The following is a 144,179-nucleotide window of genomic DNA, read 5'->3' as shown; positions in this document are numbered from 1 at the left end:
AAGAGCTAAGATTTACTTTTCTGAGTACTGTTATCACACTTGGCACAATGAAAGCTTTGTAATGAGGTTTTGTTTCTCCCTCATAAAAATTTCATTGAATTTCTACTTAAATAAGCCACAAGGATGAGATTATTAAGATAAAGCATTTTCATTTATTAGTACTCTCAATATAGTAAGAGAAGTAAAGTTTTCAATTAGTTTCTTCCATTACATATTTATTTTACTGATGTGTACTAAACTATACTATATTTTAAGTCAACTTCGAGTGAGACCTTTCCACTTTATCAACAGGATGTTTTATGCAGTGGCATCTTTCAAATGTAGGTTCATGGGAAATGATAACAATTTAAAGTTTGATTTGCATTTTTACGTAGAAATGTAGAAATGTCAATATATAGAATAAAAGAAAATTTTTAGTTTTGACCAGTGTTAAAATAAGTCTAATATACGTTTGCATGAAATTCAATACTTGGGTTAGATGAGAAAATTGTTTCCTGAAAAGTTTGTGAATTAAAGATGAAAAGGGAAGACATTCCCATTCTCTCTGAAGAGCACGTTAGTGAGTATGTTGCAGATAAAGCAGCATAAAACAGTTTATCTAGTTCAATTTCACAGATGCAATATTTAGAAATACATATAAACCTTCCATGTAAACTTAACCTGCAGGATTTATTGTTTCAGGCACAGAGGGAAGAGGGAATTTATTCAAATTGGAAAAGTATTTGAAATCATGTACACTCTATAGAATGCTCAGGAACATAACCACACACAGGATAGCTTGGTAGATGTCTTTGACTTCTGATTACCAAGTTAGGATGAAGACTGGCTCTATTTCCTTGTGGATTTTGGTTTTATGCTAGCCACTAGAACACCTAAAACCCACACATTCTTTTAGTGTGATAAGAAATAGCAGAAACCAAGATGAAATAAAGTCAGTACTGAAAGTCTTTAGGTAGAAACTCAGATAATAATGACCTCTATTGAGTTGATTTTGAAGCACTTGAATTTCAATTATATGCCATTTTGACAGAAAAGTCATGTCTGTCTCAATTAGACTCATCATTCCGAATCTCATTATTGGACAACTGTAACAACTGCATGTGAAAAATATTTATCTGAATCAAATAAAAAACAAATTTATTTCTTTCTTCAAAGATGATTTCTTTGTTTAATTTCCCACGAATTTAACCTGGGAATTTTCCATGAAATAAACCTGAAAATATGTCTTCATTAGCTTTTTGATTAGTTTCTTTTTCTCTTTCTCATTTTTGTATATTTTTTATATTCTTCTGAATATAGAATTAAGAAAATAAGATTAAAATAATTCTCTAAGTCACTTTGAATAAACAATATCTTCTTTTTACTTTATTTCATGTTGACCCTTCCATATACATGGATTAAAAAAAATTAAAAAACATCCCCACCCTGGTGCAGATTTTCCCCTATGTGACCATATCACAGACTGGGAAGCATGTGGCAGTGTTTCTAATATCATAAACAGAACCATAACTGTTTAGTCAGAGACATTTTGAATTACTACATTTCCTCCTTCAGGTCTTTGGATTCAATTCAAAGCTTGCTGGAGTCAATAGATGTTACATCATAAAATCTGTGGCTTTTATTCACCAATTTAATTCAGAATTTTGTTTTTAACCATTCATGGAATAACAATACTTTTTGATAAATGCAATATAAGAGTTGCTTAAGAAAATGGCATTTGATTAAACACTATTTTCTTTGAATAACTTTAATTATCCAATTAATAGGTATTTAAAATCAAAATGAGTTCAATTGAAGAAAATCTCAGAAAATGAATAATACCTTGAATGCATCCTCTAATCACTTTAAAAACAAAAGCTCACAGCATTTTTCTAAGTTTGGTAAGAAAATTACTTGCTTATTGTTCCTACTTAAATTAATAAGATTTTTGCTATTATGTGCATTTTCACATCACTGGGCCATAAATCTTGAAAAATAAATCTTCTGAAGTGGAAATATAAAGTCAATAAAGAAGACAGGGAAGATCTGTGGATGTCCTCTCTCTGGATTTCTGGAAGGCCTTTGACACAGGCTCCCTAAAACATCCTTCTCTGGATGAGAGAGAGATGGATTTGATGGGTGGCCTGTTCAGTGGATAAGGAATTATCTGGATGGCTGCGTCCAGAGAGTGGGGGTCAACAACTCTCCCAGGGGTTGGTATTGGAATGAGCACTATTTAATATCATACAAACACAGACTAGGTGGGGTCAAAAGGGGCCTTAAAGACCATCTTTCAAGTTTCAACACCCCTGTCGTGGGCAGGAGCACTTTCCACTAAATCAGGTTGTTCAAAGCCCCATCCAATCTGGCCTTGAACACTTCCAGGGATGGGATATTCACCACTTCTCTGGGCAACCTCTTCCAGTAAGTCATGACCCTCACAGTAAAGAATTTCTTCCTAATATCTAATCTAAACCTGCCCTCTTTCTGTTTGAAGTCATTTCCCCTTGTCTTATCAATACATGCCCTTGTAAAAAGTCCCTCTACAGCTCTCTTGTGGGACCCCTTTAGGTACTGGAAGGTGCTATAAGGTCTCTGTGGAGCCTTCTCTTCTCCAGGATGAACAATATCTGCATCAATGACATAGACAGAGAAACTGAATGCACCCTCAGCAAGTTTGCAGATGACAGAGCCGAGTGATGCAGTTGATATGCCTGGGAGACAGGATGCCATCCAGAGGGACCAGGACAAGTTCAAGAAGGTGGCCCATGAAAACCTCATGAGATTCAACAGGGCCGAGTGCAAGCTCTTGCATGTGGCTCAGAGCAACTCCTGGTATCAATACAGGCTGGGGGATCAAGGGATGGGAAGCAGCTTTGTTGAGAAGGACTTGGGGGTGCTGGTGTATGAGAAACTGAACATGATCTGGCAATGTGTGCTCACAACTCAGAAAGCCAGTTGTGTCCTGGGCTGCATCACAAGAAACATGGGCATCAGGTCAAGGAAGGTGATTCTGCCCTACTACTCTGCTTCTCAGAGACTCCACCTGGAGTCCTGCATCCAGCTCTAGGGTCCTATGCACAGGAAAGACAGGGGTTTGTTGGACTGAGACCAGAGAAGGGCGATGAAGATGATCATAGGGATGAAGCATGAATCTTCTGAGGAGATTTGAGAGAAATGAGATTGTTAAACATGGAGAAGAGAAGGCTTTGGGGAATTATTATTGCAGCTTTTCAATGCTTAAAGGGAAGATAAAAGAAAGATCATGACAGGACCTGTTGTGATAGGACAAAAGGCAATTATTTTAAACTAAAGGAGGGTAGATTTAGACTAGACATAGGGAAGAAGTTTTTGACTACGAAGGTGGTGAAACACTGGCAGAGGTTGCCCAAAGCGGGGGTGGATGCTCTATACCTGGAAACATTCGGTTGAACAGTGTTCTAAGTGACCTGGTCTAGCTGAAGATAACCCTGCTCATTGCAGGAGGGTGGAGTATATGACCTTTAAAGGTCACTTCCAACCCAAACTATTCTATGATTCCACAATAAAAGAAAAAAAACATAATCAGCTTTAAGGATTCAGCGAAGTGTTCTGCATATCTATAGTATACAGGTCATGAATTTAGACCTGTATATTCAAGATATGCTTTCAGACCTTCAGATACTGATAAACTGTTTTGCTAAAGTGCAGAAATCTCTGCATTCATCTCATATATACCTCTCTTCATCTAATCATCCTGAAATAAGTTTCTACCCATCTCCATGAAGAACAACAACAGCAAGACTTACAACATAGAAACTATTTTTGTGCCTCATTATGTCTTGGACATGGTTTGGTACACCCTTGACTGCCACTGATTTCAGTGGGAGTTGAAATTTCTCAGCACCCTGGAGAGCAGTGCCCCTGCCTTGGAAGGCCAAGCAGAGGAGAAACTGCAATGTTCACAGCATGTGCTCGTCATGGACCACATGCCATCAACTTCAGGATTTTCACAATATTCCTTCCAGCCATTTAGTTTCCACATCACATAGCTGTGCTGAAGGTCAGCACAGGGGATATAGCTTCAATTTACTCTCATTCAGGAGCTTCCAAACCAATGCTTTCTGTGCATTTGTGTTTCTAATCTCCCCAGGCTGAGGATACTTGACCAAATCTTCATCTCTCCAGGAGTTCTCCGTAGGCATTCACTGAATAACCTGCCCCAGGCTGCTTACCTGACTGCATGAGGCAACAGGGGATACCAATCCAGTTGGAGTCAAGGAAGGAAAGAGAACTTGGGCTAGACCATCTTTCCATGGCAATACAAGTCATTTTTGTTACTTCTAGAGTAAAAGCCTACATGGTAATGTATTCAACAAACATGTTTCAACCAGTATACCTAGATGAGATTTATGTACTGAAAATGAAGCTCTCATGAAATTGCTTCCATGTTTCTCTTTTCCTTTTATTTTTCCTTTGTTCTTTTTTTTTTCTTATATCCTGTTACAGCTCTTCCTAAAAACTAATGACTCAGGCACTCTCCTCCTGAGCTACAATAAGTGAATGGGAACAGATAAGAAAATCTCTGCATCTCCCTTAGAGCTGGAGCATCCTGCAGATATCTCCCAAGGTTGTCATTGAAAAAGCAGCTGAGCTCCAGCAGAGCTACACTGGTTTTCACCAAGCAGGTACTTGTGCGTGAAAAAGGATGTATCTGCAAATATTCCTTCTGTGCTACAAGTGTAGGACATTTAACCACATAGCCTAACTTTGGTGCCATAGGGATAAGCTAAGCCCAAACTTCACTCCAGAAGGAAAACTTATCATTGCACACAGAATTTGTTCTTTCCCTTAAAAAACACATGCATAACTTGTGCAACCCTGACAGATGAATTTGTTTGTGTCTGGAGTCTCGTATTAGCTAGTTAGTTATCGGGGAAGTTTTTATACATGAAAAAGATAAAAAGCTCTAGCATAAAGCTTACTCCATCCTTATAAAGGCACTTAGCATGGGTAGGATGACTCATTATCTAAGGTGCCTTCCTCTCTCCACTGATGGTATGAAAACTAAGGGACATGATTCATCTGATCTCAATTAGGTGTCAGATTAGAGGTGAGAGGAACTGTTCCCCTAAAAATACCTGTTTCTCCAGTGATGACTATAAAAGAAAAGAAGAGCAATGTTGTCAGAGACAGATATTCACTTTTAATTAGAAGAATCCCACCATGTTTGTCTAAATATATAATTCTTGGGGTGTCCTGTGCAGGGCCAGGACAGCTCAAGATGATTTGGATGGGTCCCTTCCAACTCAGCTATTCTACGATTCTATAATTTTATGAAATTCTATAAGACTAAAGTTATGTAAAATCAATTCGTTTGAGATCATTGTGCACCATTAAATTCCAGTTTTCACAAGGTTTTTTCAGTTTGTTTCTGGCTTGTTTTTAATCTTTGTATGCACACTGCAGATCACATTGGACCTTTATTCTTTACTTGGTTTTGAGTTACAATCTCTACATAAAATCCCTAAATAAAAGTGTAGACATTAATATGGGGAAATGTGATGGTGCAGCTCTGGAAACTTCTTGCTATTGATACCGTAAGAAGATAAGTATAGTCAAATTGGATGAGACCAATCCTGTCTGAAGCAATGGTCAAGAGAAGATACCTTCTAGAAGAACATAAGAACCTGTAAATGGCTTTGTCATCTGTTAGAATCCCCACAGCCAAATAGCTGTAGCTTAGGCACTTTAGGAGCTGAGGTTTATTTCCACATGAATTTTAGGCCTTGCTGGAGGTCAAGGTTTAACTTTGAGCTGGATCTGGATTAAAAGGCATTTTTCTCTGACTGAGATGTAAATAGATATCTGTTCATTTTCCATGAATGTCAGAAAGTGGCTGGATGCACAGGTTACATTATGGCTCCCTGTGTGCCAGAAAAGAGCTTATGACAGGGGAAACAGCAATACCTCATCTGTGCTAGTCTGATTGGTTGGCTATCTGAATTTCATCAGGTCAGCATGCTGGAGGATCAGACAGACCTAAACTTTGTGCAATATTTTATCTCCAGCACATACTGCTTTAAAGCTCAGAAAATCATTAAACTCCAAGCTGACACAGGGAATGCCTAGTGGGATTAACCTTCAAAAACTAATTACCAAAGAGATCAACGGAAGGCAGTCTGCATCACCACTGTTGTGACAGCATGCCAGAGGAGTGAGTGGTGTTAGAAAATGTTGAGTAAAAAAATCCAATTCAGTGGAGATCCTTTTCCTATGTACATAGAGGTTTCCAAATGATTACCAATGTCAGATCAATGGAAGTCAGGTTTCTAGTTACAGCTAGGGGTCAGGGTACAATTGCTATGATGATCATTTTTGTTTTATCTTTTTTCCAGTAGCTTATAAAAAAAGTTTTGAAGGATCATCTCCTGTATTGTAGAGGAGTGGGCCTATCTCACCTTGCTTAGACATCCACTGAGTAAATCACCCTGAAGTTTCAGTGATGATCAATGAAGAGACAAAGACATTATGAGTATCTGATTTATCCGAATCATCTGAATAAGGCCAATAATACCTTCAAACACCTTTTCTTTCTTTCTTTCTTTCTCTCTCTCTCTCTCTCTCTCATATTAAAGGAGCCTGTGATGGCTACCTCGAATATGCAGTGTGTGTTTTAAATCTAGCAAAATGAGTTTCAGCTGCATACCAAACAGACAACACAAATAAATGCTGAGCTGAAAGGGTCAGTACTCCATCAGCTTCCAACTCCGAAATTATATAGATTAATGTTACCTGGAAATTTGTTAATTGCTCCTCAGATTTCATGTCCTCTGGATGAACCTGATCTTAGGTGATTTTATAAAAAACAGGCAGCAGATTACGTTACACACAGGTATATGGACTTGTAGGTTGTGTGCATGTCTATGTATTATTGTATAATATGACATGTATATAATATGCTAGTATAATAAGTATTTGAAGATATAATTTTACACATTATTTTATAAATAATAATATAATTTTGTATATATTTTGTATATATGCATCTATACATATATATATATATATATGTAGGTGTTATATCACCACTGACTTACTCCAGTTTCTAGACACAAAACTTTAAACTAATAGAAGTTTGACTGGTAAAAAAATCCTAAAGGAACAAAGAAGGCTGGTTTTCCCAGTTTTCTACAAATGCTATTAGGTTAACAGTCCCTCTTGAATACCAAGGATATTAAAGCTTGAATAAAACAGTCTGGAAAGCAGAAATCCCATAGTTCATACCAGCAAAAGTAAAGAATCCCAGTGAGCTTGGAACCCTGCAATCTTACATGCTGGATATGTTTCCCAAAGCTACTGCGTAGTTGATGCTGTGATCAGAATTCTGGGAACATATGCTAGTTATATAAATATTTTTAAATCAATCTGATGATAGCACTAGTACAGACCATGCCCTGACTTTAAGAGATCATTAGGGAGGACTCAAAAGAAATTAGTGCTTTTAATTACCTTTCTGAAGTTCCCAAATAAAATAAATGTCTATTGAATTTCCTCCCCCCCCCAGTTTAAGACTAAAATAAAAATGCTATTACATTTTAATTAAAGTGAACTTGTTTTTCCATTTGATTGTTATTCTATCTTGATTTTTTTTTCATTATTCGTACAATTGAATAAAGATGCTAATTGGAGATTAGTTTGTGATAACAGCTGACAGACCCTGAGGATCCATTCTGCTATCTAATAGTCTGTGGATGCAGAACAATCCAAAAGGCAGCATGGGGGAACTCTTCTGTTACCAGAAGGGATCATCTTCATTCACGACTACAGACTGCACACTACAGTGAGCTTGCCCTGGTGAGATATTCTTCTGACTTAGAACCTGTGCACTATTACTTTCCAGATCTTGTTTGTTTGCTTTGGCCCAGGGAGATTAAGGGGAATTTGTCATTTACATGATATATTTACCTGACAGACAGTGGACAGCTCATGTTCTGAGTTCTCTGGAGATGAATCAGCTTTGGAACAGGAACACAGTAGTTGACTGAACATTGACAGCTTTCAAAATGTTAATAAGGACATTGCATAGTATCTGGGTAAGAGCAGAGGGATTTGTCTCTTTTTGGTTATTCACCTTGACATTTCTAACATTAGAAAGATGATGTTCAGTGGTGTCACTCTATTAATTTGAAAAAAAAACCGAGATAATTAAAAATTTGGTATAGACTGTAAGGGGGAATCTTATATCACGTCACAATGTAAAGTTACCAAAACTTAAACTACCGAAGATCAGGCACGTCAGAATGGAGATGGTCAATTAACTCTTCTGATCTCAAAACAGCAAATACCTTTATGCATTATATTAGTTCATAGATTTGTTTGGTTCTGTACTAAAGGAATACAGTTTAATCTCCAGGTCTGCATAAAAATATGGGTACTATTTTTCAATGTTTACTAACATGGTCCAGCTGGAGGAAAAAGCATAACTTCAGAAAATATTTGACTTAAATTATATGATCTTTATACCAGATCTTTTCCTGAAGAGATCAAGCAGTATTGTATCTCCAGGAAGTCTTAAAAAATATATGAATTTTGGTTAAATTTAGGAAAGAAACTCCCAACTTTAAACATAATTATATTAGACTACTGTATTGTAAGCTTACCTATAAACTTAGAATATAAAACTCTCTACTTGCAGATGCCTGCTTATGGGGGGTTACCTTCACTCTTATGAAAATGTTGTAGCTTTAATGTGACAAAGGTCTTTGAAGTTTAAATGAGCATAGAAGTTTTCCTTAAACTGTAATTGAAAGCAGCAACAACGAAATTCTCTCTGCAGTGTGACCTATGTTTTAAAAGAGGGTAGGATTGAACCCTAAACCTATTCTCTCTTCCAAACTCTTTCCCTAAAAGGTTTGAAAATTTTGCAAGTTACAAGGAACCACCAGGATGAGACATAAACATCTTCTCTCTATATCAGATAATATATCAAGAGGAATAAAGCAAGAAATACAGAATAAATCTTTCGTTCTTTAATCTTTTTCTCACTCTGAGCATTTGAACAAGATATCTTTCAGCAACAATGAAACTAAGTTAATTTGGATTTTATTAAGTTTTTGATGTGGAATCTGTTATGTTGAATTTTAAGCACGATTCAGTGCCAGTGGTATTCTTAACTCTGGAAAATTTGAAGACCATATTTGGTAAGATTTTTTTTTAAATTAAAGTGATTTGCCAAAATCTTTGTTGATAATCTAATAAGGGAATACCAAAACAGGATAATGAACTACATTAAAATGCTTCTACATACAAGTCAGACTGACCCTTATCCTTAAATCATTCCATTGTTTTCAGCTTCACTGGGACAACATTTGAAACACAGTGCAGAGACTGTCTGATACAGTTTAAGGAAAGGAAATGTGCTGAGGAAATGTTGAAACTGACTCTGTAAGAAAGGAGTCAATGGTCTAATCTGGGCTTAACTGTGTACTGTAAAAGTGTTTTTTGAAAAAGCCTTAGAAGTACCTTTTCTCTGACTTTGGAGAATGTCATTGCAGTAAAAAATAACTATGTGACACAAAAAGAGGACATGTATTTTCATGTGGACTAAGTAAGCTCTTCTCATGGTCTGGGAACTCATGAATAGCACTAGAATCAGGTACTGGTAGAAAGTCCTGTTGGAAAGGAGCTTTCAGGTCTCCCAGCACAGCACTTGCCTTCTGGTGGTACCAGCTACACCAACACCGTTGATAACATGCATCTGCCCAATTTGGGTTTACAGGTCTCTAAAGATGGAGAAAGGTCAACTTCTCAGGCAATCTCTTCTGACATTTAGCTGACTATTCTTATCCCAGCTAAGCAAAGCTTGCTGAGACCAGAAACACGAGACTGTATAACGTAGCAGTGCACGAGTACCCATATGCTTCTGCGATGCTCACAGTTCCACTTGCAGCAGAGAAGATGTTCCCTCTGTCTGTTGGTCCTGATCTGAGCCTCAGTGACTGCTGTGGCACGAGTGGTGGGGAGCCTGGTGAGTCACTCTGGCCGCCCACAATCCAGCGCAGCTGTGAGTCTATTTCTGCAGAGAGTCAACAGATGGGAGAATTCACAAAAGCTAAATTTGGCAGACACTACTGGAAGTCTCAGTACGGCCCTCAGTCAATTAGGTAACCCAGTCTTATGAACAGAAGTGACTAAGGGCCATTAGCTTAAGAGAACCAAAGAAAGGCAGCTTCTTAGCCCCAGAGGCACAACAACTTTATATAGGTTTCAAAATTGGTTTGTGTGAAGTAAGTAATCAAGAAAAGCAAGAAGTGATTTACTGTGGGGTTTTAAATAGAACAGGTTGGCTATCAACAATAGCTTAGCTCTCTAGAGCACCTTGCACCCACATTGTACCTAAACAAGCTTTGCATAATAGAGGAGAGTTCAATTCCACATGATTACAGTTATAGAGTCCCCAGAGGAAAAAGAACAGTAAAGAAAGCAGGCTTTTCATCATCATTTATAGAGACTTTAGAGGTCTGTTTGAAATGGTGGAATGCTACTTACCTCCATTATACAACACTTTGAAGCACAGAGATTTGATGAATACACCATTTAACTGTTTGGGATTATTATTGGTTAGGGTCTTTCCATTTAGTGATTTGCCTCATTTCAAAACCCTTCATATTTTCCCATTACCATACTAACTGCAATATATTTTTTTTAATTTTAACTTCCCCTAATTAAAGTAGCAAAAAGCCATGAATGCAAATTTATTTAATATCAAAAATAATTTTACAAATAAATCTGAAAAGTACAATGCTGGTTCATCTATTTAAATGGCAAATTTAAAATTAATATTTATGCAGACTAAATCAATTCATCGGATCATGGAATAAAATGTAATTAAGTGGACCTGTCAAATAAGAATTAGAGCTAAATACTGCAACCCTTGATCCTGCAGAGTAAATCTTGACTTGTGTGATTAGGTACTCTGCTTTACTTGGGGAAAGGATTGTGGCATCATACCCAAAAATCACTTCTTGATCCTGGAACTTGGACTGCATATGTTCATCTCTGCAGATCTATGATAGATGTAGAAACGCATATATAAGTACCTCTAGAGTCAGGCAGGATCCAAAATTAAAGTAATATATTCTATTCAGTGTCCAAATGAAAATCTCTGGTTATTTGAATATGACATTACTTGCCTCTGGCATGAACAATGACACATTGAATTTCAACATGGAAAGTCTATTCTTTTGCATTTTCCATTATTTTCTCATGCTATTTTTGCTTCAGATATATCAGCTGTACCAAAGAGAGTTGCTGGATGCTGTCTCTGGGTTGGGTGCTGTTCTTTGAGAGACCATTACCTGTTAAAAGGAGTTTGGAAACATGAATTGTATTCCAGTTTGAGTCACTGACCTTATGAAGATCTGTGTGTGTACTGTGTAAATCCACTTGGATTTCACACAGGTAAAGGTAGCTGACCTAGTGTTAAGGAACATGCAAGATTTCAACCTGCTTCTCCTGCTATCTTAAAGAATCCATACTGCACTGTCCAGAGGTGAATGCTGATAAGGTTATAATGGTTCTAGGTATGAACAAAACCCAGTACCCTCACAAAGCTGTAACAAAATATTCAGAGTGTAAAAATTTTTGGATTAATATTTAAAATTACACCTTTTGATCTCTTCCAATGGAGAACAGGAAGTTGGAGAAAACACACTGCAAGTAAGCAACAGGTTGAAGAGATCAATCAACTTCTCTGTGGAAATCATAGAGATTCCACATCCAGTGCATAAATTTTTGCTCCCAGTTTCCTGAAATTCAATAATCTCCTTGTAGGAGAATTATGTACTTAAAAAGAGCCTCCTTTCAAGCAATTTTTTTTCCAGGAAGGGCAATTTTTTTTGAGGTTTATTTACTGATATTCACACGCTTAAATTCAAACATCTGTCTTGATAATAGAAGATAGAATTTTCCTGACACTTTAATTCTCTTCTAGTGCCTCTGTAGACTTTAAGGGGTCTGTGTTCGTAGAAATATATAGAAAATATATAAGAAAATTACCCCCTTTGGTATTTCACTTGAACTGTGATTCTCCATTAGAAAATGTGGCTTATGTATTCACAGATGTGAACATCAGTACAGTTTACTGGCTTCTAAAAGTTAGTGTTAGGCATAAAAAACAGCATTCTCCTCATTTTCTTAAATGTCTCTATAAGTAAAAGGAACATTATACATGGTGTTGTATGTCTCTTTTATAAATTCAATAAATTTTGTGTGCATTCGTAGTATAAATATGAAATAATTTTACACTACTGAGCTTTTTTCAAAACTTTTGCTATTTTCATTTTTCCTATTAAAGGCTTTTTTTTTTCCCCTATTTTGATGAAGAGGATGGGGATAATGGGGCTTCGAAAGGGAGGTATTTTTTCCCACTGATATTTATGAATAAAAATTTTAAGTTTCAGACAGTCAAAAAATATGAATGCAATAAAAAACCCCCATACTGAATAAAGTCATGTTATTCACACTCAGGATGCACAATGTTCTTTGATCACTAAACAATTAAAAAGAAGTGATTCTGTGCTGTCAGTAGTTCTTCAATAGATTCCTCTCCACCTTTTCATTCATCCACCGATTTCTCAACACCCTCCTGTCAATTACTTAATAAATATTATGATATAATTATCCTCTGGGTACCTCTCACCCTGTTTTATGCACTTGCAGCTATCCTTTCTCTCAGATCTTTTCAGTTCTATTTATACATGTTTTAATGTGGACCTTTTGTTGTCACTGTATGTCCCCTCTTTGTGTCTTAGTGTGAACTGATTCCTCTATGGTGGGAAGATCCCACTGCCTCAGAATCTACAACACTGAGATAAATAACATATTATTCTTAGAGGGATTATAGACACTGAAGTTTACAGACCACTGCAGAGCCAAAGTCTTTGCTTACTTATAACAATTTGCAGAGAAGAAGCCCAGGTTGTAATCTATGTACTTGTGCATTACCAGGTCACCCGGCAATATACACTTGATCTGAAATAGGAACAATCACGTGTTTACATTTGTGACAAAAAATTATTAGAGATTATCATATTGTGCCCACATGGTTTTCTAGGACAGCCTTTATACTGATTGCAAAAGCACAGGGTCTTGCTGGGTCTTGCTTAGATTTCATCAGTACACCTGAGAGAGGAAGTATTTTACATTTTGTGTCACGTAGAAGGAACTTTTGAATTTCTTATCAGAAGTTCTAAAACTGAGTGAGTCTTCTCAGGAAACTGCAGGCTTTAGCTTTTCTCAATATATGAGATATAGCCACTTTATTTAAGCTATTTCAACAAACCAGCTTAAAATAACAGAGTTTGTATTGTAACCTATTGCAACTTAGTATGACTTTGAAGTTGGCCCATCTTTGAGCAGAGGTTGGACCAGATGACCTCCAGATGTTCCTTCCATCTTGACTTTTTATGTGATTCCATGATTTAAGATCTTAAAAAAATGAAATACTGATTTTAACCAAATGGATTTGTTTATGCTAGTATGAGAAAGATTTACCTGAACTTGAAGAAAATTAGATCTGCCTCATGTTGGGTTCATATAAGCACCTCTATTTCTGAAGAAGAAAGGGAAGGAGAAAAACAGCGTACAAACCACCAGCTCCAGTTTAATTCCTTGCTTCTCTTTTCACTTCTTTTATGACCTTAAATACCTTTCCCTGTGTTTCAGAGTTCTGTAAATAAAATAGTAAAAATTGTCAGTTTGGCCAGTGTTATGTGAGGGGAAAACCATAAAAGCTTCTTAGATACCGCAGTTGAGGAAACCATGTATTTATGACACAGATAAAAGCCAAGATACGTAGGTATATCTCTCTATATAAACATATACCTTTACTTCCAGTGCTGTAAAATTTTGCCTGTGGTTGAAAGCTGGAAAGGGACTGCTTCCCCACTGGGCAGATAAAGCCAACAACAAACTTTCAAGTAAAATGTTCCATGCTGAAGAATATAACGTTATTTTCTGCAAATTACACAGACCTGTGAAACAACAGGTTTATGGCAGCAGGAAGAGATGCCTCCAACTGACTCCACTTTGTGCCCAAATTGCAATGAGACTCTAACCTGGCATGCTAAAATGAACAGCTCTCAAAGAGTGCAGTATATTTTTGATACTGCTCTGCCTCCCAAAATTTCAAAGGTCAATATGAAAGTCTGAGGCAGAACACATTCTACACACAGAAAAAGACCTGACTCAGACTGGGAAGAAATAACTTTGCTCTAAGAAATCAGATCAGCTAAAAAAATTGCATTTCGATAGTTTCTTAGCACCTCTGATTTGAAGGCACAAGTAACCTTAGAGATTTATTGGTGTGATAAATACAGATCTTTACTAGTCAGCCAATAATTTGAAACTTGCAGACTCAACTGGAAGGCAACATGAAATGCTGTAAAATAGCAAATCAGATAAAGTTCCACATGTATTCTGAGTCACAGAGGCAAAATAGCCTTTAAAAAGCTATATCAGTCTATTTTCACCTAAGATCATGCTACCTACCTCAGGATCTCCCTAGATAGGCATAAAAGTTACTGTTTCAAATTAATTTTTCATTGTATAAAGTGCTGAGACCAAAACTCTCATTTCCACTGGTAGGAGGAGTTGGTGCTATGCATCTCTGAAAATTAGGCCACTTATTTTAGGCCCATAAATATATTGGCCCAGGTTTCCCTGTGTCACTCAGTAGATGCAAAGCAGCCACACACCTGTCTTAGTTGGCCAATTAGCATGAGATACTGGGCTAAAGTAAAAGCAGCACTTGTGAAATTAACCTGCTATAATTTTTTTTTTGAAGTGCTATAAAGTGCTTGCTAGGTGTGCTAGATTTATCATCGAAATGTCTAGAGTTGGGGAAATGATCCAAAAGTCCTAAAGCTTTGGACTAAGATAAGTAGCCTGTCATAACAAATTTAGCAAGTGATCGTGCAAACCATAGGAAAAATATTCACTCTTGTGGCAGAGAAAGAATGTCCTATTTACAGAAATGCTGTGTTACTTGCTTTTGGTGGAAATCAGAAGATTCAGTGCCTTTGGGGTCCATTAAGCAAAGCCTTTAAGTAGAGCTGCATTGCCAGCTCTCACTGCTTTACTAACATTGGAAGGATAATTTTTGCTTTATAGAAGCATCTATGTTAGTTTGAGTACTGGGCAATTTTTCTTTTGTAGGAAAAATGCAAACTTCTTGCCAGCACTGTCACAGAGGGAAACTTTGAACAGTGGCCTCAGTCAAATATAATTGATCCAAAAGATGTGTGCATGTTCATAATTTCTATATGCATGTATATATATATATATATATATGCACATACACATGCATATACTAATGACATCAGGAGCAACATGATTCAGGATGGAAGAATTATTAAGATGTTTGTTTAAACAGGATTGTTTTACTGAATCCAGATTGAAGAACCACAATCAACAGATCCATCTACCACCTTGGACTTGACCTTCCTCTTCACTAGACAGAGAAAACAGGTTGATTTTTTAAAAATTTTCTTTTTTATTTTGTGTGGATAGGAAGGGATCAATGGGGAGAGGCTATGAAATTTCTGCCTTCTAATGAGCACAAAGGGGTTTTAGAGGAGGTAGATGTTGGGGTGTTCTTCTGTAATTTTTTTAAAGTGAGACCATGGCTTAGTAGGAAAGCCTGCCTCTGATTTGGTCACAATATAGATATCCATATTAGGATCTCTGTTTCACTAGAAACAGACAGGAATGAATGAAATAGCACTTTGTGATTTAGAAGATATAAATTTTTTGGCCTGAAATATATTAAATCTGGCTACAGAACCTATAATTACATCTACACATTTATAATTATTGAGAGACTTTGCCATATGTCTTTACTATGTCAGAACTATGAAAACTTTGGCAAAAAAGTATTATATATAAGATAATTTAAAGGATTTTGAGGCTTCTCATCGTAGGTACTTCTGGTATTTTATTGTAGACCAAAAGCACAGTTCAATGCTATTTCAGCTATTAATGTATTCTATATTGTTTCCATGGAAACTTCTCAACACAATTCTCATTGTGGGATCATCAAACACATTGTTTAAATAATGCTTTTATAATTGGAAGCTATCAAGTAATAATGAAGCAACAAAAAGACTTTTGTTATAAGGCAGGCTGTCTAAGGCAAGCAGGAATTAAAAAGCAGGCTGCTACTTGCACCAAAACACTTGAATAATGTGTGGTTTGCAACAAATTATAATGTAAATTTATGAAAATTCAGCTACATCTCTGAGACACTTAACAGACAGGAATTAAAAAAAAGGATCACTTAAAAATACTTTTTTTCTCATTAAGATGTTTTGTTCTTAAGGAAGGTGACAACCATTCCAGTATTCTTATAGATCCCAAACAGCTAGAACAAGGCTGTTCATAAAGATAGTTCCCAAACCAGCACAGAAATCCAGAGGGTTACAAGACGGGCTCTTGCATATCAATGGAATCCCTAAATTTCCTAGATTAAACTGGAGTTGATATCGCAGGGACGAGACACTCGCTGAAGGACACCATTTGAGAATCAGTGTTCTACGAACATTCTTCCATTTTCTGATAGTAACAAATACCTCTGATCCGTCAGGCCAAGGGAGGGCTTCATCAATGACAGCTGAGTTATCTATGGGTTGCAGACTCCTTGCAATGCTTTTTGAATCTCTCCACAAGGTCAATATCAGAGATACTCTGAACTGATGTTTTAGACCCTTGTATGTTCTCCTTTTTGTTGTCAAGAACTTGTTTTGCATGTTCATAGATTTTTTTTCAGGTTTAAAGTAAACAAACTCAAGTGAAGGAAGCAACATGCTTTTAAGAGGAACATTAAAATAAAGTAGTGCTGCAAATCAACAATGGCAGTGAGTGTCATTCAAGACAATGTTGGGAACTTGAGGAAGGAATGAGTTTCCAGCAGTGCTGTAAATATCATCTTAGGTAACTGATATCAACATGTAGAATGTAAAGAGATGGTTTCCCAGAGGACAGTCTTTATTATAACTCTGGAAAAACACAGGCATTGGTCTGTTAACTCATACAAAAAGAAATTAATCTCTTTCATGATACTCATGATAACACCAGCAGGAGCTAAGTATGTCTATACTTAGAAATCTCTTCACTGGGAAGATTCAGTGCAGTTAATTTTTTTTCTGTGATGGCTGGAGTGTCTGCAAAAGCTGAAGTAGCTACAAGATATTTTGTCATTGGTCACTGCATCACCAAAATATCTTCAGATTTGAAGACCAGAAAAAGAAAGAAAACAAAACCAAGTGTCTGAGCTGGTTTGTGTAAGACTGTACCATCAAAATATCAGCAAAAGTACAGTCTCCAGCAAATTAGCAGAAATTCATGGAAAAATTAGCAGGAAAGAATGCAAATACTCCTGTGTCTAGGGCATGTAGAAGTCAGGTGATAGTTTATACTCACAGAGAGAGTCGAGGGGTATTCCAGCTGTTAGGCTATTTTTTCTTAATGAGAAATCAATTCTGCTCTGTCTTCTAATGAAATGTCACTGAATCATTTATATTCGTAAACTGCATGGTCTAGAGTAAATTCTTTTAAAATTGTACTACACCTTACTGAACATAAGTTTCTTAATTTATTTTAAATTTGATTATATTCCACATTCTTACAAAGTGTTGTTCCATTAGTGTGAGATATGGATTTTTTAATTGTGTTATATGTGTGTTTCATTTTATTAAATTTTTAATAGCTTTGCTATCCAAGATTTCGCAGACTAGTTTTAAATTTCTAAATGATGATATTAGAGGGTAATGTAATATTCAAGAGTGTCAAGATAGCCCATAAATTAGTTAAAAATCCAGATGGGCAACTGCAACAAACTCTTAAGGGTTTATCATTAGTATGCAGTTCTGTAAAGTATCTTCTGTCAGTCACTGGAACAGATCAAGCAAGTTTTCACTTGATGGAGACTGTACTTTAATTAATATTAACATGCACTCATTCAATTTTTTGGCCTTTATTTTTAAAACATAATTAGCACGAACAACATCATTACTAGACTGAATTCACTGAGGTCAATGTAGAACTCTCCTAAATTTTTTTTGGTTGGTTTGTTTTTTTGGGGAAGGTTGCTGTTGGTATTGCCTTTGGATGTATTTTCATCATGTTTTTCAGCCATAGCTAGTTGATTTCCTAGGATCACCCATTATGCTTAATTATGAAGGCACAATATGGCCAAATTAGCCAGTTTTGTAGTAGAGTTGGATTTACCCTGTCTTGGTATAATGTGCATTAATAGTTGTAACTGTGTCCGTGCAGTTTCATTCTAAGAATTATCTCTGAAAATTCCCATTCTCACTTCATGTGACCCTGAACACTAATTTGTTTCCTTCTCTTGGACTGAAAGGGTTAAAAAAAAAAAAAGATCCTTTTTCTGCAGATCATTACGATGCTCCTGTGGCCATTCATTCAACTTTCAGTGTTCTTAAACTTGTGTTCATTTAGGATATTGCAAGTTAACAACTGCAAAATTAGTACTGACAATTCACAGGAAGGAAGAAGTTGAGCTGCATTCACTACTTCTGTTTCTGGCCATAACTCAGTGTCAGCTGGAGCTCACAAAACTGGTCAAGGATAGAAAATTGTCCAGCCAGAATCAGATCAGACCCTTCCTCTCTAATGAGTGCATAGAAAGCCATTTTAGTACATATGATTCATACCTCAGTGCTTTCTCATTTTTCAGCCTTATAGGACACTCCTTGCATGCCTCTGTAATGTACTTTTGACATTTACATTGTGATGAGATGATTAATGTCATAGAGATGGCTGATTCTGTATGATAAGCAGTGGCCCTACTAAAAGGCTTTTAAGCAACTACCTTGGATAAATTTTGCAGAAGATAAGAGGCTTCTGTGCCTGCATCAGAGGCTGTGGTTTAACCTCATGAGTTGACTGTCAGAAAACTATTTTCAAAATGAGTGCTGTTCACTGCAACAAGCGATTTCCCCCTAACAAATTGCAGGAAGAATGAAAACACCAAACAGGGCATCCACAGCAATTCGATTAGCTACAAACAATTCCTTTGAGAGCCTTCATTTTTAATTGCTTTTGTGTCCCTCTCCCTTCATTGTCCCCTAGTTAAAGAAATATAAATGAGAGGTTGGACTCTTTCATGCTTCTCTGTTTAAAGACAGTAAATACTATACCCTTCCCCTTCCTCACCAGCTCTTCAATGCAAATTCTTTTTCAGTAAGACTAACTCAGAGTTACCTCTGAGAGATGTGGACTTTGCGATTGCCAGGAGATAGTTACCATGGCAAGTAAAAGGGTTTTTTTATTTGTTTTGATTGTTCTGTTCTGATCAACAGAAAAATAATAATAATAGGGAAAAAAACCCTGCTGATTTGGGGGTTTACTGAATGTTCTTTGAAATAATGTCACAAAACCAAAATCAACAGTCTCGTTTAATTAGCACTCCAGTCCAATAAAATCAAGGATGGGAATTTTTAAACAAGTATCCATTTGCCAAAAATTCTCACAAACCTCTAGAAAAAATGAGGCTTCATGCACGCGTATGACACCCTACTATGATGCTCAGGCAAAAGCTGGGCCTTAAATATTATAGGTATATTTGAAAAGAGCACAAAGTCATTGAATATTAACAGCTCAAACAACTTAAAAGAGGAGAGTTTTATGAAAAAAAACCAAACACAAAAATTCAGTGTGTGAAAGAGAATTTCTGGCTGAGTTCAGGAAGGACCCAATGTCAAAAAATGGGTTAATGGAGAGCTTTGCAAGAAGACAATCCAAGAGCTGTCCTTATAAAACTTCTGAAAGTAGACGTGAAATGGATCCAAACACAGAAAACTCACTGCTGCTTGTGAATAGTCTGCCTGGTTAAGTCTGGCAATATGCTGAGTTTCTGGATGTTAGGTGGGCAGTCCAGAAGATCCCTTATAAGCACAGTTCAGACTGTCATGGTCTCTCTCCCAGGGTACCCAGGAAAGGAAGGACTTGGCAGAGTGAGAAATTCCTCTTTGATGATGTCACCTCATCCACTCTCTCTTCTTGTAACAACTGATGTGGCCAGCAAAACAGCTAGTGAATGGTAACAGAAACAGCATTGCCTTAGGGGTCACCTCAAAATATAAATCTATGTTAATTTTTGTGTCTGTGCTCTAAACTCCCATAGTTTGGCAGAGCAGCTCTCATCCCTCTGTGACGCGCCGTGTTGATACCAACATGGCACACAGGGTCATGTCTTTCAACGTGTTTTGTAGACAAATGAAACCAAGCAGCATTGATTAGGTGATCAGCAGGTCTCAACTGACATACCTCTTGATTCCTGTTGCCAAATAATTCCTTGTTGTCAGTGGTGATTTTTACAGACTAACTCCTCAACTTCAATCTGTACTAAGAAAGGCTGTTTAATCCTTCATAACCTTCCATGGAGTAATGCCTCTTTTACAATAGTAGGCTCTGGACCTGTCGGTCAACTTAGTGCCTGGAATAATAATGCATGATGAAGTATCTTCTCATCTCAAGAGCAGGCACTTACCTGCATAAATCTCTCATGTAGAGATAAGCAGTAGCTATATACCCAAATGAGCTTTCCTTCTGGAAGGTCAGATTTTGAAAGGATTTCCTTAGTCCCCTGGAGCCTCAGCAAAAGATAACATTTCAGAACTTGTCCTCTGCTTTCTACTCTATTTAATTAAAGTGTGCTGTTAATTTTGATGAAAATATGTTTCCCTCATGATTAAAAAGCTCTTTTGATTAAATCATTTTACATAGACAAGTGGTCTGTAATAATAATAAATTAGAATATTTTTGAAACAACTTTCTCATCTGTTAATAAATTGTAATTCAATTCTACATAGTAATTGACTGGTACACTGAATACCTCACCCATCAGTTGAATTTTTTACTGTTATTGGTCACTAGAACTCCTTCTATGTAGACTACAGTCTTGATCTTAAACAATAAAGAAAGAGGAAAATACCAGTCTGAATCAGTGCTAAGAAACCCTTTGTATCTCAGCTAATCTTGTAAATTGAAATGTAAGAAAATGCAATACAAACAGTGCTGAACTAGCTTGATGGAAGTGTTCTCAATTTTAAAAGCTCAATAATAACATAAATAGAACATTAATCCTGAAAGAATAAATCTTTCTGTATGATTTCTAACCATCTCAGGTCCCTGGTGTAATTTTCTTACTTACGTTGATCTGAGATGACAATGAGCAGAACAAGCTTATGTGTTTTCTTATTAATCTCTGGTAGACATGTTCCAAGGTACAAACAGCATATTTGGTCTGCTTAATGATAGATGAGAAGTTTGTAGAAAACCAGGAAATTAAATATGTCTTTCTCTAGTTTGATTAGACTCTTCTTCACTACTTAGGAAGAAAGAAGAATATTTACACAATAAAAATATAAGGATGTTTAATCTGCAGTAAACTAGAGACACTGATGCTCTAGCATCTGGTCTACTTGTATCATGATGGTCCTTGGGGATGGAAATATTTCCTTTCTTATCAAAATTAGGATCAAAAAATCATTTCACAGTAAAGAGAAATTGCACTTTCTTTCTTCTGTTCTATCAGAGAGGAGGCTGTAATACTTGACAGAAAGAACATCACTTGAGTGACTAGGGATTATAATTGTTGGCCTCAAAAATCCATTTTTTGTTATTTGGACTAAATTTTATATTCTAAGCATTTATATAAATGGCCATTGATATTTCTGAAAATAACAAAAAATTAGATTTTTTTTATTTTCTTTTTTGCTGGTCAGTAAAAAGATTGTGGTGAGGAGCTCATTTACTATGTTAAACCCAAACTCTCAGGCTTAGTGACCTCAGCTCATCTGGAAATTAATGCCTTCACTAAGCTTGTTTGATCCTGGTGTTTTCGAAGCAAAGGCCACGATATAAATGAGTGACAGGCTTTTATCACCGTGAGGCTTAGCTGAAGTCACCAATCTGTGACCTGCGCTGGATAAGAGTTAGGTCCTTCAGAGGTAACAGATAATGAAACACTGGGCTGCTGCATCGGCTGACTTTTCTGTTCATCAGCCCCAGCTAAAGGTCAGATGACATATCTCAGGTGACAGAAAAGAAATAAACTCAATCCATCATTTTCCCTGATCACTTCGAATGTGAAAATAAACAAGGTAAATATTTTGGTGCAAGTCATTATCTAACTGCTGTTGACTGTTACAATTTACTTTTTTTTTTATAGTCAGATGTACCAAGTAATTGCAGAATCTGCACTTAACACATATGTATTTTTGGTATCTAATTGCAACAGGATATATCAAAATGCTCCTTGAGCAAGATCGTGTTCATTAAACCTCTTCTAGGACTGATAGAACGGAAAAAGCAGATGGGATTCCAGCAAACTCCTCAGGTCACAAATAAAAGTGACATGAATCAGAAAGACTCTTTTATGGGAGAAAAGTATGCTGAAGGAGTTTTAAATTACAGGCATTTCACAGGAAAAGCATTATTTAGAAATCTCAGTCTCTCTGAATTGGTCCTGAAAACTCAGTCTTAAACATGATACCAAGCTACTTCAGTACATCCCATGCCAAAAGCAGTGAAAGCTGAGAAACCTCAGCACTTTAGCTGCTCTGCTCTGTGTGGAGCAGCAGGGGAGCAGAGATGTCAGAGTAGCTGAGATGCTCTCCTGGGACTGAAGGGAGTCAAGTTTTCATCCTGGATCTGCCACTAATCTACTCTGAGCAACCTACACCCACCTCTTCTGATTATTTAAATGCCAGGTTTTCCAGAGGCTGGCTGAGACTGTCACAGCACAAGGGATCTGCAGGCACTTCCCAGGACACTGAAGCTCCTCAGGGAACCTGACACAATTACCTGCCCTCGACCTGGCAGAGCGGGGCTCTGGACTCTAGGGAGGTTCAGGCTCGGTGTTTGTGCGAGGTCTGTGCACTGCTGCTCACATTTGATCCTCCCTTTACGTGCACAGTATCTTTATGCTACTGGATGATGGCTGCCTGCACACACAGATGACATTTTCCTTCTCTTCACTTATTTCAACACATGTAGGGAGGCATTTTCTTTTTCGCCTAAATTAAGAAAATATGTATCTCTTGCACTGAGAGGAATATGCTGGCTGCTGAATAAAGTGGAACAGATCAGAGATCCTAAAATGGTACATTTAAAAAAATCTAGTTGATTTTGAAAATGTTAAGTAACAAAATACTGGTCTTAGAAGACATTTCTATATACTATTGTATACCATGCAGGTCTAATATCATCTGATATTACCATGGGTTAAAATGTACACTGCCAAAGAGATAGGATTATTCTTTCAAACTCCTCATAAATGTATAGTTTATAAAATTTCCTTGTTTTCTTTCCCTATATAAAAGCACAGTTTGCCTGCTAACTTAAGTAACTACATTTGCATGGAAGTACTCTGACTTCAGTGCATGGACATCTCCTTTATTCCTTTCCTTGTGCCACTTGTCACAGCAGAGAACTAAAATATCATCTCTGCCCATGGGAGCAAAAATAAATGTTGGTTAAAATATTGATTTAAGACCAAGAAAATTCCAAACTTCAATCTAATGTATTAAAATCATGCAGTTTGAAAAAAGGTATTACACCCTGCAGAATGTTCTGATACAGCAATATAAACTATACAAATACTCAAGGTAGAGGAATTTTTTAGATTTCTCTTGGATAATTGGAAAAAGCTAAGACATGCCTAAGACATAGAATAGCCTCCCTTTCAGAAGAGTATGCCATTCCATGAGAATTGCATTGGATTTATTTCTCTTCTTGAAATAAAATGCATTACAGTGACAAAATATATCTTCCTTACTTGTAACAGCAAATAGTATGCTTAAGTGGTAGTAAAAAAAGGTATTTAAAATAACCTATATATTTTTCTTTGTTCTTCTCATTGCTTTCATTAAGGAACTTGTCCACAAGCTTTTTATAATGAAAGCTCTTTTAAAAAATTTCTTAATTCAGTAATATTATGAGATAGGAAATCACTTTTGTTTCAACAGTTTCCTGAGGAAAAAGAAATAGAATATGCATCTAACTATCTTAATAATTAAGAATTTATGGAATTCTATTTCAGGAAATTGCTGTTAAGAGGGGAGTATCAGAGAGAAAGAAATAAGAAATCTAACCAGCAATGTTCCCTTCTTTCTGTCTCTGTCTCCTTGAGCAGTAAGATTCCTCATTTTACTGACACACAAAGAGGTCTGACACCCTGTCTAAAATAAAAGAAAGCATTGACAACAAAAGAAAAATTAGTAATTATCTAGTATGCCTTACTGAAATACAATTCTTCTGAGTACCTAGGAAACCTGTAAATAGCCAAGGATGTAGAAGTGTTGTGACATTAGCCTGTCAAATATTTCAGTATTAAAACTCTTGTTAGAGACTCATCAATAGTGGAGTCCTCCTTCCGTGGAGCTGTTTATAATTTTCTGAATAACTTATTTATCTGTGAAGCATTTGCAGATACTGAACATTTTATCAGCTTGTATCATAAAGAGTTGGAATGCAGAGAAAAAGTAATATTTCTGCAGGGACAACACCCAGGGATTTGGAGAGCAGTGCTGGTGTCGGACAGTTTACAAATAAATCCATGGGGGCCAACTGCAACCTTCGATTTTTTCACTTTCTACAAAACTGCTTTTTGCTGCACAATTTCTGGATGATGATGATGGGTTTAAGCATATAAATACTGAAAAAAGTTATTTTTATAACTGTTTTATTTTATAAAATATCACCATCACCTAATATAGGTGAAGATACAATGGCATATATCTTAACACAACAGACATTTAGTATTTTGTGGGCATCCTGTATACTAAAGCTCATTTGCAAAACATATCTGATTGACATTGATGTATGGAAAACATAATTAAATATCTATAGACCATGAACAGAAGTAAAACCAGGCTAGAAGCAGAATACTTTTCACAGCAAATCAAGAAATTGTTTGAAGATCAATACTCTTTTCCAAAAGTACTTTTTATTCTGTCCTTTAGAGAAAGGATTAAAGCCTATGGAAAGCTATAATCTGTAAAGGAGTCAAAGCCTGTGATTAAGAAACTACCCTACATTCCTTGGACGTTGAAAGGAATCAATATAAGGGCAAGTATACACGAAGAGTATCCAAAAAGCTATATCTTAAGTCCTTTCCCCTTTGCTTTTAGATTCCAGTGGAATTCATTGTTGACTTAAAAAAATCTATAACAATATATGTTACAATATGCACCTTCAATCTGTAGATCAACAGTGACTAATGGGTTTGTGCTAGCCAGGAGTGCTAATAATAATTTTTTAAAAACAGTGAAGACTCCTACCAAGCAAGCTGTTCACCACAGCAGATACTATAGAAATTACAGTGTTCTCAGTTTAGCACCACCTTGAAGAGAAGAGAGATTCCTATAAAGAAGCTGCCCTTGGTATGCTGAGAGGAATGGGAATGGGTAGAATGTATATAAAAGACTGCTAAAAGCTGTAAATATTCATCTGAAGACAGCTTTGGGGGTAGGGATTTTAAACTGATAGTAGATGTGTTATTTTTGTTGGCTTTTGGACTACTGGAGGTGAGAGATCTGAAAGTGCATCTGGCAGATACTGAAAGCAAACTTCTCATTTTAAAGAGATCCAGTCTTTGGAAACAGTCTAACACCTGTATTTCTAGAAGCCTCCATTGTCTCTTTATGTCTATAATTTAGAGCTATTTGACCTAAAAATGCATAGCAGCTGCCTTTATTTCTCCAGTTAATTAGTAGACCAACACTTGCAGAAATGTCATGCACTATCTACCACACCTCATTTGCATTGCTCTTCCTTCTTTACCTCAACACATGCAGGATTCCTTTCATTTAGATTGCTTGTATTTTGTTTTTAACAATAAAATATTTATTTAAGAACAATTCACAGAGGCATGAAATAAAGTTGTTTCTAATGGCACAATTTCTGAGGAACACTGCTCTCTTACAGCTTTGAGGATTACACATGTAAGAGAAGTCCTCTGACCTTCAAAGCTTCTCAGGCAACCAGCAATCATTAACTCCGGTAGGAGATTAAGCCCCGAATATTTTGGAATAGGGGTTTGACAGACTTACCTGAGCTCAAAGTGATGTTCAACAGCAAAGCAAAGATTTGACCACCCATTTTGGAAGGACTGTGGAACAAGGAAATCATCCCTTTCTCTTTAGGTAGATGGATAGAAAAGGATGAGGATAAGTCTGGGTGGTCAGTGTTTGAGTTTATCCACTGTCAAGGACTGTTGTACAGCTGCACTGCTGTGCATAAGCAGTTTTGAGACTGGGCTTTAGACTAAGTGAGACACTGCCCCGAGTCATGTTACTGCAAGGGGAGCCCCAGGGATGGCTGAATGATGGTACTGGCATGCACAGAGCAGTCAGCAAACAAGAAAGACACCAAGGCTCACTTGTCATCTTTGTTCATGAGCCTTGACAATAGCAATAGTCAGTTTATCCAATTTTAGACAACTACATTATAAACATCTATTTTAGAGTTAATTATTCAGAATATTTTTATAGGCAATGGGAGGAAAAAACACTTCTAAAGAATGACACAGCTAATGGTTTTAGACATCTGCCTTGAAGCGAGAGGTAATCTATTTCTCTCCACTAGTGTGAAGAATCTAGACAACTGGCTTATGTTTTGTTCCACTAGATTTTGTCTGGTGAATTTTTGCTAGAAGACTACTTCAAATAGAATGCCCAGCCTTCAGACTGTGAAGTGCCTGAGTTTCACCTCTGTGTACAGTGTGGTAGTTCCTTCCTAGAGTGAGGTTATTTGGTTGCACAGGCTCATCCCAAGAAGGCTGCCATGTTCGGAATAGAGAGGCAGAAACAAGGCACATTGTCTGAAGGTAGTTCTGATGCTGTCCATCTTTTATACTGAAAATAAAGTACCTTAGTATTAGGTATTAGAATGAACCTTGGGACATCATTAGGATGAAATGTGCATATCTGATTTGCACAGAAACCAGACAAAGGTTTTAAAGTTTTAATCTATTTTCACGTTTTCTCGTGCTTTAGGATTACTTATGACCAGAGTCTCTTTTACCAATCACAGTGGGATTGATTGGGAATTGACCTTTCAAGATTATTTAAGCAGCTTCCCCTGTTCAAAGCTGATCAGCTAAAGAAGATAGGCCTGGGCAGTGTCCAGCTGGGTTTTTAATATTTCCAGGCATGGAGACTTGACAACATTTCTGTGGATCTGTTTGGCCACCCTCACAATAAGAAAAGTGGTTTATGTTTAAATGGAATTTTCTGTATTTTAATCCATGTCCATTGTCTCTCATCCTGTCACTGGCATCTCTGAACAGAGTCCGGTTCCACCTTTACTCCCATTCAAATGATATTTCTTTATACAGATGGATAAATTTCCCTCAAGACATCTTCTTTTTTAAACTCAGGTCTCTCAGCTTTCCTCATATGAGAGATGATCCAGTCCCATAATCTCCTCTGTGGTCATTTGCTGCATTTGCTCCAGTATGTCCATGTCTGTTTACTGTGGAGCTCAGCACTGGACCCAAACACCAAATGTGTCTCAAAAGCACTGGGCAAAGGGGAAGGATCACCTACTTTGACCTACTGGCAACATCCCCTCTGCAACCCAGGATGCTGTTGCCCTGCATGAGCACTTGCTGGCTGGTGGACAGAGGTTGTCTACCAGGGCATCATGTACAAGTTCTCACGAGGAGAGGAATGAAGAAACCACCCTATGCAACAGACATTGACTGCATGAATGAATCTCTGGAATTTTAGAATTTGTGATGGGTCTTTTTTGAGACCACAGAGACAACAGGCAGCCTGTAGCCCTGTAACACTGAGATCCAACAAGCACTGAATATTTTTTTACAATTTTAATTACTTCACATCACTGGAGGTCAAGCTTTTTTATTTTTTTTTTATATTTAATTTATAAAAAAACATGCTATTGCTAAGTAAACTTTTGGCTGGAAGATTATTTCTTCTTTACTCAAGCAGGAATGTTTCCATTTACGGACACAAATTACCTGCCCTAGGATTTTGTCCGTGTCAAAAGAGATAATGTGGTTTTTTCATTCATAAAGTTGGTTGGACAGGTGAGACTGTGTCAACAAGTGGGGCAACACAGTTCAAAACCCATCCCAAAGTCAGGAAGATTATAGGGTACTTTTTGCAATACTACGTTTGCAATACTAAGGATTTCTGCTCTGAGAGGACACTCATGTCTTATAATTTTCTCTTCCCAAGAGGTCCTGATGCCCATTAGCCAGCTTTCCACCAGCTAAAATTGAGTGTGTTAGTCCAAGCAATATTATTTTTTTTCAGATAGCTTTGTTAGAGATTTGCTCTACCAAACTCCAGCAGCTGTGCTTGGAGAGAAGTGAGTTGCACAAAAAAATGACAACTGACAGTTCCCTGCGAGCTACCTAACTTATTAGTCTAAAATCAGAAGAAAAATTTTCACCAAAGAGAAAGGATAACCTAAAATACACATCCAAACAATCACGCAATATTCACAGTTCTTGAAAAGGAGGAGAGTGCTGACATCAGTTAAAACTTGAAAAAATTGGATTCCCAGCATCACTTGAATTTTAGCCATTAAAACTTTATCTATAGAACTATATAAGAACAACTAGAGGATGTCAAAAAAATCTATTGATGTGGTTCTGTATGGGATTTTGGGCCAAAGTTTCTACAAAAAAAAAGACAAAAATTGTGCTTGACAGCTATGGCCTGAATAAAGAACAGTGTAATAGTCATACATCGTCCCAGAGCTTGCACAGCCAAGAGATATATAAGAAAAAATGTTAATTGTTTTTGTACCATGCTCAGGTATTCAACCCAGAGTTTGGACAGGGAGGAATTCAGTTTTGCTGAGGGGGATTGAGATGCACATTGTCACAAAAAGTCAGATTTAGGATGAATTTCTGTAACAAGATCTTAGTCTTTCTTCAAGGCTGACATAGGTAAAATGCTAATGAAAGAAATGCACAAACCCTCAACTTCTCTAGACCTGGCCACAAGAAGACAGAGATTTCACAGCGGGAGCTGAGACAAAGACTAACTTTCTAAATATGTGATTTTTTTCCCATGCTGGGATTGACATTTTTCAGTTCTCAGACATTTTCTCTAAATGGAGCAACTTTTCTACCTGTACATTTCGGCGGGTTGTTGTTCCTATTTATGGTACTGAGTGTGATCAGTGAAGCATCAGAAATGTTTTGTGTCCTTGGCTCATGAGCTGAACAAAGCGAGACAGTTTATCACACTTTCTGATTCTGTTTTCTGCTTTTCACACAATAGGTTATTATTTTGGGCATGATAGTGCCAGCAGAAATATGTAAAGAGAAAATACTTGCACTGGAGGTGTATTAATGCTTGGCACAAAGAGGATCCCTCCTCAGAGGGACTGTGTGTGTGTAATATTTTAATTATTTTTTTCTGTAAGCTTCTCTTCTGAAAACTGTGATTAGCTGACAGTTCTGCCTTGCCTAGAGCCAAGGTGAAATGGAACTCTGTGCCAGCTACCTACTACCAAAGCAGATGAGTAACAAGAGAAGGAGCATTTTTCAGGTACCATTTTTCAAGGAATTATTCCCTGCAGAGAGAGACTTGGAATGCCCGTCCATCCTGTGCTTAGTGACCTGTGCCTGAGGACAGTTGCCAGAACTGATTCATCTCTAAAATGGATTAACTTTCACAGCTTCTTCATATCACTAGTGCGGGACGGATTGAATGAGGAACGCTGTGAAAGATCAAACACTTAAAAGAGGCTCCAAAATGAAGCATTTACCCTTCACTTTACCCTGTCCATGAAATGGGACTGAGTAGGCTTTAGGATACTGAGGCCTTTCCAGCTCTCTCCAAGGGCTCTATTTCAAGTGCGCAGGAAGAAAACACAGGTTCAGGTATGCTGTGTGTAAACTTATCAAGGGAATCAAAATACAGACAGTCAGTCAAGTACTGAGTGCTAAAAAGCCCCACTCAAAATAAATAGGCACCCAGAAAAAAAAAATGCTAGTATGCCTCATTCACTCCAGTATGCAAAGGTAAGTTACTTTAAAAAAAAAAAAAATACAGGACCAGATCTTCAGTAAAAATGTTTCAGTATATTTATATTAATGTAGACTCATTTGTACCTGCTTAAGATCTGAATGTGTGTTTTGCTATACCTTGTGTAAACCCACTGCTGTTCTCCATCCAGTCCAAGGACATTAGCTCTTTTTCCAGGTGCATTTCCCTTAGTGCCTCAGTTCAGCTCAGCAGTGAACTCCTTAAGTGTATCTCCTTATCATCACCACACAGCACGCAGATTCAGATTGCAGATGGGGCTCCTCACAAACAAGCTGTAGTCCTTTAGGAAAGCATTACACCAGAATAACATATCAGCATTTAATTTGTGCTAATTGCTACCAGACATCTAACCTGCAGCACCAGAGCTAGCCTGTGGTAGAGTTGCTGGAGGTGTATAGCGTAGATGCCAAGTGCTTAGCACCTCTTTGCCTTCATATTGTGCTCTCAACTTGCTAATGTAGATCCAGTCACTTTTTCTAAAACTAAAACTTCTTCAAAATCTTGTTTCAGCAACTTTGTCCTCTCCTCCATGGTGATATTTTGCACACCTTGCATTGGTGCATTTTGCACTTCTGTAAACACCTGTTACCAAGAGAAGCCAAAAACAAACCAAGATAATAATAATAAAAAAGTACCTCCAAACTACACAATAAAATAAGTAAACAGTAAGTGGGAAAGAGCAGCAGCAAAGCATAAGGGGGTGTGACGAAGCTGAGAGACACAGGGACTGAGCTTCCAGGGACTTGGAAGCTGCTAAGAGAGCAGTTTTACGCTCCAGCCCCAAAGCAAGTACTGTAAAATTCCATTTGAATTTTTTTTTTTTTAGCTGGAAGCTCAAACACTGCCACATGCTGATAGTGATAAATCCAAAGAGACACAACCTTTGCAAAGCAATTTTTATCAACACTAAGAGGATGCTGCCTCAGCAGCCTGAAAATGCAGAAAACGTTGAGTTTCCTCTAACACATATGGTAATTTTTTGCTAAATTTTTGAACGAATAGTGAATTTAGTGCTGTATTGGAGAGTTTTACAGATAGTTGTGTTCACTGCTAATTAATGTGATGTTAAAAAGTCAGAAAAATATTAATAATATTTAGCCCTCAGGCAGGGTGTTATGCTTCTAAAAGGTCTTTCACACCAGTTTTGTGCAATGAGTGTTCTGCCATGCAAAATCACTTTATCAGCTGAGGGAATGATATTGGAAAGGTCAGCTTGCTCTAATGCAATGAAGCCAATAATATTTTAAACTTCGTTGCTGTCCATTAGACACTGAGCTCCATCGTTAGGTGCCTAAGAAGGCGTTTTTTCCCACGTACTGATCAACTCCTAATGAAGTCAATGGAAATTATGACTTCACTGATTTCTCAAAATGAGACTGCTTTATAGCTGCATTTGGTGGTGGATCCGGATTCCAGTCCCAGAGATCTGACCACACAGCTCTGTGAACTGCTGCAGCTATTTACACTTTAAAGAAAAGTATAGAAAAACAAGAAACTATTCATATGATCCAACATACACACAAAAAAAATTTTAGAAAAATCAAACCAGCTGAGATGTTGGGCTACAGTGTGGTTAGATTCAATCTTGGGATTAGCTGGTGCTTTAAAACTACACTTACCTCAACTCAAGAACAACTTAGAGTTCTGCTTCCACGTTTATCTCACAGGATTCAGGCTACATAAGTCTGAACATGGGGGTGAAATTGTGTGTGTGGTTGAAATCCAGAGGTTAGGTTCCTCTGTTCCTTTCACACGAACACACTTGTTTATACCTACAGAGCAGTTCCTACAGAAGATGTGATGCTGCAGATATTGTTGAGATTGACTCTTATTTTACCCACTATCCTTCTCATTGAAACACTTTCCATGTTGTTGAATATTCACACTGAAATTCCCCTATACCAAAAGAACTTACCAATTGCCCTGCATTGTTCACAAGACCCTCTTCCCCACGATAAGGGTATAACTTCCTGGCTTCGTTGCTCAAACATTAAACCTCTCACATGCTTAAGACTCAAGTTTTCTTGCTTTCTGCTCCGCTCCTTGGTGTCCTTTTTACACCTCCCCACACTAGGAAGTGAAATAGATCCTACCTACCTTCAAACTTCTACCGTTTCCCATATCTTTGAATCAGGACATGAACTCATGTCCTGTTTTGTGCTTCTTTCTTATTATCCAATCTCACACATGCAGACTAAGAACTCAGTCCTATAACCCCTGACATCTTCCACAGTCCTGCTGTCCATCCCAGCTTATGAGTTCCCTAACACTGCTGTCTGCAATCCCAGTCACGAACTCAAGTCCCCAGATGGCAAAGCTGCTGCAGAGTGAGCACCAATTAGTCGCAACTTCACTGTTCATTAAATATTATTGCTCTGGGGTTTTTTTGCAGATGGAGGCACTGAGGTCAAGGATAAATCATCTGTTAATTTCTAAAACACTTGGAATCCAGCTCGCAGGTCAAATTCGGTACCTTCGAACAACTAATTGGGTTGCCTGGGTCATGTGAAGGACACTTGAGAAAGAAGGTGACAGAGAATGAGTTGGAAGATGGAAGAATTAGTCCAATAAACCGGTCTCTACCATTTTCTTTCCCAGGACTTTCTGCCCTACCTCCCTTGGTTATCTGACTAGAAATGCACTTGCAACTTGACCAGAACATTGACATCCCTCAGAATAGATTACTTTCCATTTGTTTGTTAGGAGCATTCACTCTGCTTCAGTCCTTATATCAGGTCCCTAACACGTGCTTACACAATTGCTCATACAATGGGTCAGAAAGCCACAGTCCCTGAACACTGAACACAAACATCTTGGTAGTATTGGTGGAATATCTTCAGGAATATCTTGACCCAATATTTATTCCAGAGAGTATGTTTTTTCAGCCTTCTTCTTTAAGGTATTAGAAAGACTGCAATATGAAAGTATTCATAATATTGTTCTTGAGTTAACAAAGAAATGAGGGGAGGGTGATTACTGTTCCTACCTCAAGAAAGAAAATTGGTTTTGGAGGAGAAAACTTACAGGTAAACTTAAGAAATTTTCACTTGAAAGTAATGCTGTTGTTTTATGTTATCACTGCCACAGTGTCAGCATGGACACCCTATCATGCTATGGGAATGCTGGAGATGTAAGCAGCTGACATTCTAGCAGAGTCAGCTCTACATGTCACTGTAGGTCACAGAAACTAACTGCTAGCAGATAAAGTAGAGCTTTAAAAGAAGGAAAAGATTTTTTTTTTTTTTCAAGGATGCTTTAAGAAAGATATAATGCCTGTGAACACAATCAGTCTGGAAATTATCAAAATAGCTACCAGTGAATAAGAGTGATACAAAGATCCTGTTTCCCCAGCTGCAAGCTGGTTTTCCCTTTATGCAGCATGGGTAGTGGTATCTATGTTAGTCTGTTGTGCTCTTGACTCCTAACTAGCACTGTGCTCTACTTTTCATAACATTTAATTCTTGACATGATTTAACATCCTATCTCTGTACTTTGGGATAAAATTGATGAATTTGACACCCCAATTTATTAAATCCTGAAATGCAGGAGATGACCAATGCTGTGAGAGTAGAGCTTGGTGAAAACCACAGAGCAACCACTAAATGCATTGAAAACCACCTTGGAGCTACTGTTTCTAGGTAACACAAGCTGAATCCCAGAAAATGCTCAGGAGGGTGGGGGACCTGAAAAGGGATGGTCTGTTTCTCTAGTGTGGCCTAGAGATTAATGGGTAGTTAAGGTTTCATCAAGTCTAGTCAGCTCAAATCCCTCTACCCTCAATACAGACAGATGTATCGTGTGCACAGAGTGACCCAGGGGTTGTGCTCCCTCTCATAGGAGGAAGACTAATTTGAACACCTTAGGAAAATTCATACAGTTGGATGAAGGGAGCCTGGCTTTTACAAAAACAAAAAAATACAATTAAAAGAGCAAGTGAACAAATAAAAAGACCCAAAAATTTCAGAAAATCTTGTTGACTAGAGTCTTCTATTGAAGAACTGAAAAGTAAACCAGGGCTAAGAATCTGGAGCTCTAACAACAACAACAACAACAAAATAAGCTACTGAAGAAGCTTTAATTATGGACCAATCTCCTGGAAAAAAAAAGCATTAATGTTCAACTCAGGTAGTAGCAAACTAAAGCTCCATCTGCCAGGACTGAGAACTCACCTTTCTCTATATTTAGGGACAGAAACTTAGATGAATGTTTAGTTCTCTCAAAAAGCTTAAAAACAGGGGTACAGCAGGCATGACTTAAATAAAAAATTAGTTCAGAAAGAGGTAGAGAACTTTTAAGCAGTTTTATGTTAACCAAGATAGTTTCTCCCCCATTCCCTCCCTGAACATCATAGTCAACTTTAGATACTTGAAAGTGGTTTCTGTCAAAGCCAGGTGCTTGCACCCTTTTTACAGGCAATGAGTAAGAACTGGTGCTGCCAACATGCTTTTTTTTTTTAATCTTATGCTAAAGCTAGGTTGGAATTAAAGTCCTCTCCAGTCTCAACCATCTTGTGACTGTGGGATATGTTATATGACTATGAAGGCACATGCAAATGACAGGTGAGAGTATAGATATCAAAATTCTAGGTGTCTGAGTTAGGGTAGAGGAATCCTTTGAGAAGCAACATTTCCTTAAGGAATATGTTATGGACTTCCCATTATCAGTACAAATACCTGGTTACTTTAAGTATCAGCAGATCAGTGTATACTTGCATATTCAAATACCACTCAACATTTTTTGCATTGTCTTTTTCAAGCATTCATAGTATTTTGAAAGGTTAAAATACAGGACTGATGGGGCTCTGAGTAATTTCAAGCCATCAAACATCCTTGATGCAATACTTTACTTTTACCCCCTCTGATCCTGGTTGTATTTGATGACCTTTCTGCATAGATGTTTTGTCTCAGCACTATGCAAGAAGAATATTTATGAGGACAGGGAATAAATAGTGTTGCCAGTAAGGTGGTCCACGCCACGACCAGGGAGGAAGGAAACAAAGATCAGGCCATCCAAGGGATGCAGAGGAGAGGGAGGGTCATTCCACCACTGTCAGAAAGCAAGACCAGTGGACTGAGATGGGGAGAGATTGTCAGTCTTAACTTTCCACTGATCCCAGAGGCCCATCTGACAGGGCTGACAGTCCATGATGGCTCACTGATTTCAGCTGAGGCTTGTTTATACTTCAACTCTTGTCCTTGCAATACATTGTCATTCCAGCTGTCCCTGTTTGAATTCATCATCATTTTTCCCCTTTGTCAGAGAGCAAATTAAAGAAAGCAGAAGGATGAACTTAATAAGAAAAAAGTTTTTCCTCTGGCTGGCAGCACATCTGATAGGGCCTTAATATGTTTTTTTAGTATTAAAACACTGCTGTCATCTCCTGCAATTTGTGAGCCCCGCTTGAGCAATGAACAGTTTGGACTTTCCTGAACTTACATTTGTTATTATTAAAAAGATCTTTGTAATGGTTGAGAGTAAATGCTGACACTGAGTTGGGTTTGTGATTTTATTTACTTGCCTGATTCTTATTTATGAAGACTTGGCCAGGTAGTGAAGCTTCTCGGTACTGAAATAAAGCATCATTAGAATCAAGCAAGGAAGTAAAGTGAAATAAAGGTGATGTGAATGCTATTGTCTTGCTTATTCATTTAAATCGATTTTTCTTTACTGGCTAAAAGCATCTATCAAAAGAACAAAGCCAAAAAGAAAAGAGAAAAGTTGACTTTGGAAGCAGATTTCTTTCAAGCCATTAAGAGTTATGTGATCTACAATATCATTGTTTCCATCTATGGTAACGGCAATTTTTTGCTATGGATTTCAGCAGGAGAGAAGAGAATGACAAGTATGAGAAATCAGACCAATAAAACAAATGTCAGCAGTCATAATTAGTGCTTGCCAACTCTCATAATTTCATCAAAGTATAGAAATCACTCATATGCTCAAAGCTCCTGGAATCCCATCATTATGAACAATTTATTTTAAAAAATTGTACTCTGCGTGACTGCAGAAGAAAGCTTGTTTCTTTGAATCCCAACAGGTAAAGGAATAAGGCAAGCAGACAAATCTGTAATGTGTTAATTTTGCACTGATCTCATGAGTCTGCCGTGCATTGTGTGCTGAAATAATTAACAATCTCTTTTTGCACACCAGGGGCCAGATCTTCAGGTGATAGGAATTGATCATATCCCATCGATTGCAGAAAAGCAGCTGAATTCACAGAGCAGCTGAAATTACTAAGTTAATTTACAAAAGTTAAAAATATCCCTTGTCGTTAAGAGCTGTGACATTAATGTATATTTTAACAGGATGGATATTCTTGTGATTCTCATGTGCTTTTCCTCTTCGTCACATCTGTTTGTTTTCCTGGTTTCTACTCTTCTATGATTTAAACAAATATTCTCTTAATATATTTTTTTCTATCTTCATCTTGAACAGACAGGAGATTTGTTTCCTTCATGAAAATAAGTTGGTGCCTTTTTCCCCACTAAGAGATCAGTACTCTTGGTGGGTACCTTCCAACTCAAGATATTCTAGGACATATTATTTGTTCTTGAAAAGTGGTTCAAAAACCTGTAGGCAATGAAGTTATCACCTCTCAGGAACCTGCAGTCTTCAGTTTGAGGAATCTGAGAAGCTTTTCCTGACCTACTCTGGCAGTGCCAGGTCTTTTATGCCTTGCCTGCTTACTCTAATCTGTTCCTGCCACTTGCAAGAGATGCAGGAGGAATCTGTTTCTATGCCTCAAGCAGGCCAGTTTGCTGTCCAGCTTTTCAGATTAAACAATTAATGAAACCAAATTTATTCCTCTGTTCTGGGTTGTAAATGCTGCTGCTTTAGATAGGGGTGTGTACTTGTAGACGTGGTACTGACTTAAGCAAATTAGACTTGATGGAGCCTTTGCTATTTGGCAACAGTGTCCATAGAGGTAGGACCGGACCAGGGAGTACACATGTGTCAGCCTGTGGGACTTAACCTGACTAGTCAAGCAGTTTTGACTAACTAATGAGGATTTGAGGGGGGAGAATGGAATCTCCTTCGTGGTCTTAGCTGGTTCCTAATCCTCCACTTAAACCAAGCATTAAAATGATCTCTATGGGACATGAAGGAATGTTTCAAGTGACAGCTATATCCATGCCTAAGATGATAAGTGTTTTTTAAGTCACAGTAACTTGACATTTTAAAATTCTACAAAGACACTTTTCAGATTGTTTCCTTTCAATTAGGCTTCTTTTTCCCACTTGATTTTGTTTAAAAATTTCGTTTGCTTTTTTTATTTCCGTTTAATTTTCATCTGCTATTTTCTTCCTTCTATTGTGTCATTTTTCTTACTCCAACCTTCTCCCTCACTGTCTGCATTACCCATATTGTATGAATCATGACATTGGAGCAAACTAATGCAATGTGGGTTCACTAGGTATAATTTTCTCCCAAGATTGTGTAGGTAATATGCTTTGTCTTAATTTTGGAAGAGGCTACTTGGATGTTTCCTACCTAATCTGCCATTATTCCTAACAGAGGCAAAGTCTCCTACACAGAAGGAGTAGAAATACTATTACATTAACAGTGAAACACAGATTACATTTGATCTTCCTTTTCCCATTTCATCTACAGTCCTTTCACAAGAAGTATACCTGTTGGGCTGGAATTTAGTGTCTTTACATAAATTAAAGTTACTAAAAGATCCAGTCTCATTTGGTTTCATGTACTTTAGTTCTTGGCTACCCATGGACCCTGACATGGAAAGTGACTGGGTTTTCCTTCTATCAATCCTTAGTGCTAAAATGGGTTTTAGGTTACTGAAGAGCACAACGTGAGCAGTGGCTTTCCCAACGTGGTTTGGAGACCTGTCAGATGCCTTTAGTTGTACTTGTCTCTTGTGTAATGAAGCACAGCTTCTGACACTGTGTTTGGTTTTGTTCCCACTTGAAGGAAACTTTGGATGCAGAAGAAGTGATGGCAGAAGGGATATTTCTTGGCATACAAAGGCTTGCTAAAACTTTTTTATATGCAGATGCAACATATGAAGCTTGAATTTCCAGAATAATGGTGATGATTTTTTCAATAGCTCTGTGTTCTGTCTGGTTTTCAATGAAACACTACAGAAAACATTGTTAAATCTTCATTTATTGTAATAGACTTCTACGTTTAATGGGTTTATACATGTACACACCCATACATGTGTGTGTCAGTCTATTCTCAAGGGTAGCAAGGGACAGGATGAGAGGAAATGGTCTCAGGTTGTGTCGGGGAAGGTTTAGATTGGATATTAGGAAAAAAAATTCACAGAAAATGTTGTAAAGCGTTGGAACAGGTTGTCCAGGGAAATGGTAGAGTTTACCATCTCTGGTAGTATACTCTGAAAGTATTTAAAAAACTCGTGGATATGGCAGTTGAGGACATGGTTTAATAGTGAACATGGTAGTGGCGCTGGGGTGATGGTTGACTTGATAATTTTAAACATCTTTTCCAACCCTAACAGTTTTATGATTCTATGATTTTTAGATTTTAAAAACTTTCTATCTTGTCAGTACAATAAATAGTGCCAAGATACTAGCTAAAGAAAAAATAGTTCAGCTAGAGTAGCACATAAAATTATAGATTTTCTGATTATATAGTGCAACAATAAAGCACAGAAACCATCTTATGATTTTAATATACTTTTCTGGAGTTTTCTTTATGTCCATAGCCCAGGAATTACACCAGATTTCTTTTTTTTCTGCTTCTGCCAGATTATTGTCATTAACTTCACCTAGAAATCTATAACAATGAAAAGACTGCTACTCCATAGACAATCATAGAGCTTGGGGAGTGACAAACAAAGCAGCATTTGCTACAGAGCAGACTGTCAAGCAGAAGTGACAGACAAGGCCAATTACCATATGCAAATGAGCCAGCATTGATTATATAATTTAAAAAAAAAAAAGAAGCTATATTTGTCAAAAGTACTGCTATTCAGAACTGATTCTCTGGCTGGATGAGCCCTGTGGAGGTTCAGGTTTTATAAGTTTCTGCATCACTCTTTTTTTAGAATGGTAAAATGTATTTCTGTTCCATTTTTTCTATGGTTTAACATATTACTTTTCCCTGTTTCTCCACAGGAAAATGTTGAGTGCCTTTAAAAATAGATAGTTTATTGCCATTTTGCATCCAGACTGGTCCATCTACTCCGTTATTCCCTCCCAGAAAACGACAGATACTTCAGGGAAGACACAAGTAACTCTGCAATACAGCAGTTTGTCTCATTTTTGAGGCAATGTCCTAGCTGATTTGCACATGGCCATGGCTTTGTTCCTTACCTTCAAAATACTGACCTAGATGTCATGCGTATTATCATGGCATGTTCTCATCTCTGTGGGGCTGGTGTTATATTCCTACCATCTCCCTTGAGATGGCAAAGCAATAATCCAGACTGGAAAACTACCTTTCAGAAAACTGACCTCTAAACACTCAATGGTTTTCTTTCAGTTAGACCTATTAACTTACTTGAGTGGTTGAGTGAGTGTATGAATATCAGGACTCATTCAAAGAAAAAAAGCAGAAAGGGAAATGGGTGCCCAAAGGTGGTAGTGAGGAGGGACAGCTGAATTTTGTGGCAGTGCCTTCAGCTGAAAAGGGCTGTGGAAGCCCACATGTAATGTACAAGAAGGGCAGTGTTAGGAAGGGCCATGAAGACGTTTTCCACATTATCTCCTCTGTACATACAGACTTAGGGATGCAATCTGAAGGTCCACTGATAGTGGCAGCTCCTTCACAGGAATGTGCAAAGCATTTGCCTTGGGCTTGTTCTCTGAATGGCCTTTCAGAGAAGCTCACTTCTGTACACTGACTGTAAAGAGTCTCAGCAGGTGAGACTAATGTAGATGGCCAGAAAAGCTGGGGGTTTAGTGCTATTTCCTCCAATACGGAGTAATAATAGCTCTTGTATAAAAGTTTCTTTTTCCAGTTTGGCTAACATAATTAGCCAATTATCACAGTAATTACCATTCACCATGGCAGTCAAGAGTAAGTCTCAGTTGCTCTAAACCCTGTGGAGCTTATTACGATGATCACTGACCCAGAGAGTTTATGGACTTAAGAAAGTCAGTGAATGGTTTTCTCAGAGAGAATAAAGGCAGATTTCTGGAAATAAGACCCACTGCTTGGATTCCTGTGGGAAAAGTGTTAACATATTCACCTCTCGCTCACAATCTCCATCATTTCTCCAAGCTTTTAGTCTCCAGAGCAGAATTATGAAAGTTGTACGTTCTTGTTTGCAAAGCTGCTGTCAGTGCTTTACTAGCAGTGCCCCAGTTGAGCATATTTCACTGTGTGTGATGGCTGTATTTAGCAGAAGCAATCATGCTGACAGTCTGCATGATGGAAGCCCTAATCTGTGCAGTGTCATGCACTATGCATCACCATGAGGGAATCTCTAGTGACTCGGTATTAATGAGAGGGAAGCAGTGACACTGTTATTATTATTTATGACTTATCCTGCTCCACAGATGTGTAAGGCACTTTAAAAAACAAATAAAGATGGTATCCCTGCTGATAACCATGCAGAACATAAAAGCACAGTTGGCATCCTCATGATTCCTGCTGCAGAGGGTCTAAAGAAAGAAGACTGGGCAACAGTAGCAAGGACTGCACCATTTTGTAATGCTGTTGAAGAAATCTGGGTAAATGGAGAGTAGTCAGCATTGTACCCCCCTGAATAGACATAAGTGTTAAAAAACCATGCAGATGTGGTTTTGTGGTGAACATGGCAGTTTTGAGTTAACAGTTGGACTCAATGATCTTAGACGTCTTTTCCAACCTTAATTATTCCATGATTCTATGAAAATTCTGCCTATTGTTTCTGTTACATAGTGTTCTAGTGTATCCTTGTCCCATCCCAGATTAGGGCTTCATGAAAAAATGGTATGAAGAATTAACTTTCAGGCTCACTTTTCCCACTGACACAAATGACGAGCAACTGCTTTATTTCCCTAAAACACAGAATATAGGAAAGCAAGAAATGTGTTTACTTTATGTATCTCTCATGCAGTGATTGTTTATATGCAGATACTATTCTAAAATATAAGAGTAAAATAAAAGAAATTATTGCTATTAGTAAATAGTATCACCTCTTGACTTTTGGGTATTGCTGTGTTTTCCTCTTTTGTAACTCTGTAGAGTCTGGAGGCCCTGATCTGAGACAGAAGCAGTGACAGAGTAATATGAAGAATATGCAGGGGATACAAGTCTTTCACTTTCTGCTAAATTTTGCTCAAAAAAAAAAATAAATTAAAAATCCATTCAGCATACCAAAACTGTTGATTTCTCCCATTACAGGTAATTTTTTTCACTTTCTTCTCTGCTTAATCACTTGTTACTAGTGCCAGCTTCTGTGGTTTGCAGCTACCAAAGTGTATTGAGGCTGAACTGGTATGTTCCAGTGTAAAAATGGACTCTTAAACAGCAACTCAGAAGTTGTTTACATCTGCTTCTTTTTTTCACATCCTTCATGACCAAAGCCTGTTCTTTCCACCTGGCTAATATACCAGCCTTGGTCTGAATAAACACGCACCTTCAGACACCATTAGCAGAAAGTGCCCAAAATTATTCAGGGGTATGCACAACGAAAGTGAAAGAAACCTGACAAGAGATCAAACCCACCATTATTAACGCTGATATAACTGGCATATCTCATGTGGGATGCCTGACCATGGATCCATCTGTGGGATCAGTGGTTCCTCCAGGAAGGTCTTTGGATGGGAGAAAGACATAACCTCAAAATGGAATCTTTAGGTCCTAAACTTATTTCCTCATTTGGTTCAACAGGGAGAAAAGTTTGATGGTGTTCATGGTGCGCTGCAAAGTATATACCTTTATTCAATATCTTAACTGAATGTACATCTCAATCTTAAAAACTCACTCAAAATTGGCTTGTCTCCTCTCAGTTTCCAAGAACATCTTGATTTCTTCACATTACTGTAAATTTTACAAAGCTCTCTATCCTGATTTTAGCTTCTTATAGTATATATTGCTATGGCTCTGTTCTTACTTCATTGCTTTTTATGTGACATTACAGAACAGCTTGCAAAACATCTGGCAGTAAATGGCTTATATTTTGAGGCTATCATTTTGCATGAGGAACTTTAGAGACATTAGTAAGTTTTGGATAAAAGTCATTGTCAGAGTATAGTACTTTGCACTCCTATAAGAAGATCAGAGAAATCTCCTCATGAAACTAAAATCTTAAAAATTAGGAATTTTTTTTATACCTTGCCAGCACAAATGATGTTATAACAGAAACTATTGTTTCTAGTTTTGCCATAGCTGTAACTTTGCACAAGTTTGTTCTGGTTTTGAACGAAAGAAGGATGCTATTTTCAACAACACAAACCCACTAAAAGCATCACATCAAATGGTTCAAGGCAGCAAACTTTTATTGAGCTTGGTGAAGCTATGCTGATCTATTGCTATAGCCCAACAACCAGTTCTGAGCAATGTAATAAAACTGAATATAGTTAAATCATACTGTAGTTAGTGAAAACAGTGTCACTGTTTCATAAAACCTATGAAAAAATATGATGGGTAAGTATCCCCTGATGTTACTGCAGAAACATTGGTTTCTGGGGTCAGGAAAAAGCATGGGTATTACTGCTATGACAATATTAAAGAAAAAATTATGGAGAAGCTATTGCAACTAAAATTATGGAATAAAAAAGTTTGCAGTTATACTGTATATTTATTTAACAAGTGAAACATAACTCCTTATATAAATCTCTGAGAACTTATAGACTAGGTTGTGTTAAAAGAAAGATTATTTTGACACAAATAGCTTTTTAGTTTTATTCATACCCAGAAGTGTTCCCTCATCCAGTATATGAGACAAGATAGCTTTTACTTAGTGTATCTCAGCCTCAGTGGTATGAAATGACATTTCAGTTGATCTAGACCTTGTGTCTCAAATATAGGTACTATGGCAAATTATACACTAGATTATTTGCCTTTCCTCACAATTAACATATAACAACACAGATGTAATTAGAACCAAAGTAACCAAACACAGAGGATCAAAGTCACTAGGCTCATGAATTTATGAGGATTCATGTCAGCAACCATAAAAAGGTTAGTGAACAGCACAGATATGGCACATGAAGCACAATATGTCTCCATCTAATCCTAAGTACAAGAAAAAGCTTAAGTTTAAAAATAAGCAAAGTTACAATATAATAAAGGAAAATCATCTTTTAGTTTAGTCTCTCCCTTTTGCTTCTGTTTGAAAATAATTATAGGATATGCTAAATGCAGGGTGAGACAGAAAATCTTTATATAGAAAGAGCAGAAAATAAATAGAGAATCCTTTGAGCTCAATGATATATTTTTAAATTTTTTCTCTTCCTTTTTTTTTTTGACCAGCCTTAGGCTGGTGCTTTGATCTATATTTCAGTCACCAAGGTCCCTTATCAGAGAAAACACAAGAAAAGGATAGTGAAAGATACAGATAGAATGACAAACAGATGCACCCTCAGTCACTACAGAGTGACTTTTCTGCTCTTCAGAATGAATTCTGTTTAGAAACCATATCTGCAATGGGAATGGACCAGAGGGGGAAAGAAAGCTTTGCCCTGAGGGCCTAAACCAACTCCCATTGATTGCAAAAAGCCCTTTTTGATATGTAGGAGACTGATCAGCCTAAAATTCAAGGGGATAAAACAGTAACATGCAACGTCCTGATGTTTCTTGGATGGTCCTTTTTCTGCTCCCCTCCCTTCCCACACTAAGAGTAGCTTCTCTGTTCTTCCATGTGTCTTTTTTTTGTGTGTGCATACACCTCTGCATTCTAGGAATAACTTTTACCTGCACAGTGTAAGGCATATAGATCAAAACTACACCTTGCACAATACTCAGCCTCTAACAGACCAGGGACAGATGCCTGGGGAAACAGACAGACCAGAAAGCAGCGTTTGCCCTCCACTGCTCACGTTACGGGTTCTGTCAGGTATTGGGTCACCCTCAGTGGATTCTTCTTTCAGGCATATGAGGCACCTTTACCACTACAGTAATTTTTTTGCACCAATAACTTTGGCAGCAAAAGGTTTCACATGTATAAGGAATTACTCCAGTTTGCTTGCTTTAGACTGAGTGTGTGGCAGAATTCTTCTCATGACTTTAACCTCATGTATTAGAAGTTGATCCCTCTTTACCTCCTCCTTGTCACCCCTGGTCTGTGCCACCTCTTCCCCAGGCTGAGGAGTCTTGATCCACTTCATTGTTTCTTTCACAGGTATCTTCCACAGCTTCTACTGGCCATCCTACCCTTGCCTTTGCCTTTCTCACTTCTATTCCAGATGAAATAGAAAGACCAGAAATGCACAGAGCATTGAAGATACAAGCATACCACAGATTTATATACTGGCACAATAATATTATCTATTTATTCTCTATTCATTTCCTGATATTTCCTAACATTTGATTTGCTTTTTGACTTCTACTGAATATTGAGTTGATGTTTTTATATAATAATTAACTATGATATCCCCAATCTCTCTTTCTTGAATTATAATAGTCAGCCCAGAGCCCGTCATTTTGTAACTAAAGCTTTATTGCTTTTACCTATATGCATTACTTTACATTTATCCACATTGAATTTCATTTCCCATTTTATCTTTCAGCCACTTAGCCTTGTACAGTCTTTTTTGCAAATCTTTGCCGTCAGCTCTCATTTTTACTAACCCAAGCAAGTTCATATGACCAATAAAGTTTATGTCCTCATTTTTTTCACCTTAGAGACTATTACATTTTCCTGGTGTTTTCAAGCAGTTAATTCAGGGCCATAATACTAAGCAAAGTGAGACGAACTAGTCTACCTCATCCTTCCTACTGAATTACTTGTACTTTATTCTTTCAGAGTTTTGTATAGCTGGCTATGGGCCATCATCTTCCCATCTATTTTTATCTGCTTTTTCACTCCTTTTCTCATATTCATTCTCCTTATAGAGCAACTGAATTATTCATCTCTTTGAACACGCATAGCATTTTGAGATAGAATTTGGAATAGATCTATTTCATAGAGACAACAAAGCTTTCTCCAAAATAATGTTCAGCTTGAGTTGGGAAGCTAGCAAACTTATGTAATGTTGAGTTAAGTAAACAGAAAAATGATATTGTATGCTTAGCTGTCACGTTGGATAAGGGTGGTTAAGGCATATTAGTATTTGTAGCCAGTAATACACACTGGCTTTTATTATCCATAATAAAAATACCTTAACTTCTCCCTCTCACCAGATTTAATTTGGTCACTGTCATTCTCAAACATAATTTGTTTGGAGATTTGATCCTGCTTTGGTTTCCTCTCTCTCTTTTTTCCTCTGCAGATATTCCTCTAACCTAGAGGCTCAAAGAAAGGACATAAAATGCTGTCTATTGAACACACATACCACCCTTCCAAAAGAAATTGGAAGGTAGGGAATCTGGACAAATAGTTCAGCCATACCATTGGTGAGATGAGTTGATGACTTGCACAACATTGCACATACAAGTTCATATGATGATTTTATGGTCCTTCATAGCTGTCTCAGCTCTTAACTAAATCCACTTGACTTGCATGTCCAACTAATATGGTTAATTTGCTGAGCTCTTCCTCTTTCAGACTGTCTACAAATATGCCATCATGTCCTCTAAACCTTATTTAAACTTCCTGAAAAACAGTAAAAACAAACTTCCCACTATGGTCCACAGCAGATTTCAATGGAGCTACTCATGAGTATGGACTCTGTGATCTGGCATAGACAAAAAACACTGGTGTGTAGGCTACAGCACCACTAACTCCTTTTTACAGCAAGAATAAAACATTATTCCTTCTCCTTTTTCCCTATCTCCTAGTGAGGTCTTAATCCATGTGAATTTTACCTCTCACTCCATGGTTACCAAGTTTCCCTAGCAGTTTCTTGTAAGCGTCCTTACCAAAGGCCTTTTGAAAGACTGAATTAATTTTATCCACCATTTCTCCCTTATTCTCTATTTTGCTAATTCTGAATGAGTGCCGGCAGCTTAGAGAGGTATTATTTAGCCTTGAGAAGCCTGAGGGTTTAGTCCTAGAAGTTTGTATACATTAAATTCATATATAACTCTATTTTTCATAATTTTCTTGACGATTTTTCCTGCTGCTGAGATATGTCCTGTGACTCTACAAAAGACAGTTGCCTCTGGCACTTTATGAAAGATTTAGGCAGTCTTGGCTACAACCCAATTGGCCATGGTAGCGGGGTTTTATTTCAGATTTTTAACAATAAACTCTGTATCTTTAAACAGCAATTCAGCTGCTTCATTATTTAGTCCCTTAGAGCTCCTAGGCAGCTAAGACACAGCAGTGATGATTAATTACTATGTAATGTGTTGTGTTATTCCAATACCTTTTCCTCATTTTTATTTTGGGTTCTCAGAGAACATCTCACCCTTGTTTCATGTAGAGAATAACACCTATTTAAACTATTTTTGTAAACAAGAGTTTACTCTCAGTAGCATACATTGGTGTACTTTTTGCTCAGCTGCTTTTCGATGTGGAGAAGAATGTGTGTGACTGGCATCACGTGAGAAGGAGTTGAGTGACCAAGCTAAGATAGCAGGCAAAGCACAGACATAAAATATGATCAGCACTGTGCATGGAGTAGAGAATGGCTGCAAGAAGCTTGAAATATTGAGATTCAATTCAAACTATTCCATTGCCTTGCAGCCCATCCTCAGGCAAATCATTTAACCTCTTCAATGGCATTTCCCCAGCTATAATAAATGGGGGATGGCACTTGCCTGCCTCCTGGGCACGTTGTGAAGAATAATTAGGTAATTTTTTAAAAAATTGTTCTAATTATGTTAATTTCAAAGTATAAAAGCATGTTCTCCCCAAAGGAGAGGTAAGCAGAGGGAAAAAAATAAAGAAATACTTCATACTACTGGTAAGGGCAAATTATTCTCTTTGAGACTGGGCCAAATAGTGCCTTGGTAAGTGGGCATAAATTCGATTTACTTTGAGCCTGCTATACATTTGAAGAAAATTAGTGTAATTTTACTGAAGCAAATGAGAAAGTCGTTTACACCACTTGCAACACTGGCTCATTTATTTCAATGAAGTTATTCTGCATTTATGTGGGTGTAAACCAGAATAGCATTGAGGTAGTAACTTCTCTGCTCCTAATCCTGTGATGATTGGTAGATAAAATAGTCAGTGGGATAATGGCATGAATGAAACAAGAAAAAGAGGTTCAGAGAGGTTCGGAGAGGAGAGGAGAGGTTCAGAGAGGAGAGGTTCAGAGAGGAGAGGAGAGGAAAAGGAAGGGCAAGTGAGGGGAAGGAAATATAAAGCTCTCTACATGCAGAAAAATAGTTTTTGTTGTTTATTTCCCCAGTAGATAGAAACTTACTTGAACCTCTCATTCCCATTATGCCAGGCACCACAACAACTTATCTAGAAGGCTGTTGAAGCAGTAACTTGTTTAACTTTTTTGCAGTCCCCTTCCTCCTGCCCCCCAGCTAAACTGCATACTTAAGGGCTGGGCAGAGAACTGGGGCTCCTGGGCTGGTCTGCCTGGGAAGCAGCATATTCCAGCCCAATTCCTTGTACCTACTTCAGTGTTTCTATCATTTCTTTGTGCCAAACACAGCAGAATGCAGCACAAAGATAAAGAGAGAGACAATACCCAGCTCAAAGAGCTTCCAGCAGAAGCAAACACCTTCCAAGGAGGGAAATGGAGAGGCAGTCTGCCTGAGCTCTCACTAGAATAGAAAACTAGAAATAGAAAGTGAAACAGCAGTTCTTGAGACCCATATGCCTTTACAATGTGGGTTTTTTAGGCAAAACACCTCAGGTAATGATACCTTTCTTTGTTGGGTGCTGGAATTTTTGAGTACTGCTACCCCAGGATTAATTGCAGCCTTTGAAAATGCTTTGTGTTATCTCTCCGTTACAACTGACAATGATTTGTTTCTGCTTTGCAAGTTTGAGTTGGTTTATTGGAAATTTTATGAGGGTAAAAGAGGTTTATGGAGGTAAAGAGGAAGAATTATCACTGTATGTTAAAGAAAGAGTTATTACCACTACTCATAATAGCAAGAGGAAGGATTATCACTTGCAAAAGCTCAGGAGGATTACTTGGGATTCAGCAATGTACAGTAAACAATCTTTATCTCTTGTAGAATGTCAGTGCATATTTTACAATATAGTTGGCTTTAGTGATCCATGAAAAAAAATCTGCTGCAATTTGAGTTTAATCATTCTGAATCGGAATTAAATTAATATTCAGTTGTCAGAAAACCAGTGAAAACAAAAGCTGCTTATGACAGGAACAGGAAAAAACACTGTAATTTCATTTCATTCTAATTCTAATTTAAAATCTTTGTATCAGCATCCTCTTGGCAAGTTATCAGTAGATTCATAAGAGTCAGCAGAGCAGTATGAGGAGGCAGATAACGTACATGAGATCACCTAGTAAAGTAGTTTCAAAAGCTTCTGGTTTATGTTAAACACTTTTTAAAAAGTACACGATATATTCATGACTTCCCTCTGTCGCAGTCATAAATATCAACCGACTAAATATTGTCCTTATCTAACCAAAATACCAGTCCTTCAAACACACTCACAAGTATACACACACAGTTACATCCTATCTAATGAGTTTAAAGTCAACACAGCTAAGACTGAAAAAAAAAAAAGGTAATGAAGACACGAAGACAGTATAAATGAAATCTATGTGAGGATTTCTTCTGGTAAGAAAAAGGAAAGTAACCAGAATAATGTTACAGGGGACAAAAACATTTAATATTCTGCTGGAAATTACTTGGATAACATGAAGATAGGCAGCATATAATGTAGTGAAAAGATGTAAAAGATGTAAAGACAATTAGCCTGCCTAGAATGAGATGGAATTACCTGAACTAATATTAGTTTTGCCCTCAGAAATTTATATTCACATTTACAGTTATAAATACCCCGAGATGAATTCTACAACTATTCTTGTATTTTTATTCACTTATCAATGGTGGGTTACAAATCAGCCTCTACTGGAATGTAGGAATGCTCTGTTTTCTTTTATAACTCTTTCCTAGCTTTGAACAGTAACCGTATGGAGTCATAACATAGGTATATATAGTAAGACATATATATATATATTTATATATAAAAGTATTCATAAACGATATACAAGAATCTCAAATCTCTGATCATGGTGTTTCTTATTGGAAAGAATTCTTCATTATTAAAGAAAAAAAGACCCCCCAAGACAAATTTATATGCTAGTTATTAATTTCTTCTGGTCTTCAAGTTAAGAAAACACTTCTACTGTGAGTTTGTTTTGAAGTCACTCTTTTGCAACATAGTTATAGTAATGGAAATTAGGACTGGAATTACAAAGATGAAAAACTGTGAAAAATAAAAATTGGGGATGCTCTGGATCATTGAAAAGGGTAATTAAGATTATTTTGCACAAATTATGGAAAGTTCATGCAAATTACAGCTTATTTTAAATAAACTTGTTATGCATATATGTATACTAATTTTGAAAGACAAGTTTCTAATTTTTAGGAAATAAACTAAGTTGGGAAATTCATTTTCTCATATTCATGTATTTATTATGTTTAGGAAAATTAGATTCTCCTGTTCAAGGCAAAGATCAGCCATGGATAAAGCCACCTTTCCAAAATGCATCCCGCAACGTATCTCAGATTTCACGTGGAGGATCATCTCAAGGATATAGCTGTGCAGGTGAGTTAATCACAGTGCTCGTTCAACCTTCAAGGTCATCCGAGTTAACAAAACAAGTCAATAGTGATTGTGAAAAAATTTTTGTATGAGAGCAATACTAGTAAACAGGATGAGTTTCTGACATACTCTTGGAAGTAGAAAGATCTAAATTTCCCCTCACACATTGTCTCTACAGCAAAAAAATCTAGGTATTTAAGATGAGAAGGGAGTGTGCCATACCAATGGAAGGTAGCTTACACTACCTGTATTTAATCCACATAGATGTTCCAGTGGATCCATACGGAAATGTTTTTCCTGAAAGATGGCAATGTCAGTGTGTATTGTCAGTCCTGTGCATATTTTCCCTTGGCTATACACTGGCACATCCTGCTTTCATTTACAGGTGGTGCAGCGTTACCTTCTTGAACTGAAGAAAACTTGCTTTGCATAGAACACTTTAGGTGACAAATCAGCTCTTTATTTTCTCCTCTTGGTAGGTGATTCAGGATGATCAAAGCTCTTCCATCTTTCACATCTTATATGTCCAGCTTTCAAAGTAACTATTTGGAAAAAGTCCATTTTCTGATGGGAGCTTGGCGTGTGGTTTCAGCAGGCAGAGGTGGAAGGCAAACCCTGAGCGAGGCACAGCAGAAAGCACAAAGGCAACGAGATCACTCAGACCCTAAGGCAGTGCCTGACACAGACGCAAGCATATCTCTCCTTTCTAATGGGAACTTTATTGAAACATTTTGGCTTTAACAGTACATAATTTCCTATTGCAGTTCCATGCCTTTGAAATTGCAGCAGTGGTTCTCCAGTGGCGGTTTGACTGCAAGGAGTCTATCCTCCAACAATTCCCAAACTTCCACTCAGGTGACAGCTGCAATCTGTTTCCATCATATTACCCTTTAAACCTTGTCTTACCATGTAACCTCTTTTCTTTGACCTTCAAGTCAACCAGGATCATGTGTCATGACCGAACCATGTGACAAACTTGCATTTACTTAGTCTGGGATTTTCAAGGTAATGGGATCAACTCTGGTGTCAAGCAGGGTCTCTGATAGTCCCAGCCTGCGAGGTAATGCTAAGTCTGCTAAGTAGTGTGAAGATATAATTGTGATAATAATAGCACTGCTTAATCTCTCTTGAACTAAGGTATTTTGCTACACTTTTGACCCCCACACGTTTATCTACCTTGTCCTGGCTCCTGACATGTTTTCAAAAGGGTTGTTTATTGCTGCAGTGTCCTTGATGTGCACTTCTGGAGGCTGAGCCAGCAGGTGCTGCAGTGCTTGACAATCTTAAAATGCTTCAATGCTCTTGAATACCTCATATATTTTGTAGCCTTCCTCTTTTTTGAAGCAGCTTTGAAATAGGAATACATACCCAACAGAAGTTCTCAGGCACCTACTGTCCACTGCTTCACATCCTGTTGGCAGCATCTGTTTGCCAAATGACAAACACAGCCTGGGTCAGATAAGCTCCAGCTCTCTGCATAACAAATCTGGAGATGAGCAGAGTTGTGTTTTCCCTGTCTCATAAAGCTGCTGTTGTCATTGCTATGGAAAGCAACTATGTTGTTCCAGGGTAGAGTTTTGTCTTATCAAGAATGGCAAAGGTGTTTTCACCTACTACATGTCAAGATGTCTGAGATCCTCTTACTGCTTGGCCTACATCTTTTCAAAGAGTCTTCCTAGAATCAGAAATTCTCTCTAATCTTTTTGATCGCTGTTTGATCACTGCTTTCATCTCTTAAAGAAAGTGACCCATGATTACTGATACTCGGATGGACTAATGAAGCATTTTTAATGACTGCCATTGTCTTTACACACCTCAGGATCTTTAACTGCAGTGTCACAGAATATTTCTTCATCACCTTGGATTTTATAGATGTCTATGTTCTTTATAGATGCCTTTATCTTTTGCTGCAACATCTAAGATTAGGAGGTTCATGTTCATGGTGTGGGGATGATCAGTAGGTATAGATGAAATGCTATTTTGGAGCACTTTAAGGTGTTTTTATTTCATTCACAACATATTTTTTGACCATAAATTCTGTATTATATCTTTACCAAAAATATATACCTCATTGATTGGTCAGGGCAAAGAGGGAATTATGGGCAATATGAATAACAGACAAATGTAAACTAGACTGTGGTTTACACTGTATACCAAGTAATCATTACTATTTTCTTCTCCTTTTTATTGTTTTTAAAGTCACAAACTGTGACTTTGTACTAATATGTAGGATGTTCTTGCCTGTAAAGGCACTGGAACCAAAGGTTCATTCTGCTAGATTCTGTGTGCACATGGAGTTTGGTTTCCAGTGTAAGAGTTTATGTAATCTTTGGTGATGGAAAGTGATACACCAGTGTGAGCTACAATATACGATACAAATACAGGCAAAAATACCAAAGCTATGTTATGTATATCATGTAGAATCAAACCACATCACATGAAATGCAGTCTATTTCATGTCTGTGTTGGTGATTCATAAGTACTGCCATGATGAATCTAAGCTGATGCATAAAGGGTAAGCAATTATCTGTTGCCAGTGACAATATATAGAAGCATTAGAAAAATCACATTGTCAGCTGTCTTTGACACATTAAATTTAACGATCATCACTGCTAACCTCATTTATTCCAATAGATGACTTAAAGCATCCGTGTTAAACAAATTCAGTTAACTTTGTTGGAATAGTCTAAAAATATAGACATGGTCAATTATTTCAGCTCAGTTAATCAGAAACAGCTTTTTTAAGTCAGTAGGTTATGTTTTATAGAAATTTCCTTCCTATATATATATTTTCATTCATTCAGTTTCTGTACTTGTACTTTTATTTTTTAACAGAACCATTCAATATATCTTCTGCTTAAATACAAATTCTGTTTTTACTAAGTATTTTGATATAATCAAAATTAATTAATGAACCTGTTCAAAGGATAGTGCTATAAAGGGAAAATGAGTAGAATTTGCAGGAAGAAATATTTGCCATTTGAAAATATTATGTCATTGAAACCAAGGAATTATCATTGAAGTTATTTTAACTATGAAATGACCATTCTGAAATTGTAAAATTAGAACAAAATTACTCTTTTGTAATGACACTTTGAAATTACAGTTTTCCTTTTTTTTTTTTTAAGTTGTATGACGTCTGATGTAGAGCTTTTGGGATTTTTTTTTCATTATAGACTCGAACTAAAAAAGAATTTCAAAATTTTATCATGCCCCACATGATAAAACAGCAATGTTACTGACTAATCATGTACAAAATTTCTCCATGAAGAAGTTGTGTAATTATATAGTAAAGAGGTCCCTCTTTAATGATCTATGCTCACATTAAAAGGAAGGCACAGCCTGCAGTGGAAGTCAATAAATCTTGCTGCAACCAAAGGCCACTTTATGGATTTGAGTGTGTCCCAGAGAGGTTATGAAGGTGCAGCTCTACCAGTCTGTGATGGTTTATTGGAAAACAGGGAATGAAATCCTAAGGGATCAGGAGGAATGTGGTGCAGGAATAGGTATCTTGGGGGCAGAGTGAAGTGGGTAGAAAAAAACAACAAACTGCAGCACCCAAATCTGTTTTAGTGAAGACTGAGGGTCATTGCTCACTGAAGAGTAAACCAATTTACAGTAAAGGTCATATTTGGTGCATTGGGACATACATTTTTAATGAAAATAGTAGGGATTGTGGATGCTTATGAATGAATAACTGTGCAGGAAGACCTTCAGTTCTGCTGTAACAAACATAATGTTCATATTTCACCTTTCAAAGCTATTAATCTTCTAATGATGTTGTCTGATATCAATATGTTATACTGTTCCTAACCATACAATCAACCACATATTGTCTCAAAAACCACATGGTCAAATAGAGATTTTCATGCTAGTGTACCTTTAATTTAGGGAGAATGTTTTTCTCTGTCAGTAATCCTTTTAGTCACAGCTGTTTAGCCTGGTGAAATGAAATAGTTCCCAGTATGCTGAAAGTCTGTCTACAATTAAATGTAATCAGTTTTTAATTAACTGGAATTTTCAATATCTTGCAAGTGCTCTTTATGAAATTTTATTCAAATGAGGACATGGTTTACTTTAGTTTTTAAAGTTTGGAGCTCAGAGAAAAGGCAACAGAAGAGACAGTACAGATAAAATGAAGCTTAGCACAAAAAGGACAATACAAGCACAAAATCTGCTTAAAGGCTTTGCGGGGTGTGTGCCCAGAAATGGACCTTGAGCAAGACCTTAACTGTGTATTAATCTGAGATAAACAGCTGTACAGCTGTTCATAGGTACCATTACCTAAACTGTTATGCTATTATTAACTCTTATGCTATTATTAACTATTATGGCTGAAACTGTAATTGAGCTAATGTGTATGGCAGTTTCAGCCTGCTTAAGCAATGGCACAGAGAGCTCCAGGTGTGACATCTACCCAGAGTGTCCTCTCCCGGAAAGTACGACAGGTGCTGTGCTTCAGCACTGCACTAAGGAAGTCTTCAGGGCGTCATAAGCCAGATAAAAACTTTCAAAGCCCCGTGAAGCACAGAACTGCATTATTACAAATTTACCTTCCTGGATCAATGGACAGACAAATAGAAGGCCGTTAAAAAACAGAGCAGAAAACCTACTATTATTTCTTCTGAAAAGAGCAAATCTGAATGTTTTCCATGCAAAAATATATAAAAATTTCTTTGTAAAAATAACCAAGGATTTTGTTCTGCCAAACTGAAAAAATCTCAATTATATAAAGAACCAACCTTTAATTTCAATAAATATATACTATAACATCATATATTTAAATACTATGTAAAATAGCAATAGTATAAACCCATACTGAATATAATATTAGCTGAAAAATAAAATTAAAAGTACATTTTATCTCATAAAAAGATATTTAAGACATATTTTAGAAAATTATTGAGTTTTTAACACCTTGTTTTTAAATTTTTGACACAAAACAATTAAAATCAACAGTGATCTATTAAATAGTTTGCTTTCAGTCAAATTTATCTTCTGAATTATCATCTGTATGTAGCTATTCTCTTTCAAGCACATATTGTGTTGAACAGGCATGAAATTAATTTAAATATATTCCTCTATTTTTTGCTCTAGTGGTTATTAATGCTATTCTGCCAGTGTCTGGGCATCCATTTAAAATGCCACCCACCCACCATTCCCTCTGACGTGAATTCTCAATCTATTGTACAATCAAACGGAACAGGAAAGTCTCAGTCTAATTCTTGATGCAGATTAGACGAGACAGATGTATTTCAAGGGTTGGAAGTGTATCTGAGAGAGGCATCTAAACAATAAAAGCCAATTTACTTGATTCAGGCTCAGGCCAAGCTTCCCTGATTGCACAGGTCCAGAAGGAAGAGGCAATCTCTGCAGTCAGATTTTTCACTTAGACCAAAAGAAAACCACAGTTTGGGAAGTCAGGATTACAGGATCTTTTCAACACTCTGCCCCTGACTGGTTTGAGCTGGATGTCGGCCCTCTGGTCACATGGGGGATGTTTCGTCCGGCAAGAACAATCCTTCCTGCCCTCAAGAGTAGGGATGGAAGGAGGGATATTGTCCATTTTGCTGCTTTTCTTGAGATTTGTGAGGTGCTTCTGCAAAACAGCAGTGGCACTGCCTGCACCTATGCTGGGGTGGCACAGAGCAGCTCAGGGGAGTTTGGGATAGCAGATGCCTATTTATTAAGTGTGCAAATACCTCTGTTTCTGAGAATTCATCTTAGCAAAATAAAGGAGTGGTCAAGGATGTCCTGTTTGTCTCTCTGCCCCCATCTACATGGTGATGTTCCCTGAGAGAATGGGTTTCTCTGTATCTAGCAAGGTGAAGGAAGCGACCATAGTGAGGAAGAAGCTCTTTGTGTTCTTCCCACAGACTGGTAGCAACGTGGGTTTTTCTGTTGGCAGTGTGAGACTATGTGATGGGTCACTAAATGGGACTGCAACCAGCAAGCATCCGGTGGTGGGAGCTGGGAAGGGGCGGCATTGGAATAAGTAAAAAGCAAAGGGGTTTCCTTCCTTAGGAAGAGAAGCAAGCAATTGGCTTGATTTAAAAAGGCCCAGCTTCTAAGCTCTAATTAAATCTTCAAATGAAGGGGAAGGGGAGGATGAAGGGAAGGCGATTGTAGCACTTTCTTCTGCAAAAACTGCACAGTCTGGGGGTCCCATTCATCTCCAGGCAGATATTCAGCCCTCACAAAACCAGCCCAGCCTGGCACCAGCCTGCACAGCCCCGGCTGCTCATTAAAGCCAAGCACAGGCGCTGCAAGGACGTGTGAGCCGGATGAAAGGGGCCTTGGCAGGGCTGTGCAGGGAAGTAGCTGTCACTCATGGATGTACCCACACAGGGCTTTCATGAACAGCAAAGCTGCTTCTCATCCCTTGGATGGTCTCTGCAGCCTCATTCCCAAGATTGCTATTCACACAGTTCACTGAAGTCAAGGAGTGGGTTTCCTTCCAAAGGAGAGTCAAAGTGGGGAAAATGCAAGGCTGAAATCTATTTTCAAAATGTGTCAGAGACTTGCTTCACAGCATAGACATTGTTCACTAAGATCTGGCAGCCTGTAGCTTGGAGTGTGGACCAGATCTGAACGTGCATGTACATAGCCTGGCTGAAGCAAAGATAGTTATTTACTGCTGATGAACATATAAACAAAACAGTGTTCAGAAAGCACTAGGGCCAAGTAAGGCACAGAGTGGGCTGCCAGCCATGCTGTTAGGGAAAGCAGATGGAGAAAATGTGTGGGAAATGACAACCACTGCTGTGGTGTAGGACATTTGACAAAAGAATGTTAAATTTTCCGGGGATATAGGTTAATGCAGAGGAATCCCAAATGCACACTGGAAACACATTTCCATTTTACGCGTAACAACCTTTTCACTTCCCATTTAGGCCTGAAGCCACAATCTGTGGGTCACCTCCAATCAGATTGTATCCAAAACTCATCTCTATATGTAAAGATATTTTCCACCCTGTAACGGCAATCTGACCCATGCTACCTATGCAGAAGGTGTGAACCTGTCTACATTTTGGGCAAAGCTGCTGTTTGCCGGTGATTCAGACAATTAAGGATTTGGATGGGAGTATGAGCTCAAGCCTGCAGGTATCTGGCAGCACAGACATAGTCTGAATTTCCTTTCCTCAGGGAGATTATGTCCTCCCCTGCATAAATATATCACCATCCTTGCTGTGTATATCTCCCCATTGCCACTGAGAGTATCTATACATCAATAGAGTTCTATATTTTTAAATGAATGCATCATTATGTACTGTCACAGCTCTGGTAACACTGACTTTTTTCCATTAACGTATTTTTCAAAAAGTTTTTGTGTCGTTAAAAGAAAAACTACCTTGAAAAATGTTTCTTTCTCCCTCAAAATGTTACAGTTTAAAATATTACCATTAATATAAATAATAATATTCTAAGAAATATTCTTGCTTCTTCTAAAGTGGCAATTGAAAGCAGTCCTGAAAGATTTTTATTTTCTTTCAGTGTTGTCTTTCTCAGATTGCATATCTGGGAGAAGAGAGTGCCTGTGGGGAAAGGAAGAGAGAAAATACCACAGTCACCAGCACAAAGTATTTTAAGACAGAATCCAAAGGAGTGCTGCAGCCTTTGTTTGGGTAATAAAGGAACAACTGATGCAGGGATAATATACTTTAAAAAATAGCCAATGTTCTGATACAATAATGCTCCCATTGCTATAGGGACTTTTCTGCAGTTATTTAGTTGTGTAAATCATGTATATATATATATAAATAAAATCAAGCTTCATGCCAAATCTTCAGGCTATTTTTACAACCATTAGCAAGGCAAACATCAAGTACAGGAAGTTTCTCAACACAGAAATAAAAGAAAATTAGGAAAAAAAGTCCTTTTACAAGCTTAAACCATCCAAACAGTGCATCTTCTATCGGCAGGCACACAAACATACTGGAGGACGCAGCCTGTCCTGACTAGCTCACAGTAAATCTAAAATAATAGGAACTCTGGGCTTGAAGGGATCCTGTTGTTCGACAACCTTCACTGAAGCAGCACCAAAATGTACATAGCACCCTGTATATTAGCTGTCCTTAAGAACCTCCAGTTAAGCAGCTCCTCAAGCCTGTTGCAGTATTTCATGCATATTGGGAGGGTCATTGTTAAACATTCAACTTAAATTGTCACATATTTAAAAAAACTTTTTAAATCCCAAGGGCAATGTAAAATAATGAATCACTGAGTTTTTAATACAAATTGTGTGCACTGGAAAACTGATAACAGCGTTTCTCGGTCTTGTCTTTTCCAGATTGAGCCCAGCTCATTCAGCTTAATCATGCTACACTTGTAGGGTTCCCTGTTTGTCTTAAACTAACACTAAAGCTGAGATGCAGGCTAGATACAGCCTAATGATGGACAAACAACATTGAACAATGAAAGAAAAAAAAATAAAAGACTTGCTCTGGCAAGCTCATCATACATAGCACTGACTAATAGCTGGTTTGTCTTTCTATTGATCAAAGACTTTTACACAGATCAGGCCAGTTCCTCCCCTCCACAATGCTTTAGCATCACTGAGTGCACAGACTCTGCTGCCCTCATTTGCACAATGTGAGAACCTGCCCCAAAAATATCTCTTAGTTGTTTTAGATTTCTATTTTGCAGAAGAAGGAGTATTAGAGATCTAGCAGTAATTAAGCTCTGCATAGTGCATTTGTAGCTAAATGCTTTCATTTTTAATAACCCTTTATTTTCTTCTTTTTTTTTTTTGCTTCCACAGAGTACAGCAGCTCAAGATTCAATGGTGCTAGAAGTGGATAGGCTGTGTAAACTGAATCAATAATGCTTAAAATTTAATTAAGCAGTTGCATCTGAAGAACGGGCTCCAAAAGAGTATATGTGATCCATCATGATACAGACAGTGCTGCTTCAACTACAGCAATATAAAAGTGTGCATCTTTTCAATGCAAGCCTTTGGCAATATAATATTTTTCTGCAGAGAGACAGAAGAAAAGAAGAAAATCTAGCCAGGAATTCCCTGCAGTTTACTTTGAAGTGTTCACCATACGTTGACCTTCATAGCTAAGCATCCCTTCAAGCCCTACAAAACATGCATGGATTTCTGATCCTTGAATGTTTGATTTTCCCAAGGTGTTTGGCTGTCTTTGCAGGGAATTATCATTGAAAAGGTGAGCAGGAAGAACACGGGCAATCACAGGGTAAATCCCAAGCATAAATACAGGCTGGGAGAACGGACTGAGAGCGAGATCGGGGGGTATTGGTTGACAAGAGTTCAACACGGCCCGGCAACGTGTGTTTGTGAGCCAGAAAGCCAAACATATCCTGGGCTGCATCACAAGAAGTGTGGCCAGCAGGTTGAGGGAGGTGGTTCTCCCCCTGTACTCTGTGCCTGTGAGACCCCACCTGGGGTGCTGCATCCAGGTCTGGGGCTTTCAACATAAGAAGGACATGGAAATGTTGGAGTGAGTCCAGAGGAGGGAAATGAAGATGCTCAGAGGGCTGGAGCACCTCTCTTATGGAGACAGACTGAGAGAATTGGGATTGTTCAGCCTGGAGAAGAGAAGGCTACGGGGAGACCTTACAGCCCCTTCAGTTATCTAAAGGGGCTACAAAAGAGCTGAAGAGAGACTTTTACCAAGGGCATGGATTTATAGGACAAGGGAGAATGCTTTTAAATTGAAAGAGGGTAGATTTAGACTGCATATTTGGAAGAAATTTTTTCCTATGAGAGTGTTCAGACGCTGGCACGGGTTGCCCAGAGAAGCTGTGGATGCCCCATCCCTGCAAGTGTTCAAGACTGGGTTGGATGGGATTTTGAGCAAGTTGCGTGGCAACCCCACCCATGGTGGGGGGTTTGAACTAAATGATCTTAAAGGTCCCTTCCAACCCAAAGTATTCTATGATTCTATGAGTTGTTTTGGTTATAATTGTTGTACCTCACTTGTAAATGGAAAAGAAATGCTCCACCTCATAAACCCTGAGCAGAGGTGGGTTCTTGAGAAGTTACAAATGCGTCTATCACCTTGGGAGTGTGCTCAGAGCTAGGAGGACACCAGGACTCCCCTGACACCTCACATAACACTCAGACTAACTCATTTGGCTTTGCAAGCAGATGTCTCAGAGCCTCACAGAACCACTAAGCTAAAAACTGTAAGGTGGCAGCCTGAGCTTTCAATAAATTCAATTATTTTATTTTAAAAAGTATGTTCTCAATCAACCCACAAATGAAAATTTTACCTTTCTGGCTTTTCATTCTGAGCTTCTTCCATGGGTCTTATTGCAATTAATAATAAAGAAGAAGAAGAAAGAAAAAAAATTAAAAGGAAAAAAGTAATATTAAACCTTTTTACAGAATGCAAGAACAGAACTTTTATACAAATTTGAAATATTAAAATTGAAGTTTATTATCTTGTATAATAATTATAATAATATTATATGAATGTATGGAAAATTTCCTAGAGAAATATTTAAAAAGAACTCAGAACATGGCTTTGTCACAGCTCCTTCAATGCTCTATTTTTACGTGTTCCAAAATTATTCTTTTTTAACAAGCTTTGCATTTCTCCACATTGTGCTTACTCTGTCTCACCTTGTGTTAACACTACAGCATTGTATAATGCTCTAGAAGAAGAGGCAGAAGCTGGTTATGGTATAGTCAGGTGGTGATGTTAACAAGCTCCTTGATACACTGAAAAGCCAGGGAGAAACAGGTCATGTCACAAACATGAATGTTAATTCTCACCAGAGGCTGTGGGAATATGCAGGTCACATCACAAGGTGTTTATACAGAATATCCTACAGCAGTAATATCACCTCCACTTGGCCATGGTGCCTGCTTCTTATAGGGAACAATGATGACAACAGATTCCTCCTACCACCTCCCAGGTACTCACTAATGCAGGAATGCCACCCTGAGATGTTTACAAAAAGACTATAACATACACTCTTCAGTTTCTACAAAAATAAATAAAATATCAGAAGTTTTTTTACTGAAGTTCACAGAGATATAGCCACAGTTGCAGAAGTTGCCATGGCACCTCAAAACCGGATAGGAGCCTCACCAAGATGCATTACTAAGCAATTACTGATTAATTTCAAGTAAAGTCAGTACTTTTCAGTATATAGATGCATAAATTTCATAAAACAGAACTGTGCTCCAAAAACATTTCTACTTTGGGTCTGTTTTTCCAGTATTATTCAGTTTCAGAGGAGTTATTCAAGATTTCTTTTTTCATATTTTCAATGTTTAAACATTTTTTCAATCCATAGAGCATAAAAATACAACTGCTTCAAAAATTGCTCATAAATTCATATTTTCTAAAAAAAATATGGGCTATAATGCTGCCATAAAAGGTACTTTTTGTTATATTTTTGAAGTGTTTTTCCATGGACTTTTAACAAGACAAAATTTCTACATAAGAAATTTGAAATGAAAAGCAGATATCTTGACAGTTTTCGTAAGGTGCTTTGTGAAAGGCTGTTTTTTTGGAGGATTCAGAATTTTTAGTGCAGAGGGAAAAATCCTGGAAAATTCCCCTACTAACACTTCTGAGATAATTTCTTTTCTAGAGCATATTAGTAAAAGATGCTGCAGAATTGGTTGGAACAGGGGGCTAATTGGACTGGGGTTTTGGTCTATGCCTTATCTGTTTCACTTTCCAGCAATTTCTCTGCATAAAAGACCCTAATTAGATACTGCCCGCATGTCAATCTTTTGGAGTAAAGGAATTTCCAGTGAAAAGTACTGTATGCTTTCTGTACAAAGACTTAACAGTCTGTCCTGACTGTGGGCAGAGAACTTCAGCTCATTTTCTAATGCCAACAAAACCAGATTCCTGCCAGCAATTATTTAGTCGAAAAACCCTGTAGACTTATTCCATAAAATACTGATTCATTCTCATTGCATTGCTTCAAATTTCTTTAAAAATGTTGTCAGGTTAACTTTTTTTCTGTCAGGTATCACAGAAGACTAGTCATTGACTATTTGTACCATGCAGCAGAGTCTGGATTGGCTGTCATCTGTCTTCACACTTCTACCATAATGATGAAATAAAAGCTTGAAACTAGAATAAGTGTCTGATCATAATGTCAGAAAATGGATATAAATGACCACGCTTTTTGAGAACCTAACCAGTCCTTATTGGCAAACAAATGTATTGCTGTAGAACTGCTTGTAGAAGCCTTCTACCATTTGGTCCGATCCAAGATTTCTCATCAAGTGCTGTTCAAGGGGGTTGTTTGTTCAAGCCAACACCTTGGCATTTCTGACTTCAGATGTATCATAAGATTACACTGAGGAATGATCCAACCTCCAAACCACCCTCCAGGACTGTCTCCTGAACATTGCTCTCATACCATCTGACAGGACCAACTGGGCATCTTCTACTCCCAGTGCCCTGTAAAAATAAAATAAAAAGGGAATGTGCTTACCTAGCAGTAAAACTTCTGGATTATAGCGATAAGAAGAAATGGGGTCATAACTTTGGCTCTTCACACCTGTTGGGCCCCTGGCAGACATCGATATACTGATGGTACATGCGTTTCTTTTGTGAAAGCAACAATATGAGAAAGTTAGTGCTTGTTTGGGGCATAAAGTGGACTACTGTTTCTAAATTTTATAGCTTTTGGAATATCTAATTCAGAGCCTAAATTTTCTGTGCTTTTTCCTACTTTAGCTCTACACATTTGAAAAATTGCCAGTGTTTTCTATTTGGCTTTTACAGGCTAGTTCACAGATCTGCATACTCAGCTCAAGTTATTTAGCTGTATGTACAAACAATTTGAGCCTGCATTTTGTTTCTTCATAAAATATCCATCAAGCTTAGACATGCACTCCTGATCATTTTTCCCCCTCGAGGTTTTTTCAGACTTATTCCATGCTCTCTTTCCTGTCCCCAGTCACATATTTCCACTCCTCCTGCTGTTTCCAGCTGACATATTCTCTATTTCATAAACTGTGAGCTGTAGGTTATTCCCACAGAGCAAAGTAAGTTAGCCCTGGGTTTCCCTAGCTGTCACAGCCAGTGACTCCACCACATTGCTTTGGCGCTTTTCCACTTGCTTTTCCCACTACCCTTTCCAAAAACTCTCCCTCTAGCATCTGCCTTATTAGGCTGAGGGATAAAACCCGCATTAATGGACTCTTTACAAAGGACAATACATACTGCCTCCAAGGAATACAACATGCCCACTAGAGTAAAAGGCAAGTGAAGACTGCTGGATACCAATTCCGTATTTTCTTTGTCCTAACTCTTACAGAGCAATCCCAGTTCTAAAGCTCTCAAGTTTCCAGTGTGCATTCCCTATACATAAAGCCTAGGCTAAATGTTTGAGTCATATGCCAAGGATAGCTTAAATCATGGAGAAGTGCCATGAAGCTACATAGGAAGATTGTCCTCTCCTACAGGTCTTGTATTTGAAGCTGGGCACACACCAAATGCAGATTTGGCTCCTGTGAAGAGACGTGGCCTTGTTCCTGTGAGTGGTGAGTTTAGAAGGAAGATCTCACAGCAGAGAGATGATGATACTGTCATCAAAGAGGGAGCTGCGATCATTGAAGTAGACATCTCGAAACAGTGGATCATTGTATATTGTATGAACATGGGAAATGGAGGAAAATGTGGAAATATGAAATGACATAATCACAGAATAATATATTTGGAAAGCATATAAGGAGGACATCTGTTCCAAAACCCTGCTCAGTTTTGTGATAGGTTCAAAGTCCGACCAGATTCCTCAGCAGAGTCCAGAGCATCTCCAAGGTCAGAGGCTCTTCTCTTGGTGAAAACCTTTCCCTAAATCTAAAAGGGATTTCATTTGTGATAATAAAGTTCCTCCTGCCCTTTTACTGTCCACCACCAAAAAATGGCTGGCTTTGTCTTCTCTACATCTTCCCATTAGCCAGCTGAAGAACATAGTACCTCTCACCTTAGCATTGAATGTTATGTGCTGCATGTCATAGCTTGCTTATCTGTATGACCTGCTCATCTGTCAGCTATCATGCCACAGACCCTTCACTATTTGCAGTTACAACATTTTAGATCACAGAAGCATAGACAGTAAAGACTATAAAGAGGCTTGGACACGGTAAAAGACACTCTCTTAGTGTCCACACGGATAACCAATACACCAGGCAGCTAGAATTACAGTCTAAGAGCTCAGATAAGTTTACTTATCTTAAAATACTAAGCTTAAAGCATTTCAATTATTAAGACTGATATTTCTTGCAGAGCGCCTTGCCACTTGTATGCAGAGTTTTGCACCCATAGCCACCTATGCTTGTGCATAACTGAAACTTCGGATCAAATTTGCTGCCAGTATAAGCAGATGGAGGCCATTACTGTAGCTGGAAATGTGCTTACTGTTGGTGACTGAATGCATTCAGTGAGATGGTGCTGTCTGCCTTCTGCACCCACAGAAAAAAATGCATAAGTTGAACTACTCACTTATCCACTTTGTTCACTTTTGTATTAACCATAGCTGCTAAAGAAAAGTATCATAGGGAGTAAGTGCTTGCTGAACCTATAAATTTGGAAAGGAGTTATACAGTTATACAAAGTAGGTTGGTTGTAAGATGCTTTTGCAGACCACTGACCCTTGGGTCACTGCAGTACTGTGCAGCAGAACAGAGCCTCGAAGTAAGATGAGCTGCACTTCCAAACATATCACTCTGAGTTTATAGTTCTGCTCAGTTGATAATCTTTGTTCTGGCTAATCTTGAAATTATTAAATCAGTGATAAAATTGTAATAGACGTAACCTGATGTAGAATTTTGCCCACCATGTTTGAAGACTGTAGGATTGAGCCTGAGTAAGTTTTCCTTCCTTAAAAGAAATAAAATAGTAGCAGGAACAGACAAAACCCTCAAAAATGTTCTGAGTTCTTTGGAAGACTTTATATGGTAGATAACAATTCAAAACAGACCTATTCTGGCATGTTAGTAGGGTATAGACAAGGGGCACTTGCTCTGGAAAGAAAAAAGAGCCATGTAACCTTGCACTTCTAGTGTCATCTACTTTCAAACCTCATTATGTTAAATAAATTCAATAAGAATTCATAAGAAATTTGAATCCAGATCATCTGGATAAAAAAAAAAACAAAAACAGAAACAATCACACAAAAATTAGAACTGAGTACTTTTTGTTTTTCTAAACCAAAAATTTACCTGATGCTAGACTTGTTATTAAAAATGGCCTTGAGAAACAGATCAGAATCCTCCTTCAGGTAAAGAACAGTGTAAGATTTCAAAATCACAAGACAGCCATTTTAGGGACATGTCTTGAATAGAAGAATATATGAGGAACAAAATAATTAGATATAAATTTAATCTGTGGTGGTTTATGTTCATGACACAACAGATGAGGCAGTATGAAACTATATTGGTGGGGTAGAAAGCTCATTTAAATACATTTGAATAACTTATTTCCTGGAGTCTGGATAAAAATAGGACAGAGTGTGTGTGGGCTGTATTACTGAGAGACGTTCCCATTCAAAACAGACATATTTCATCAGTTTTTTCTTTCAATAATCCAATTGTCAGTTTTATAGTCCACAAAAAAAATGTGCAGAAGTGATAGGAAATGACTTTCATACATACCCTGACTGCTGAGTTGTTCTGTTTCATTACATTGCCCTGCAGATGACTGACAGCTCTGTAATCAACTTCAGACTGGATTTAGTGGTTCCACGTCCCATTCTCTCATTAATTATTGAAGGCATTTTTCTCTGTTGCACACCGGGTCTCTGTATCCACTGTGCTCATATTTGTGTCTCCTGAGCAGCAGAGGAGCTGTTGTTGAACTGGGAGTCAGGCATCACAAGCACAGGCACAAGAAAAGATGAAGAGCGAGAAAAGTAACAGAACCGTGAGCTGCTTGCAAGAGGCCTGCTGCAGCTCCACAGCTACCTGTGAGGTCTCAGCACACAATGTTGCGAAGCCAACTGGTTGTTTACAAGAGAGGTTCTTGTTTTGCAAATGCTTTTGGATTCATTCTAAAAAGAGAATAGTTTTTCTTTTTTACTGTTAATGGTGCTATTTGCCCATTTCGTGCTGTCTGCTTAATTGGAGAATGCAGAAGAAATGGAAATATTCCTGAGCACCCTGGGTGTACAAATAGCATAAGAGTAAAAGTAATGCCCTCTAAATGCCATATATACTTAAGATTATATTTTTCTTGAAATATTCAATGAATGCTGAACAATGTCGAGGTCAGAGTTCCTTCTTGGAAAAGCTTGTGATTGAATAAAATCAATTAAATATGCCTATAGAAATAGGTCAGGTACAAGTCATCTCTTCCACTCCTCTGAGTCAGCTCTGGTTTGGTGCTAAGTAAAACCTGGTGCCTAGGGAGTATACAGCCTTCCTTGCTAGGCTAGAGGTGCCTACTTAATACATAACTAATAGAAAAGAACCATAGAGTCACAGAATGGTTTGTGTGGCAAGGGACCTTGAAGATCATCTAGTTCAAACCCCCCTGACACAAGCAGGGACACCTTCCACTAAAACAGGTTGCTCAAATCCCCATTCACTCTGATATTGAACACTTCCAGGAATAGAACATCCACAAATTTTTTGGGCAACGTCTTTCAATGTCTGATCACCCTCGTGGGAAAGAATTTCTTCCTTATATCAAAAATAAACCTGCCCTCTTTCAGTTTAAAGTCATTCTCCCTTTTCCTATCACTACATGCCCTCATAAAAAGTCCCTCTCCAGCTCTCTTGTTGCCCCTTTAGGTACTGAAAAGTGCTCTAAGGTGTCCCCAGAGCCTTCTCTGCTCCAGGTTGAACAACCCCAGCCTCTCTCAGCCTGTATTCACAGGAGAGGTGCTCCAGCCCCCTGAGCATCTTCATGTCCCTCCTCTGGACTCACTCCAGCAGGTCCCTCTTTTGCTAAAGGCCTCAGAGTTGGCTGCAGTAGCTGCCTTTGTCTAGTTTACGGTGTTATAGCATTGCATGCATACAGCTGTTTGGATTGGATGACACATGGAAGCTAAAACATAAACTGAAAATCTCATATCTACCTACAATTAGTTTTATAAATGTAGGCTAAGTGATCTACTCACCAGCCTCCCAATTCCTAATTCTAAGAACTCCAACTGTGTCTTTCACAAGTATCCACCTGCCTTCACTGATAGGTACATTATCACTGCACAGTGATAATTTCACTGTGCACCAATATCTTGCCTATGAAATAGAAAAAACACCAATTCCTGACCTTATTAGTATGTTTCATGAGCAACCATCCATGCTTGGGAGAGAAAAGAAATTTCATTTTAAAGACAATTCTGAGGTTTCAAAATTGATCTCTTTCTAAAAGAGAATAAAGTTTAAAAAGTATTGATGAATCAAAGTCAGGGAGAAATATATGTTTAAAGAATTTGAATTTAATAAACACTGAAAAGTTTGATTTTTTCCAAAATAAAACAGTTCAGAAAATTAAGTGGAAGAAAAAATTAGATATGTGCATTTCACATTAAAATATTGATACTACCAGACACTTCAATTTGAGCGAAAACCAAAAAAGGCAACAATATTGACAGAACCCTGTAAAATAAACTATTTTTATAAGTTTTTTTCTAATTAGTTTTTTTTACAACATTAATGAATGAGTAGGGACATAGTCCATATTTTATAAGACCTTAATTCCACCTTTTTGCATATTGCCAAGGGAACATAAGTGTGGGAGGGACCTCTGATGTTACTGAAGCCAGTTCCTTCACATATTAGACAAAGCACTGTATATCTCAATAATGGGTAACACAAGTTACCAACCTGGACATTTATGTCTCAACTATTAAGAGTGCATGTGAAAAATTAATATTGTTAGTGCATACCTTCAGGGGCAGGAAAGATGTCTAAAAAACTGAACTGAACAATACTGTACAACTGTAATGAACAATACTTGATAATACTTGGAAAGATAAATTATCTATCTGTAGGAGATGAACAAAATGAACATTTTAAAACATTGAATTTTTTTATTCATGAAGTATGTGAATGGCTGAATTTGTGTACAAGCAAACACTAAAGTGTTTTGAAGAAACTGCAGATTTTGACCTATGATTAATAAGTTAAATCAGATGAAAACCACTTTCAGCATCTTTTTGGACATGTGTTATTAGAAAGGTACTATGTTAGTGAGACTGAATGTGTGAACATGAAATTAATTCATGAGCTTAGTCAAAGTAAGTAATAATGCAATTTCTCTAGCACTGGAAAGAAGAACAGGTTTTCTTAATGTATATTAACTGTGGAAAAACAGCTATCATATGTGAAATTATTTCAATGCATCTTGTGGCACAGTGCCAATATTGTTGCTAAAAGAAGAGATTATTTTACACGTAAATATGTTTAAGCACTTCAGGTTGCAGACTGACAAACACAGATCTATAAAATTCTTATTCAAGGTGACACCTTTAGCCATTAAATTTTTTTCTCTTGCAGTATGCATGAAATATTTTCTCATTCTAGAAGCGCAACTATTGAAGTTAATATCAAGAACAAATCTTTTAACTTTCTTCCTATTCAGTAAGATGTCAGTGACTGCTCAAAAATGAGTTTAAGAGGGAATAAAAAATCCATTTTCTTTCCCTCTCAAAAAGAAACATTCTTACTAGGATGATATGCTAGTGCTTTTGAGTTTCTTCGTCACTTGACTTATAATTAACTAAAAGATTAACTCAGATATAATTACATGACAGCAGAGAATGAACATAATAAATGAGAAAGCTTTGCTAATCTTACTTTCTCTTCCTGCTTCTCCAATGATCACATTAAAGAGAAAAGCACCTAAAAAGTTCTCAGTTATATTTGCTGGAACCTTAACTAATTAGCACATGGGATATCTTCATGTCAAAATCATATTCCCTTCTTGAAAATCTTTACTAATTACTTTCTTAATGGGTTTCATATGCATTAAAAAAATTAGCCTGTAGACAAAGGAATGAGGATTCTAATTCAACAGCTCCAGGAGAAGAATCATGAGGACAGGGCTGATAAGGTTTGGTGATAAGGTTGTAAGATTTAGCTTTTAAAATGAGAGGAAAGAGAAAGAATTGCAGAAGAATGTCTAGTAGAAGCCATTACTTTATGTAGATTCTCTGGTCACTAATAGTCAGAAATTTTCATTGCAGATTTCTGTGACAGCGCAGGGAATCCAGAAATTCACTCTGGCATCACCTATACTATGTTGCTTCCAGTATGAAAAAATCTTTTAACATGAAAGAAAAAAAATTATCATCATATCCACTTTCCTCACATCACTGACAGGCCATAATCTTCCCAGCTTAGAGTTAATGACTCTGCCAGCCCTTTTACTAATATTGAGAAACTCATAAAAAATAGTAATAATATTTCTCCCAATTTCCTATTTAAATGTAATTAGCTTCAGATTATACCTAACAGCTCCTGTGCTAATATAATATTTTTAGTTTAAATAATCCTTTTTTTTTTTCCTCCAGAAGTGCGCAGTACATTCTCATTGAATGCTCTCTAGGAAGGCTGGAATTATCTCATCTGAGTTGTCTCAGTATCTCATCTGTCATATTTAAGGATGCACCATGCTGGTGGCCCATAGTCAACCTGTTTCCAGCTGATCCACTGATTACTTTCACCGTCACTGTTTTTTCCATCTTATAAACACATAGCTTTTTCTCTAAGCCTAAATGCATAACCTTGCATTTCGCCTTGTTACTGCTCATCCCATCCCTGCTGTTCAGCTTTCAATGTCATTGCAGTCTCCCTATACAACATTCTAACAGCTGAGTGGTGCCAAGACTGAGTATCAAAATGTCACTAATAATTTTTTTATAAAGATTATTTTTTATGGACAAGTGTTGAAAATTTCATAATCAAACCTTAAAGACTGATTTTCACCTCTTTGAATTTGCAGAACAGTAGAGGGTCTGTAAGCAGGAGCTTCACACAATTCTTGGTAGAAAACCAGCATTCACGTCTCTTTTTCTCTTTGAAATGGGATATTTATGGAGAAGAGACTGAACTTTTGAGAATGCCATTTTCCATACAGATTTCCAAAATACAGTTATGTATGAAGCATACATGCAGGACCTTTGTCCTGTTTTTTCTGGCAAGCTCACTCCAGCCTGCATGTGCATATTTCAGGATGCCAGGGATTTTGAGACCCTGGGTCTTTTGGTCCCATGTCTTATTTGTTATTTCTAAATATAAACCAGAGAAAATTGTAAGTGACTGAATGTCATTCAATATTTCTGCACTGGAAATAAAAGCTTGTTTTGTCTCTCTTCTAATTCAAACCTCTTTTCCACAAAGCTGGTACTGCTACAGTTGTAGTTAGAGAAAGAGGGAGAAGCATCATCCCTTTTTCAATGGATGTGAATCAGTAGAGGCTAATTCCTACATACTGACATAGGTAGAAGAATTAGACTCAACAATGTTCTACCTTTCTATCTGTATGTACAGATAATTTAAGAAAGTTGCCTATAGAAAGAGATTGTCAATCTGCTTCATGAGCTGGTAATGGCAATTTTTAAGGTTTAGACTGACGTAAATTCTGCATCTTCTTCAGGTAATATTAAGAATGCACAAAAGAAGAGCAGTGTTGTCTTCCTGTAACAACATAGAGTTGAATAATCTGGTTCTCCAGATCAATAGGATATGAGACTGGGAATTTATCAGCAGTAATACTTAGAAAATGGCACCTTTTATTGAAGGCAATTTTCTAGTTATAAGGATGAACTGGGAAAGGAAATGGCAATGAAACAGTTGCTGTCTGGAAGCTGAAATGTGTGCAAGATAATTACACAGATGAAACAAGTGAAACAGAACAAGTTTACATGATAGACACAAATATCAATTCATCTTCCTATGTAAGAAGCAGCATTTTCTTGATTCCTAGTGTGCAGAGTGATTTTTATCAGAAAAAAAAAATCAAACTTTTACCCAAATAATAATCAGTTAAACTATTTGACACACCTGGGAAGTATCATTATTGATATTTTCTGTATATGGCATCTAGGGTAAGAGGCCTGTAATGAACGAGGAAGTCACGGGTTCTTTAAATTATGAACATTAGTCTGATATTTGGGTTACCTTTTCTCATATTGAAAGCAAAAATAAAGGATGGAGAATCTTCTCATTCAGAATAAATCTAGAATTGCGACAAATCAGTGTTAAAATCCGTTCTACAGTCAGCTTTCTGTTGGTTTCTGAAGGAGGATGGTAGTTGAGATGCTGAGTAGTGAGTAGAATGAAGCCTAGACTTCACAGCCTCTGGAGGAAACCAGATATTTACACAGCACACCTAATCTCGTCCTAAAGCAGGTTTCTAAACTGATCAGATGAATCATGCATTATTTTGTGTATTTCCTTTTATGGACTACAAAAGATATCTGGGGTGATAAACTCAGGCATAGATATTGAAGTTGCTGCAGGCTAAAATTAGTGAACTGACACACACCCAAGAAGATAAATGTGCTCTCAAAGTCCTAGAGATGTCCTATTTAAAACAAAACCAAAACAAATTCAGTGTTTCATTTCTACTTAGAATATGTAGTTGTGGTATAAAACAAGGGTATCCACATCCTTTCAATATCCTTGAAGCATTTTAAAAATACATGCTGTGGATCTAATTTAATATACTCATCTTCAATGGACTAGTGAGTTCAGATTTCTTTTTCAAGTTTCAATGCTTTTCTCACCCTTACCACCCCTACAACTTTTCTAGCTATTTTCAAATACCATTACTTCTATCTCCAAATATCTAAAAACCATGGAAACATAAATCTTGACAGGATCTCAAGAGAATGTGTTTTAATCTGTCCCCTAGATATGAGACAAGATGGGTATATCTTAACCATTTCTGTCAGATGCTTTTCTGAAAACATTTTCTTAAAAATATCCAGTGGGGTGGATTTTACAGCTTCCTTCAATACTCTATTCCAGTGCTTTACTCCCTTGTAGTCTGAATGTGATTCTTATTACACTTTTGCAAGTTAAACTAATCTGTTTTTCCCTTATCCCCTGTGGATGTAGAAAGCAATTAATCATCGCCTTTTTTTATAATACCATTTTACATATTGAAGATAGCCAACCTGTCTCAGTATCTGTCTTCCCTTCTGTAGACAAAAGGAATCAATCTTTTTCAACCTTTTCTATAATTCATGTAGTATAATTTTTTTTTCTCTTATTGTTTCTCCTTCAAACTTTCAGGGTTCTGTCTGTCTTCCACCACAGTGCTTACAATTTTCAAATGGAACAGTGGTAGGTGAACTTTAATCATTATTTCCCATATCTTACCTCTGACATGGTCTTAAAGAACCACAGAACAAGACTCACCAGTTTTGAATTATCCTCTCTCTGTTGACTTTCATTCTCCTCAGAATTTACTATCATTTCCAGGTCTCACTTGGTACATTTCTGCCTTGTGAACTATTCCTCATTTTGTAGTTACACATATGATTTCTTCTGGGTTGCAGTGCCTTTTACTTCTCATTATTGAATTTCATCTTGTTAGATTTCATCTAATTTCCTTAGTTTCTCAAGATCATTTTGAATTTTAATGCTGCCTTGTAGGTTGTCTGTGACCTCCCTCCTGGCCCTGCTTGAATTCATCAGTGCTTCACAGATTAGAAAGAAAACTGATAATATTACTGAGCTAATCAGTGTGTGAAATGGAAAGTTTAAAGCAATGGCAGAGAGTGAATAACATTGCTGGAATCAGTTGGGAATAAATACCTTGTGGGTAGGTGTCAGCTAGGAGATCAACACGAACATGATGCTTCTCCTGATACTGCATATTTTGAGAATATGCACTAGCTATTTAAGAAAATGGTGAGGTTGCAAGCAAAACATAACTTTAAACAGTCTCTATCTCCTTAATGTGTCAAGAATCTGTGTCAGCCATCTACGTGCCACTGTGATGGGTCTGTCTCAGCTGGTGATTATTGTGGGATGGGAGCCACTTGAGATGTCAAATGAAGTGACTGATGTGTGTTGGTCCTCACACCAAAGGAAAAAAAACCAGTAACACACTGTCTAAGGCAAAGCTGTGCGGGCCAGAAAGAGATGGAGGTTGACTATTTCAGCAGGGATATTGATAACACTGGTAGCAAGCACATAGACAACGTACCAGTGTCTGCAGCTCATCAGAGAATTAGAGAAGCACAAGACAGCTCCTATATTTTATCAAGGGTTAAACATAGACTGCAAATTTTCCCAGCCACAGTACTTTAAGATGTGGAACTTGAACTGCAGTGCAGCTAGGAACAAATATTCCATATAAGTTTAAGTAGTCAACTAAAAAGTGCATGTTGCCTGACTGAAGGAGATAGCCAAAAAGAAAAATGATGTTAAAAGGGATAAAAAATATACTAAATATATGTAAATTTGTAGATTACATCTTTGCATTTGGAAATTGTCTTCTGCATTTGGAACAGTGGGTCAGGGATTCTGGAACTCCTGCGAGCCACTCGTTAGAAGACTGGTATGAGATAACAATCCTCAACAGATAGGAGATGCAGACTCTGGAGGGTACATCCAAAAACTATTAAAATAATTTAAAAATCAATAAGTCTATTTCCTATTTCTTTACCTCAGTTATTACAGGAAATACTGAACTGATCAGGAACCACTTTAGAGGTATACAGGTATAGAGGTATACCTGAAATATCTTCATAGCCTAGCAATGAATCATTAACTGTGGTGGGAGAATATTTTTTATTCAGCTCATAGTGGTTTTATGTCATCCTTTCATACCAAATACTTATGCAGCTCTTCTCTATCTGTCAGAATTAAATCAAGAATGGCTCTTCGATAACTTCTTTCATCTTCTAAAGAAAAAGTTGGTCTTAATAAATGTTTAATGACATTTTTCTGAGTTCTAACATATTATTTTCAAAAAATGTGTGTCTAATTCAGGTTCTTCATTGCCATTGTTCATTGTAATTGTTCAAAACTCTTCAATATTTCCCTCTTACTAGGCAGTCTGCAGCACACCTCATACATCCGTTTTTCTCCTTTTACATTTATTCTGAAGTACTCTGTGTCTTTTACCTTTTACTATCACTTTTTCAGAAACGAGAGCAAATAAAACATATAGACAAATTTTACATATAGAAAAATTAATATATAGAAAAAATACATCTTAAATTACTCTCAGATATTAGTTGCTTTTGTGTAAACATTCCATTTCTATGACTTACTCTAATGTGTCTCTTAAATGGTAATACATAATTTTGATGGTTTTTCAAGATTTTGAATTTTGCCCATTTAGTCCTGTTATCTGGTGATGCCTAAAAGAAAACTTAGGGAGAAAAAACTCTGAGGCAACTTAATTTTGAAGGTGAGATAAGGAAAGGATTTAATTCCTAAGGCATAGGGTTACAAGACATGCCCACTGCTTCTGTTACAGATGTTATAATTTATGATATTCTCTGTCCAATCCCAGATTTTTCCACCCCCTGGCTTTTTCCCTGGTCCACCCCCAGTCCTGCCCCTGGGTAATTGGGGCTGGGGTCTTCAAGACCCTTTTCTTCATCATTTTCATCTCCTTCAGGGTACAGGGGCCACATGGTTACCTAGTTCTTGACTGTACTCTTGTGATTCAGGCCAGGATTAGATGTCCTCAAACAAAAGAGGCCTATCTTAAAGAGAGACTAAACATTTCTAATGGAATTCAGGGGATATTGATATGGGGAATTGGGGTAAAAGGATTGTAGTTACTATGCTAAGGGTAAGGGAATGAATGCTGTTGCTTCTAAAATCTACTTCTGCTATATAACTACTTATAAAACTTATAAAAATTGGAAAAATCAAAAAAACTAAAAGGACCTTAAGGCATCGCTGGACATTCCTATATAGATACCATAAGTGCTCATTGGGTGATTCTCATTTTCCTGCAGCAGTTTTCAGCTGGCTTCCATGTTTTTAGCATCCTTGTCAAATATTTTGTAACAATCTTCACCAGGCTGCTTAGTGGTGATGTTCTAAGGTACTCTTCTCTTACTTTGTCAGCTGTTCCTCATTGACCTTCCTCAACAAGCACTGTCAAGGAAGCTCAGTGCCAGAAACTTTCTGCCATGCAATTAACTCCACAAGAAAATCTTCCATAAGTAACTCTAAAAGGTTATTATCTACCTGTCTATGTCTATACCATTATATTAAATTGGGAGAACAGACAGAAGCACCTCTTGTCATTCTGATGTCTTCACCTTTGTTCTTAGAATTTTGTAGTTATTTCTAATTGGCTTAGGGTCACTGATACCAGTATGGATAAGCAGCTTAGAGTAACACTGATGTTTTCAAGGTCTTTGCAAGACCTTGAAGGTCATCACATTCAGATGCCTGGGCATGTCACAGCAGATTCTATTTGCAATTAAAATGGTGAGAATAACAAGAAGATTAATTGCTTTCTGTGGAGGTATTACAGATTCATATCAATATAATTGAGCTCATAATCTGGCTCATTGACAGGTGAGTTCATTTATATGAAATGATTTCATTGTTATTGTTCTTGCCACAGTACTTTAAAAAAAAATTGTAGTCCTCAATTTATTCTCTCATTTGAAATTAATCAAAACTATGCATAAAATAATATAATCTCTCTTAAAATATATGCTTAAGTAATTTCCTTTCATCTCAAATAAAAACACTGCTTATCTCCCCTGCATCTTTGGGTCAATATGGAACTAACAGATGGAAATAAGTGTTGGCATAGATGTTAGCACTGATATTGGTGGTAAGTATGGATGAGTGTCTGCTACCACAGTAGTGAACTTGATTTCTGCAGCCAGACTGCTGCTGGTACCGGATGCAGTTCAGCTGTCAATAACTTGTACCACAAAGCCATGCTGTGGAGGAAAAACAGGTTACACAGTGCAAGGATTTTCAGCTTCTGTGACCTTTCTGCCTGTGCTGTTCAATGTCACTGAGCAGCGGGCATCATGAGCACTCGTTGGAATCCCAGTGTGAACCACCTCAGTCACATATTAACTTAATGTTAGATTGGAAAATCCCTTCACTTCACAGTTATTGGTTCATCTCTGGCAGCAGGAGAGGCAAACAAAATAGCTTAAAGCCTGTGTTAAATTTAACATGTATCAGCAATATCATAACTTCAGAGAAAACTGTAATCTTACAAAATGAGAGCACTTAAAATCAAAATTGCTGTCCCACAGTTAAGTCTTCTTGTATGAGGGGTTCTTACCTGTGCCCATTCCTGGTCATTAGGGTCTTCACTGCTGTGAACTCTGCATGGACTATGTGCAAGAGTCCTGGTATGAATTTAGTCGGTAAAGTTATATCAACTTGAATTGAGCCATCACCGGAGAAATTATCTCCCTTTCTCACCTAGGCTGCAGCAAAACACGTGTGTGTTACTGTTGTCACAGGACAATAACACTTTATATCAAACACAAAAGAAGGTTATTCCCAGGTGTTGGAGAAACATTTAGCTTAATTACCATCTTTGACTGAAATCCCTTAAAAACACTTCTGATTGCTTTAATTTAAATTTGTGGAAATAGCATACATTTGGCAGGGAAAAAAAAGATTTTTTTTTGTTTGTTTTATACCCCTATTGTGCCTAGAATAAGCACAATGGCACAATCTATTGGTAAATGAATGCTTCTTTTGGAGAGTACTAGGAAACAGAGGGTATGCTGCTAAAACAAAACCAAATGTAAAAACACTCATTATTACAGTTATAGATTTTTAAAAACTCAAACATATTCCTCCATCCTCCCCACAAAAGCACATTGCCAGCAATTTCACTTTATAAGCAAAGTACATCAGAGATAAGTTATTACATAGAGAAGCAAATCTCCAACAAACTACGAAGACTTTAGATGATAGTGATATCAAGACTAAACTATTTGCATAACCTTGAATGTTGGCCAGCAGATGACAAAATCTAACTCCAAGGTCACAAACCTTTCCAAGGGGAAATACGTAGCTTTAAGTCTTTCATTAATGAAATGGTAAATCTCTTTATATCAGTGATTCTGAGAAGGAGTTACATTCTTCTTCTTTTGTGCTTGGAAAGTTCATCCTCTGATTTCCTGTTATCCCAATTTAGCAAAACATTCTTCTATTGACTGTATTGGGTAACTTTCCAAATAAGGCTAAATAAATATTACACCTTTTATTTTAGCTCTGTAACAAAATGACTTTACCATACACGTTCCAATTTTCAGTTTAAGTCTTTTAAAAACATCCAAGTTAGAATAATTTTGTCAAGATGCAGATTTTAAGACAAGGTGTGAGAAGATGGAACCTTAGTCCTATAAATGACTGCAGGAAACTGTAGATACGTGCAACCAATTGCATTGATACAATGTACAATGGTAAACTCCACAAGACAAAACTTCTCGCTTATGTTTGTCATTGCTCTATATGACCTTCATGCTATTTGAGGGCTACTAGGCTTTACTGCAATTACAATATTTATACCATATTTTTTGAAAATATTTGAAGAATATATTTTCTTCTTTCAAAAATCCTGTTTTGTACTTCTGCATATTCTCTCACTCCCAGATTCTTAAAATCCTAACTCCTAACTGAATGCTTCCCTAACAATTTAGGAGTCCAGAAAAAGATTAAAAGCACAGATATTAATTGCATTAGATCTTTTATGATATTGATATGCTGTCTCAAATGGCAAACATAGAAATTTTGTGACATCTGAAGTGTCCTAGGATATTTCCTACAGCTGCTGCTCCAAAAGCTCTGGTCCATTGTCCCCTATAACATTTTCAAAGCCTGTGAAAATACTTCAGATACCATGAGGAGTCTCAGTTTGCAGAGGACACCTTGGGTAGGTGGCTGATTTCAAAGTCTTACTTTAAAAAGCCAAGAAGGTTAAGAGAATGACTCAATTTTCTCTAAACTAGATATATTTTTCCAGTAACATTTCTTTACAGGCTCTACTCGTCATACTAAGAGATATTCTTTATCTATAACAAGATCCTAAGCGTTTAAATCACACTTGGAGAACTACAGAGAGACACTTAAATGTGTGTAACTTAGTCTCACTCTAAATGTCAAATGCTGAGTTCAGTAAGGTTTTTGATACTTTTTCCCACTAGTCTTAAAAGCCAGCTATATAAATTTGGTCCGCTTAAAGACACTATATTTCAGTTTGGGACCAAAACAAATTACATGGCTCAGTTTTAATTGTGATGATCCCCTACGATTAAATGTGGGGTTTACAATATTTAGGAACAGAATTGTTGGAAATGTAATAAAAGTAGTGGCATTGTAGCTGTGACAGCCTTACAACTTTACAGAAAAAGGTTTTCTAGGGACAGGTCTAGATCTTCTTTAGATCTAAATGTCTTTCATGATTAGAAAGATGGAAGCCATGGGAAGACTTGTTTTAATGTGTTTCTAGATGAAAAACATTGTGACAATAATGTGTAGGATGATGTGGTTTGGGTTTTTTTGTTCGTTTTGGTTTTTGTAACAAACTTGTGACTAGACAGCTACTTGTGGTGCCTCCAAGGATCATATTTTTCAAGATTTGCAGCATAAATCTAGAGACTTTGGTGGCTAAGAAAAATGTTTTGTTTGTTTTACCATCAAACTGTGGTTTTATAGATTGCTTGAGGTAATTTAACAACACTTATTTTAGGAACATAATTTCTGCTTAGGCTTCACTGAAAGCATGTAAATACTGATTTTGAACTTGCCTATAGCTCATTATACATTTTAATGCAAATTTGCAGTAGAGAAGGTTTTGTTTTTTTCTTAATTAGATTTATGCAACTTCAGTCTGATTTAAACCTTTCCTAAAATAAATGACATTGCACTCAAGTGATTTAAACCAATGGTTTAGTTCACTGTATAAACACTGAACTACTCACAGGAATTCCTCTATAAGGAGAAGCTGCTCACGGAGTTGAAGAAATGGAAAGGCTGAGCTAGAGAGGCTTTAGTGCATTCCTATTTATAAGTGATATCTACATTATTATGGAGTCAGCTTTTGCACAGTTTGCACAGTGTGATCCACTGCAGTCTGAGAAACTGCAAGGGCAGGATCTGACTTTAAGCCAGTATGCCCAGAGCCTTATCCCCTCTCTGCAGCATGGCTAAAGAAACTTCAGCCCTCTCACCCTCTACCTCATCCCTCTCAGCAGATTTTCACTTCGTGTCCTTCTCTCTTTAGACAGAACTGCTCTTGTCCTCACCTACAGCCATCCACACAGCTGTTAAATGAGGTGGCAGATATTGATATGTCCCAGCATCCCTTCACTCCCCGACAGCAGCAGGCTCTCTTTCTTTTCTGCCCTTCCTCCAACCATCTTGCTCATAAATCTTCCTATTATTCTCTTGTATCAAGAGCAATACTTCTCTTCCTGCCCTTGGATGCAAGAAAGGACATACAACCACGTCAGTCCAATATGGTTCTGCAAAGGGAAGCCAAGTTTCTACCAGGGGGAAGGTGAGGAGGAAGGGAACAGAGAATATGACAGATGACAGCCAGGTAGGAGTGACCGCAGCAGTTACAAATGCTAACATGGGTCACTGCTCACCAGCAGAAGTTATCATGCCCCATTCTCACACCAGCAGCAGCAGTAGGCTGGCTGCTTCTGAATAGATGGAAAAGACAACAGGAGACAGAAATCCTCTGTTTGGGCAGAAATTGTTGCTGCAATAGTCAATATCCTATGCCTATGAAGGAAAAAGCATTGGGCTCTACAGAAACATTTTGTAGGCCAAGTCAACCTGTAGAGTGCTATCTGGACTGCACTTGTTCTGTATTACTTGATCTAAAGAGCTGTATGGGTTATTTGTCTTCATATTCTGTCTTGGTTAATATCAAAAGAAAAAAATATCCGTATAGACAGAGATGGCTGTGTTAGTGACAACCACTCCCCAGCTCCATGGTAAGGTACTTCAGAAGGGATGGCATTGCAGGAAGAAGAGCACAAGAATGAACTGGGGCTTGGTAAAGAAGCAGTCAGTTAGTGAATACCTCAGGGAAAGAATACCTTTTTTTTTTTCCCTCTTAAGGCACGTTTTGTTAGCAGAGATCCCAAACGCTCTTGTCACACTTGCACAGGTGTACATTAAGTCTTAGGGTGTCAAAGAATGGGACACATTCATAGAAGGAGCATGTGATGCTCTTTGTCCTGCATTTTACCTAATTTCCACTGAAGTCATTCTGCCTCCATAGTTATTTGTGTTTTACTGACTTTTTACTGATTGGAAATATTGTGTTGCTGGCAGAACTGGTGATGAGATGTGTGTGTCCTGACTCTCAGCTGAAGCTGCAAGTCTCTTCCTTTTGTTAAGTGTTGAAGTGATCAGGATTGTTTGCTCGGATGCACACTGTCCACTTGAGACCATGAATTATCATTCTCCATAGAAGTAAGAGATTGATATTGATTAAACATGGCTTCTGTGGCTTACGTTGTAAAATCTGACTTATCACCTCAGCCTTGACAATATCTCACTTAAAATCCTTTACAAGTTTGACATTTAATATCCTTTAAATGAAAGAGGATTTAACCTAAAGAAGATGCATTGAACCATGAATCTACAAAAGAGCTCAAACTAGAAGTTGCACGATGTGGGCTTGCTGACTAATTTCTTACCAGTGCCTGGAGAAATTAGTCATAAATGGTCAGCACAGGTAAATATTTCTACCTCATTTTTTCTGTTTGGGAAGACAGCTCACAGGGGATTGAGTAGCTTCCCATCCCTGTTACTTTTTGAAGGATTGATTTTGGGGCATCCCAGCTTCTGGGTACGTGTTTTCTTACTTCAATATTGTGTTCTCTCAACTTGCTATTACTCCGATTATCCCATCAGTTCTGTGACCGCAGGAAGAAAAGACCTTCCCAAGAGGGTTTGATTCAACTCGTAAGTGTTCGTGCCAAGACTGTCTAGGATTTTGCAATAACATTTATTTTAGTGTCTTATCTGGGCTACTATATCTGTGAGGCCTTTCAAAAGTGCTGTCCTGTCTCCACACGGAACTCTTCTCCAGCCACATCTTGTGCTTTCCCATAGTGTGTTATTACCAACAATCATCGGTTATCACCAACCTCCTCCTCTGTTACTGATATCAACCCTTGGTCAGCTCCAGAGCCATCTGGACATCGGTGTTTGAGACGTACACATTAGCCCCCTGTCTTCGGGGATTCTACATTCCTACAACTGAAACTCCTGAAAGAGTTCTGCTGGAAGGAAATAGAGTCCATGACAACCATCACTCCAAGGCAGGGCTTCCCTGAAGAGGAGAGAGCTTCTGAGTTGGATCTGGTCTGCTCTGGTCTGCTCCCACAGATATGCCGGACAGCCTGCAGAGAAGAGCCTGACTTGGGAAGAGTAGAGCAGATTTTTAGCTTTTGAAGGCTACGTTTAAAACAATGAACTCCTCAAAGTGAAATGATTCAGTTATTCAGGTACAACGTTGTCCCGGGTAACTGGACACACCGGTGTGCAGTGCCAATTCTGCATGTGTATCACAGACACAGATGCAGACAGCACAGGCCACTTGACATCCTTTACAGTCATGTAAATTGTCTCTTTTCCTCAAAGGTAGATCAAGACTATAAAAAGCTTAAGTAGCTTTTTCACCAGCTTAAGTTATGTGTTTTAATTAAGTACAAATGAGTCCTGATTTCTAAACAGTTTCATTTTTAAAGCATCCAAAGTAGTACCTATAAACCCTTGACTGTGGAGTATTTCGCAGGTACTTCAGTCCTGCTATAATGCACTTATACATTACATATATTTTGTGTTGAGTGCTGTTTTGGGTACATTTTTGTCATCAAAACAACGAGCACTCTCTCTGTGACCATTGTTGCAACTAAAGTAAAGTGGTCTCTAAGTTAATCTGTAAGATAACTTTTCAGGTAAGAAACTGAATCAAAATAAGCAGGGAAGGGGAAGAACAAATAACACATCAAACCACGAGGCAGTGCAAAACGTTTATATTGCCAGGGCTGCAGGCACACCAGGGACAGTCTCTCAGCACAGTGCCATGGCCGCCCAAGACAGGGCTTGTGCTGAGCTCCCCCTTAACTGTGGGGAGGCCAGAAATAGGTGGCAGCACTGAGAGGGGACCCAGCTGGCTCTGCTGCTCAACTATGACTCGGACTGAGGCAACACAACTGACCACAGCTGCAGGGGCTTACCCTAAACACTCATGTCCACCCTTTTTTTCCTCCATGGGACACCATTCTCTGGTGCTTTCCCATGGGGGCACAGCTTCTGCAGCTCCTCCCAACAGCTCTAGAAGTCTCATGGCTGTCACCAGTTCTGCTCCTTTCAGGTGCCTCAAAACTGTGCCCTCTCCATCAGGATGTCTGTGGCTCCTGACTTATCTTCTAAGAGCATCCTTCCTTTTGCTATTCCTGACACCTGACATGATGGTATGTGCCTGCCCTAACAAGACATTTTTAGTGACTGTATTTTTCAGTTAGGGACCCTTTAGTTCCTAGAATAAGATAAATCTTCAGTCAGTATCTGAGTAATTCCACCTCAAATATACTTCACTAGCCTGGCTCTGGCAGACATTTCTTTTGTTCAAACCCTTTCAGTTAGCAAAAAACTCATCAAACAAATAAATGACTTAACCAAAACCCTTTCATGTTATTTAGTACGAATCAAAGCAATATATTATTATTATTAAATATGCATTACTCTGATTCATAAAGAATAAAGCACAAACGAAAAACCATTTATTTAATGAGAGAATGAAAGTAGACAGAGCTCTTTAAGTGCCACAAACATCAACAACCTTAAATTGCTAAACCAAAGGAAAAACACACTTGATGGATGATTCTGGCTAAGAATTTACTTTCCCAGAATTTTGACAGCCCTAGCAAACAAGGCATAGTCCTGTAGGACAGAGATCATCCACGAAACACACACAATACAAGCCACATAACTTCCACTAATGGATACTGTTACAAGCAATTGTTCAGGCTATTCGAGGTGTACCTTCCCAGAATGTCTAGAAAAGAATAGTTACAATGAGAAAAGATGAAAGGTAGCTAAACTATCCTACCATGGAAGGAGGGATGGAATATGAGTGACCTCTGAAACCATGAATGGGACGAGCTGATTCGTAGAGGTGTTTTCTGGTTCTCCATAGCTCATAAAATGGGGACATCCATTGAAAGGACCAACTAGCAGATTTCTAAACCACATTTGCTCCAGAATAGCAGATGTGTCACTTTTAAGTCTTGCAGACTTTACCTGTGGGTTTCACTGAGGCAAGACATCACTACATTTGCACTAATTTTAGAATCATATAATCTGATTTTAGAATCTTGAGTTGGAAGGGGCCCACAAGGATCATCAAGTTCATCTCATGGCCCTGACAGGACAGCCCCAAAACTCATTCCATATGTCTGAGAGCATTGTCAAAATGCTTCCTGAACTCTGTCAGGCTTGGTGCCATGACTACTTCCCTGGGGAGCCTGTTCCAGTGCTCAACCACCCTCTGGGTGAAGAACCTGTTTCTAATATCCAACCTAAACCTCCCCTGACACAACTTCATGTTGTTTCCACAGGTCCTATCACTGCTCACCAGAGAATTCCTTTTTCCTTAAGTTTGTGACATTGTTCACTCCAGAGACAAATGCCACACAAGGGAATCCCTAACTAGGAAAATTTTTCATCTACTCTGCAAAAGGCAGAGCATAACACAAAAATTATGTATGGAAGTTATATGACATGAATGGGGAGAATCCTTGAGTAATTATTGCATCCAAATTAGGCAATTAACATATAGCTAAAGATAACAAAATAAACATGTGGATGTTTAAATATTAAGTCTCAGAGGTATTTCAATACTTAGCAAAGGCCATGAAGAGTATCCTCAGGAGTGCCAGGTGTATAAAATCCTAGTTTGCTACTTTATTTGCAAGTTTGTTCAATCTAGATTTCGGCCCATTATTATTCTCTACCGCCATTCAAGAAGCAGGAGGCTTCCAATAACAAACAGTGGAATCTAAATTTTCAAAGTATGTTTATATTTTTCTCACAAGGAACAACACTCCCATGAAAATCATTGTCAAAAATAGCAGAGTTTAAACAAGAACTGGACAATCATGTGGATAATGAAAATTAAATGCCCTGGGATAGCTATAAGACAACCATTAAAGGAAAATGTTAGCTAGGAATTTTTCTCATGAGCCTTCTTTTAACTCTCTTTGAAACACATGAAACGTGCTACTGGCTGAGAAAAAATATTCACCTGGCCCAGAATGACAATTCCTAAGTTCCTACCAGTCATAAAGATAATGCTTTATGAGAGTTTTATCGACCCAACGAGGGGCTTGTTTTTCAAGCCTTCCCTTGCTTTTATTGTCCCTGACAATGTAGCTTTTTTTTTTAAAAAACCAAGTGAAAGATGAGAAATTCACACACCTGATGTGTTCTTCACACTGTCTCGGCTTGATAACTTTGTCTTTTCTAAACAATGTCAGTATGAGCACCTTTAGGTGGAAGATTTCAATGCATGTTTTGACTTCAATCACTCAGCAGAGGATACAAAAACTTCACATATCTGGAAATGAACATGACTATAATGAATAGAAAGACAACAGGATATTTAAACCTAAGGCTCCCTTCCTCATACATTCTTTCTTTCCTATCAGCTCCAAAATATTATTCTTTTCCTTTTCTTCCCTTATTTTCCTCAGTGTAATATAGATTTATGACCATTTTGAGTGCTTAATCCTTATTCTCAATTTTTTAGGTTTGCCTCTACCTTTTGTAAATTTTGCTTAAATGATAGTAGCAGTGATCAACTACTCATTCTGCACATGGAGCTTGCAGAGCTGTAGTACAACTTCCTCCACTCTATCCTTTCCATGCACTTCTCCTTCTGTACCCTTTTCTAAGAACTGGCTTTACATCAGTCATCTGTTTGGCCACTCAGATTCACTTTCATGAGGTTAAAATGTGTTCTACAGGGAATCATTAATTGTGCGTCGAGGACATGCACAGCTTCTTGCTTCCTTAAACATTTATTCCTTATTGAATGTAATGAAATTCCTTGAAAACTAGCAAAGTCAAAGAGAATTAGAAATAGTTCAAAACTGGCAAGTCTTCTCTGCTTTTACAGGTGCAAACCACCCTGGTGCTTTGCTCAGATAGGAGAATGAAAGGAGGTACTGCAGTTCACACTGAGACAACTGACAAAATAAGCAAGAAATAAGAACATAGTCTGAGAACATCTATTGGTTGGTATATATTTGGCATCTGTTATTTTTTTAACTCAGTAAAGGGTTTTTAATTCTGGAAATGTTTATCATTTATCATTATCATCAAATGTTTTATATCATATATATATTAGAACAGCATATCCTCAGTTTAACTTCTGGTGTATCATTGGCTCCCAGCAGAGAGATAAGCAGGAAATATTTCTGCTCCATGATAAGTAGATTGGGAGTCAACACAAGGTAATGCCAGTATGAACTTAAAAGTCAGACTGAGGGCAGACACTGCCATATGTTATAAACCAGCGTTATGCCTAGATAGCAGAATTGTCAGAAATATAATTGCTAAAAATTAATAATGAGTAACTGCTGAGTTATATTCATTTCTGATGCAGATGCTGTTTGCGGTGGAAAGTAGCCAAGGACTGAAAAACGAAATTCAGAGGGAGTATAAATATATCTTCTTTAATGTGCTGCATCTACCCAGCCCTTATAATGACAAATATTCATTGTAATTTAAAGATTGATTTTTAGGAAAATGTAAATAAGCAGTAAAGGTCTTTAGCTTTACAATCTCAATGATTTATTGCTAAAACCTCTTCCATTTTACAGAGGAATTTAATTGTTTCTTTTTGATATGGACTTAGAAAGGTATCTTTAAAAGAAACTTCAAACTTTCAAGAAACTTCTTTCAATAAAATAAAAAGCAGAAACTACAGCGAGTAAAGAAAAGGAAGGAAATAAATATTTAAAATAGTGTTACTCAACACAAGTGATGACTTTCTGGAGATGAGAAACTAGCATTTCTCTTGCAGGCATGAATTTTGAGTTGTCTTCTGACAGTCAGTATTTCTGTTGTGGGCTGGTTTGTGACTGAAGGAATTAATGTCTACATATGACATAAGGAAAATATAATTGCCTTACATATGCACATATTCAGGTCCTGCAGAAGGTCCTTGAATCATCAGTCTGAAGGGTCAGCATGAAGGATGCATTTTGTGTCTGATGCTTTGTGCTTGTCTTGATCAAACCTGAGATGTCACAGCTAAACTCGTGCATATGCTTGCTGTCAGTTGCTTTTGGTATTGATCAGTAAAGAAAAGGAAACCACACCATGTTCCCAAGAGGGAAAAGGAATGATGAATCAGATTTAAAAATTACATTAGGTTCTGGGCTTTACTTAGCTGGTAGAAACTCCATTTAGCTCTTCACTCATAGACCTCATTTGGCACATATAAGCACAGACATAATCTCTGTAAGGTAAAATAGTGTGGCTAGACATTTTCTGGTTTGGTTTTGGGTTTTTTTTGTTTGGGTTCGGTCTGGGTTTTTTTTGTTTCATTACATTTCATTCTTCTCTTGGTGATCAATTGTTTCCTATTAATTGTGATAATTTTGTTAGCAAGTGCTTCTTCCGTTAATATTCTATATGCAACTCTGTCCTAACTGCCTTTAATTTTATTAATTTCCTTTCTTGTTTTGACAGGCAAGAATTGATCTTATAAACAATCCAAACTCTTTCTAAGAACTCAAAGTAATTACACTGTTGTGTCATTGGATAACAATCACATTTAACAAATACCTGGACTTTGGTTGTTGACAATTGAACAGTGAGCTCCAAGGAGCATAGTACAAGTGGTATTGAAAATTTTGTAAATCATTATTTTAAAATTTTAAAATTTCCTTTAAAAAAAAGGGTCTTTTTGTGGTTATGATTATTACTTTGTATATTAACTCATAAATAATTGAAAAATAAACATATTTAATTAAATTCTATACCCTGATATCTGCTCATGGAAGGCCTGTAAGAGTTGATTTTGTTGAATAAACACATCTGCAAAACTCATATATGCAAATTTCATGCTGCTTACTTCATGTGGGTAGAGCTTTAAAACATAAACACTACACACCACCTGCTTTAGAAACACAGAAACAAAACATAAAAGAAATCCAGCTTTTAGCATCTACAGTGAAGGCAACTACCATTTGACCTGTGCTTTGCAGATGTTCGTGCTTATACCTGACATTTTCTCAAACTACGTAATATTTTATTGGTGGAGGCAGTGGTATTTCAAACACACAGAATCCTAAACTCAGTTGTGGTATAAATAGGTACAATTTAACCACTCAACCGCATAAAGCATGTAAACTACGTCTGGACATAGGATTGACTTCTTTTCCAAACTGAAACACAAAAAGGAAGCATACCAAGGGTGGAAGCAAGGATGAAGTTAGGAAAATTTAAGCCCAAATCAAATTGAATCTGGTCAGGGATATAAAAGACTATAAGAAGGGGTTCTATAAGTGCATGTATAATAAAAAAAAAGCTTATTAAAGGATTAAAACATCTCACACATGAGGAAAGGCTGAGAGAGTTGGACTTTTTAGCTGGGAGAAGAGGACGTTCATGGAGTATCTTATAATGTATATACATAACTAATGGCAGGGAGCAAAGAGGGTGCAGACAGGCTCTTTTGGTAGTGCCCAGTGACAGGACCAGTCAGGGTGAGAGTGACTGAGCACAGGAACAGCCTGCTCATAGAAGCTGTGGAGTTTCCATCTTTAGATGTACAAAAAACCTGTCTGGACACTGTCCTGGGCAATGAGCTCTAAGTGGCCCTGTTTGATCAAGGGACTGGATAAGATGACCTTGAGAGCTGTCTTCCAACCTCAGCCATCCTATGATTCTCTGATTCACTCACCTGGACCAGTGGTGGCACTGGCCTAAGGTAAGCATACTATTTGTTTAGATGTGATACAGACTGTAAAACACCAGTATTTTTGTTTCCTTTCTGGTTGCTCTGAATGGCCATATTTTCATTGTCTGTTTAACACAAAGTTAATTGCCCGAGTCTAAGTTTGGGGTGACAGCAGGGCTCGGGAGCTGAAGCAATGCCCTTCTCTGGTCTAACAGAGTCTGTGCTGCAGCCCCAGCTCTGAGGATCAGACACGTCCCAGTGGGGCTTAAGAGACTCTTGTTTGCACTGAGAAGGACAGGGTAGAAGTGGTGGGGCAGATTTACCACGACAAAAATCAGGCCTCTGCCTTTCCTTCTACTGTTTTAGAACATTCAGGCTCCTTCTCTGAAACACTATTTGAAGATGCTGTGTTGCTTCCTCAGGGGAGCCCTTGGGAGACCAGAGCAAACCAGAGTTAGCCCTAGTGATTCAGCCCTCAAAGTTAGGTGCCCACAGGTGGATGCTGTAAATATTTCCTTGTCTCAGCCCAACCGATCTTTAGGATCGTGTTTGTGACCAACTCTAAAATTGTGACAATTGGTGGACACATCAAAAAGATATTTTGACTTTGTGATGATGAGCACAAAATGTTGTTGAATTTTATTATAGTACTATTTTCACTAACTTCGCTAGGTGACCTGAAAGAAAAAGTCTCCCATAAGTAAAAGAAGTTTTCATACTCTCTTCAACAACTTGTACTTGAGAATTTTATGGGGACAAAAATCTCTGTCCCTGACATACTGCAGATGTGCATAGAGATGTGGATTAGAATAAAGTTACATTTGTGAGTTAAAACTCTACAGTTTTATAAAGAAGGCTCTGCATGAGAAATGGTAACAATATAGTGATTTAAGTGCAATCCCTTTTTAATTATATAACCTTTAATTACATCTGCACTACACCTTGCAAATTGCACTAGGGACTGATAAAGAATCTTGTTTCTAAGGTCAGAGGAGGATAAGCAAAAAAAAAAGTGGTTTGTATCAAGTGAAGAGCTCTGCAGATGCAATTAATTGGTAGATAAGAAACTCATGACTGCTTCCTTCTTAAGTTAAATAGTATCAGGTTTTTAAGGGTTTCTTTTTTCTGTGAATAATCTGTATAATTTATAAATCCCATGACCACCTCAATACCCACAAATATTTATTCTCGTCTTTGATTATTTATGCTTGATGTCAATGATATTGAATTTTTTTTCTCATTATTACATCAATAAAATGTTTCAGAGATGCTGATAAAGGTCATTTTTTGGTGTGTTTGGAGGTCCTTACCTCTGTTTCCAGGTGCAGATTTAGCAGAATCTATTGTTACTTCCCACATTTCAAGTTATCTTGGTTTGTAATGAATGTTTTTTTACAAATTGTATCAGACTCCTAGGTAGAGCTTTTCTCTTCTCTCACTGCATGCTGATCTGTTTACGCCGTGGGTTGGGTTTTTTTCATGGATTGTTTTTTAGTTTCTTTCTCAGGACTTTGTATAGATTAACTTCAAATCATCCTTTCAGACTGATGCCAAGTTTCATCTGTATTCTGTTCCACTGCAAGAGATAAATGGAGGTCTCTGTTCCTGTTTGGTTGCCTCTGATCCATCTCTTCTGTACCTGTGTATGGACACATGTGGTGTTGGCTTTTATCTTTCAGTCAGTTTCTGCTTCTTGTGGACACCTTTCAGAATCATTCCTTTCAAAAATTAATGCTGTGGAGGAAGTGCTTTATTCTGTCTTCATATTTGCTTTTACAACCTGTGAATACTTGGATGAATGGTGTACTTCCAGTTCTCTGTCAGATCAGGAGCAATGGATTGAACTCTAGCTTAGGACAAATGTAAGTGAAAATAGTTGCTTCTCTGAAATATCTGTATTTAATGTTAGATGTTGGAAGAGATATATTATACACTTGGAAAAAAAAAAAAACAAAAACAAAAAGACAACAAACAGGTAAGACTGTGTGAGTAAATTAGCTGATGAAGATTTTGCAATGCCTGTTAGTTGAAGTTCATCTCATAAGCTAAAGCTGTTTCTCCTACTTTTAAACATCTTTGGAAATTGGGAACAACCACAAAAGCCAGAAGCAAGATTTACAGAACATTTACAAAGTCTCCCCAGTACTTGTTTCAATTTTCTTCTCTTTCAGAAGCTTTACTTTTGATAGCATCTTACAAAGTAATTTGGAAACCTGAGGTCAGCCAGGAATCATAGAGCTATTTTCAACAGACCACACTGTGATGTCCCAAGAGCAACACAAAATCTTCCTCTGGCTCTGCCAGTGTTTCAGTAGTTATTACAGTGGTTGGGAAAAGTCAAGTGGCCTTAATTTGTCCCATGAGTTTTCTGGCTTAAGTATTTTGTCACATTCTATTAACATTTCACCAATGACATTTCTGTGGAATAGATGAATGGAAGATCATGTGAATATTTACATACATTCTAAGTGAGCATCAAATGACATTTCAGAGGTTGTTATTAATATTGTCAGGAAATCTGGTTTAGCTCAGAATATCACTCCCAAGGGTCCATGCTTTTGTCCTCAGATCAACAAAAAGAAAGCATCTTTGAAAAGTCAGCCTTGCACATTTGTGCCTGAACACACCAAATTGAAAGAGACTGGGTTTGAAGGAGAATAACTTTGGTTCCTAATAGTTCCTAATTTGTTCTTATTAGTCCCTAATAGTTTCTAATTAGTTCCTAATATGGGAGTGTAATGGCTTACTGGCCCTGTCTGAGCCACCCTGCAGTATCCTTCCCAGCCCTCAGCTATGCTTGAGGTGGGAGGAAGCCTTATGTCCAAGCTGTTTACACTAACAAACTTCCCACTAGGCAAGAATGCAACATGCACATGCCCAAGTCATTCAGCATGTCTAACAGATAATGATTTTCCCTTGTTTGATATTTTGTTTCTTTATCTGCCTTTCTCATTCATTATTGGCACATATGATGACAAATAGCTTCTTCCATGAGGAATATAAATTCTTTTCTTAAACATGTGTTTGAGAATCACAGAATCATAGAATACCCTGAGTTGGAAGGAATCCACAAGGATTATTTAGTCCAGCTCTTGGCCCTGCACAGGATAACCCGAAGAGTCACATCGTGTGTCTAAGAACATTGTCCAAATGCTCCTTGAACTCTGTAAGGCTTGAAGCTGTGACCTCTTCACTGGGGAGCCTGTTCCCTCTGGGTGAAGAACCTTTTCCTAATATCCAGCCTAAACGTCCCCTGACACAGCTTCAGACCATTCCCTCAAGTCCTGTCACTGGTCACCACAGAGATGTCCCACCCCTCCACTTCCCCTCATGAGGAAGCTGCAGACCACCATAAGGTCTCCCCTCAGTCTCTGCTTCTCCAGGATGAACAAGCCAGTGACCTCAGCCGCTCCTCATATGGCTTCCCTTCTAGAACACTCACCATCTTTGTGGCTCTCCTTTGAACGCTTTCTAATGGCTTTATATCCTTCCTATACTGAGGCACCCAAAACTGCACACAGGGCTCGAGGTGAGGCCACACCAGCACACAGCAGAGCAGAACAATTACATCCCTGTGTTGTCTGGGGGTGCTGTGCCTGATACACCCCAGGACGCAGCTGGATTTTAATTTGAAAAACATCCAAATAGAATATTTCCATAGTAGGACTTTCTGGTTTTGTTTTTAATGATTTTATTTATTTAGTTTAATTCCCTTAGAAGCTTTGCAAGGAAGTTTTCAACAACCTGTCCCAGTGTGAAGGCAGAGCAGCCAACACAATCAGTGCAGCTGCTATTAGGCTTGGCCGAAGAGCCCCGACATCAGCAGGGGAGCAGAGGAGGTGTGACAGGGCAGAGGAGACGTTCAGAGTGTCACCAGAGTGGCAGATCCCGTCGGGAGCCCCGTGTGCCCGGAGCTGTGGACAGCTCCGGCCGGGAGCGCCCCGGGATATGGAGAGGCACCAGCGGCACCTGCCGGCGGCGGCTGCGCTGCGGGAGCTGCGGCACACGCAGCGTTGGGAAACACCGAGGGGAAAACGGTGTTTCACGCAGGTGCTGCCATCCTGTCTGTCCATGCGACTTTTCTCCTCCAGCAGCGCCCACTCCTCTCTACGCAGGTAGATGGTGCCCCATCCCTGGAAGGGTTCAAGGCCAGGCTGGATGGGGCTCTGAGAAACCCGGTCTAGTGGAAATTGCCCCTGCCCACGGCAGAGGTGTTGGAATGAGATGATCTTTAAGATCCCTTCCAACCCAAACCATTCTATGATTCCATGATCTGAAGCTCTCAGCTGTATTTTTTTTATTTCCGGGATGCTAACTGCTGCTGTTGGTATTATTAAGGTCTCTGGAGGTAACTGAGCAGTTTTCCACTTCTGGGTGCTGTATATAAGGGCACAAAACCAGCCAGCCTGTGTTTCTCCCTGTATGAAATCACCATCAGCCAGCCAGGCTGAAAATTGCCACAGAAACATAAATGGGGTCATGGCTTTAGGCAAACCAGTTTTAGGATCCTAAGTGCCGTGACACAGTGCTGTAGAACACAGTGTGGGCTGTCCACTCTGCATTTATTCAACATTTTTGACATTGCTAGGATTTTGCTGCTCTGGGATTAAAGAAATAAAGAAAAAAAAAAAGAAAGAGTGAAGAAGCATTATTGTGTAGAGGAGAGGCTGTAGCAAAGACAAATTAAAGAGTTTGCCCAAAATCACAAGAGAGATCTGTGATACACAGCAGGAATGAAACAACTGTGTATCAGTCGAATTTAGTGCAGTAAACACAGCAGTGTTTGTCTTTTACTGACGTAAGCCCTTTGGACTTCAGTCTGCTCTGGGTTTAGAAAAGTGGAGTTAAGAACAGGACTTGCTCAATAGCCACTTATTAGAACCATTCTTCACCTCCCTGAGAATTATCAGCAATCGACCCTTCAGGGGTATTGGCAGAGAGAGGACTGAAGGGCAAACATCATACCTGTGCTGTTGTGTGACTAACCCTGAGCACAACAGAGGTGAACAAGTGTTTGATCTGCCACCCATGATAAAATACATCAGGATCACTGACTGACAGCTTTTCTCTGGGAAGTGAAGAACTGTAGGAATAAATGTCTCAAGAGAGAAATTCTGTTCTTGCTGGATCTGTCTGGAAAGTCTTATGTATGTGATTAACCATTTCCAAATAGTATAATGCGTGGATACCCTTAGTTTGCAACAAGACTCCTGCTTAGCTTTGGTAAAATTAACTTCTGAGTCCTTACTCTTTAAATTTAAACCTGATGTTAACACTGAAGTCATGTCTGGATGGATTCAACTCTTGATACTGCTGAAAATTCAAAGTCAATGAAGAATGTTACTTTTCAGTTAATCAAGAGATCTGCACTCCATACTTTAAATCCAGAATAGGTTTGGGATTTTTTTAGAATAACAAAGCAAAAGAAAATGAATTACTGTGTGGACCGTTTTACTAAAGAGCATGTGGGAAGTAATCTATTAATGTCAAGACAAAATTAGACAGGATTTTTTAAACTGAGTAAATTGGGATATATTAAGTACCTTGAATAAAGTTGACAGCAAAAGCCATAATAATTTCACTGTCAGTTAAAAGTGCAATTGCCAGAAAATTGAAAAATATAGGGAAATTCTCTGCAGTGCTTGAAGAATCAATGTTGGCCATCTGTGGCAGTACACAGCTTCTGTGGAGAAGATAGAACTGACTGATCTTTTCAGTGCAGGCTCTGATGCGTGAAAGTCATTACAAAGTTTAATTGAAGTTGGGAGAAGACATTTCTGACAGAAGACATTTGTTTTAACTATTTTGTAGGAAATAAATTAAATCTTTAATTTTCAACATGTGAAACACTCAGGCTTTCATAGATAAAGGTGGTTTTATTAAAATTATAACCTGCTTCAATTGTGGGAAAAGAAACAACTCAACCAAGTTAATATTTTAAGCTGTAATTTTTTATTTTTTTTAAATCAGGGAGCAAGCAATGAGTTTCCTTATAATTAAAGAAGGAAATTCTAACATGACTCTTATCATGTCTATCAAAAAAGGTGCTTAAAATTGACTCAAATGTAGGTGCACTATGGCTAGCGTTCAAGTCAGTAATTGCAGTCTCACTGCTACTTTGCTGCTGCCTCATTCTGTGCACTTAGAGTACAAGATCTTCTGGCCAGGGATCTCCTTTTCATGATACATGTGGATAATGCTTCCTGGATGGACATATAAACAGAGTATGTAGCACCAGTAGCAAAAGGTATCTGTTGTGACCTCCTAAAATCCCTTTGCAGTGCTACCTGTGCCATTCATTAATTTTGAAATATAACCTTGGTCCTACAAACTTCTGTGGAACTGAGCAGTGGGAAACTGTATTTTCCAGAAACTGAAATTGTGACTGAGGTTCAGCGACTGAATTTTATCTGTCTGCCAGGATGTCATCATCTAGGACCCCAATTCCCTCCTCCATAAGCAGGGACAATGCTATTGATTGATCTGAGATCTGTAGTTGCAAAGTGTTGAACAAATATTATCATTGTATCATTTTTGAGGAATCAGACCTTGCCAGGACTGTTTTCATACTCTCATTCATCATTCTCATGACAACCAATTTGCACTCCCAGTCTATACACCATCATAGATTTGTTTTTTTCGCTTTATAATTGACATGTGCTGCTGACCTGAAGGTGGGGTTATATACTTAAAGTTAATAATAAGCTTATGAAAGAAATATAATTCTAGGACACGCAGTTATATAGACATCCTTTACATTTTTTTCAGTGTAGGTATCATTTTATGTTATAAAGACATATTGTTGTCTTTGCAAAAGTTTTTGTGCAGTACTGTAGGGAAAAAATTTAAACTAACAATTTCAGAGTAAATAAGTGACTGGTTTACAAGGATAAATTACTATTTTATTATATATAACTTAAAATTTTCACTGATACTAAATTTAATTTTATGAGTTCTTGGATATTTTGATCTTTAAATACTTTATTTGACAACATTAAAGGGTAAAAACACCTAAATTTGAGACAGCTTTAAAGAGTATAGACATTTAAAAATCATAGTGCTATAATACACAGTATGGGTTCTACTTAAACATGTCTTTCACCAAGAAATATAGCTGTTAGCAAAATGTCACCTTATCTGTTCAGTGATTGTAGAAATGGAAACATTTTATGGGTTAATTTTAAAGGGTTATCTGAGGATTCAAATAAAATAATCAGTGAGCGAAATATAGTGACATAATAGTAATCACAACCTTATCCTGTTTTGAACTGCTGCATTCAATGAAGAAGACTATGACAACTTCAAAAAAGAGTATACACATGCTTGTTTAGCTAGATATTAATGGCTATAGAGACTGTTATTAAAATAAACATGTTCATACTTTTCAAAATATAAATGTATATATATGAATAAATACCCAGAACATCATCAGAATTCTTGCCATAAAGACAAATAAAGGGAAGGTAATGGTGTTTTCAGTCCTTGCACATTGGATTTCCCTGAAGAGTTTTGTTATCTACATTGTACAGGACAGTCTTGCCTATTGTTACTTTAGGATCTGGTGGTTCCTTGTGATTTGAGGACTTGCAGGGGCAGTTCGTCTTGTATTTCTTCCTGCTCTCAGCAGTTGCTATTTCAGCTACAGCTCTGAATTTCTGCAGTAATTAACTCATGACAGCAACACCATGAGGAGCCACTGAAACCATGTTTTAGTGTTACAAACATCCTCTACTTTTTGGTCTTAAAGGCTTTCTCAAATACAATTCCCTATCATGGTATGTTTTCTGTTTCATTAAACCTACCTAAGTATTTGCAATACCTTTGTCGTTAGCATTGGGTTGATACCAACTAGGCTGTTTCTAAACTTTGTAAGAATGTTTTAGAAGATTAACAGTTTAAAATTAGCAGTTTCAAAGTTGCTACTCTACTTTCAGTAGTTCCATCATGCCTTCATCCTTGCCCTCAGACTAACCAAGAACAGTTCATGAGCCAACATGGAAGTGTCTGCTCACATTTAAGATGCTTGCTTTTCTCAGTTGAGTTCTGCTGTTAATCCATAAATTTGCCCTGTTGATCCTGTTTTTACCTGACAACACCACAGAAATGTCTGGGAAAACCTAAGTACACTTAAGCAATCTTCAGTGCTCATCATTTGGAAAATGAAGTCAGTGCTTAGACGTCTGGCTCACACATATTCACTTCCCTGTAGATAACTATGTGGAAGTGTCTATAGTACAGGCTTCTGCCTTGTCATAGGAAGTAACATAACATCACAATGTGAGCAATAGAAAATAGCAAAGGCAGTCAAAAAACTCATGGTGTGATTCTGTCCTTTGTCACTCAGGAGACCCTGTGGATGTCCCATAGATGTTCCATAGCTCCTGTGCTGTATCTGTCAGGCAGGTAGATGTAGTAAGCTATTTTATCTTGTTAGGTGTTTCAAGTGTTATTAGGGTTACCCTGTTGCTTGGGCAATTGATTCAAGTTACTAATGTCAGACAGATCTTGCATTTCCTAACACTTGTAAATTTACCTTTCCAAAATATATTGAATTTTGCACCTGGCTCTGAGGTATTCAGAGTAGAAATAGTCTTTCCATGATGCAATCTGAACTTTACCTATGTTCCACGTGACCAAGTTTTCTTTTCACATATTTAACTATATCCTCAGCTATCACAGTAATTTGTGCAGATTTTAAACTTATAATTAAAAAGGTCATTCCTGGTGTTTAAAGTAATGGTTCAGTCACAGTGCATAGCTACTCTTGAGCAAACCCCACCATGAAATGTTCCCTGAAGTAGCTGTTAGCGTTGCAAACATCTCTGTATCAACTATAGAGCCTTCTTGTTCTGTAAACACACGTACTATACTTCTTCATGGATAATTTCTGTCCATCTCTGGAGCCTTTTGGAGAATGGGTTTGTGTCTTGCAGATTTGACAGTCACACACAACGTTAGGACATAGCCAATGTCTGCCAGTGCCCTCTTCATCAAGTACTCTTTCCCACCTCTCACCTTTCTTCAGTCCCTTGGAGTTTTACCTTTGTTTTGCCTATGATACTACTGTTTTCAAAAAAATCAGCTTTTCTCTTCTAAATATGCAATCTGCTCTGATTACATTCTGGAAAACAACAGCGTTGCTTTTTTTCCCGATTGAGTCGCGATGTTCTGTCTCAGGTCTCTGAGCATCATCGTAGTCTGTTCTCAAAGTAGGGATTTCACAAACCCTTCAAAATTGCATATCTGGCTTAGTAGCCTCAGAGGTGGTATAAACACATCAAAAATCTCTCCCAGTTTTTGATCTCTTATGAAACTGATATAGTTCATTTTTTTCTCTGGAAGTACAATATAATTTCAAATCTCTTTAGAACAGTTAGATAACAGTTCATTCTTCTTTCTGTAAGTGCAGGCTGTTAAACAAATACAGTGCTTCAGACAGAAAAATGGGGAATAAAAAGAAGTTGTGCTCATGTTAGTTTTCAGTAGTTCTGCATACTATGTTGAAAAAAACCAGATTTTGTCTCTGAACCTCTCTGTGTATGAATTGCTTTCCTAGACAGTTTCAGCTGCAAAGGAATAACACTATAGAGCCATCTAATAGCAAAGGGATACTGCCCTATTATGCCATCTTTTTCTTCTCTTCAAGCATCTGTCTTCATCTCTTGCATCTACGTGTAGTCCCACTCAATGCTCAGAGTTTATAGGCATAGAGTTTATAGGTTTGAATATAACAGCAAAAAAGTAAATGAAAGATTTATGAAAAAGCCTGAGAGAGAGAGGAGACAGACAGAACTGCTTATCATAAAGCTGACTTTTCAATTTAAAAGCTGTAAAAACAGAATGTTCCAGAGTGTTGGACTTCAGCTTTAGCAGCAAAAGTCCAAATAATTTTTAAAACAACTATTCATAAGACTAGCATATATTTGAAGATATACTCTTGGTCATTGCTTTAAGTGAAGAGCAAAAGGGAATAGGAAAATTATAGGATGTTTTTATTTCTATGATGCTTGTATTTTCCTTTTATATGTATATATAGCTCTATATCCTTATTTGTGTGTGTGTGTGTGAACGAATTTGAATGGCTAAATGAGAAATTTTATTAATATATTTGCATACAAATGCTGACATTTTTCTTTGTATTTCTTACTGGTCAAAGTAAATATTTTTGGGAAACCTTAACCTACACGCAGCGATATACAGAGCTAAGTTGCATAACAGGAACACATTCTGTATTTGATTTATTGTACAGCAGATAAATACCTATGCATAAGTTTGCTAAAGTAGTAACTAAACTGTAGGAAAGAAAAGTTCCAGAAATTAGGCAGAAAAAAGACAGAAAACATTTATTTGCTCCAAAGTTCTTTATCTGGAAGATTTTAGAAAAAACCCCCAACATTCTTCCACAATCATCTTCTCTACCACAGTCTTTCCAGCTGCATAAGCATGATTGACAGCTCTTCATTCCTGAATTCTGCAGGAAATGTATGAATTTTTTAAACAAACCCACCCCCCTTTCTTTTCATTGCATCTTTCCCACTATGTCTTTTTCTGTTTAAAAATATCACAACTCAGTGTTTCCTGTCTACATAAGCATATGTGGGATACATATTTTCTTTTAACAGGAATGTGGTTTTCCCCTCTCCCCCCCAGCAATAGTTGTCTGCATTCTGCATGTGGCAACACTCACAAGAGGGAAAATATGAGACATTTGCCCTTTTAGAGTCTCCTTAACATCTTTTTCATAAAAATGGATTATCTGTTTGCCATTTTCTTTTCTCATTATAACCTTTGTCATGTGTGTGGGCTCCCTGGGCTCTAATGTCTCTTTCTTCATGAATTAAAGGGGGAATTCTCCTTTTCTTTGACCTTTTCAGTATTCTGCATTTCAGTGGGGTGGCATTTCCACTCCTTAAAGATTACAACCTGTACTGACTAATCAGCCAATCAAATACCAATTATGAATGTAAAATCAATTACCGTTGCCGTTAAAGCCAAACCTCATATCTGACATATTTTGGCCTCCTCTGCCATCATCCACTGAGAGGGTTAAAGCTCTAATGACAGTGGTATATAATGAAGTGGGTCTGATACTTTGACACATGCTGCAGAACCTTTGGCTAACACAAAGAGGAATTGAGCTTCTGCCTACTTCAAGGCAGGATGCAATGGGGAATTCAGGAGTTTTATCCAGTATTGCCTTTAGTCCTGTCATTTGTGTGATTTTCAGCAAGACATTACATGCAATTTCACACCATTCCCAGAGAAAGTATTTAAAACCATCATTGCTGGATTAATGTCTTCCTCTCTCATAGAAGAGGATATTGGAGCTTTAATTGTCTGAAGCCATCACCTGAGTCTCAATATGAACTACATGTCTGTTTTAGACCAGAGGAATCCCACCACAAGTTTGTGGTCTAAACCTTTTGTATAATCTCTCCATATAAAAATTCCTAAAATGAGACATCTATCTTTTAGATGAGACACCTTGGTTTTACAGATTATATATATCTCACCCCCAAAGGCAACATGATTTTGGGACTAAGTTTTCAAATATAATTTATGGCCATCCTCTTGCGAAACTTACACACAATGAAAATTCCTTCAGAATGTCCAAGGGTGATCCAAAGCCCTTTACTATCAGTGGGAGATTTGCTGACAGAATCCCGCTCTTCAGAAAACAAAGGAGTCTCAAGAGAAAGATCGTGCAATGAAATACATTTTTTCTGGTTTTGCAATGGAGGAGAGTGTGTCACTTACAGACTGGTATATTTTAATAACCGGAGAAAACATATTAGCTGGTTAAGCAGAACAAGCATTGTTGACGTGCAGACAACTCTGCCTGGGGGCTATCATGGACAGTTCAGCAACCTATTGAAAAGCTATTTTCCTTCCCCAGTATATTTTAGTGACTGAGAGTGAAGTCTGCATTGCACAGGGGATGAGAACAGGAGTTCTGCGACATTCAGAGTTATTGAGGTTTCCAGTGCATCTAAGTCATTCATTAGATTCCTTGAAAAAGGGCCATTTTATACTCCAGTGTGCAAGGTTGTTAATGTGTCATGTTTTGTTTGCATAATTTGAGTGACCTGTAACATCATAGAGTTTGGAAACATCATTTCTCTGTTAAAAACAAACAAACAAACAAATTTCTCTAATATGATATATATAGTCAGGGGCAGCCCAGACTTCTAAACAACAGACTTTAAAACAGAATGAAATATTCAAAATGTGTGCAAACAAATCCTACCTGTTTAAATGTTAATAAAAATGTGCCACTTCAGCCAAAAAAAAACCTGCACTGGGGATGGTCTGAGAAAGTTTTCATTGTTGTGTAATAACTGATATGGAGACAGTGTATTTTCAGTGTGCCATTTACTTATTTTAAAGGTTAGACTATTTAATTTCTGTGGATATCACTTATACCACAATGCTTAGGAAGGAATCTCAGATCAGATATGCCAACACATAGCTGAAGCGGCAGCTCTTTCTTTGCCTTTGCTTCTCTCCACTGATTTGCAGAGGCTACTCTTGCACAGTCACTCTACATGGTTGTTGCACAGCCTTACCTCAGCTCCCAGACATCACTTTTGGAGCCCAGGAAAAACAAAACCCCCTACCATGGGCAGAGACACCTTTCACTAAACCAGGTTACTCAGAGCCCCATCCAACATGGCCTTGAACACTTCCAAGGATGGGACATCCTCTTCTCTGGACAACCTCTTCCACTGCCTCACCACCCTCAGAGTGAAGATTTTCTTCCAAATATCTAATCTAAACCCCCTCTTTCAGTTTGAAGTCATTCCCCCTTGTCCTGTCACTATATATCCTTGTAAAAATTCCCTGTCCATCTTTCTTGTAGGTTCCCTTTAGGAGGAGGCCCTAGAAGGCCTAAATTTAGCCCTTTCTTCTCCAGGCTGAAAAATCACAACTCCTCAGCTTTCCCTCATAGGAGAGGTACTCCAGCCCTCTAATCATCTCAGTGGCTTCCTCTGGACTTGCTTCAGCTGGTCAATGTCCTTTGTGCATAAGATGGAAGATATGAGGCATAAAAAGGTATCTCTGCCTAGAAACAAGATATCTTGGAATCTGAAATCCCTTCCTAACCAGTGGAATGAAATAAGTAACTCCAGAAGGCAAATCTTCCCACTTTTTTTCAGTAATTTTATTAGGATGAGATTGATCGCTGTCATGGGGTGTGTGTTTTATCACAAGATACACAGACACTACATAAATTTTATGCAGCTTAGACTTTGATAAATAGCTAAAAATGCCTTAGATCTAAAATGTGGATCGTGTGCAAAAATGAGTTAATTAAATATTAATTATTAATATTAATATTAATAATATATTTCCCCTCAAATGGAAACCTCCAGAAATATATTGAAGAATGAATCTATTTTAAGTTCTATCAGGCTAGTCTGATGATGATAGACATACACTTTCTTAACTGATATCTTTTGTTCATTATTAACATAAACTAAGAGAAAGAGGAGGAGCAAGAGAATCAATGACTGGAGTACTGGAGTACAAGGTTTCATAGACTATACAGACAAAATTTGGATATTTCAGACTATTCATTAAGCTAGAGACAAGTAATAGACCTCAGTCATGCTCTTATACCTTCCAGGCAGATGCATTTTTACTCCCATTGAGAATTCCTATGGGATATGGAAATCACGTGAGTACAGGAGCAGGGAGAATTGGAGAAACAACTTGCTGATCACCAGACTTGACCTATATGAATTCAGAAGAAATGGTAGAAGAGATGAGGAACCTGCAATTGGAATAAATTCTGAAAATCTATTAATTTTACAGGTTATACTGCAAATGGACACAAAGAAGAACTTCCTTCATACCATCAGGAAGAAATTGCAGAGTGATTTTCTTAATTTATTGTCTATCCTTTGGTTTAGGGTTCTCTACACTAGAGATTATAGCCATAACACATAGCCATTATCTTTCACATCAGAGGAATAGATAATATGCTTCCAATGTGGTGAGCATAAAATATAGAGATATCTTTTGGGGGAACAGCAAATAATAGAGCCCCGACATCACAGTCCTTCTCATCATTTTTTTCCTAGGAAAAAAGTAAGGGATTATTCCTACAGAGAAGCTAGAAGAAACATTTCTGGCCAACAATTCACCTCTTATTAAACAATATATTTTGTCAGTAATAAAATTCAATAAATAACTCTAGAGCAGCCAAATAAAAGAGCAGATAAAATCCAATAAAAAGTGCATGAGGAAGATCTATCTCCAAAAGTAGATTGACTAACTTTGCAACTTAGCCATTTATTTCTTCAAATTTATAAAAATAGTTAAAATTATTTTTTTTTAATTCAGATTTCTTCAGCACTTGTCAAATTACAGGACAGGGTGAAGTTAAAGTTAGGCAACCCCCACTTAATCTAAACTTACTTTATTTTGTCTGAGATAACTACATTACTCTCTAGGCTCCAGAACAAGAAAGAAGTATCACAATCAACACAATTGACTTCATGTTAAGAATTTCTGTAGATTTTTTTTTCAGAACTGTTAAAATTAAAGACAGAGAGTTTAACAAAGCCCTTCTGGAGGAAGGGACAAAAAAAATGTGTTCTGATCTCTGGTCTAATTCATACAGAATAATCCTGCGCTCCTACACCCATGTGATTTCTTGAATCTTTCCACTTGTTTTCACTTATTTTTTTTGTAATCATCTCACTTACATCTGGAAACTTCAGAGGATTAAGGCTATTCAGTTTGTATCGCAGGATATCTCATCTCTAACTTTCTTTCCTCATCATCAGATAAACTGTGTTTATACATTTCTTCTGTGTTGAAGATCATTCTGTTCTTCATGGTTATCTTCTCTTGTACATCTTTCTCTGTCCTGACCCACGCTACAAAACTCTGCCTTTAGCAGCTGTTCTTTCAGGAAGCAAATGTTATTCATGCTAATCTCTTGAATTTCTCAGAATTTTGGAAAACCCATGTAGCTTTCTGATAGGGAAAATGAGCAGAATTTTGAGAGCAGATCTACTGCATCTATCAACCGCATTTATATCAGATGAGTAGCAAATGCCTTTAGAATATGTACATCATGGTTAACCATCTTAGACTGGTAGCAGATAAACAGCATAGTCAAAGAATGAGATAAATCACAGAATTTTCCACAACAATTTTTTACAACACACACACACCCGATGCAACAAAAAACAACCTCAGGCTTTATGAATAGTTAGAAATGTTTTTCTTTATTCTTTTTAAAAATTCATTATTCTTCTAAAGGTGGAATACCATCAGAATGCATTTCACAATCCAGCAGATTTATGGCCTCAAAACAGTAGCTACAATTTTTGTGGAAATAGCAATGTGTTAATGTGCTGGATAATATTCATCATGAATAAGATTATTCAGGCTTCTGGGAGATGAAAAGCTTGATAGGCTGTGAGATATTAATAATACTGCACTGGTTTTGATGGCTGGGCTAGATTGCGACAAGTTCATTTCAAACAACCTCAGGACATAAAACAGTCTATAAATAAAGATTTAATTACATAGTACTTAAACTGTATATTGCCTATAAACTATAGACTGACGAGTCTTAAAATAAAATACTTTAAAAGTTGTTTCTAATTTTTTTTTTTCCATCAGGAAATTGTCCTTCAAAAGACAAACTGTATAAAATATTGGTTCAACTTCTTTTTTGCTGTTTTCGAAGAGAGCTTCCAAGAAATGAACAACCAGATTTGCCTAGTAATACGTTTTCCTTGTTTGGTTATGTATTCTCTAAAAAAATTAAGAGTTCAGAGTTAAACTGGAATTTGTTGGATGATCTGGGTGTGTAATATTCTCAAAACATGTATGGTGACAATATTCCATCGATACTTTTGACAAACTCAGTGTCAGGTTTTAAATATGGTTGAAACATGATGTGGGCTTTGATTCAGTTTTAGTCTATAGTTCTGTACTTCTTTCCAGAGTTTGTGTTGGCTGATCCTTGGTTAAATGAATGACCATGTGTGCATCAGCTCAAAGCAGCTCCTTCAGAGGCCTCTCCAGTTACCAATGAGTTGTCAATGCATGTTACAGTGTGTGTGAGGCTTTTATGCCTTGGTCTGACTGTGGGACTTGGCACAGGAGAGCAGCAGACTCATCTAATTCAATTACTTCCCCCCCCACAAACTAACTCACACAGTGGATGCCCCATAGGGAATAATATTCTGCAGCCAGGAAATTTTCTGTAGAAAAAGTGCTAGCAAAGACAATTGTGTCGATATCTCTCTGTCTTCTTTCTTTCATCTCAGATGATTTATGTGTAAAAGAATAATAGATCAAATGTTCAAACACATATTTATAAATTTCTTGGGATTCTCCAAATCATCCATTATGTCCCTTCTTGCAAGCTGATCTTGGAAAAAAAAGGTTTCTTCAGTGATAAATAATTCAAAAAACCTGTTTTTTAGATTATCAATTTCTCTTCATTCTCTCTGACAATTGTTGTTCTGCTTTTGTTAAGTATAATATTGTGGTTACCTTTGAGATTTAATCTGCTTCTTCATATTATATGGACCTGAATTTCCAGACTCTGATGCTTCTGTGTAGCTTCACGTAAGTGGACTGATCTTATCATCACACATAAAAACAGTATTTGGAAGGGACTTTAGGTGTATCAGAATGAGTAATTAGAAGTACTGCTATGTCTAATCCCACTCTTGCATGTTGCTACTCTATTTTATTTTCTGTAAAAAGCCATATGACATACCAGCATCACCTAACTCACTATGGCTTACTACCTATCTACTGACATAGGCAGCTTCAAGACTCAGTGAGTTGAGGATTGACAAATACCATTTCAAGGATTTTTTAATAAATCATTTATAAAAAAAATTAGAAGAGATTTGGTTCATGCTGAGAATTTTTGTCCCACTAAAAGACTTGTGGATTGAACCACCAAACTCTGTGTCTGATTTTTCCTCCCAGTTGAAGTCACTGATGGCATTGGACCCACTACTTCCACAGCATATAAATGAGAGAATAAGAAGACACACAAAGCAATGATTCATATGCAATCACTGAGAATTTCAATATGGGAAGATTACAGACAGAAACTTCCAGAGTCTGATTCTGCACCACCAGGACATGCCTACAACAATCCCCAAGCTAAGGTGAGCAACACCCAAAGATGTCATAGTCATATCAATCTAATGCAGTTTCTGAAGCCCTGTTCTCGTACAGATAACTGGCTGAAGAGCAGAGATTCATTGGTGCAGCCAACAGCATCTTGCTCAAGACATTTTGACATGTGTACTGACACCAGACAAGCCCTTACTCTTGCAGTCTGCAGTCCTTGTGAAGAACACAAGAAGACTATAGATCTTGGCTACAAGACAGAAACCTTTTTATGCTGAGTGGTAAAAGGTTCCTTTTTTTTTTTTTTTTTTTCCAACAACCAGATTCAAAAAGCAAAATCTATCTGGGATTGAATTTCCAAATTCCTTCACTTAATGTTAGACACCTCATGAACATATCTAAAAATCAAGAGACTTGTAGATCTAGGTTATGTGAGTTTCATTTGTAGTCATTTTAGAAAGGGGAATCTAAGTTTTAGAGTGCAGTCTGAAGTTGTCCTTCTGTCCTTCTGTCCCTGGGTTCTAGTGGACTTTACATCAGGCTTCTCCTTCTGAAGTGCCTTGTATAAAGTGGAAATCATTTACTTATTTCTTATGTAGTCTTCTCATTGCACTAAAGAAGTAATAATCCAGGATATTAGAAACCAATCTCCAGTTTTCTGTTATATTAGATCACATGCTGGTTATGCATAGATCAGAATGTCCTTTTTACTGTATCAACTTATTTTCTAATATAATTTCTGTCTCCAAATAAATTACACTTTGCTAGGAAAATCACTGAATATCTCTTTCTGTTCTCATTGCACAGTATTTGTAACAGAAAAGTCTTTCCTATTCTTATCAATAGCTTCCTCCTGAGTGCCTTTGTTCTGGGGTTATAAGGTTTAATGAAAGTTAATGCTTCAGGCAACCATTTACATCTCTCTTGAACTCTACAGATTTTGGAGGCAGCCTTTCTGAAAAAGATGCTTTGTGTTGTAGTGACTAAAAGAATAAAAAGAATTTTGTTTTCAGATTATAAAACACTTACTGCAGCATAGGGAAGATTACATCAGGTCTGAGCAGTTTAACAGTAGTGGGCTTGATAGAACAAGATTATCTGGGAGAGAAATCCAATTTGGAATTAACTGAAGCCTCCACTATTCAGTCCCAGATAGCCTATTGGAAAAAATATCAAAACAAATAAACCAACCAAACAAAACAAATGTCAAACAAAACTCAGCCCCAAACAAGAACAAACAAACCCAAACAGTAATGTATTCCTCACAATATAGAAAGAATACCCTTAAGGTAGCTGATTGGCATGAAAATTTTCTCTTCGGCCTGGCACTGGTCAGTTTTGGTTGGCTCTTGTGATCCTTATAACACAATATAAAGCACATTAAATGCCCCACTTTTAGGAGATTCATTTAAATTTTTTAAGATGATAACGAAGAACAGCCAAGTTCCTTGAAGATTTTAGGACCCATTTTTCTTGCATATTTTAGAAAGACACTGTTTTATCTTATCTAGTGAAGTCTAGTAAGGAGGAATGGGAAGAGGCAGGACAGAAGTTGACTGGGGATACCTTATTCATCTTTCAGTAGACATTAATGCACAATGTTACAGTACGAAAGGACTTATTAATTAAACATTAGTTGAATATCCATAGCGTTATTTGCACTGGAGGAGAAAAATCCAATTTCTGACAACAGCATGAGAAAAGCAATCTACTGTGGTGCTAATATCTGTTGAGCTCTTTGTCTCATCAAGAAGATACATTCTTCAATGAAGGATGGTAGAAAATGATGTCAAGATAATAAAGGTTGCCCAGCCAGACACTGAGATATGATTATCAGTGTTAAATTGCAGAACTATTACACAATAGAATAGCACAAGTGAGAAAGGAGTAACCATCTGTTGCTATTGTTTCTGATAGAAAACTGAGAAGAAGTAGTTGATATGAATTGTTGGGAAAAAAAAACCAGGGAGAGAGAAATATGTACAAAACAATTCTATGTTTTGGGTTCCATTGACTTACACCTTCATGAAGAAAGTCTTGATTTTAGGTATGGTATGGAGAGTGGTGACAAATGGCTGGAGTATCACAAGGAATAGCTTTCTGGGTGAAGGCAGTTTTCACTTCAAGAACAGAAAGAAAATTGCAATTTTAATATTTAATTTTTAATGTATCAGTGTTGCTCTTCTTGACAGTGCCTTCTAGCAGTTTGGGGAACTTTATGTGTCAGGGCCTTTTTTAGCAGACACGAGATTGCACGAAGTTTGTCTCCCTTCATGATATTCCAAATATCTTAGTAAGCTTTGCACTACCCTCAGTGTATGCAAAACTTACCCCTAGTTTCCAGTCCCTGAAACTACAGCACTTGCTCACATTATTTCAGACTCTTTGCATTAAAAAAAATAAATCATACAACGAATATTAATTCTCTCTTAGAACAGTGGGAATATGATATGAGGTTTACAGGAGATTCACACTGAAGATTTATGGACAAAACTGACTGTTTTTTCTCTGACTTCTCATAAACAGTAAAGCTTTAGCTGATTACTGGTATTATCACTATATTGTTTAAACGTAGCCAATAACCTGCATTATAATCAGCAATTTTAGTGTTTAAAATGTTTGACTGGGAAAGGACATTGTGGAAAATTTTATTTTAAAGAGGTTTTCTGTGATGTACAGAGGTCCACACTATGCAGAGCTGTTCTCTTAAAATTCAGATCTTAAAAAACCCCAATCCTCCATCCCAAACTTTTGCTCAGAGAAGTTTATAAGCAACAATAAGTCAAACTCAGGTATTCACTTAGAGTGTTGATAGAAACACCAAGGTCAAAATTCAGTGGAAAAAAACAAATAAAAGGACTATTCAGTTAAAATCTCTACTGCAGTTATCTCAGTGTTGTTAGGTTCAAGCATGACAGAGTGATTTCATTACCTCAACACCTGATATGGTGAAAAGCCAGCTCTATAAATAACAGTAGCATGAAGGTCAACATTTATATCCAATGTTCATTCACATTTACGTCTAAGAAATAAAAAATTTATTGAAAGAGCAGTTGGATATAAATTCCTAATCTCTGACATATTGCTATTATTCCCTCCTCAAAAACCAAAAGTATAAAATTTCATGACTCCTGATCCTGGTAAAAGACAGCTGGGAAGCCAAAAGTCAGGACCCTAATGAAGAAACCACCTTTGCCATCATAACTGATTGACAATTTTTTTTTAATCTGACCTCTTGCAAACTGCATTGTTAGAAACGAATCCAGGGACCTCAAAATCACTTTCAATGCAAATTACACTACAAAAATAATATATCTCAATGAAATGTTTTGGCATCTGCAAAGCAGTTTATTTCAGCTCACAAACTTTCATCGAAACACCCTATTCACTTCCAAATATTATTTGAATTGAATGCAAAACATGTAAGATTCACCAATGTCTTGAATGAAAACAGAATGAGGGGAGGATGTCACAGCATTTCTTCTTGTTTTTTCCCCATGACAACTGAAAGATCTTCATAATTTAGGAAGAAACAATAGTTTTAGTAGTTCAAATACCTTTTGCCAGCTCACTCTCTCCTCTTCTCCAGAAATTGCTAAAAAACCACTACACACAGAATCCTTTTAGTTTCTCACTATCTTGAAAATAACAAGATTGATGGACAATTGACCACTCATAGATGAACCAAAATTGAAGGTTAAACAGCAGTTCCCTCTTCTCTGGCAATGCAGTTCATCAAATCTTGGACCTACAACTGGCATTTCAGCAGCCAACCTGATAGCTCTTTTCAAGATGATCTTTGTGAAATATAATGGAAAAATCCTTTAGGATGGTGCAAGGTAGATCTAGCATGATTTATTCTCATTGCCCCAAACTAACTGATTTGGTGCAGAAGATAAAATCTATTTTTCTGTCATTCTGCCTTCTCTCTTGAAAAGCAAAATTAGAGCATGTTAGATGGAGGCTGTTTGCCATTCCTGACAGCACAGTTTGTATTGCATTCAGTCAGTTTCTTAATAATGCCATCAAAAAACTCTAGGTCACCAAAGCTCTACCCAAAGGAAGACCTAATAGACATTTTTTTCTTCAGCAGCTAAATCAACATGAGACTTTCCAGCCACAATAACCACAATTTAACAATAGCTTATCGTGCTGTTGAAGCCTTATCAAAGTTGTTGTAGTTTAAGTCCATTTTACTGATCATAGCATTCAAAGGAGCCCCTTCTGATCAGCTGGATTATGAACACTCCTTTTCACATGACAATGTGAAAATCAAATGAAAAAGCAATGTTTGTTGAAAGCTTAGGTGATCCTTCATCATAGACTCTGTCATTAAATCTGTGAGTATTTCTTCAAATAAGATGCATTAATGTTTTAGAAGTCCCTGAGCAATTTCAGCTTTGCTTTTATTATCAATTTTATCTAGCTTTTTTAACTTGAAAATTGTGCTCATTTGAGCTATGAGTAAGCGACATGAAAAACAAGCTGTAAAGACATAAGTAGGAATTGTCAATAACCCTGCATTTTGGAGTGTGGGGGGCTTTTTTGTTTGGTTGGTTGGTTTTGTTGTTATTTTGTTTTGGGGTTTTTGTTTGTTTGTTTGGGTTTATTTTTATTTTTGAGGTTTTTTTACAGTAGATCTGTGAAGCAAACACAGCTAGAAACAGAAGCAGAGATGTGAGACCATTAAGGTATCTTGATCAAATTCTTGATTACCTGAGCAGTTAGTTGGTAGCTCCATACAGCATGGAGAGGACTCATGAGGTGTATTTCCTGCTTCTGTATAAAAATATCCATATTATTTATGTACTAAAAGAGTAATTCAGACCATATGTAGGTCCTTTTTTATCATATCTGAACCTACACCTTTGAGAGCCCTTCAAAAATTTTTTTTTTTAGCATTTATGCAAAAGAATAAATGTAAAGGTACTGATGGAAAGCCTGGGTTGTTCTGCTCTTTGGTACGTCAGGGCAATGGTTGTTGCTCTGCAGTAGTGTGCAGAGTCCAGCAATGAGAACAAAGACAGTGGAGCCTCTGCAAGTTTTACTTAAAAAAGCAGTGTCAATCCAAGTAAAATGCCAGCTGCAACACAGTTTGAAATGCAGTTCTACAAAGTCTGTTCATTCCGTGAGCTGTGCTGCTTTGCTGGTCTTTCCGGACTGCAGGGCTCAAGCTTTTCCTTCCTTTTATAATTCACTAGATTTTTTGATCTTGGAAAATGCCACTTTTATTGTCTGTATCTTTTCAACTTTTAGAAATGGAAAGATTTTCTTCTAAATGGACATGAAATGAAGAATTAATTTCCTGTTTTAACCTACCCTAACTATTGTGTGGTACAGACAGAAAATATCCTTCTAAAATGCCAAAGAGACACACTTTCCTGGAACTGGAGTGAGAATTATACATCTCTTAGACTACCTTGTAGACATGTCCCTAGCACCACTGAGATTACCTGACCAAACCTCCTGCACAACATTGGCCACAGACCCTGCACACTGAATGGCTGTGCAAGAGTTGAGGGTAAATCAATAAATAATACTGCTGTATGGTCACTGTCAAGGAACATGGATAAAGTGAAGGAGAAAAAAAAACATTCCAAGAAGGGTGAGAGAGACTTTTCTAAGGAGTCATGCTTCTATGATAAAATTTTATTTTAAATTGTTTTTTTCTGATGATCAGAAGTGCAGTCCTGGGCTCTGGTATGTCAGGGTTGTGATTGTCTCAGTTATATATGAGACTCCCAGTGTGCAGCCCATGGTGTAACAAATTAGCATGGCTTCTACCAAAGTGGCAGTGACTGACAGGTGATGGATTGGTTGGTGACAGCACAGGATAGCTGAAGCTGCTGCTCCACTGCCTGAACAGCTGAGCTAATTTTTTCCTACCTCAAAAAACATAAATGCAGTCCACATTTCCCTTCCTGTTAGGCTAGTGATCACTCTCAGTGCAGGTGTGCCACAGAGGGATTCCCTCCATATTAAGCAGATATGGCAGTACTATTAAAACAAATGTGAGAACATCACTTTGGAAATGTCAGAGTTTAGTTAATGGATACTGAAGGCATGTGTGGCTCTAATTAAGATTAGAAGAGACATGAGATCTCAACAAGTTATGATGAGGTTGGGTAAGAACAAGTTCTCCCAAGTGTGAGACAGAAGAGCATCAGACCAGCTTCCCTCCTGAAAGGGGATGGAGGGAGGGCTTACAGGAACCAAGATTTGAATGAATCCCCACTGATCTCTACTGTGCCATGTTACATTCAGCCAGACATTCAGCTGTCTGTTCCTGGTTCTCTATACAGTAATAAAAGGGTGTTTTCAGAAAGGGAAGAAGGAGGAAAAAAAGGGTGAGAGAAGCTGCCAGAATTTCCTGCAGAGACCCGGGATGCCATCTGCCCAGGAGAAAAAGGTCAATCCTGATTTTAAGGATTTATGTATAAACTCCCCTACCTTGCTGCCTTTCATCTTTGCCCATTATCTGGCAGTGGTGGGAATCACTCTTTCCTGGCTCTGCCTTTGGTGTCTGTCTGCATTATCTTAGGGCTGCTGCTGGAGTGTGGAGCCACCAGCCTATGCCATGATCCACCTGCTCTGATAGAAAATTAATCATCCTCCTCTCTCCTTTTCACAACTTTGCCATCGGTGACACTGTAAAAAAAAAGTCTTACATGACTTTGTGCCCATCCTCTGACAGCCCCCCAAAATTCCAGACAGACAAGCAGAAAAAATATTTTTCTGTTAATGTTATTGAATGAAGCTATTTCCAAACATAACATCTATAGTCCTACGTGGTCTTTGAATAATTAAGGTTTTGTGGAGAGGGTTTCAGCAACAGAAATGTTGTTTAGATTATAACTGTTACATTGGCATTCCAGTGAGGAATCAGAGGAGAGTATAGAAATAGCTGAGATAGTGGCTAATGCTGGATTAGAGCACTGATATGTTGTAGATGGAGTGGAGTATGGATGCTGTCCGCAGTTTCCTCATATGTAAACTTAATACTTATCAGATTCCTAAGCAACTGAGCAGTATATTGAGTACAGATTTTAGATCTTCAGATAGAATTTATATACATATTCTTCCGTGAAGTAAACTGTGATTGGTCTGCTTAGCAGTGCTAGGAGAATAAAGATTATTTCTTTCCCTTCACTGTAGTCTTAAATTCGATTAATGGAACAAAAAAAAAGATAAAGAGAAGAGGTTGTTTTAGTTACTTTACAACAATCATTTTAAAAGCAGAATTCAGCTTTATGACACACTGATGTGCAGTCACCAGAAACCCATCGAATTACATCCCTTGTCACACATAATATTCATGTGAAATCCATCACCTTTTCCTCTTCAACAGTCATTAGGAAGGTAGCTTGGGGTTTGCTGACAATACCTGCAAGGGTGAATGATCCTTTGTGGAAGTCAAGCGCAAATGGGCCTCTTGCAGAACAGAGGTGGTGCAGATACCCCTTGGGATGTGACAGCTGGCAGGGAAAGCTTTACGGTTAACACAGGAAAGTGATGACCTCAGTCCCTGACTGATAAGTCTGGAATTATAACTCATTTTATGTCTACAGTGTGTTTATAAGGTCCACATGAAGGCAGTGCTTCCCAGTTCCCATAGCCCAGAACATGGGCTGTGCTCTGAGTCTGTGGTTTGAATTCTAGTATGGGATCCTCAGCCGGCAGTTTGTGATGTGCTTAAATGTGCCAGGCTGGGCAAAGGCAGGAATGGAGCTTGTATAAGCTTCCAACCATTTTTATGCTGAACTTGTTCACCCAAGACAAATGGTACTGTGTCCCTGCATGAAAATAAAGCCCAGTGAAAAACTGATAGTGCAGGGAAATGTTCAGATTGTGCTGATTTCTTCTGCATTCTTGCCATATCTTGGAAGCTGATTGATAACCATCCAAACCTAGTGCTTCACTCAATTTATTTGTTCCAATTCTCTCTGTGGAGAATAGAAGAAGGTTGTTGCACAGATTTAATCAAATGTGCTCAGTCTTGACTGAATATTAATGGAGGAAGAGGTACAGTACAGCAGTCTACTGGAAGTGTTTTATTTGACAGCTATTTACACATGCAGACAGCACCAAAATCGCTTCAAAGAGTCTCTTTCCTAAATGACTCAGAGATAATTGTGTCCAAATTTCTTGTATGAATAAAAACACATTACTGGCAATAGCTTCTATGATAGTATGGAACACCTGGATTTAGTTTGGATTCATGCAGTGTGTGTGGAGGGGTACAAAAGGGTAAAGCACAGGGCATCAAGCACTTCTTATTGTCAAAGGGCACAGTGATCACACTTGATCACTATCACACCTGATCAGTATGGAACTGACTGAGGAAATGACTTAGAGGCTTACTCTCTCTTTTCCTTTACCCACATTATGATTTTCTCCTCTCTAGTTGGAGATTCACAATAGAAAGAATAGAAATAACCCCTTTTTTTTTCCTGTGGAGTTTTCTGTCCTCTCTATTGTCTTCTGATGTTGTTTTATGATATAGTTAGGTGTGGGAGGGGGAAGACTTACCCCTCTAGTTACACATGCTGCCATCAGTGAATTTGCAATATTGAGTTTAGACCGGGCAGACATTTCCAAACTGTCATTGTCTTGTCGTAGTTTGTAGATATCTTGAGACAAAGTCCTTTGAGTCATGATGTCAACTGATACATACTTCCTTCATGGCATTAAGGACAGGGAGAATGTAATTTTTTATATGTAGTTATAGAGACAACAGTTATGTTTGTCTGCACTATGGGAAGAAGATGCATGTTTACTGCTGCACCTCTGAAGCTACTGTTCTTTATTTGTGAACCATGGGGACTAAGAACAACAGGATAGCAAAGTTCATTTTTGAAAGTCTGGCACTGGATGCCATGGGACAGCTTGTCATAGAGAGTACAGATACAAAAATAAGATTTTTAATTTCTTCCAAGATCCTTCAGAATAAATAAAAAAAATCCCAATGAGGTGATCTGTCTAGAATTTAAGAAAAAGAGCAGACTGTTAAAAAGTAAAGAATACGCCTAGATCTGAAAACAAGTATATGATGAGGAAGGAGAAAACAATATCTACCAAATATTGAACCTGTCCTTGCTGTCAGAAAGCTCATCTGAATGCTCACCTTGCATGAGGCCCTGTGCCATGGGATCTCTCTCTGCCACGGAAGCCAGCAAGACCTTCTGCAGGAAAAGGGCTCTCCTGGGCACAGCCCTGACAGCAAATCGAAATGAAGAAGGCTTCCAGCAAAATCCAGCCATTTGCAAGCAAAGATCCTGACTGATGTAAAGTTTACTGTTAATAATACCCTTCCCTGTGAGTGGAAATTTACTGCACAGCTATTGTGTGTATATATATATATATATGTCTGTCTGTCTGTCTCTCTCTATATATATGTATGTATATATATGTATGTGTATGTATATTTGTGATCTACAAGGGATACTATAACTATATGTAATTTATTATGCAGTCTGTAAATACATACACAAATGCTCTCAGATCACCACACACACATGTAACATTCAGTGATGCCAGCTCACACAGTGTTTTCTCTTTAACCCTTCTTTGCATTTACACCGTAGCCACATGGGTAATCCAAAGTCTCAATATTTTTGTAGAAGGATTCATGAGATGGATGTTACAAATGCACACTTTATTTCCCATGAGAAACACTTAATTTTGGACAAAAATATTAGTCTCTTGATACAGTTTCTTAAAATCTAGTATTCAGGAAGACCATTTGTTCTCTGCCTCTGTACTAACCAGAAACACATCTGAGGAGGAAGCAGATCCCTGAGATTCAATCAAATGCATCCAAATAAGAATTTTAAAAGGTTAGCAGAAGGGAAGGTTTGGGAAGGTTTGGGAAGGGAAGGTTTGGGAAGGTTTGGGAAGGGAAGGTTTGGGAAGGGAAGGTTTGGGGAGGGAAGGGAAGGTTTGGGAAGGGAAGGTTTGGGAAGGTTTGGGAAGGGAAGGTTTGGGAAGGTTTGGGAAGGGAAGGTTTGGGAAGGGAAGGGAAGGCTATGCATGTTCTGTACCTGTTACAAGACAGATGAAATAAACTAGTAAATAAAAAAGTTTACACTAAGAAAACACATAGCTGCTGCACCGATTATTATTTTTATTTTTCAAATATTGCCTATAATTGAGGACCAGTGTGTTGGGCCCTGATAGTTTGGTGTAGAGGCAAACCAGATAATATGATCAATAATCAAAAGTTACTCAAGTGATCTTTATCATTGATCTGACCTGAATTGATTTTGTTATTGAAATTTTGTGTTAAAGCAATATCTACATCAACAAAACAACTTAAAAAATTGTTCCACTGTGGGAGATGGGAGGTGGAGGAACTCAAGCAGACATTTTCTTGTCTTCACAGCCGTGTTACAAAATACCATGTCACCCTACTTATACATTAAATAATAGTAGTAAAAATAGTTGCCAACAATTAAATGCAGCACACAACTGCAATTAAATGTTTTAGACAGATTAGAATTCTATATACTCATTATTCACCATCTTCTAATTTGAAAATTAAAAAAAAAATCTTTTCCCTGTCCCATCTCAAGCACAAGGATTTACAATTTCATGCTCTTGTCACTTCCAGCTTTCCCATCTGTTGCTGCAGAGCTACAATAAATGAAGTTTCAATGTGATCACAAAAGCAGACATTATTTTGACAGAAAACAAGACTTTGATAATGAAAAATAATTATAATGCTCTCTCATTTTTGGAATGAAGAATTCTCCTGACTTCAGAGGGAGGTTTGAAACATGGAAAAAATTATATGTCAGAAATTAGAAAAAATAGCAATGAAAACTGAATTGCTTAGAACACATAAAGCAACAATTTTTTTGAAGGCAAAACTTCTGTAATTTCTTGGATACATAGAGTAGATGAATGTTTGGGACTTTTGTTTAATGTTTGATATTGAAATATCATGTCAGGTATCACCATGAGACTCAGGTGTTACATTTCTGATGGTATAACAGATTCATTAAGTTTGATATGTAAGCTCCGAGTATGTAACAATGGGGATATAGCAGTGTTTTCCATGATGGAGAAAATGAAGATAATAAGCATATGAAATATCTTGAGGGATATTCCTTAAAGAACGAAATTTCTGTTCAGTGCTATGCCATGCTCAGTTTCACAGTGGAGTGACAAAAAGCTGATCAGGAAGCCCTACATTTTCATGCCAGATACAACCAGTACCTGAGTTACTGCAACATCTTTCCAAAGGTACCCATAGGTTTACCACATCGACTTCATAATTTGTTTTTTTTTATTAGGGTATATCATTTAAAAAGGTAAACAAAATCCGGTGTAAAATCTTCTTATGATGGGAATGTATCACTTTATCCAGAGCACAAATGGCCTTTTTTCACTCAAGGGGGAGGGATAAAGCTAAAGAAAATAAAATGGCCAGTAAGTGTCATTTTAATTACTGCCTAGACATTACGAATGAAGTTGATCTATCTCTAAGAGTAAGTTAAAGGAGCTCCTGCTTCAGACTTAAAATTTTTAATTTTAAAACTAGAATTTTTTTATTTAGATTTAATTACTTTGAAAAAAAAATTCAGTCAGTCTTTCTGTTTTTGAGGAGTCTCAGCTTTCCTCCTTTCCAAGACAGGTTGTACCAGTGATTCATTACTTCTTTTTCAAAACATGTGATTTCTTTCTGGTCACTATCCAGCCTCATATGTTACATCAGACAGTTCCACCAAGAGAAGCATTCCCCCTGTGTGGACATCTGCAGAATATCATCAGATCTGTTCTTTTCACTTTCACACTACTGAAACAGATTGCCTTTCTCTCTCTGTCAGGCTTTCTGGATTTGAGTACCTTGTCATGGAGTCCATTCCAGCGATGAGTCACTTACAAAGATGTGTAGAAGCAATCCTCTTGGCCATGGCCAGTGACTGTACCAGTGCAGCAGAGCTTCATCTGCTCCCTCACATTTAAACCCACAAAGGACTAGTAAAGTTTAGCAAGCATTTGTCCTTATGATGTGAGCACTGAAACAGTGGGCCGTGTACCGGAACAGTAGTTGTTTGAGCCAGGGGAACACACATGTTAAATGTTGGGTTTAGAGAACACTCATCCCCCATGACAAGACATTATGATACTAGGAGATAGAATTGGTTGTGTGACACCAAATATCACAGGCTGTCAGGTACCATTTCCAGTAAATTGTGTTAGAAATCTTTCATTATGGCAATTGAAAAGAAATCAGTTTTAAACAGAGATGTAGTCAAATAGATAACTGGACTCAGGAGACCTGGTATTTTAGATGAATAAAAGAGACTATCCCTTACATGTAAGGCCTTTCATCTTCAAGAAATCCCAATCATTTTGCAAAACAAATAGGCTAATATGAGCTGCAGACAAAAGTAATTTCATGCACTACTGAAATGTAGCAATCTCTGAATGACATTTGGCAGATGGCAGACTATAGCCAGCAAAGGCACAGAATGGCAAAATAAAAAATTAACAGACCTAACAAAACCTTTCCCAGGAACCTACTCAGCCTTTTGAATGGATATGTGCATTATTCAACACAGATTGCAACCTTCATCCAAGAGGGAGCTGCGTTTGGAGGCAAGAATTGTTGATGACATGTCCCAAAAAAGTACTTCAACCCCTTATGCACATGCAGATGACCTGTTCAAAATAAAAGAAAAAACCCTACTGATTATATTTATTCTGACTATAGTTTTTTGTTAAAACATGGATGGTATTCTTTCCCCCCCTGTTTAGGTTCTTCTCTGTAAGATTTATTTTCACAGAAAAAGAAAAAGTCCTTAGTAGGAAGCAGGAGGAATGGTGTTAAAACTTCAACTTTCTGCAGAACTTCTGATGATACGTGTAGAGTTTCTATGTGGTTGTGAAATGTGCTTGTGCTCCAAAATTAAAGAAGATTGATGTGCTAGTCATGATCTTTGTTATCCAAGGTTATAATGCAAATTCTGGACATTAGACCTAACTGTGTCGAAAATATTAGGTTTATTTTTCTGTATTACTAAATTAGATAACATAAAAAAAAAAAAGCTCAAACAGTTACTTTATCCATAATGGCACTTTCAAGCTGTGCTTTGTCATTGAAAATAGCTGCATGATTACAGTACATTAAGCTAGAATGTACTGCCAAGATGTCTATTGTCAATCATCTAATTCAGGTATTCTTTTACCTTTAAAAGTATTGGCTTTTATACTTTTACCAAAAAGTTTCAAGTTGATTTTATTGTTCATTTGTTGCATTGTGATTCTCAAACAGCTCTCACTTCCATTTTGCTAGGTCCTGTACAAATACCATAGCTACTGACTAACTGAACTGAGAGGTTTGTGCTGGAGTCTACAGGTTACTTTTCTTATATCATTGATGCTAGTCAGTTGTGAAACCCAGCATGGACTGGTTTCTTAAGTTCTGGGCAAACTAGTATTTATAATCAGTGGATTAATAACGGTATAGACTCAAGAAGAATGACTTGAGGAAAAAGGAGTGTGGAGAAAATTTGTCACTACTTTCCATCCTCTAAAAATATCTTTAAATTATTTTCTCTATTCCTGATGTCTGTTTTTCTAAGGTGTGGTTATGTTTCAAGTTTTCTGCCTCCTCTGGCATCATCTGACCCACGAGGGTCTCACTTCCCTGCCACCTCTCCAGGCCTCAGCTCAGCTGGGCAGCTGTGGCTCACACCTCAGAGGACATCGCTAAAAAGTTGAAAGAACCTTGAGAAATTTCACAGGCTAGAGCCAGGTAAAGGAGAACTAATATTGTGAGACAGAAAAAAAATAGCACCTCCAGGATCTAAGAGAAAAATCACACCAAGAAAAGGTATTAAATTTAAAAAAAAATAAAAAAGGAGGAGAGTTGCAACATGGCAACTCAGCACTGGCAGGATGTGATCAGAGAGTCATGTAGGCCAGATATCCCTTCTGCATTTCCCACATTTCCAGTGACTTATAGATGATCTGCAGAACAAGAGCTGATCGCATTTTATTCCTTCTTTCACTTTTTGAACACCTGAAATTAAGCAGATCATGAGTTTGTCTCCAAGGCTGAGGAGAAATTCATAGGAGTGTCTGCAACTGCAATATGGTAATAGTAATTTGTTAATGATCCTACGATAGAACAACTTATAGTTTGTCAGAATTTAAAATGCATAAAAACAAAGTAAAAGATTAAAATAGGGCTGGTGAACTTCTAGAAGCTTTCAAAGGAGTGTCAACACAAAAATGTCTTCCTTGGTCAATCTTCTTCACTGACTTGGCTATAGCTAATGAGTCGGAGCTAAGATGTAGTTAATTTTGGAAGCTGAGATTTCTCTAGAGATTGCTATGATAATAATTTACCCAGAAGCTATTTTAGTACAGTTTTTTTCACAGAGTCATGATCCAAAGCTCTTTAAGGGCTTTTCACATCCGGTAAGATTTAGACTGGGCATTCACAGCTTCTACTGATGGTTAGTTTTTCACCATATGTGTTAAATGCAAAGCTACATGTGTAAATAAGCAGTGAAATGCAAGAGATCTGAAAGCCAAGGAGGAAAAATGGTAATGGGGAAGAGAAGGTGAAATTAGGAAAATGGAAGGAGGAGAAAGAGAAGGAAAAATAAATGAGTGGCAGTTGACAAGGGAAGCTGAGAGAAATAGAGTACCCAAGTTCTGGTTCAGCTTTCAGACAGAATGTGTATCTTGAGACCTGCTGCCTTTGTGGTGGCACTGAAATCCAAAATCTCCACTGACAACATAAGACTTGTATTGCTGGAAGGTTAATGCTGCAGTTGTGCAAATATTTTCTTTCAGTGGGGACAAGAACAATTCTGTCAATTAAAAATAAACAGAAGTAAATTTTGATTCAAGGCTAAAAATAAAGTTTAATTTTAATTTAAACATCAAATTAAAAAAGTGTTCTATTGATGTTTTATAAGTGAAAAGTTATGAATCTTAAAATGGAATCAACATTATGTTGGAAAGTTCTATTTTCTATATAATATGTGTTTTATATATTTCAGTATTGCTGAATACATTTCTCTTCTGCAAAAAATATGAGGTGAAATCTGTATCCATATCTAGAATAGTTTCAGGAAAATGTCCCTATGTCTAGCCCTAAAGCAACAAGATCTGCATTGTACCAAGCTGAGAGAGAACAAACTGAATACAGTCTATCCTAGAAAATATTATACAAACACTTTCCTTTTCTGTGCACTTTTTCACTGCCTCTCTAGAGCTGCATATTTATATGGTTATACCTTTATTGGTTTTATTTTCTTTTTGGTTACTTCAAAGTAAATTATTTCTACTAGCAGTTCAAAGGACACCTCTATCCTCATATAATTGCATCCAAAGGGAATTACAAAGACAGAGCAAACACTCAGTACAATAATCCATCCCCTTTCTAAGTAGTTATTAGTGGAACCTTTTCAATGTAGATAAGAATAAAACATGTAATGAAAGTAGTGTTTCACTTGCAGATAACTTTCAAGGAAAGTTAAATTTTTAGGCGATTAAGAGCCTTAAACTTCAAGTATTGTATTAACACAGAAATTGTACAGCAGTTTCATATGAACTCTCCTAAAAATACATTCCAGAGGCATATTTAGGTCATGTTACCAATTCAAATTGTAGGTTTAGTAATAATGTTCACTACTTAAATATCGAGCATCACATGCATCAAATATATAACATTTAAAGCTATGCTTCTGTTTAAATTTCCTTCTCTTACTGTATTCTACTCCATGTAAAATGCTGACAAAGACCTTCCCTGCTGTTATGATCTCTTTAGTGTCACTCTGAATATTATTAGTTGAAATCCCAGTCTAAGGAACCAAGTAGGCACTTTTTTAACTGATTATATTTTCAAATCTTCAAAATCTGCTTTACGAGAACTACATAAAGTAATCCCCAGCCTCATCAGTTTATAATCTAAATAGACACAGAAAACTATGCCTGCATAGTGGATAACATGATGTTTAATAAGCACCTTTACAGAAGATTACTGAAAGGAAACATAGTTGTTTTTCAAAATTTTCACTAAAAACCATCCAGCAGGTAAATAGATGCCTTAATACCTTCAACACTTGCGCAGGCATTAAAATAACAGGTGGAAAAAAGACCCCAAAATCAGATATTATGCACCTGACAATAGAAATAGCCCATGTCTGAGCAGCTTGCAAGCCATACATATGCCACACACTGCTAGTGAACATTGTGCTTGCAGTGTTGAATTTTGCCTCTGCCACAAAATTGCATTTTTATTCCATGATTCTTGGATAATTGCTTTGCATAGCATAAAATTCCATTGACATGTCACAGGATATTGTCAGCTGTAGCTATTAGAGGCTGTTCTCAAGAGATGTCTCCTTTAGAATCATTATATTTATATTTTAGCACTTCTTATAGAAATAAAGTGTCATAATATTTAATAATAACTTTGTCATTATCATAATAGGCATAAAACATGGGATGGCTGATAATATACAGAGAACTGTGAGGCACTATAAAACATATATCGGTTTAGAAACAGTGACTTGGTACTTATTTCTTTAAATAGAGAGAATTTTCAGAGAAAGAAGACTGTATGTCATGGAAATTGAGCTACAGGTGATCAGCTTTGTCCAAAGAGGAGCATGAGAACAAGATGTACAAGGAAAAAATATTTAAAATTGGTAAAGTCTAAAAATTTAGACTATCCAGCTAACATATATTTCAGTTTCTTAATTAAGTGTTGGGGACAAAGTACAACCAAAAAAACTGCTGCCATACTCTCAGTCAAGCATACCAGGTCCCCTTTTGTAGTCTCAGCAGCAAGACTCATGGTATTGATGAATTTTGTCACTATCCATTTGCATGATGACTAAAGACTAAAAATACATTAGGCTGGGATAGATTATGTGGATCAGACAGTGGCATTATACTGTCATGTCAAAATATGCCTCTATTGCAGTCACAGGAAAAGCTTACCAAAACCGGTTATCTGTAACTCTAGAGTTTCATAGAACTGCAATGCAGTTTTATCCAAACAAGTTTTGAATTAACCAGTGCTTCTGCAAAGAGCTGGTAATGAAGCAGTGAAGAGCTCCTCATATTTCAGGTGACGATCTCTGTTTGAAAAGTTTGATATCTGCTTACAAGTCTTGCTCCTAAGCAGATCCAGAGAGCTGCACCTCGAACATGCCCCAGATGATGACAGGTTTAGTTGTGCTGGGCTGTAGACACAATAGAAATTGCAACTGAGAGATTAGAAGCCTTTGGTAAAATTATCTTGAAGGCACTTATATAAGTTTAATTAGGGTGTCTCAGAGTTGTTGGAGGGAGAGAGCGTAGATGCTGAGCTGCAGAGTGAAGCAGACGAGTCTAGCCTGTTCTCCATGTCTGAAGATGAGAACAGCACGGAGGAGGTGGTACAAATATCTCTCAAAAAGAGCTCCTGTCAGTGGATTTTGGGGTAGGCGTGGGAAGTTCATAATTTCAGCGGACAGTAAGTTAGGAGTTTAGGAAGAACTGCACCACACTCCTGTGAAATGTCATACTATGTTTAACTGCCTTTGCTGGTGAGAACCTGGGACAAGATGCAGCGAGAGCTGAGGAGATCTTTATTGCAGGCACCAAGGTGTAGTGCAAAGATCTCTGAGCAAGTAGAGAGGTAAATCCTTACTTTTTGTGAGGATTCTGAAGTGATACGGAAGGGTTCTCATCTCCCTAACAGACATTTCCAAAAGCAGCTAGGAAGGCTGCACAAGGAGTTCAGTCCTCACTGTGCAGTTTTCCAACATGGCAGCTGGACTTTGCAAAATAGTAACTCTGGGGCAGGCTGTGTGTGTGTGTGTGTGTGTGTGTGTGTGTGTGAACGTTCTCAGATGTCTTCTGACTTCTGGTTGATGTACCTCAAAAGAATGTGAAGCTCTTGTTCACTTTTCATCCTCAGAGAGTCTTTCTCTCTTCTCTTAGGGTTAAACACATAACAGCCAAGTTGTATAATATGCCCACAATAGTAATTCTTGACACATTTTGAGGATGTCTCGATACAAGCTATGTTAAACCATATGGAAAGAAGAGATTTTGCAACTTTTTTTTTTTTTTTTTTACAAAACTGAATTTTTTTATCATTGATCTTTGTTTTATTTGTTTCAGTTTTGCTAGAGCCTAGGCACTTCAATATTTTATTTATAATCTATTTCTGAACTCTGTTACAACTTCTTCTTTCCAAGATATGAAAAGATTTTTTCAACAAAGCCTATCAACAAGCAGAAATATAATGAAAGGGGGCTGATTTAGGTAAGACCTTCTTTGACTCTAAGCAGTGTACCTGGTGATCTCAATGTGTTTGTAATGATGTTAACTGGCTCATGTGGAGGGAATACTTTCTATTAATGCATCATTATTCACAAGATGCATCACCTGTAAAAGACATCTCTAGGCTGGTCTTCATTCCCCAGAGACCTTAGTTCTTTATGGAGTAGAAACACAGTACATGTTTTGAAGTGCTGGGATCTGTTCTTGGAAAACGACGTTTTAAACAAGAATTATTTTCACCTTGAAACCCAAGAACAAATGTCTAAGCATTCAGAACAAGTAGCTAGAAATTTTGCTTACAGATACTGGCTCCAACCAGAGACTCATGGGACTGAGCTCCTGTCTCATTCCTCATATACAAGTGGGCATTGTAGTCTGGCTTTCACTGCAGAGGCAGAAGAAATAGAAAGAATTGAGATGTTCTAATAAATTCTTTTTTTCTTTTACTTGAGCTCTATAACTCACTAGTATTAAAGAAAAAGCTGAATCTTTTCAGCTCGTCTCACACTTCTCACTCTTAACAAATTTATTTAATTAAACAGACACGTGGATCTTCAGGTAGGGCTTTTCCTAAGCTTTCCTACCTTTGAAGCTATTGTCTCTCACAGACTTCCTAGTAAGAGGTAGCGGTGGTTGTTCCTGAAAACCTGCATTACAGCATAGAGGTGCCTGCATTTATGTATCAAAAATGATTGAATATTTTTTCTCTTGTTTTTTGTCAACAAGGGTAATGCTGAACAGGGAACAACTGTAGCATAGTTGATCCCATAGTAACAGGTTTCCTGAGGGAAAACAAACAAATCCATATGACATATGGTGGTAGAACTTCATCACACCTGATTAAATTACTTATTTAAATTATTACTATTAATTGCTTTAATTTCAGCTAATAAAAAAAATTATTACTGACATCTGATTCAGTTTTTTAAGTTAATTATTATTCCTGTGGCTGCATAGCCTATAAAATTAATTATAGAATTAGCATTTAAGATTTCCTTTTCCATGATTTACTGTAAATCTTAATGAAAATTAGAAATAAAAGGTATCTCATGTTCCTATTGATTTATGACAGCAAACAGTTGCATGTTTGCAACTTGCTTGTGAAAGGCCATGTCCTAGTTAGAACAGCTGGGACCAGTTCATCACTGTGTGGGTGTAACTCAAACCGTGTATTCTACACCCTCCATGTCATTGCCCAGGAACTGTTAACAACAGACCATTTGCAGCAGCTGCCCAGAGCACACCTGACCTCACAGGTTATAAGCTGGGTGTTAAGAGGCCTGTGAGAGAGGAGGATGCTCCTGTCTTCATGCTCACAACTCGCAATCATCCACTGTGGAACTCCCCACCCTGGGGGAGGTACTGGGTATTTCTGCCTGAACCTGAGGGTATATAATCTAGGGGTCTTGGGACTTCTAGTACCATTTGTTGGATCCAGAAGAGGACCAGAACCTCGACCAGACTGCAAACACCACTCTCAACCACACTGTGACCACCACTTTCAACCAGACTGTGATCACCACCCTCGACTGGACTGCAACCAGCATTCTCACCAGCAGGTTTTTCCTCTCCTTTTACTCTGGACTCAGGGGGACCATGTGGGGCTCAGCACAGGGGCCACTGAACACCACTCTGTTCATGCCCCAGGGTACTGGGTTATGCATCCGGGTTTTGTGGGTTAAACCAATTGTTTGTCCATATAATTGTATTTATGGTATTATTTTTATTAAATTGCCAGTTTACCTGTAAACCAGCACAGACCAGAAGAGATATACAAAAGACCTATGCAATAAAGAAGCTGGTTTCCAAAATACTGATTGTAGGTAACAGGAAAGTCTCAACATTACAACAATAAAGGAAATGTCTCTTGTAATATACTAATCCCTTTTGAAAGGTGTTCATCAGAATTGTCCTCTTTCACACAGAAAAGGATAAACGTGAAATTTTCAAAGGCTGATTACTTTCTTCTGTGGAACTCCTTAAACCTAGTCTTGAAATCAGCACTCACTGCAGGGTTTTTAATTCAGTCAATGAATTTAATTCAGTCATATTCATATTTAAGTGTAGTTCTTAGATGTCCCCAAAGTAAGTGTCACCACATCCTCAGATGCCCAAGTTCCCCAAGAACAATCATGGGATGGTGATCACTTCTATTACAAAGCCCACATACAATTTATGCTACTGTTTAGTGGTCAGAATGGGGATTTTTGTTTTGTTTTCTTTCAAGTGACATAGAACAGGAAATATTGAGTCAAGTTGGATTCATATTTGAATCATTATTTCATGGTGTCCAGTCTTCTTTGCCTTCTTAATCTACTGTTGCCACCAGAAATCAGTGAGGAGTATTTGCCAGAGAGCCAGATGAGCACATCGTATTGGTTTCCTGAAATAAACCATAACAGCAAAAGATCTTCATTATCTTAGGGGAAAACACACCTCAAATATTTCAAAAGTGTGAGCTAAATAGATGCTAAAACAGAATTAAGCCCTGTGGAGTTAGAAATTGTGACACTAGAGGTCACAGCTTCCCTGAAGAGCTTGCCTCTTTTTTGGCCAAGCACAGGCAAAGACAGAGGGGAAAAGAGTAGAAGAAATAAAGTTGAAACACAGCCTAGCATCTTTTTTTCCCATTTATGTGATCTATCTCAATTGCTTTCAGAAAGTCTAAGCCAGAATGACCCTACTTTTCTGAATTGGAATACCAGAAAAATATATCCATGCTCTAAGGCTGCTGTTTTTCCCTAATAAAAACCAATGTCCCTTGGTGTTCTCATCACTAAAATGTCACAGTGTAGAGCAGTGTATTAAAAGTATCGTTCCCAATTTAAATGTAAGGGGTCACTTCTAAAAATGAAGAAAACATGCTGTAAAATTGCACAAGACTGAAGTAAAGGTTTAAAATTATTCTCAGAAAGTTTAATTCAGTATTCACATAGAAGTCATGGGCCAAATCTGAAGTTTTGTTTAGGTGTGAATTTACTGATATTTGAATTGAAAATACTGATGTATTTTTCAATAAAGTTGTGCAGTATTTGAAATGTTCCTTCTTCTGCAGATAAACATGAATAGTACTTTGCTCTTCTGGATTAGAATATTAAATTTCTGAAGTTTTCATTTTTTCTCTGCATCAGCATGTCTGACAGCTTTGGCCTTAGACTCCTGAGCTGGGGCTGACTCGTGGCTGTACAATTGTTGCTGCTCCTGCATCAGCCTCCCTCAGAAAGCTCATTCTGTGGATGAGGCACCTCCAGCGATCAGCATGCAGCCAGGACAGGATCCTCCCCTCTAGCTAAACAGTTAGTCTCAAGATCCCCAGACATATTTAACAGTGATTTTTGAAGGAAAGATATTGCTATTATCCATGATAACTTAAATAAGTGAATTGCCAATGTTCATCAGCCTATGAAGTCTACTGATATTTTTTAATTAAAAGAGAACACAGAAGGCTTAACAAATTTAATTTTTTTTATGTGAATGACATAGCTGTCTTTTAAATCAAATAGCTACACTTCTAAGATTGGCATTTTTTCACTCCTATGCCAAACTGAACAAAGACAATTAGTTTTAAAAGGCACTCTACATTCTTTTGTAATTCTATTCCCTCTTATGTAGGATTTATCTACAGTATGGGTTTATCTCTAAATTTCTAAGAGTTACTGCTAAAGCAATTTATTGATGAAATGAGGGTCCCTGGAAGTTCAGCAGCTAGCTATCTCAAAAAGCATACAGAAGCTTCCTTTTACTATTCTTGCCACTTCTAATATATCCATGATTTAGCACATTACTTAGTTGGGAAAATATGTATAAATAGAAGCTGTTGCTTTGAGAAGATGGAGGAGATATCTATAAACAAATAAAACTTATAAACCCTCTCTATTGAATCAAATAAATAGATTAGGATTAAAACCAAAGACACTTTATATCATCTGTAAAAGTCTAGGTGCGCATCCTTCTGCTAATGTCTTTTTTCTGCAAATTACAGTATGTGACCACGGTGTCAAGCCTATCTTTGGGAGGTTGGCTGAAGCCTCAGAACCAGAATGAGAGCACAATCCCTCCTCCTGTCTACATGCAGGAAAACCATGGGAACCCAGCTTTGTGTCTGCCAGAAGCTGGGAGCCTGTGCCTTGCCCAAAGACAAGGAGCTCAACTCCTTGCATGGAGCCCCCATCTCTGGATCAGTTGTACAGCACACTGCCTCCAGCATGTTACTGCTTTTCAGCTGAGCCACATGGTCACCCCTTGTCCCATCTTCCCCATGGCACCCAGGAGAATTTAGTGGAGCAGGGACAAGATCCCTGGGCAACCTGATCTAGAGGGTGACATCCCTGTTCATAGCAGGGAGGTTGGAATGAAATGATCCCTTCCAACCCAAACCATTCTATTGTTCTGTGATTCTAAGATGCTGGGTTTGACAGAGACAATGTCATATTCTTGCAGATGTCCAAAATGTGCTGATTTTCCTTAAAAATAGAGTAGTCCAGCCAGTGCAAGAAGTGCACTGTATCACATCAGTTTGAACACGGTACCGGTTTGAGTCACGTCTTTGAAGAGATGATGCTCCCTAGAGGAAACTGGTGCGATGAATACACAATTTCTTCTAAAGAATTTTACAGCATGATTTAGATTAAATGTTATACATCATTAATATTTTTCCAAACACATAGTTCCTGCCCTTCAGCAGAAGGACAGAGAGGCACAATGTAAAAGATCTGTCCCATGTAGAAAATCAAGTTCTGGGTTGTAAACTCTAAATTAAGAATCAACAATCAGCAGGACCAAGGAAAACTCAGGAACTGTAAGTACTTCTGCAAATTTTTAAGTAAAAATTGAGAAAGAAAAACATATTCTCCCATGTCTCCCTTTCAAGATAATCTCCACAGTAGTTATATTCACTCTCTTTTTACAACAACCTCTCAAAGAAAAGATATAACATTTAAATAATTTATTTGTACTTATTCTGAATGATCTTTCCAATCATTTCTCTGCTTAGGAGAGTTCCTTCTCAGGGAAGTAGGTACTTTAAAAAAGTAGAGAAATCTATATAATCTGAAATATGTAAAATATTTTTCTTTGTTCATTGAACTATTACTGTAAGAATTTTTTTTTTTATTCTGCAGAAAGAGGAACCTGCATATGAACTGTAATTCCATTTGACGGTGGAGGGAAGGAAATATCTGTTATCTGAAACACTCAATTTGAGCCTTTAAATTATTCCCATCATCTGGAAAATAACTCTAAAATTCACAGACTGTTAGTAGAGTTTACTATTGGAGCAGCAAATTGCTTTTGTCCTATGAATCCGTTAAGCTTCTGAGTATTTACAGTATTATCTCTCTCCTTACTGTTGTGACAGTGCAGGACAATCAACAGAACAGCGTGACAAAGGGACAGGTGAACTCAAACACTCAATTCATAATGGCCTGTGAGTTTAAGGTCAGTCCCATGTGAAAGTTCAAAGATTTTGGAGCAAATTCAGGATATTTTTATATATGACTTTCCCCCAGAAACAAAGGTTAAAACACCATCCCTCAGCTGTGTACCTAGTAAAGCTGACTACTGTTTTCCTTATTTCTGAGATGACACTGTGAATAGGGAGTCTATATGAGTATGAAGGACTAGGAAGAGTCTTATACAAAAGAACAGGTCATGAATAGGGTAAATTTTTGAATGCGAGCTTTTGCTTCATACAAGCTCCATTGCACAGTCTGTAGACACTGAAAGCTGCAGACATTATGAACAGTTCACGAACTGTGGAAACACCTTTTTATCAAAAGGATATCAAGACCAAAAAAGGAACAGAAAGAAAGGAATCTAAAAAAATATTAAAACAAGAAAATACCCCTTGCTCTTACTTTCCTTCTGTCTTCAAACTGATAAAATAATGAAAACTTCAAGACTGCTTTTAAAGCACTCCACTGTATCCCTATGGTCTTAATTTGATTTGTCAATCACATGTTTTTCTGTAGTTGTAGTTTCTAGTTTTCTTGCATAATCTTAGCCAGAAGTCAGTTTTGCATTTTAACTATTTAATAATTCCTGAAACCATGTCTTTTCCAGTAGTTAAAAGATATCTGTAAACAGTATTTTCCCAAATTTCCATAGATCATGGGAAAATCCTCTGTAGCTGTAAGAACTTCTTTCCATACAGGTTGTATTACTTATTGCCACCACATGACGTATAGGGATAAAAATGGGCTTTGAGTCTCTTTGGGGCATACACAAGTTCAGAAAGACATCTGTATTTTTTATGTCACTGTTAAATAGTGAGTGAATGACAATATTGATGGTGTTAAAAATTTGTCTGTTTTGGGGGTGGCAGAGAAATGAATTTATCAACGATGTCATAGACACCTTTGAAAACTTTTCTATACAGATGCAGATTGATAGCTTTGTTTTCTTTGTTTTTCTTTTGTTGTTGTTGTTTATGGGTTCTTTTTATCAGATATCATACACTTGTTATAAGCTTTTCTATAATTTTCTGAAAAATGGATGAACATTTTATGTATTTAGCAAAATGTAACTAATAAACTTGAATGCCAAAAATATTATTTGTTCTTCATACAGGGGAATATTTGCTCTTAATACAGAACACATACACTAAAACTTCACAAAATCTCTGAAAATCTGGCTCTTTCTGTAGCAGCTGCTCTGACCACACAAGAGAAAACCTATCAGTGTTTTCAGCAGATTAGGATTATATGCCTCTATATTTTCATGCTGGCACATCCCTTCCACTTATTTAACTGCTTAAATTTGTGGTGCATTCTTATTAATATGAAGAGTTTGAAAAATGTAGAAAATCCTATTTATGCACTTCAACCTTTGGAACTGTAGACACGAGCATACAGCTCCCACCAACATAAAATTAAAAGAAAAGTTGTCGATTAAAAAAAAAAGGCTAATGGTTTGGATGCTTTTTCAGATATTTAAAGCAAAGATATTATGAAGTGTACTGATTATAGTGTGAATAATCTGATCCACTGTTTCACAAGCTAAAATTTTAACACTGACAGTTTTTCATGCAGTTTTATATCATGCAGGGTAGCTTCTTCTAAATAGCTCTTTGGAAACTTTTCCTAACTGAATACACAAAATCTTCGTAGTGGTTAGTCATCTGGCCTGCAATTGCCCTTTACTTTAAGAGATGGTAGCAGAAAGACAATCATTTCAATTGCCGAAATTTGCCTTTGGGGGTGTGCTTATGGATCCTATTGAATTTAATAGGAACTGCATTTAAGAGAAAAAAAAATGTCTTTTGTCATATTTCAAAATTAGGCTACAACTATTCCATGAAATCCCAGCTCTTCTGTAAATACACATTCTTACATTGTAGGAATTTTTAAAATATTTTCTTCTACTTAAATGGCACAGATTAAAGGGCAGACTTCTTATAGGCAAGATTTCATCCTTAGTAAGTATAAAATACCATTATCAATTTTCATGTATTTATATTTTCCAAATCTCCTTCATATTTTCCAAAGTCACACAATCTAATCAAGTCTAATCTATTTTGTTCATGTCCCTCCATTATCCTTAGAATAGGAAAATACTTAGAAATTGTCTTTGTCTTTCAACCATGAAATGTTTCCTTGGCAAGTCAGTTTAGTTTATTTTTTAATACTGTCACTATCTACCAGTTCCATTCTTCTCTGGTAGGGATTAATCAAACTCTATTTAATAAAAATGTATCTTTCCACATGGTTTCCCTAAAGCATTCATACAGAGTATGATCTCTTTTGAAACAACTTTTTAAAGGTTTATATCTTTTCAGAGGTTTATGACATAAAAGCTTTTTCTTTTGCAGAGCAGATTAAATGTTCTGATAGAAACCGAGCAGAAGTCAGGAGATATTCTTTTCTGAGACAAAATGCAATTGATTACTTCACTGATCATATCACACCTCACTGTTGGAAGCTGCAGCTTCTTTCTCAAAAGTAGTTCACTATTTAGTCGAGTTGGAAGCTCCAAGCAGCACCTTCCCATATATGCCTGCATTCAGTACTTCATGCTTCCAGCTTTTGACCTGGTCTGGGCCCTGTGTACCTCTGAACATCTGTGACTGTATTGTGTCTATTCATCTTGACTATTTTCACAGTATCTCTGCAAAGAAGTATATTTGGCATTCTGCAGAAATGCCCCAAGTAAGCCAAAGACAATTTCAGGATTTTTTTTCCCATGAATTAAAACTTTCTGTGAAAAATAATTTATCATGTACCTCTTATTGAAAGATAAATTATGTTCAGCATAAATTGAGAAGTAATTTTGAAATCATTAGAATTAGTTACAAAATAAACTTTACTGCAAATGCTTGAATTACCTCCGAGTATACAAAAAAAATTCTACAAAATCGTTCGTGTAAATTATCACTCACAAAACAATGTCAGAGCTTAATAATGTAACGCACTATTTAACACATGAATCATCCTGCTTTTACTGTTCCTTAAAGGTTAATTAATTTTGTTTGTTATTTTATGATGGTATTCCATCAATCTATTAGCATTTATTTTCATTTCAGGTGTGTTACATTTTTCTATCTATTCCATCTAATTTCTTGTGAGGTTAGTTGTCTGATTGCAATCCAATTGTCTAATCAGGACAACAATGTTATATCTAGCTCATATCAACTGTGTTAGGGTAAGCTGAGGTGATCAATACAACCTCCACAGGAAAGAGAAACAAAGTCTCTTTGTCAGTTATTATCTGCCACTTTACTGAAAAAATATTTAAAAATGTTTAAGATTTCCGAATTTCTACTACATTTACATTAAATCCATTTTTGCCATTTAATCCCTAATAAGTATGGTATCAGAGGTTGAGGGAACATTGTTTTTGTACATTATATTTCCAGGACATTCTTCAGGAAGGTAGTGGCTAAGACAAAATCCTCTTTTCCTCATTCATCTCATGAAATTTAAATGAGAAATTGTTGATAGATTTCAGAGACCTCAGGAAATAAAATTCACAATCAATGGAGTAATAGAAATAGGAGGAAAAAGTTCTCTAGAAATGTTAGATGTTTGGGTCATTTTGATGACTAGATGGATACTGAGAGTTTTCTTTGGACAAATAGTTTTCTGACCTAATTTTGGCTTCTGGGGCTTGCACAGCAAACAGAAACTTCTGTATATTGTGTAGTGTTAAAATGCCTCTTCTGAGGCACTATTGTTGGAGCCTAGTATCCCAAAAGGCCAGAAGGTGAGCTCCTGAGCCATCTATGACATTTTTTTATATGGGAATATATTACTTTGTCTATATTAAGAGAAAAAAAAACTGCAATGAAATTTTTATTCCAGTACAGTGTATTCCCCTCCTTAGTAGAAATTAAGTTGCTTTTGCAAGTTGAGCACTTTCTTTGGGAATGAATTCTGGGCACTGCAGAACAGCAAGGGATGGGGCTGAGCTTCATCTTCCCTCCTTTCATGCTGTCAGAGAACGCAATGTCTTTAACAGACAATCCAGATAAGTAACCTTAAGCATTTGCATTTGGGGGGAAGGTTTCCAAGCTCCCACAGCTCTAGTCAGTCACAGCTCATTGCTCCTAACCTTGTTTTCTCTTTCAGGATGGATTTTATCAAGCCTCCCGCTTATTTCACAGCCCACATGCTTTGCCAGCTGTCCTTGCATAATGTAAAACTCAAGGCTGTTACCTATTCAAAAATCAAAGCATCCTTTGAACACAGCCTTTAGAGAAGACTCTTCTGCAAACTTTTAAGATGAGCATTAACCATAAACAGTAGAGATAAGCTACTTCTCTCTTTTTTTTTTTTTTTTTCAAGCACATAGCTCTGAAGGCAAATCACCTTCTGTCAATGGTATGTTTCAATTGGAAGGACTCTTGAGAGTTGTCATGCTTGGGGTCCCTAATAGTCTCTTCTGTCAGAATAAAATTGGGTTTCTAGTAAAATGTTAGCTCTAAAACTGCATAAAAACTAATGACTGTATCAAGCTATGTACATTGCCGGAAGCTGCAGTCTGCTAGGAGAATTGCTTCTATTTGGAGTTTTGATATCATCATGCTGTCAAGGGCCTCACACCAGCGTTTGGCAGCCAGGACAATGAGTTCATTGCACTTTTTATTGCAGGAAACCTTAAAGCCAGCCTGTGGCTCGGTCCCCAGTGGAAGATGATAATTTTAACAATGATGCTCATCCTGAAATTTTCTAATCAAAAAGTTTAGCTTCATCAAGTTGCTAAGTGCTAAATGCCCTTCAAACTTGAGTATGACCATTCAGAGCACACAGAGCAGGTGGTTATAGCTTGTGTGGCTTCTGAGATATGGGTCATGTGGTGCAAGCTGGGACAAAAATGTAGCAAAACTGCCTTATAAGTAATATATTAGAAGGGAGAGGGAGAAAATTCGCACAGAAAAAAAAATATAAGCCCAAACACCGATCAAATCCTCAGCTCCAGCAACAATAAATGGTTATACTGAGGTATTCACTTCTTTCCTTATAAAGGAATACTTTTTGAGAAAGATGCTGGTCTGAAAGGAGTGAGACCAAGGGAAAGCAAGAGTTTAGGGGAGGCACCACTCTGGTCTCTTTTGTATTAAAAATAAACTACACTTTTTTCTCACATCAACAATAACTACCCATAAAACACCTGGAAAACAGAAACATTAGCTTCTAGTTGTCACATTTCTATTTCTATATCAAGATCAGACCTTTCCATGGGCACATGGTGCCAGGGCACTGTGGGGGCTGGCAGGTCCCTGGGCTGGGGGTTGGCGGGGGCTTCTGGGCATAGCACAGTCTGTAGCAGAGAGGGCCAGAGGGGATACCAAGACAGCTGTATCTGCAGGTTTCAGGCACCTCCCTGGAGATGGGACAGTGACCTGGCCTGTGGCTGGGCAGGGTAGGGCTGTGGCAAGGCTGGAGATGGTGTCCTGTGATCCTTCCACTAGACCAGGCTACTCCAAGCCCTGTCCACCCTGGCCTTGAACAGTTCCAGGGATGAGGCATCCACAAGTCCTCTGTCAACCACAACAAGGCAACCTGTTCCATTGCCTCATCATCCTCAGAATTTCTTCTTAACATCTAATCTAAACCTACCCTCTTTCATTTTGAAGCCATTCCCCCTTGTCCTGTCACTACATGCCCTAGTAAAAAGTCTTTCTACTGCTCTCTTTTCTGTCTGAATTAACATTTTAGAAGAAAAAACTTTGCCTTTCTGTCCTCTGAATTGTTCTAGAGAGGCTTTTAAAGTTGTTTCTCTTATAGGCTGTCAATACTGCTTGTAGAAGTCCTAATTGTGTCTTCTCCCTCAAGGTTCAAGCCTTTGGAAATGTTTCTCCTTTTCCACTGGACTAATTCTGAATCAGAAAAATAACTTCCAAGAAATGGAAATTCAACAGACTATTATAGTGCATGTCTGTAAAGAATAACCAAGTTATCTAGCCAATCCCAATTTAGGCAGTAAAATACTGAATGCTGGTGCTGCTTCAGAGTTGAAGAACATGGTGTTCAAAAAAATAGAGAAACAATAAAGCCTGATATTCCCTTAAGAGCCATCATTCCCTTCTTAGGGGATTTCCCTGAGGTTTACAGCCATCTAGCAATATTACTTCATTTCTCTGCATTGAATTAGGCCCAAGGACAGCCATATAACTGAAGCTGATGAAATCGAGTTCACTAAAAGGTAAAGCAAGTTTTCACGTCTTCACCGTTTCTAGTTTTTGTCCCATTTCTTACTTTGCACGTTCAGCAGATTATTGACATTGATAAACTACATAAAAATGGAGATTAGTGTTTGTTATGCATCAAGTAAGAAAAGGAAGAATTTATCCTGTGTTTTTAAGGTATCTTTCAGAAGGTACCACACAAAAAAAAAGTGTAATTTATGCCCACCAAGCTTGAACCACTTCATTATAAATGATATAACAATTCAAAGCCCAAGTTGATGGATTCTTTTCTATTACTCCATGCTGTTGCATGAGTAATTTTGATCTTATTGACGTAATGAAAGTTTTGTTGTTAATTACAATGGGACTAAGATTACATTTGAGAATTGACATCAAACCTGAGCACCACCCCATACCAAGGCGGGATCTTTTGCTCCCCTCAGCCACCTTGAGTTCTACAGCTCAAGTCCAGCTGGCCATGAGCCAGGTAACCAGTGGCATATGGGGGTGTCTTGAGCACGGTTTGTGTTCCTGGCTCAGATTCAGACTGAAGTTGCTGCCAAACCGCAGAAAGTGCGCATGTGTCATTCGTGTGTTTGGAATGGGAAAGGAGAAGGATCTGGCACGGAACTCAAGGCACCGCAGGCTCGAGCTAATAACATTATATCCTCAGGTTAGGGATGAGATCCAGACAGGCACTTATAACACTAATATGTAGCTTGGGTGGAATATAGGCTCTGGAGTCCAAGTGGTTAGGACCTGTCCCAGGAAAGGGAATCCAATCCTCAGTACAACCATTTCTACACTTTACACACTTTGTCTGGTGATGCTTTCACATAGAGTTTATGAATAGCATCTTAGTGCTCACATCTCTCCTCAGAGAGTGTTCTGAACTCAGCCCCTCTGTTTTGATTTCTCATGTTTGAACATGGCGAGATTCTCAGCAGAGTTGTCCCACTTCAAGAAATAATCTTTCAGCGTTGGCTCTTACCTGGTGATTAGTAGATTTTCTTGGGATGGAAAAGATTTAACTTGGAAATTTTCCATATCAAACTTTTAGTATCTAGGTAAAAATCTTAAAGACATAAGACCATTATACAAGTTTGTAGAAGTCAGTGATTTGTTTGAAAAGTCTAATACACCTCTGGTATAACTATAAAAAGCAGCGCACACACTGAAGTGTTGAATGATTTTATACAGCATGGCCTATGGGGTGGCTCAGGTGTTTTTTGCTCAGAATATTGACTGTATTAACCCAGCACTCTTTCTGTACAGTGTATAAGATATACAAATGCTAAAGTGAATACCAATAATGCTACACAGTAAGTCAGTCACCTACAGTGGCACCACAGTAATGGCTAAATGCTTTATCAGTGTGAGTCCAATTCCATATGAGCACTCTATCCAATCTCTTATATCTTAGTTGCTTTTCCCATACATCGTTCTCTTTTTTGCAATCAAAATTTTGCATAAATATCAACTTATCTGAGATCCCTTTGACCAATGGCCATGATCAATTTAAAAGGCAGATTGTTTCTTATAAGATGGTCATATCCTATCTAATGGCACTCAATCATATAAAAACAGCTGGAGAAGAAAAAGAACAGAAAAACAACTGTGTATGCAGGTGAGTTATTGGGGTTCGGCATTAATAATTTTAATATGAAATTCGATAATTAGAGCATCTTATTATGTACATGGTTCAACATTAAATCCCAGAAGCAATTGTATTTTATCATGTCAAAACAATGCACCTGCCACAATCCTAAGTACTACTATAAAACTATGCTTTTCCTTTTCAGAAAATGCTCAGTATGTAATCAGAAGTTGTGAAAGTTGGATGATTCCCTTGCTTTAACAAACATAAGAAAGTATGAAAATAAAAAGCAGATGGTCTTTTTTATTATGGGATCAGATTTAGAAACGGAAATCAGGGAAGCCGAGATACGTCTGGAGAACAAGATCAAAAGTGAAGCTTTCAGACTCTACATATCCTTGTTTAATGAATTAATATTTCATAACCTGAAAGTTCATCCATTATTAAAAGTCTTGGTGGAGAAATAAGTTTAAAAATCTAATATATAAACATTATGTTGCCTTGTTCTATAAAATGGAGATTGGCTTTCTGTCTTGAAACACATGACAAAAACTTTTCACAATCTGACAATTTCTGTCCTATAATTTGACAGTCTCTCACTGTAGCTTTTAAGCTGTACTCTTGAGTTTGCTTTTAATAATGAAAAATTTGATAAATCAAATATTGTGTATTAAAATGACCCAAGATAGCTAAATAAATTTAACAAAAAAATAAAAAAAATAAAAAGAGAGTAAAGAAAAAAAAGGAGGGGAGTGAAAATAGGTGTGAAACCAGGTCTTTAGTGCTGAATCATTTAAAATTTTTCTGTTCATACATATATTAAAGAAGGAAAATCCAAGAATGAGTCAACATGCAAATTATCAACCTGTCTTTAACAAAATAAGTTAATCCATCTGCAAATATCTCTATGTGACTGAAAACAACTTTATCTATGGCACTTGCACCTGAGTTTTAGACTCTCTTCTGGAAGCAAACACAGGGTTGGGAGGTTTGGACTGTGGGTTCATTCTGCTGTGACAGAAGGAAACAGGCGAGACAGGATTTGTCACAAGAACTCCTGTACACTTGTGGGTAAAGAAATGTTCAATTTCAGGTGCTGAAATAGTTCCACTGATTTTTGCCAAGTGTCACTATGGAGCAAAGCATTCATCATTTGCAGAGAACCCAGAATAAGTTTTCAACTCTATGGATGTGTTTTGTCACTTTAAGTTATCACAATTTCTAGTCATTAATCCTCACTTTTTCTTTCCAAGGAAGGCATTCTGGATGAGGCTGTGCATTTTTCACAACAAAATATGTATCTGCTGTTAGACAGAATGACACAGACTTAACTTCAGAATATGGTGATTAATTTGTAAACATAATGTAGGCTAATCAACAAAAAAACCTTATGGTTGTTTGTCTCATTATTCTCTAGATCATGGCATTGTGTAGTCTCTTCTAGGAAGCAATCATTATCTCATTATTCCTAGATAAATTAGTACAGTATAGCTGATGTTTATCAGCAAGATATCTAGTTTCCAGGTTTCCAGTAGTTTAACTGAGATTAGTTTGACTTGTCCAGTGGAATTATTGCCCATTAAAACACATTTTAAAGAAAAGTTGGACTACTGACTTTCATGCTGTTGTCTTTCACAAACCTGTCCCTTGAGATTTCAACTATGAAGATCAGTCACTATCTTGAAGGTTAAATATGACACATAACTGTCTTGTGAAGTCTGATAGGCTCCAGATGCATAGTGAGTTCAATTCATGCCTGCTAATGAAAACTTTACTGACAAATTTGGATGCTTTTGTGCTTATAACAACAGCTTGCACAGCACATCCTTCACAGCAAAATATGTGGTGTGGAACTATGTTTGGCAGAAAGTTTCCCCCCTCTTTCTTTTCTCTCCCGCCAAACCTCCTGAGTCTTTTGCATGGCAACCGGTTCCTCCACAATTTCCTGTGCAAGTCTTGCATTTCTTACCTAGGACCAGGTCTGCTGAGGTGTCACTGACAGCACTCAGTTGCGTCTGCACAGCACATGAGATCTTCATGGGGCCATTCTTGTTGAAGCTGCCATCACCTGGCCTGTTCCTCTGCTGTTATGCTCTCGGCCTCCAGGTCACTGTGGATACTTGTAAACCTCTGACTGGTCCTGATCTCTGTTAACTTCCAAGCCATGCCCCATTGGTGTAGCTCACTCAGACCAATATCACGCTAGAGGCCATTTTAATATTTTAGATCTATAATCAGAAATATTCTCTTGCCCCTACTAGTACCCATCTAGCCATAATATCTGACTCCAAGTCACACTTTAAATAAAAATGGCCTGGGAAGCTAGAACAATAGGATAACAGTAAATGTAAAGGAATTCAAATAAAGGTAAAGCTAATGCAGTTGTCATTTTCAAAAAGTATAAATAAGTAATAAATAATTCACAAAAAAATGGTTTGTCTATTCATTGGAAACAAGTATGTCTTAATAGGAATGGGGTTGTATTTGGACAGGATGTAATTAAGTTTTGAATTTTGTATGGCATCAGAGATGGTTGCTTCCACATTTTCTGGCAAGACTTAAAAATAAGCCTTTTACTGCCTTCATCCTTCTTGTAAGACATCAAAAATAGATCTATTTACGCTGCATTTATAATAAACAATAAATACTCCTACGAGGTCTAATCCTGTAACAGTCATTTGCATGAGTTGGTCCATTAACTTATGTTGGATAAAAATTCAAGTTAAATCAGAAGAAGCTTTTCTATTCATTTCTGGGTGTTTTGAATTAGATTCTTGAGTGCCAATAATTCCTCTTTGACTGAGTTATCCAAAGGTACATTAGTGACTTAGGTATGTTTAGGCATCTGGATTAGTTCTCATTGTGAAGTGAGAAAAGCATTCACATTGTCAGTGAAAAGCAGCAAAGATTTTCTGTTCTTTGCCAAAATCAATATCTGTGCCAAGAGAGTTCAACATGCTCAAACTCCTACAGAACCATTAGACTAAATATGTACAAATTTACGTCAAGCATCTATCTGAGATACAGATTTTGGATTCTAGCCCATACAACAAACTCCAGTATACTGTAGAAATAAAAATGTATTTATTCTATGGTCGAATTAAAAAAGAGAGGCCAAAAAAAAATAAAAAAAGGAAAAAAAAACACTCCAATTTTCTTTAGAACAGAAGATATAATTTCTAAGGTATAATTCTTCAAATTCTTCAGCTTTATGTGCAGATTCAGTTGGGGTTTTGTGAGCTTCATACAAGCTTTTCAGTATATATTAGGCCCTTTTGAAGCTCCATACTGCTACGAGACACACCTCAGTAAAGTAGGGGACATAGGGCTTTTAAATTAAAGCTAAGGTACTGAAAAAGTCATATATGATGGATCTCAGCCTGAATCAACCTGGTCCTATTTTTCAATAAATGTTGCATTCAGTAGCTTCCATGGTTCTCTGTGACTTCTGGAGATCTTTGTGAAGCTGTTTTTTTCAGGTTTTTTTTAATGACAGGGATGATTTTTTTTCTTGACCACATAAAAATATTGAGAAAGGTTCAAACTCCCTAAAAATCTTATTTGAGTTGCATATGCTGCATATCAACTAAGTGTTTGGTTACTGCTTTCCCTTCTGAGTTCTAGCCACTAAACTTGTAGTTAGAAAACATATCTAATATTCAAGTTAAAAAAAAAAAGAAAGAAAACAAAAAGGAAATTTTCATAATTTGAGCACTTTTATCCAACAGCAAGGAACTGGCACCAGTTCACACTTTAATACATATGAGATGACATGTAGTCCATTCTTCTGATGGCATAACTTTTCCTTTGCCATGTACTTTCAGTGGATAAGTTCTCAAACTTCTGCAATGTTGACAACAACTTCACATTTCACAGCTGTTTCTCTTCATTGGTAATTCGTTGCTCAGCATCTGACATTGAAATTCCTTACATGAAAAAGTATTAGTAGGGAAAAATGTAATATGTTTTTTGTGCAAGCCAGCATCTGGATATTCACAATGGAACTACTGATGTCTCAGAAAAATCCCCAAAGTCCTTCAGATTTGATAGTGAATGACAGTCGAACAGTAGTGATCCAACTCTTTGGTCTATTCTATTTGATTTGATGATTAAAAATTAATACTGAGATCCGCCGTTTGAAGGCATGGATTTTACTAACCATGCAAATCTAAAGACCTATGTTACATATTTTTGAGTTCCAGACTTTTAACTATTTACAGATTACATTTAATATCAGTGGCAAAATTTATAAATTTGCCTTATGTTTTCTACTTTGAAATTCTATTTACGGTCACATTACCTGTCCAAACTATAACTGGACACTTGCAATTAGAACACCAGGTGTCTGCCTCAGGCTGAATTTCCCTGGAAAGTTGCAACAAATCTGTCTGCTGAGAAGGGGGTCAGAGGCGAATGAAATTTCCATGGAAAAGTGCTGAACTAAATAAAATTGTTTTCCTTCAAACTTTCACTTACAAGCTTTTGCTTGGTGAGTCAGCTCTCTTGGACACCACATACTGCCAGACTGGGAGAACGAATAAACAATTCTCAAGTTTTTCTTCTGTCAGAGTAGAAAAATAATTCTTAGCAACCATTTTGAGTGACAGATGTGACTATTGGTCTGTATGAAAGGAGTTAGTGGTTATTTTACAAATCTGGTTGAATGAATAAAAATAGTTGATCTGTTACTGTATGCTTGAGACTGCTCCTCACACACAAACTCTCAAATGCTCAGATAGATCACTTATGTGATGTTAGCAACATAATGTAGCAATCTTTTCCTTATTTTTTAAATATCTTTTGGGCATATTAAAACCAGAACTATTTTCAATGTACCTTAATTGGTAACATAATATACATATATCCCCAGTGTAAAATTCTGATTTCAACAGAAAATTCTTTTCGAAGTCGGTGGCTGTCAGCTGTGTAACCAAACCTATGGTCTGCTCTTTCAGCATCACAGGAGTTATGCCCTTTTGGCTATGTTTTGGGATATTGGATTAAAAAATAAGGATGTTTAAATTCAGAAGTCTACTACATGTTGTTTAAAATTTATATACACTGGATGTTCATTTTACTTCGCCAAACGGAAGCTTTTAAGCTATTAAGAACCATGTGAGGTTGAATGTTGTACTAAACACAGAAAATGCAGAGATGTTTTCCCAATGAAAATCTGGTCTGTAGCTTGCACACAAGCTCCTCCCAGAGGAGCTGAGAATTACTACAGCATAAGCAAAGAACTTTATTTTAAATCTGCGTTATATTTACCACATTTTGCCTATGCCAACAGACAGCTCTGAATTCTCTCTTCTGAGCTATTCCAACTGTTCCTGAACCTTTGGCATTGGCCCAAAAATGGTCAAATATTTAGTGTCATTTCTTGGTAATAGCGTCATTCAGGGAATCATAGAATCATAGAAACATTAAGCTTGGGAAAGAATTTCAGGATGCTCAAGTCCAACCTTCAGCCAAATACCACCATGCCTGCTGAACCATATGGCAAAGTGCCACGTTTCTTGTTTTGTGAACACTTCCAGTCATGGTGACTCCACCACCTCCCTGGGCAGCCTGTTCCAATGCTTAATCACTCTTTCAGGGAAGACATTTTTCTTAATACCCATCTTGAACATCCCCTGGTGAAACTTGAGGCCATTTCCCCTTATCCTCTCTCTAGTTGGCTGGGAGAAGAGACCAACACCCACCTCACCACAGCCCCCTTTCGGGAGTTCAGAAACAGTCTCATTCAAAACCCTTTGGAGAGAGCTGTATGTACAGATAGCCCAACCCTTTTCTCAAATATCTTCTAGGTCACCTTTAGGTCCAAAGCAAAGGAAACTGAGAAAGTGAAGAACTGGTGTATCTGTACCTTCTCCATTATCCACATTCATGTGCAATGTTTGGCCTGGGTGAAAGGAGGCAAGGAAATTAAACAAATGCAGAGAATTGCACCTCACTGACATGTGTCCATACTTCTGCTGCCCATCTGAAGAGAGAAGCTTCAAGAAATGTAGCTTTTTATTGCTTAAATAGCTATTTCATTTTTTAAAAATTGTTCCTAACTTATAAGAAGCAAAAATAGAAAATCAGACAAAGTTCAGTCCCTTGACAAAGGACCAGCTGTACTTTATAGTTTCCTTTATATTGGTGCAGTGTGCACTTATCAGGCTGTGAAGATGCTGCCAAGCACATGAAATTAGCAGAACAAAATGAAGGTAACTGGTTTTTTTGGAAGACACTCAAAGCCACACCCTTCTACTCCAACAGAAAATGAATTTCATGGTACAAACAGGAATCAACAGCGGTTTAGTTATTGATGTCTGGGGGTAGTAGATCTGTAAAATGTCTGAGAGCCAGATAAAAATGGATTTTTCTAAGCCTTGGGGATCTTATGGAATAAATCGTTTCAGCTACAACCCCCTTTATGTTATTGAAGGTTGTGTAAAATTAGTGTTTCTGCTAATTTATCCATGTAACTCGGTACCATGTATGAAAAACAAAATAAGTAAAACTGACAGTGTGTGAGAGAATCTTGCATAGCGATGAGTGGGATGGGAGACATGAGAAGTCCCCAGACTCAAGGAGGAATAAAGACAGAGCTGGAGTGGGTTTAAAAGCTAAATTAAACCTGGATGGTATGGTGGGGCCTTAAGGGAAATTCTGTTTAGTTTTGTAAAATTATTCTGCAAAAAAAAAATCTATATTTGTGTGTTTGTGTGTGTGTATGTGCAAGGTCAGGGTGTGAGAGGAGGATTTTAAATCCATATGGAATTTTAAATACTCTTACTATAAAATTCTACATGTTTATTTAAAAAGCCCTATGCAATGGAAATCATTCTCTATCAAATTTAAATTGAATTTCTAGGATTTTTCCAAGGGACTGATGTTAATCTGTGTTTCCATAGCCAGCTCCAGAGAGATAATGTTTTTCTCTTTGAACTTTATAATCTAAAATGTTTCCTAATTGGGCAAGGTGGATAACACAGTAAAGTAAATCCAAGTAGAAATGAACATTTTTAAAGAATTCTTCATTGCTTATTATCTCATGTCATTCTTGATTAATCTCAGGACTTTTACCAGCAGAAATAGTGAAATTGCACACATTAAGCAGATCTTACAAAGAGGAAAAAAAAAAGAAATTAAATGCTGATTTTACTTTTGTAATAATCCAAAGAAAAGACTCAGCTGCTTATCAGTTCAGAACAAACAGTACCACGTGGCCTATACTCAGTCATAACATACATACTGTCAAAAACTAACAATATTTAAAAAAAAAAAGGATTCACTATTAATACTGATGATATTCATTAGTTTGTAATATATCCCCACACTGCTTTATGTAAGAGGATAAAGGATGGAAATGCAACATCCAAGGGAGTAAATTATAAACAGAAGAAAATCCCCTACAGCAGTTATAATGACACACAACACAGAACTCTGATTGAAAGTTGCCATGACAGCTGCAACACAATTTCACTGCAGCTGGTGTTGAAGCCTCTAAATAGGGATATAAAGTGTAGGTCTCAGTGTAATGACTATGTCATAGTATTCAGGCTAAGCAGGATGTGCTACACAATTTCATAATATTAATATTCTCCATTTCTTACTTTTCTAAGCACTGCCCGCCCTTTTCTCAGAAAGGACTGAAGAAAGAGAGTTTGTACCTCAAATGTCAGCCTATCATTACCTGTAAGAGAACTTAATGCACAACATTTTCCTTTAAGTGTAAACCATCAGTGGCAGAACTTGCCCATAATTCTCTCCAGCTTTGAATTTGCAAGGTCCCCACACAGGGAACCCCCCTCGAGGTAGCAGTGCTGTGGCTGGTGTTGTATCTGTGCCACAGTGTGCAGATTACTCTGGCAAATACTGCACAGTACAGTTGCATGGT

This window comes from Manacus vitellinus, unplaced genomic scaffold (assembly GCF_001715985.3).
Source record: "Manacus vitellinus isolate BGI_N305 unplaced genomic scaffold, ASM171598v3 scaffold_13_pilon, whole genome shotgun sequence".
In the NCBI taxonomy this organism is placed as follows: Eukaryota; Metazoa; Chordata; class Aves; order Passeriformes; family Pipridae; genus Manacus; species Manacus vitellinus.
Note: the sequence above shows the minus strand (reverse complement) of the source record.